Genomic DNA, 132257 nt, shown 5'->3' with positions numbered 1-132257 from the left:
TGCTATTATCAATAGTTCTTTATTCTTGCTAAGTATGTTTCCAAAATTTATTATCTATTTTCCTATTGATATACATTGGGGATTTTTTTTAAGTAAACCAGGTTATATTTATACAGTGGAAAATTATTAAGCAATGAAAATAAGAAGTACATTCACATTCAACAACTTGGATAAATCTTATAAAAATACATATGGAGCTAAAAAAGCCATATGCCAAAGAACACATGTGCATGATTACACTGTATAAAGTAACAAAACATGCAAAACTTATCCTTGTTATTAGAAGTTAAAATAGTGCCTAACTCTGGGGGAGCGGAGGGAATAATTAGGGGAGCAATGAGAAAGGGCTCATGAAAGTGCATTTGGTGTCCAATTTCTTGACCTGGGTTAGGGTTCAGTGGATATGTTACTTTGTGATAATTCATTGTGCTATACGTGATTTTCTTTTGTCTGTTATATTTAATAAAAGAGAAGCTCTATTAACAGTAAAAAAATCAATCTCTACATTCATGTAATAGTAATCAAATGTCTATTATATGGTTAATATGAGTATAAGGGTTCTGAGGCATGTAAGACAGACATGTTCCCACAGTCCAATATTGGGGATTTTTTGACTATTACAAATAAAACCACCATGAATAGTTGTGCACAAGTCTCAGTGTGGATGTATGCTTTTATTTCTCTGAAGTAAATATCTCGACAGATTTGATTTAATTTGTAAAGCAACTGCCAAACAGTTTTCTAACAGTTTGTGCCATTGTTTATACTACATGTTATAGTCTGCAGTTCTAAGAGAGATACCATAGTCTTCATCTTTGTCAACATTTGTTATGATGAGTCTTAAATTTTGTCCATCCTACTGTATGTGTAATAACATTGCAGTTTTGATTTACATTTCAACTTATGTTGGATATCCTTTCATGTGCACATTCACCATATTTGTGTCTACTTTGGTGAAGAAAAAAAGTCTTCTGCCCATCTTTTCAAATTGGGTGATTTTTCTTATTAATAAGTTGTAAGAATCATTTGTATATCCTAGATATCATTCTCTTGAGAGAGATATGTTTTGCCAGTACTTTTTCCTAGTCTGTCAGCTTACCTTTCCATTTCCATAACAATGAATATACAATAGACAAAGTTTGTTGTTGTTGTTGTTTTTGGTACTGGGGATTGAACTCAGGGTCATACCACCACTGAGCCACATCCCCAGTCCTATTTAGTATTTTATTTAGAGACAGGGTCTCACTGAGTTGCTTAGTGCCTCACTTTTCCTGAGGCTGGCTTTGAACTTGCAATCCCCCTGCCTCAGCCTTTTGAGCCACTGGTATTACAGGTATGCACCACCATGCCCAGCATGAGACAAAGTTTTTGAGGAGAGGAAAAAAGAGAGCATGAGGCAGAGAGAGCTAGTTAGTTTTAAAAGCCTCTGCCAAGCAGCTTTTTATATTTTCTTCCAGAAGTTGTATAGATTTAGCTGCTACATTTAGGTCTGTAGTCTATTCCTACCAGTAGTGTGTGAGGGCTCCCATTGATCCACATCCTTGCCAACTTATTATTATCTTTTTGATTATAACCATCTTGATAGATGTGAAGTAGTATCTCACTGAGGTTGTACATTTCCCTAATGGTGCTGGGTATCCTTTCATTTGTTTATTTGCTTTTGCATATTTTCTTTGGAGAAATGTCTATTCTAATTTCTTGCCATTTGTCTTTTCATATTGAACAATAAGAATTGCTTGTATATTCTAGGTAGTTATATATATTCTAACTACATGAATTGTAAATGTTTTCTTCTATGATTGTATTTTCACTTTCTTCGATGGTAGCCTTTAAAAGTTTTAAATTTGATGAAGTTCATTACTTTATTATTTTTTCTTTTGATGCTTGGGCCTTTGGTGTCTTAAATACAAAGTCATTGTCTACCCCAAGATTTACCTATGCTTTCTTACATTTAGTTTTGGTTCTTACATATATATGTGTTGTCCATTTTGAATTCTTACATTTATGTCTGTGGTCCATTTTGAGGTAATTTTTATGTGGGGTAGGGCTTAACTTAATTCTTTTGCATTAAAGACTATATAATTTTGAAATAATATTTTCATTTGGAATGCAATTCTAGGATATCAGTTTTTTTTTTCTTTCAGAACTTGAAAATGTTGATGTACTGTTTTCTGGTTTGCATGGTTCTTGAATGAATTTTGACATTTTACTTTCACTCCTTTGTACATAATGGTATCTGTTTTCTGTAGATGCTTTTCAATTTTTTTCTTAGCACTGGTTTTAAGCATTTAGTGTAAATTTGTGTCATCTTTATCATTTTTCTTATTCATTGAGCTTTTTGAATCTGAGTGTTCATCAGATATAGAACATTTTTATTTATTATTTCTTCAAATGTTTTTTTCCCACCTCTTTTAGGAACTACCATAACATATATATTGGACTGGTTGAAGCTGTGCATACTGATGCTTTGTTCAGTTCAGTCTCATTCTCCGTGTTTGATTTTGGAGTCTTTATCACTGCATATTTAGTTTGCTGATATTGACTTCTTCAATGTTGAATCTGCTGTTAATCTCATTCAGTGTAATTTTCACCTTAGCCATTGTTTTATCTGATTTTATCTAATTTTATCTGTTTTATCTAATTCAGACATTTTTATATCTTCTTTTTCTCCTTTACATGCTTATGCTTTTCCATAGCATCTTGAACATATGGTATACAACTCTATTAATGTCCTTGTATAATAACTCTATCACAGTGTAATTAATGATCATTTTTATTAATTTTCTTTTCAACATGGGTTATATTTTCCTCGCTCTTTGCATGCCTCATACATTTTTATTGGATTCCAAACATTGTAAATTTACCTTGTTCAGTACTGGATATTTTGTATTCTTTTAAATATTCTTGAGCTGTGTACAGCTTTTTGCTGAACTATCTTGGAAACATTTTGTATTCTTTTAAATATTCTTGAGCTGTGTACAGCTTTTTTTCTGAACTATCTTGGAAACATTTTTATCTTTTTAAGATTCTTCTAGACAGGAGTTACCTTCAATCTTGGGCTATTTTGTCCCTTTTACTGACTATGTTACTTGATGCCCTTTTATTATAGATTTTCCATTCTAGCTGGTGATTACAAAAATTGATCTGCATGCCAACAATCACCACCACCTTCCATTCTGTTCCTTTCTGAAGGTTCTTTCTCTGGCCTTACATGTGAGTCCATTGTTACATAGCCGCAGACTTCAGGAGAACCCTCCATAGATGTCTAGAGAGCTAGTGCATGTACACACTCTCCCTCCCTCTGCAGTTCTCTACTCTCTCCTTTATTCTGCTCTGGGACTTCTAGCTGTGTCGGTCTCTTCAGACTTTAAAATCCATCTCTTCAACTCAGGAGATTTTCTATTTGAGTTTTCCTTCTCTGGATGTGGCCTGAAAAATTCTTTCCAGGGAGTAAATTGGGATAATCCTAGCACTCATCTCTCATGTCTAACTTTATCTTAGAGGTCACTCTTATGCTGCTTATTATCTAATATCTGAGAACTGTTGTTTGTATTTTGTCCACTTTTTTTTTCCAATGTTTCATATGCGAGGGTAAATCTGTTGCCCCTCTTGGAGAGATTTAGTCTTCCATAAATGTTTAACACTATTCTCTGGCACATCATTTACAATAGATGAGGTTCTTCCTGGTAACAGCAGCGGTAGGCCTACTGAATGCTCCTAGGCAAGTGCCTTCACAAATTTCCAATGGTATATGTTATTATGCTGCCAATTATTTGTTTCAGATATGTTTTGTCTCATTTAGATTGTACTCTGACATTAGGAACCCTTCATATCTTAGAATTTTATGTCCCCTCCACCCAAACTGGTCACATTTACCTTTAACAATTACTCAACCCTTACCCCGTAAGAATTCCCTTTGAGGTATTAAAGAATAATTCACTTGAGATTATTTATCTCCATGCCAACAATCACCACCACATTCTATCCTGTTCCTTTTCTGAAGGTTTTTAATATAACCTTATATTAAACATGTTAAACATCAATGCCACATATTTAAATGCTATGAGTAAAAGTGAATGCTGATTCATCCACTAATTGTATGTATCCTGGTAGAAAGAACCACCACTACTTTTTTGTGGCGAGTTGAGAAATTTTCTTCTCATTATCCACCAGACTAGTTAATATGTCTTTAAGGCAATAAGTTTAAAAAATAATACTGATAAATCAAAATATTGAAAACTCTACAAACTAAGCAGCTAGTTCTTCAGTAACTGGAAGCACTGACTATGCATATAAAAGTATATCTGATTATGAGTCAAAGTAAATATCAAGAAGGTAATATGCAATTAGATCATTTTGGTCTTCTGATTTTTCCACCAATGAATTATCATTAATTTCTATTCTACAATAAGAAAAAATCTACAACATACCATATTCTATAATAAGAAAAATAAGAAAAAATTAAAACTAGTTTTAAAAGATCTACTTAAATATTCCAGTATCATGTAACCAAACAACTACTCTCCACACAAGTATGTTTTTATTCAACAAACACATTCAGGGGTACATTCCTGGAGTTGAGGATGCATGCTGCTGAGAAGTGGACCTTAAATGCCTTGTTCTCATAGCTTATTTCCTCTCAGCACTATTTATATATGGGGGCTTAATAGTTAATATATGTGTTTAGGTTAATAGTGTAGTATATTTATAATATTATTGGAACCATGAGTTTATCCAACAAATCATTTGTTAACTCTCTCATACATTCTAGGCATTTCCCTAGTCACTGATGTAACAGTAGTGAACAAAACAACTAATTTCCTGCTCCTGTTGGAAATTGTGTTTGAGGTTGGGTCAGAGCATTCAAGTAGATAAACAAATGTAAGGCAAGTGGTAAGAGAAGTCTAAAGTGGTAAGGCAAGTCTGAAGAGAAAGAAAGGCAGGGTAATGGGCTTGATAGTCATGACAAGAGGCTCTATTTTGTGTAGGATGGCCAGGAAAAGTCTTTATCACATGAAATGCCACTGTTACAGAGACATGATAAAGTGATAACTAGTTAGCTAGTTAGATGATTTGGGCAGTTAAGGTTGAGGCAAAGTTGCAAGTATAAATGCTCTGAAGCAGGGGTGGGATTTTTATTATATTTTATTATAGATTTTCTATAATAAAATATAATAAAAATGGAATTTTTATTTAAATGGAACTAACAGACTAGAGAAGAATGTTAGGAAATGGGGAGAAAAGGATGAGGGGAGTCACATTGAATAAGAACAGTCCATAATAAGGCAGAGCAATACATAATAAAGTCATGGCTTTTTTTTCCCTGATACCAGAGATTGAACCCCCAGGGGCACTTAAACACTGAGCCACACCCACAGTCCTTTTTAAAATATTTTATTTAGAGATAGGGTCTCACTGAGTTTCTTAGGGACTCACTACATTTCTGAGGCTGGCTTTGAACTCAGGATCCTCCTGACAGCCTCCTGAGCTGCTGGGATTACAGATGAGTACAACCAGGCCTGGCTAAAGTCATTGCCTTTTATTTGGAAATGGGAAGCTATAGGAAGATTTTGAGCAGAGAGACACAATCAAATTTATATTTAAGAATATCACTCTAGTTGCCATCAGGACAATAGATATTGGGGAAAATGAGGGCAGAAGCAAGGACAGAAGAAGGCTATGAAAATCATTCAGGTGACTTATGATGATGTGGGTTTGGCCTGTATATTGGCTTAGCAGATGCAGAGGAGTGGTCAGATTCTGGGCATGTTTCAAATTCTTATTTGGAAAGAAGGAAGTCAGAAAAATAAATAAATAAAATGCTTTATAATTTATATCAAATTCTAGAAAATGCAAAACAATCTATGATGACAGGAGATGTTTGGAGACAGCCCAGAAAAGGAGAGGGGAGGGATTACAAAGAAGGATGAAATACTTTTTTGATTTTGGTGATAGTCTCATGGGTATATTCATGTCAAAACTTATCAAATCGTACACCTTAAATGTGCAATTTATTGTAGGTCAACTTTATCTCAATAAAATTATAAAAATAAAGACATAATATTGTCTAATGGACTGGAGTTGGAATGTGAGAGAAAAGAGATCAAAGGTGGTTTGTAAGTTTTGGGCTTTGAGCACCTGGATAATGGGAATTAAATTGTCATTCTTATTTCTGAGATAGGGAAGACTGAAAGCAGATTTTGAGAGAAAAATGAGTTCAGTTTTCAACATGTTGTTAGAGATGCCTACTAGATACATTTTATAACATAATAAATACATGGTAGAAAAGAAATGAAGAATGACTCAGACAGTTTCTCTGTATGATCCACTGGTTCTCCAGAAAGCGCAGAAGTACACTGGACCAACGGGGACCTCTCATGGCCCTGTAGACAAATGTTTGTGCACACCTTTTTTTCCCATCGTTTTCTTTATTTAACATTATGAACATGGTGGACTACATTCTTTTCTCTAAGTTTTAAAGATTCAGTTAATTTGGAGAAACAACTGATGGGTTCATTGTTGGAGGTTGATGAATAACTTTAACAGAGACTATAGTAACAAGCCCTTGGTCACAGACAAACGAGAATGGCTCCACCCAGGATGGGAGCATTGCAGACACTCTTCCTTGGGCTGGCTAGCTTGTGCCTTTCCCCCCTTAACTGTACATATCAGTAATTCAGCTATATTATGATTTAAATCAGATTTTGCTCCTCTTGTCAGAAAGTACAATTGCTTGTTAGTTGATAGATTGTGATGAAAAGGAGTCTACTCCTTGGGCTTGATACTTAGCTCCATTGCTCACTGGATGTGTGACTGCCTCAATTTACTCTAAAATAAGGATTGGAATAGGACCTACTACTACTGTAAGGTACTATTATGAAGATTAAATGAATTGATATGTATAAAACCTTCAGAATAACAACTGGACATAAAGAAAGCATTCAAGAAATGTTAGCTACTAGCTTTCTTCTCTGACAATCGGTTTTGTCAGTTGGTTCCCACTAAGTTGTGGACTTTTTTGGACCAGGATCAGATATCTTGTCTTTTGATTTTCATCCATTCCCACACCATGCTAGGGCTTTGTCCAGCGTCTGGCATGAATGGTAGCACAAAATGAGAGTTAAAAATATGCTTTTGAATTAAATAATTTCTTTTCTTACGAATAAAGATAAGAATCTCAAGATCTTAGCCTGAAGACTAATGTCCATCTCTCTGCCCCCACCTGTCCCCGCCTTAAAAAAAAGCAGGCCACTATCTCCAGTTTACACCCTCACTCACAGTTCCATTCACCTTCCCCTTTCCTAATCAGAGGGATCTTGGGGTGGGGCTTCAAGAACCTCTAGGAGTTTGAAGGGGAGGGAGCCTGGAACCATAGACTAGCTGTGATAAGTCAGGGGTGGGATTTGGTAGTTCAGAAAAGGAGGTCAGACCAGGAATGGGGGATGGGAGTGATGGTGGAGTGGGCTAGTTCAGGATGAACCAGAAATGAGACGTTGAAAGCCAGAAAGGACCAGTTGGCAGGGGGGGGGATGGGTGGGTGATGACTAGAATCATGTGGAGGGTCGCTTGTGAGGGCACAGAAGCAAAGGCAGGTGATTGGACGAGAAGGAGAGTCCTAGTTGCCAAGGCAGCGACTAGAGGAGAAGGTCTTCAGTCGAGGAGAAGGTCTGGACTAGAGAAGGACGGAGCTCCAGCTCCGTGCGTTCTCCAGTAGAGTCTGTGGATCCACCCCCAGATATCCCTGCTGAAGTGTCACCCGGGAAAGGCTTAAGCCTTCCCTGGCGCCACCCCTCTGTGCTTGGCTACCCACACGCGCCCTGAGCCCCATCTCCTACGTGCCCACAGACGCCCGCCGCAGCCTACTCCACCGGCTCACCCAGGTGACCACAACATGGCTGTGGCACAGGTGCTGGTCTTCTGGCTGTTCATGGTGCTCTTCTGGCTGTTCGTGCTGCGGCCGAACTGGCGAGTGCCAGGCCAACCGGACCCGAACACCGGCCAGCGCTGGTCGAAACACAAACTCTGTGCAGACGACAAATGCAGCAGTGAGTGCGCAGGCGGGCGGGCAGCCCAGGGTCTCCACTGTGGCTCTTTGGGGCCGCATGGGGCTCCGATCTCCCAGTCCCCAGCCCCGAGGGCTGGGTGAGGGGGTCACAGGATGACGGGTGGGGAGCAGGAGTGACAGAGCCTCGGCACCCTGCGTGTGTCCCCTCTGGCTCTGCTGGCGCCCCAGCCAGCCCGCTCAGGTTGTGGGGGGGCTTCGACTCCCACTTGTTGCCAGCGTTTTATTTTTCTCTACTGACTGAGGCGGGGGTTGGGAAACACGATTCCCCAGGGACAGCTCTCAGTTTATTCCCTTCCAGGATTCGCCTAGGATCTCAGTGGGTGATGGGGTTGTGCCCATGCTGTAGCAGAGCGCTTTTCTGCCCCCTCTACAGGGACCTGGGCCGGTGCAGTATCAGGGCAGATGCTCTCCAGGGCTCGGTGGCCCTAATTCCCGCGGCAGGTTGATGGTGGGGCTCCTTGGGAAAGGCTCACTGGCCCCTTCGTCCTTTTGCTGCACTGGGGATTGGGCTGGTTTTGCTTTTTAACAGGGACTAGAGTTTAGGCTTGGGAAGAGCACCGAATCCAGGCACGCAATGTGTTCCGAGGTCTCGGCCCCGACTCTGCTTCAATCCTGTCATTTCTGTGCATAGAAGCCTCCCTTCATATTTGAGGTAGGGTAGCAGGTGGGACAATAATCTTTTGCTTTTGAAAGAGGCCAAGGATCTGCACCAGCCACCTGGGAACTGCAGCCTCTTCTGTGCGCAGGAAGCGGACAGAATTCCTGGATTGGAGGTGGGCAGTGGGGAGGATGTAGCCATTCAGATTCAGATGAAGAGGTTTGTTGCAATAACAATAAAAAATACTCCAAGATTTTTATAAGCCAATTCAGTTTTAGAATCAGTCACTAGTGTTGTTGGAACCTCTTTCCTCTATATATTTACTGGCCCAGAATACTTCTTATGGACTCCCGCTTGGTTTCTAGTAACCTTGCAACTTGATGACCGTGTTGTCCATAAATTGTAAGCAGTACATATTTTAAAATATTCATGCTAAAAAGGCCAAGAAGTTTACCATTGAGCTCTTTATGTCTAAATTGGTGTTACCAAAACCAAATTTTGTAATTTGAATTGTTTGTTTCACTCCAATAAAGAAAAAAGATGTCTCCAATATATGTTAAGAAGTTCCTAGAGGTAACCCTAAGGCTGGAATAAATAAACACTCAGAGAAGCAAAGCAGCTGCCATGATATTTTCTTTCATTTTTGCTATTCTTTGCTATTGAGCGCTATCCTACGTGGGATACCTGGACAATCTCATCACTGATGCTTTGTCAGTACTAAGACATGGTGTTGGTTAGGTTCAGTGGGGTAACATAACTTGAGAAATGGCCTGTGTCCAAACAGATGTGACCAAAAACAACAGGTGGGTCTGTGTTGTGTTGTAGGAAGTAGTGAGGTGTGTATGTCAGGTGTCCTTGTGTGCCTTCCAAATAAGTGCTCCAAAAAAAAAAAAAAAACCTAAATAGGTGCTCCATAGTATGCATTATGTTGTCACCTAATATATTACTGATTTATAAATCCTCTATGACCTAAGGGGGAACAAGAGAAACATTGCCATTTCCACTTGTGATGAGAATTCCCCACCTTAAAGTGTCTCTCACCTTCAACTTGGCCTCTTAATTATATATGAATTAGGATGCTGACAGTTCTGAAAATAGTCCTATTTTAGCTTCAAAAAAACAAGTTACCCTCTCCAAATCTGTGTTTGTTCCTCAGACATATATTTTTATAAAACACACATTCTTGTGTATTTTACTGCTAATTGGCTTTTAGAAAAAGTGTTATTTCCATTTCTTTGTGCTTTTTACATACATCTATTGTCCATTTCATCTTAAATCAGAAACTGTCTATTTGGTCAACCAAAAGAAAAATGTTGCTTCTACCAGTTTCTAGATCAATTGTGATCCTACTCCTGCATTTTAAGCATGAAGGTATTGCCTGACCTTTTCTCATGGTTAAACTTGTTCCTTGTCAGATAGGATACCCACTTTTGATTTTGTTTATTAAAAAAAATACGAATGAGGATGTTTTGAAACAATCTTAATGTTGGATATAGTCAACAATATTTGCTCAGAGAAAATATATTTCCTGGTTATTTACCCAGATCCTGAACCCAGAGACAGCAACTCTGCTGCAAATGAAATTGACAGTGTTTATGGCTGCATGGTAGCACTTGCAGCCACTTAAAGGTAATGTCTTTTAGCAGTTAGTTCAAGTTAATTAACCCCTTGGGGGTTCCTGGATATTCTAACCTCTTCCCTATTACCTCTGCATGAAGACATACTTAAGCCTGTCCATGTCTACACTTGGACTTACATATTTGCAAAATGAAGCTTTTTATGATTATGAAACAGAAAAAAATTGAGGCCTGCAAGAACCAAGAGTTTCACTGAAACCAGCTATGGTTGGTGGTAGCCACTTTGCTTTTTATTTCTCAGCACAGAGAAAAATAAAGAAACTTCCTTTTCCCTCGTCTAATTGCAGGGAATATTGTATTTTATAGCAATAAAATCTCTAAGGATTTTAGATACTTTGAGCAGGTGAATTAAAAGTGATTCCAGAGAGTACTGGAAAAACTTGATTTTTGTTCATAGTGGGATTCATATTTCCTGATGAGTCAATATGGACTGTGAAAAATAAAATCCTAATGTTTGTTTTTTCTTTTTTCAATGTTTATATACAGTGTTAATGTATCGAGGTGAAGCTGTTGAAGATTTCACAGGACCAGATTGTCGTTTTGTAAATTTTAAAAAAGGTGACCCTGTATATGTCTACTATAAACTTGCAGAGGTATCACCAGAACTTTGGGCCGGAAGTGTAAGTAAAAGTTTGACAGGTGTTATATTCTTACTTTTGATGGTAGCAGTGTAGATTTAAATGACTGATTTCTTGGGGTCTTTGTAGAGTTAACCTGACCTCTTTGCCAGGCCCTGTGCTCCTAACACACCTTAGGCCTGGCACAGCATAGAAAGTCAGGAGACTTTCTGAAACAGAACTGAACTGGTTGTGGTTGCTACCCCTCACATCAAGTTCTAGAAGGCTCTACACATCATAAAGGTCATCATGATGAAAACCTGACAATTCTTAGCTTTGCTGCTTCAAAAGGGAAGGATTCATGGACATTAGAGTTAATCCTGTAAATTAAGTCTGAGATAGTAACTCAGGCATGCATATTTAAAGTTGATTTTTTTGTGTATTTTACCTAATCATTTGTGCTGTTTTTACTCTAAAAAAGCAGAATATTATGTTCATTGTGTGCTCCCCCCCCCTTTTTTTCTTTTTTGCAACTTCTGGGTCATCCATTTCCTGCTTTTCCTATATTCTATGCCTGAAGGTTCCCCCAGGGGTTCTACTTCCAGCCAGTTGTATGGATCTTCTGATGAAAGACATGACATTGTTTATATCATGCTTTGATATATTAAATGGGGAGATTCACTAGGAGCGTCCTCCTAGTGGCTTATGAGTATTGTCCTTTTCATTTAAAAAAATGTGATATGTGGATTGTTTACGTAAAATAGTAGCAAGGGTCTTTGATGACTGTAGGAATGTTCCAGTTTAGAGACATTCCGGGTTGCATCCTTGAAAGTTCTCACCCTAAATAAAACACCACACAGCAGAAAATAAGAGTAATCCCTATGGAAAACTAGTTTCATTTTGTTGCCATTTCTGACTCTTAGGGAATGATCTTGAAACATGGTGCCTCTAGGTACAAACTTTATATTTAGACAGAGTCCCAGTTGCAGTACTCCATATAAAGAACCATCTATTGTTTCTTTCAAGTATACCAAATAGGATTGGTAACCTTTAAACTTGGAACTGTTTTTCCATGTACCTAAGTGGCATTTTTCATGTAGTAGTCATCTTTCTCACCTTCTTTGAGCTTTTGGATAAATGGGCTTGATTTGCATTTTCTCCTCTCACATTGTAGCCTGTTAACTCTGTTCATCCCTAGGACTCTTGCCATTCTGGGTGGCAGCACTCATCCTGTCTTCCTGAGGAGCCCTGCTTTCAGCACCTGACCAGAAAGGATCTTTGCCGACTGAATGAGTGTTTGGGTGGCACTTTGTTTGCATTGTTCCTCTGGCATTCATTTGTCTTCTTTGCCTTCAGTCAGGTTGTGTTTTATCTGAGCTCCCTATAAAGTGAAAAACTCAGTTAGGAAAGGACCCCTGTCTAATCCATCTTCCTTTTGAATATTTCCTTTCAGGGCAGTGGCACTTAAGTACATTTGTTCTGATAGTAGCTTGTGCAGAATTTGTTCTCTTGTGGCAGTTCTTGGCTCCCCATCCACAAATCAAATCAACAGCACCTTGGCAGGGATGATGTATGGAAGCAAAATTAGATATAAAAATTATTTCCAGTCATGAGCCTCCATGATTCTGCATCATTTTTTTTCATATCACAAGAAATGGGATACCACCCAGTGTAATTATGGAGCTTTATATAATCTATGGTCTCATTTGACACAGATTAAAAAGAGATAAATGTGTTCCCTTTCTCCATACATCTCTGGTTTCTTTCCCTTTTCCAAATTTAACCTTAATAGAATTTTCATCAGAAGGGAATAGTGTATTTCCCCTCAGACTCGCCTGTCATGTCATAAGTGTTATACTTAAGAAATTAAAAACTCTTTAGTTTTCAAAATGATTCTCCTTTTGAGTTTTTAGTTTTCATTCTGCAATGTTGTTGGTTTTCTAGAGTCTCAGACTTTATCTGCAGTGATGAAGTTTTTAATTGCTCCGTCTTATCTAATCTTCATGGCAGTATTCTACCACTAATACTGGCTCTCAGATGGTTTCTAGATATAACAAGGACATTCATGAATAGGGATATTTTAGAGGTAGTGATAAGATGCCTTTTCTAATTTTCTTTTTTGTGCATTTGATTTGCCTATCAGTTTCCTTTAATTATTGGCAAGAATCTTCTGTTCCTTTTAGTCAGTAGTTAGTAATAGGAGTGTCTTTCTCAAGGAGAACTTTATATACCTTTTGTACACTTTATGTAACTTCATATAATTTAACTGTTGGTGCTGAAAATAAATGGGGTTCTTTTCTGCAGAGGATTTATTTTGGGTGAAACTGAAGCTTGATATGTGGTTTCATATGCATTATATTGTAATTTTATTTTCTTCCCTGCTGAGGGCCATTGTCAAGTAGGAATGACACTTCAAATTTTCCTTGCCAGCGTACCCCATGTTAAATGGATTTCGCTGTTGACATTGCATGTAAGGTGACCTTGCTCAAGGACCAAGGCAGATCCGGGTTTAGAGCTGATCAGATTTGAGGAAGTATCCCACTCCTTAGGGTGTTCCTGGTTTAAGACAAAAGGAGTTTTAGGGAAGTTGGAGGTTGAAGATGATTGCTGCTGGGAGTAGGGCATGCCTGCAGCCTGAGTTCCCGCTGAGTTCTCCTGGAGAAAAAGTTTTTAGGAGGTGAATTGTTCGGGAGATTGGATTGCCCCTGAACCTTGTGTGGAGGCGGTGTGAGTCGGGAATAAAGAATTGCTGTTTGAATCTACAAGGCTGTGAGTGCCTCCTGATTCTGTGCCCAGCCAAGACTGCAGCATTAATTTTCTCCCCCCTTCTGATTAATTAAACAACAAGCAATGTGGCTAAAGGACTGTGCCTGGTAGGTTGTTCAATTCAACATATGGTTCTTACCCGTCATGGGAGAATTGACCTTTAGACATCAATTTCCTGTCTTGGGTTGAATCCACTGCAACCAGATCAACCCGTCACTGACTACCAGTCCAGCATTCAGCCATGCTTGTGGATAGGCCTAAGCACCAGTGTGGGGGGGTGAGGTTCTTGCCTCACCTCTGTTGGCCCCCAAATTTTAGACTATCACTAGTAGAAGGGAGGAGGATAGAGAAATGCCACGACACCAAGCCAATTGACGGCTCCTTTGGAAATATTGTGTCACTGGTGACACCATCAGCAAAGATGCCAGCATTACCACAATTAACATGGGGTGCGCTGGCAAGGAAATTGCATCACTGGTGACACCATCAGCAAGGATATGCCAGCAGTACCACAATTCACTGCACCAGACGTTAGTTCACAATGCATGCAACTCATATATAGTCCAGGCAAGTTCTGCAAGCAGTTCAAATCGGAGGAGTCTATCAATATGTCCATTTCCTCCAAAAGTAAATCAAGTCCTTGATTGAGCATTACTTGTTGAGTTATATTCATTGATGCATCAGTTTATACAGTTTACCGTGATAGCTATCATAGAAGCTGTAGTTTGGTTTTCTTAGTCTTTACTGGCACTGGGATGGAGATGGGAATTCTGGCAATAATGTTAAAGAGACATTATCCTGAACAGAATTATTAAATATAATGAAAAGGAAAAGTGAAAGTAAACAAACAGATCTGTTAATCACCTTTAAAAACAATAGTAAGCAAACAGTTCTGTTAACCACCTTTGAAAACAGTCATTAACAGCTGTTTACCTAATTTAGATTAAACCACTTAAATCACGTGAATAAAAAAAAAAAGAAAATTCGGATCCATTTTTTCATGAGCGCTCCTCATATAAAAATATGGACATACACACATACTGACATGCAACACAAAACAGTGCATACATAACATACAACACATAAGACAATAATAACAGCCTTGTAGCTTTACCTAGGTAAAATCTCCATTGCAATGTTTAAAAACTCCACAGTCAAAAAATAAAACACAGTCAAAAAACAAAGCTGATCAGAAAAACATTAACCTAGGTTTGTATGAGCTCAAAAAATAAAATAGAACTTTATGATGTGGGAAAAATGCAATAATAAAATAGATATTGAAAAAAGGCACCGTGGTTAATCACTGTCGCAGATGTAAGAATAGCCAAGCTGGAGCTCTGGATATCAGCTGTTATGGATTTGAGTCAAATTATCTTCTTTTTGGTCTGTAGAAATTGTTTTCGTTAGTGTCTCTGGAATCTAAATCGGCTGCTGTTCTCCCTGTGGAAACACAAAAACAGAACCCCGACTCCAGACAAACACTGGGTCAGGAGCTTTCCAATGTCCTGTTAGAATATCTTTCCAAAGTACCTTAGGCTTATGTACATTTTTTTGGATACATATGTCTTTCCGCAGCATTAAGTCCTGATGAATCCAAATTTAAAAAGTTTAGAGTAAAAAAAGGGTTATTTTAAGTTTATCTTTGGGGGATATATACCCCTTTAAGATCCTTTTAAATTTAAGTCTTTCAAAAGCATTTTGCCTTAGTTTTTAGAATTACTTTAGTCCTTTTAATTTTTAGATGTGGTTTGAAACCATAGTTGTCTTAGCCTTTTGTATTTTCTATCTGAAATACCTTTACTTGACATTTTTAACCATTTTCTATCTTATTTCTATCTTCTAGTTTTCTTCTAAGGTTTTTATATTTACCCTTAGTTGCTTTCTTCTCTCCTAGTTTTCTTTTGTTTTCTATTTTGTGGGTATAAAATTCTTGTCTTTCTACATCTTTTTATCTTCCTATATCTTTTTTATCTTTCTACATCTTCTCTCTTTTTTTTACCTTTTTGTACTTCTGTTTTTGAAGTTTTCCACTTCAAATTTTTAATCTTCTTTATCTAAATCTTTTATCTTATTATCTTCCCATTTTCATGGGTTATATTTTTTTTTCCTCCATCATGAAGGCATCTTAACCACCTTCAATTTAACCTTTTAAAGCTTTTTGTAATGTACTTAGGCATTTTATAACTTTTTACTTTAACAAAGATTATCTCATCTCCCTCTTTTTAGTTTAATAAGTACATTTTAATAGTTTGATGAGTAAAGCAATTTTTTTCCTGCCATGAAGGTATCTCAACAACCTTCAATTTAACCTTTTAAAGCATTTTATTTATCATCTATACTGTACTTTTAAATGTACTTTTTCACCACCTACAGCTTCACTCTTTTAAATGAGGCTTAGATTTTGTTTAAATCGCTTAATATTAGTTTACATGGCTGCCCTTCAACCAAAGGCTCTTTTTTACTCCATTAAGAAGCTTTGTCTCAATCTTCCATGTACAAATACCATTTTTTCTTTCTACCTTTCTCAAGCTGTTAAATTAAGTGTAGTTTCCTCAAAATCTTTTTAAATGACATTTTACAACTTTTCACTTTACCACACAGAGATTATCTCAACTAGAAACATTTCTTTTTCCTTTAACTTTTTATATTAAAATATATTTCCACATCTTGAATCTTTTTATATCTCTTTTTTAACCATTAACCCTTTTTATAAATTCACATTCTAAAACAACCCTTATAAAATTACTCCACTTTAATAAGATGAAATACTTTCATGTTTTTTAAGGTACTGTTATACTGTAATTGAAACCCAGCTGAAACTTCTTATACTCTCTGTATATAAATTACACATGATAGAATCTTAACACTTAGTAACCTTGTTTCAGCAAAGACACAGACCAAAGCAATATTAAACATTTTTCCATTTGCCAATTTATGAAAACACACATAATGTTTAAATATATTACCTTATGGAACTTAATAAGTAAAGAGTACTTGATTTCATATTTAGTGGTTGATATTTTAACATTTTAGCTTTGTAAATAAATCAGCTGTCTGTAAAAACCAAGACAAGTATAGTGAACAGAACTAGCCATCTCTTTCTTGTTGAAGAAAAATCCTTCTACAGGATACCATAATGGTCCCATTGATATACTTAATAACTCATCTTTATATAGCCATGGGCTACATTTTTGTATTATATCAACATATGCCATAGTTTTTCTTGGTCTTACTGGGGTACCTCCTTCCTCTAACAATTTTTCTTCCTCGGAGGCGAACAACTTCAAACCTTGAGTCAACCATTTTCCCCAGTTTTCCTGAGAAAGTTTTAGGAACAGGCCACTTGAAATGAAAACAAAATAAATCAAAACAAGAACACATTGTTTTTTGAAATGGTCACCCATTTTTTTGCTCTCCTTCAGGAGCGAGCAAATTCACTTACCCCCAAGCTTCAGACATCCCACGTATGGGCCACCATAATGCCGCAGTCTTGGCTGGGCACAGAATCAGGAGGCACTCACAGCCTTGTAGATTCAAACAGCAATTCTTTATTCCCGACTCACACCGCCTCCACACAGGTTCAGGGGCAATCCAATCTCCCGAACAATTCACCTCCTAAAAACTTTTTCTCCAGGAGAACTCAGCGGGAACTCAGGCTGCAGGCATGCCCTACTCCCAGCAGCAATCATCTTCAACCTCCAACTTCCCTAAAACTCCTTTTGTCTTAAACCAGGAACACCCTAAGGAGTGGGATACTTCCTCAAACCTGATCAGCTCTAAACCCGGATCTGCCTTGGTCCTTGAGCAAGGTCACCTTACATGCAATGTCAACAGCGAAATCCATTTAACATGGGGTACGCTGGCAAGGGAATTTTGAAGCTTCATTCCTACTTGACAGTGGCCCTCAGCACTCCCCAAGTGCTTGTAAAAGTAGATTTGGACAAAGCTAGGAAAGCATATACTATCAATACATCTGCTATAGTGGTAATACATTTTAGAGATTTTTGTATTGTTTTTACTTATTAATTTTTATGACTATTGTGTATTGGTTAAGAAAGACATAAATATTGGTTTATGAGCAATGCTACAAAATGTACAGGTAAATTGTTGCTAGAGGTTATTTGGAATTGCATTTATAACCAGCTTTGATTTACATAGTTTTAACCATATAGTATCCAATAATCTTCTATGCAGATCTTTTATTTACTTCAGAAGTCTTAACTTTATATGCTCTGTGTTGAGAATTAAGCTAAATGTAAAAAAGAAAACTTCAGTGGTTGGAAATGTTGCTTTAATAGTACTGTACTTAATTTTCATTTGGAATAATAATCTCAGTGTAATTGTTATAGCAACTTTCTTTCTTGGTTATACCATATACCTATCTATTATGTGTATATTTCCTGCCACTTCTGAGAAATCTCTTATTTATATTCCTTGTACAGAATTTATTTGATATTTGTCTCTTTTGCGCTATAGGTTGGCCGTATGTTTGGATACTTTCCAAAAGATTTCATCAAGGTAGTTCGTGAATATACTAAAGAAGAGCTACAAATTCCAACAGATGTAAGTTATGGATTTCTTTTTTGTTCTCAATTGTAAACTGGCTTATAAATCCATCAGTTATATTCAGTTAACTGCTTCTGAATGTTTTATAATGTGTTTGGGGGCAATCTAACATTTGTGTGTCAGATTTTCATTTGAAATCAGACTACCTGTAAAAAAAAAAAAAGTTTGAAAGGCATTCAAGGGTGATTATATTATAATCTGAGAGTTGTCTAATATATTGAAACAGATATTCTAAGAGGCAAATAATTTCATTTTACAGGCAAATCTCATTGGATAGTTATTAGACATTTTAAGTATATTTAGGTTAAATTAATAAACTCTAACTTTTATACTAGGTTAGAAATATGTACTTACAAAGGTTTTCTTATTCTTAGTCATATATGGGATCATAGTCATGTTATAGATTTGGAAAAGGGGACCTGAGCATTTCAGGTGATGTTCAGTCTCAGATCTTTTAAGGCCCCAACTGCTTCCTTTATACAACATTCCTGTATGGTGCTCTGACTTAAATTGATTTTGTGACTGAAAGGATTTCGTGTTCTAGAATTCTCACTTCAGCTGATTATTTTCTAGAGTTTTAAATTGTATAGTAATTGATGCCCACCAACACTGAAACATCTTTGGGCAGCTCTTTGTAGTGGCTGTAGAATATGCAAGCTGCTAGGCTAGGACAGTTCTTAGATTAGATGGACTGAATGGATAAAGTCATCCTGTTTGTTGTTGCTGTTCCTAAAATTTCTTTATAATCTCAGGGGCCATAAAATCACTTCTGTTGCTTGTTGGACTTCATTGTTGGTAAAGAGAGTTCTTGGGATTTAAGCTGTGACAGCAGTTCACTGATTACAGAGAACTCATTTGTTTTGAACTCTGCCTCTTATTGTATTTCCCATTACATGCATCCCTCATGGCTTAGAAATGCATGTGATGAGGTGAGGAAATCACTCATCCCTACTACATTGAACTGCCTCCCCCACCCCCGGAACCCCCGCAGAATATTATGAAGATTTAATTAGGAATGGAAATTTTTCAAAAACATGTCCATTCATACTATGGCTCCTTTTATATCAATTTGCTTACTAGTAGCAAGAAGGAAGACTAGATAATATACACATAATCCTGAGAGAGATCTTAGTGACTGTGAAACCCTGATGAAGAGAAAGGTGTATACCTTGTTGAATCTTGTTTTCAGTTTGTTCTTGTGGTAATAGTAATGTGAGGAGCCTCCTTAATATCATTCTTTATTCCATCCAATGTACTTGTATCTCAGTAAGATACTTTAAAACTGATTCATCTTTCTCAAGGCTGCAGGATCTTCCAGCTTCTCCTTAGCAAATGATTAAGAGTTAAATTTCTGAAACATAGGTGTAGATATTAAGAGCTGGAGGATCCTATAAGTGATACCTTGCCTTTCCCTACTTATGTTCAGAGCAAATTGAGAGAGACCCAAGAGTCAGGCAGTTGGAGACCAAATTGTCACCATTTTTACTCATTATGCTTTTTAAAGAATATGACCCATGTTAAAAAAAGAAAGAAAGAAAGAATAGACTTTCTAACACTGTAGTCTAGAAAAAGACAGATTTACTCAGCCATAGATGGAGTTAGGCAGTGGGGGTTGGAGGAGGGTAATCTGGTTGACCTCAAAGATTCTTTAGAACCAATCCTGAATTTGGGAGCGTGGATGAGTTTGCTTTTGTGATACTTTGTTATTGACACATTAATGGTTTTCTTTTCCTTACAGGAGACAGATTTTGTTTGTTTTGATGTTGGAGGAGATGATTTTGATAATTATAACGTAGAAGAACTTCTAGAATTTTGGGAATTGTATGATTCTGCAAATGAAGATTCTGAGAAAGCTATAGAAAAAGTGGGACAATTTCCTGAAGTCTCCCAGGATGTTGAACCTGAACCTAAACCAGTAGTAGCAAACTCACAACAAATTGAAAGTGCATTCTCAGAAAACACTGTGGATCTTGAGGAACAATTTTTGGCTCAGAAGAACCATCCTCATGCAGATAGTCAAACAGATAATGCTCAGGGTGAACAAACTTCATTTGAACTTTTTGTAGAAATACTACCAGATAAATTGAAAGTGCCAGAAAGTGAAAAAAACAAAACCAGCAACATTTCTCAGGTCTCAAACGAACAAGAGAAGACTGATGCTTATAAACTTTTGAAAAAAGAAATCAATCCTTATCTAGAAACCAAAGAAAACAAACAAGAAATGAGTATAATTTGGAAGATTTTAAAGAAAACTGAAACCACAGCCAAAAGGGTAGACATGATGGACAAGGAACGAGGTGATATGGAAATGGGAAAGGAGGAAAGTTTTTGGGGGAAGAAAACAGTTGTACATTTAATCAAAGCAGATATATTTTGGATAAGAATGCAAAGTGCAAGTGAATGTTCAGAGTAGAATATGAACCTGTAAAGAGATAATCTTTGCTCTGGATCCTATTGGTCTATGTCCTGAGCTCAGGAAGGAGATAGGTTCACCATTTGGCTCCTAGGTTACTTTGAACATATTTGAAAGGCACATTAAGCAAGCTAGACTTATGGAATTCCCTTCTCTATACTGGCTCATTGAGACCAGCACACTTGTAGATGAAAGAGTTCCTGTTATTTCTGAGCAGAATAGACATTTTGCACTTTTGTTCTGGACCAGAATTCTCTTCTGCACATTTATTCATGTGAGTGTATGTTGGTTTGCCAAGGGAAGGTAAGTTATTGAAGCCTCTATCATAAATGTATTTGTTTATGAAATACTTTGGATTAAATACTTTGGATTAAAGGCTTCTTTATAAATTTGACTGTATAGTTCAGTCATCCTTTAAATGGGATGAAAACAATTAACCCTCCCGTATCCTTGCCCAGTTGTTCTCATGGGCTCATGCCAGGACATGGAGGGCAGTGTTGAGGTATCTGGAACTGTGTGCTGAGGGGGAGTGCTGATCATTGGGCTTAAGGTGGGGGTAGATAGTGTCATCCATCTGGCTCAATGCATTCTTCTCCCTTGTAGAGATGCAGCCACCCCATGAAGATGATTTTCCTAAAGAGAACACAAATCGTCTTAATAGAAATCTTCATGAAGAGCCAAACCTCCTGCGTCATCATTTTAATATGAACCATCCTGAAGAGCCCAGCCTCTTGAATCAACCTGTGACTGAGGACATGGGTGTTTCAGAAGTGTCTCAGATCCCAAATACTGAGAAAGTAGACCCAGGTAAAGCTTGCCAATTTTTCTCTACAAAGTAGAGGCATTACCATAATGAAGGCTTTCAAGGATATTTGTTGCCAAAGGTACGAAATAGAGCAGAGAGTGATATAGGTACATGTGAGTTCAAAAAAAAATATCTTAAGTGAGAGAAAAGCAAGAATAAAGATGACTAGAAATCAAAAATAGGCCAGAGACTGTAACTCACCTAAAAGCAAATGTTTAGGTATGACTAGCTTGTGTAAACCATTTACAACTAAAATATTTTTCTTCAAAGGCCTTATGCTCTAAAACTGTAGTTTTCAACCAGACCAACAGCACCAGAAACTCTAGGGGTGGGACCCACAATCTGTGTTTAGCAGGCCTTCCAGGAAAGTCTGGCCTAGTACAAGTTAGCTTGAATAATCACTGTTCATAGTCTGATAAATTCTGTGTTTTTCTTCCCTTTTCTTCTAAATGGAATATAATATAGCTCAAGTCCTGTTTTGACTTGCTTCCTGGACATGGTAATTAAACTTTTTCAAATGCAGTCAATGGTCCAGATCTTTATACTATATACTTACAGCAAACAGTACAGAACTGCAATCGATTTTAGATTGACACTTACGAATACTTCATCATAGTGCACAGTATCCAGTGGGAGATGAGAAACAATTTTTCAAAAAAATCCCCAATAATGGCATCAACAGCATTCTACTTTTGTGTTGCTCACTCTCATTTTATCAGTAAATTAGATGATGACTAATTGTTTATTTTAATCCATCCAGTATGGTGCTATGAAGCCATAATTACTGTATTTTGTGTTTTTAAAGGTTCTGGTCTGTAAGCAAAGCTATAAGCATTATCCTGCACCAGTGCAGGGCTTGGCAGCACTGATCTGAACCTCCCCCCCACCATCTGCACACACAGAGTGTAGGAGAACTCATAGCAAGGGGGGATTCAGTTAATTTGAGAAGGAATAACATATGAGTTCTCCCATTTTCCAGAAGACATTGCATCTATATATGAACACTACTGACTTCTGAACTGTCTTTAACTCTATAAGGTTATGAAAATGAATCACGCACCATTACGATTTGTTATTTTCATGCTCCAAAACTTTCAAGAATAGGGAAAACTTGACTTACAAAATTAAGAATGAATTATTTCCCTGGCCTTTTAAGTTCCACCACAAAATGGTGTCAATGACCTTTAATAGGTAAAATCTTCCCAAATGTCATTTAATGTGTCTCAGGTGCTGAGATGCTGAGCCAATGGGGCAGACTTCACCAGCAGTCAAATTCATAGACCAATAGTGAATGGAGGGCCTGGGGTTGTAGCTAAGTGGTAGAGTGCTTGTCTAACATATGAGGCACTGAGTTTGATTCTCAGCACTGCATACAAATAAATAAAGGTCCATCAAAAACTAAAAAAAAAATTAGGCAAAAGCTTAAAAAAATAGTAGTGAATAGAATCTCAGGGTTGAGAAAGACCTTAGAGGCAACTGGTCCAACTTCTTAATAACTGCATGCTGGACTCCTGCTGTTTAATCAAACATACCCCAGGCTCATGTAACTCATACTGAAATTCCACCCCTACAAGCTCTCAGGTCTAACTGGAATTCTACCTCATTCACAGAGCCTCAATGCAGGTCTGTACCCAATTCCCTTTAGTCTCTCTTGGTACTACTGTGTTCTTTTTAAATAGCTGTCATCTGTCCATTCAATAAATAATTGTTGAGTATCTCTGCCAGGTGCCAGATACTATGTTAAGCCTTGGCCCATTCCACCTGCAAATCTGCAAACCAAGACTCCCTCTCTTTCAGCTTTCCTAAAATTTTAAACACAAAGTTTCACCAGCACTAAATCCATGTTTTTTGAATGTGACCCTGTCTATATATCTCTGGTTTTAAAAATTTTCCTTGAGTAAATATTGTTCTGGTAGCAGTTGTATGGCCATGGAAGTAGTGGAGAGTAGACTGGAGAGTGTTCATTTTATAATTGAAGGGTTTGACAGCTCTAATTAGGATTTTGAAGTTTTCTTCTCTGTTGTGTTAATTGTCTTTAGGAGAGCCACATATTCCAGGCACTGTGACTCATATATTTAGTGAAACACTCGATGAATATTGAAACTGAAGAGAGACAATTCTTATTCTATAGCATAAAATAAAATAGCAATTTCCCCTTTCAATTTTAGAGCTACTTATAACAGAAGGTACTCCTGTTGATGCTGCTGATACAGAAAACCAACTAGAGATAAAGGTCGAAGAGCCAGCAGATGCCACCCTTTTGGACAACATACTTTTCTTGTTATATTCATTCTTGCTTTATTTGTCTAAGATGGTAAGTTTGACATAGTTTCTTCAATTAGAATGTTGATTATTTATTAGTTTTTAAGTGGCTTCTGGTCATGAAGTGAAAAACTTAAAATGTCTTTATGAAAATGACTCTTGACCCTTTGAGTAGATAGCTCCTGAAACAAAAGCCATAGGGGTGTGGCTTTAATGGCTACTTGGTTTAGCACATGAGGAAGATTTGCTGTCTATCAAGGCTGGACATTTGCACACCTGTAAAAACTTGGTTCTTCCCCTCAGAACCTTTCATTCTGGCAGGGAGATAACAGCATTCACTTGAAACACAGTAAGATAATGGCAGAAAGAGAGGTATTTATTCGATGGTAGAACATTATTGTCCATAAATGCATTTATTATGGTTGGAAGGGTGATCAGTAAGGTCAGAAAGTGGTTGAGATGTGTTTGAAGCACAGGCAAAGGGCAAACAGGAGTCTGACATGTGGTTTGTTGTTGATTAGACAGGCTGGGGTGGTGGGGGAAGCTGGCAGTCAGAAGAAATGTGTTCAGAGAAATGGAAACATGAAGAAAGGATATTTGGGGAGGGCAAGAGAATGTGAATAGTTGGTGTTGTAAAGTGTGAAGTTGGAGGGGGATGGGCCTGTTGGAGAGGCCAGCAAATCTTAAAGGAAGTCATGAGCCAAAGTAGCATTAGACCATTAATAGTGGGGATCCTTAGAAAGTTTTAAGAATGAAAGGAATTAGGTTAGATCTGTTTCTTAGAAAGAGTCACTTAAGGCTGATCTTTCTAAAGAAAATCATGATCCAAACAAGACATTTAATCTGTCTAGAAGCTTATCTAAGCATTTTAGGACTTACCTCCCCCCTATTGGTATTTGTTGATATTGGACTTTTAGAGTTTAATTATAGGAATGAGAAAGCTTTTAGAGGTTGGAGGATAAGATGGTCCTAGGGCCATTGTGACAGTAATCCTCCTCAACTGATGTTGTTTCCTGTAGGTTGTGTTATTTCAAGGCTTGTGTAAGAAAGATGATGTTGTTGTTTTCCTTGTAAAATGTGTAGATTTTGAAGCCAGGTAGATCTGGTTTCAAATCCCAAGGTTATCATTTAGACGTTTGGGCAAATAACTAAACTTTTGAAAAAAGTTTTCCTCATCTGAAAAATGTAGATAATGCTTACTCCAATCATAAGAATTAAATGATTTGACAAGGTAAAATGTCTGGTGAGGTGTCTGGCATTTTGAAGGGTTTTACCCCTACACACGCCCTAATTCTCATGTAGACAGTCAGAAGGTGGCATAAAGACAATGAATACCTGGGGAGGAAAGACCACCAGGGTGGAAAAGATGTGGTGGGGAGAAACAAATCATTTTTCAGTTGGCTCCATGTTTGTTCATGATGGTGGCAGCCACCTGGGTAAGGGGTATGTACGAGCCAGGCAGTTAGAATAATTGTATTTCCAGTGATGAAAGCAGTCTTCCACAGTCATAATTTGATTATCAGAGTGAATCAGCATCACTTGGAAAGTTAACAGCCTCATGATATGGGAAGGATTTCTTTATTCATATTTTTTAGGTATGCACAGAGCCCTCCTCTAGGTCTAGGTCAGGGGACATGAATGTGGTGCAGGTATGGTCGGTGATTGTACGGTGATAGGTAAGACATAGACGTGAGTGGCAAAGAAGAGGCACAATGTTAGGAGACTGATTTGAAAGGAGATTTCAAAAAGGCATTTTGATGGCCCAGTATGTACAGGACATTGTGCGAGGACTAAAAGAGTCTAACAGGTGTAAGGTATGATTGTGATTTTTGAAAGCCTTAAGAAAAGGACTTAACAAATATATGCAAAAATTATGAACAAGTCAATGTAAAATCTTAAACAAGTAGTATGATATCTGATAGGACTGGAGAGTAATAGGCTCTGATGTGTTTGGGAGATGTGCACCAATCAGATTCATTGATCAATGGAATCTTAGCAGAATCTTAGTGTTAGAAGAAACCTTGGAAGGCTGTTAGTCTAGTTTCTCACTCATTGCTGTTATTTTCTTTACTGTGGCCCTGACGAATAGTTATGAGGCCTGTACACCAGTATTTCCTAGCATGAGTCACTCTCTTACAAGGCTATATGTTCTTCTGTTGTCTAGTTCATCCTTGTATTGACTCCAAATTTTCCTCCACATGATTTCCTCTATAAAATTGAATTCTTTTCTACATAGAAATCCTTTAAATATTTGAAGTTATATCTTAATTTAAAAATTATTTTTAGTATTTTTATCATGGAAACTTTCAAATAAGAGCAGAGAGAATAGTAGGGGACTATAGGTAACCATAACATACTGTATATTTTAGAATACTAGAAAAAAAGATTGTGAAAGTTTTACCATAAAGAAATGATGTTTGAGGAGGTAGATATATTTAACTGATTTAAACGTTACATAGTGTATACATGCATCAAAATGTCATGTTACCTACTTCAATAATTATAATGTTTGTTTCCATGTACTAGTTAAAAAATAAATTTAATTAGAAAAGCTTTAAAGAAAAGCATAGAGAATAGTATAATGAACCCACAGGCCATCACACAACTTAACAGTAATTCCTTGATAGCCAATATCAGTGAGTTTTTTAAATTTGTTCTAATTGGTTATACATGATAGCAGAATGCATTTCAATTCATTGTATATAAATGGAACAAAACTTTTCCTAATTGTACACAACACGTGTAGTCCTACATGTACCTCGGGTAATGTGGTTCATCTCATTCCACCATCTTTCCTATCCCTCTGCCCCCTCACCTGTCCTACCTCCCCTTTGCTCAAAGTTCCTCCATTCTTTCCATGCCCCTTACCACCCACCTCACCCCCATTATGGGTCAGCATCCACTTTCAGAGAGAACATACAGCTTTTGGTTTTGGGGATTGGCTTACTTCCCTTAACCTGATATTCCCATTCACCCGCAGATGCCATAATTTTTTTCTCTTTTAATGCTATAAGTAATATTCCATTTCATATATGTACCACAGTTTCTTTATCCATTCATCTGCTGAAGGGTTGGTTCCACAAAACTATGGAATACTTCACAAATGTGGGTGTCATCCTTGCTCGGGGACTATGCTGATTATTTTCTGTATTGTTCCAATTTTAGTATATGTGGTGCCAAAGCAAGCACACTCTGAGTTTTAACAAATGTAGATACCCATGTAAAAACTACAATAATAAAGATATAGAACAGTTTTTTTTTTCACTAGAAAAGGGGTTTCCTTGGGATCCTTCCCAGTGAGTGCCTTCACCACCCCTTCCAGGCAACCATTGATAACTTTTTTTTTAAACTATAGATTCATTTTTCCTACAGTACTGTTTCATATATATGCCACTATAAGTGGACTCATATCTAGGAGTGCAATTGCCTCCTACGTTTAATGTATGTTTTTGTCTTATGTGATACTGTCAAGCCATGCTAAAAAATGACCACAATCATTTTATACTTCCACCAGCAATTTAGGAGACTTCCACTTGACTTCATCTTCACTAGCACTTGGGCCATTCTAGTGGGTATGTCTTTGTGAGTTTATTTCCTGATAATTAATGATATTGAGTGAACTTTTTTTTTTCTTTTGAGATAGGGTCTCACTAACTTCCTTAGGCCCTTGATAAGTTGCCAGCCTCACACTTGGGATCTTTCTGCCTCAACCTGGGATTGATTGCTGGGATTACAGATATGTGCCATGATGCCAGGATCAAATACTTCTTCATGAGCTTGTTGACCATACTGTTTTTGTACGTCAACTGTCTCTGGCTAGCTGGAATCCAGACTTCTCCCAGCTCAGTGCCAACTGTGGGATTGGTTAGCTTATAGTTGTTCTTGGCCCTCACAGGTACTGCTTAGAATGTAGCCCCAAACTGAAGACCACCTCCATGCAGATTTCTGGAACTCTTTTTCTTTGTGGCTCCCATGTTTCTGGTAGTTTTCTCTACATATTTTTGGCTGCTTAATCTCCTGGAACTCTGGTCTCTCTCTCCTCAGTGAGACTGTTGTGCCCCATTTGTGTTCCCCTTTTCAAACTGAGGTCTAGAGGGTGCCTCCAGGTAGAATGCTCACCTATTTGTTCTCCTGCTCTTAGGGGTGACAGTTGCATGTTCCTTGTGGCTTTCTATCTGAAAAATAGCTCTTTAAAAATCTTTTTTGACTGGGCATGATGGCACATGCCTTAATCCTAGTGGCTCAGGAGGCTGAGACAGGAGGATCACAAGTTCAAAGCCAAAAGTGAGGTGCTAAGTAACTCAGTGAGACCCTGTCTCTAAATAAAATACAAAATGGGGCTGAGACTGGGGATGTGGCTCAGTGATCAAGTGCTCCTGAGTTCAATCCCTGGTACCAATATATATATTCCAACTTTCTGGTTGCTTTCAGTGGGAGAACAAGTCTCATATAAGTTACTCTCTATTGATTTCTCCTTTTGTTGTAACTTTTTGCAATAATTGAAAAAAATATGTTTGTGGGACTTCTAGGATATATTGTAGTTTGGGTGAATAAATGACATCCCCCTGGTACAACAATTTAACCTGTTTTCTCTATTGCCTTTTTTTTTTGGTGGTGCTGGGGATTGAACCTCGGGCTCCATGCATTCTAGGCAAGTGCTGAGCTAACAACCTCAGCCTCTCTCTATTGCTTTATATTTCTTGGAAATTGGTAGTCAGGTTTAGGTTCAATTCTGTTTCTTATGAAAACTTAATAGGAAATATTGCATTGACATCTGCATGTCCTCTCCTTTGATGTTGACTACTAGTCAACAGTGACCTTGGTGAGATTTGCTAATATATTACAGGTTGCAAAATAGCAATGGTCTGAATTGCTGGGATTTTTCTTTCTTCATTTAAAGGCTGGGATGCCTATACAAATAAAAATTTATGATTGATTATTCTTTCTTTTTTTTGGTACTGGGGATTAAACTCAGGGGCACTTGGCTAGTGCCTATTTTGTATTTTATTTATATACAGGGTCTCACTGAGTTGCTTTAGCAATTCACTTTTGCTGAGGCTGACTTTGAACTTGCTATCTTCCCTCCTCAGCCTCCCAAGCTACTGGGATTGCAAGTGTGTGCCACAGCGCCTGGCTATGATTGATTATTCTTTACACAGATATTCGGTTTTTATAGTTAAGGCAGGAGATAAACATTTGATTCCTTTTCTTCATTTAAACACTTTTCAGAATAGTAAGGTATTATTCTAGCATTATCAAATGATACCCAAAGGGGCTTTTGAAATATTTTTAACTTTTATTTAAGAGTCAATATGATGTCATGCATTTAAAAATATTTGGTGTGTTTAATCAAGTTAGGAATAGTAATAGTTCTTATCTGATGCTCAATTTCTCCCCCTTTTGCCTTGTAGAAGCCTCTTTATCTTGGCTCCTGGGACCCTTTGCCACCACCTAGTGGTCATTGTTACCTGTTTCCTTTGCTTTTGAACTATGAGATGTTCCAAGTTCATCTTAAACATTCCCTGTCCAGACCTTGAAGGAACTATTTCTCTAAAAGAACTTTGGTTTCTTTCAATAGGAAATGATATTTAGAGGCTACATTCCAAGTACTAGGATTGCTTATTGCTCAAATTGACTGTAAGCCTTTTTAGTGAACAAAGCTCAGAAATATGTGGGGATTTTTGATCATGTCATTTAGATAATTCCCATGAAAATTCAGGATGTTAGAGAGATTTTACTTCACTTCATCTATCTTAGATTTGTGTTTTCTTTCTCTGATGTTGGAGTTTCAGTTTTCAATGACATAAATATAATTGTTTACAATCTTGTGCCACTTAATGACATTTTGGTCATTAGTGCATAATAATGGAGCTAAAAAATTCTTGACACCTAGTATTTTTAATCTTTTTTGTGTTTTGATATGTTTAGATATATAAACATTTACAATGTTACAATTGTCTACAGAATTCAGTATAATAATATCTTATAGGTTTTTATCCCCAAAGCGATGATATACCATATATGAATACCTACGTGTGGAAATGGCTATATTTTCTAGGTTTGTATAAGTATACTCAATGATGTTTACACACTGAAATTGCCTAAGATGTGTTTCTCAGAATTTATTCCCATTATTAAGCAACACACGACTATATTTATGTTGTTTAAAATACTTTCAGGAATGTATTCCTGAAATGAAATGAAATTCTCTTGTCTTTAAGCTATATCCCACTAAGGTATGTTTGAAATAATTCATTTCTGTGGTTTGTCACCAACATGATATCACAGGTTGTTTCATTTTTGCTTTCAATATTTAGGTGTTAATTTTTAAAGATTTTTTTATTTATTTTACAATTATTTAAATATTTAGAAGAGCCAAAGTTAATTTGTGAAAATAAGTTGTTTCTGTTTTCTGGTACTGGTGATTGAACCCAGGGCTCCTATCCACTGAGCCACATACCTAGGCTCTTTATTCTTTATTTAGAGATAGTTCTCACTAACTTGCGTAGGGACTTGCTAAGTTGCTGAGGCTAGCTTTGAACTTGTGATTCTCCTGCCTGATTTTGAAAGAACTCTAGCTTTTGTCCCAGTTCTGTGTACCCTGATATTACTCTCTTTTATAGTTAACTTTTAAAATTTATTTCATTATGCATTCTGCTATTAAAAAAATAAGCAAATGAGAAAAGGGATATGCAGCTCAGTGGTAGAGCACTTGCCTACCACACATGAGGCCATGTGTTCAATCCCCAGCACCATAAAAAGAAAAAGAAAAGCAAATGATTTTTACATCTAGCTATGATAGCTTTATATAGGTACTGGCTTCACCTTCCCAACTGAAACAACTAAAATAAATATGAAAAAAAACCCACAAACATATAAAATTTTAAGATCCAGTAACATTGAAGATCAAGCAACAAAGAATGATTCTGGAAACATAAAGAACAAATGCTATGAGCTCTTTAGTTGCCCCAGCTTTTACTATGTTAAGAGATTCCCAAGCCATGACAAAGAAGGGGAAGTCAGGCAGAACCAGAGGATACCATGAATTGAGAGATGGTGCTGAGATTCCAGGAAAACCAAAGTGACTAGAATTCACAGGGTGGAGTACCAAAAGAAGGTTGCTACATTGAGAGACAATTCTGGAAATCTGTGAAAGGCTCTCTGAGTGTTCAGCAGGGTATTGATCTGCACATAAGTGTGATGAAACTGCTTAGCAAGTCAGAGAAACCATCTTAAGTGATTAGAAGGAACAGGTCTTAACACAGGGACCAGAATAGCACCTGGAAAAAACTATCTAAGGAAGTTGGGTAGAATAATCAGAAGGATGTTACCTCGGACTGACTATTACAATTTATGTCATACCTAACAAATATTCAGACCCAAGAGAATCAAATTGTTTCCAGTAATTTAATTGTATACGAAATATTAAGAATAGTAATTCGTAATGTATGGCATCGAATCAAAGCTTACCAGGCATGCAAAGAAGCAAGAAAAATACAATCCACAATGATGAGGAGAAGAATCATCCAATCAAAGCCAACTGAGAACTATCGGAGATGTTAGAATGAGGTAATGGCATTTTTAAAAAAGTCATTACTACTAGATTTCGTGTGTTAAAAAGGTAAAAAGAGATATAGAAGATATATTTTAAGAAAATCAGACTTCTAGAGTTGAAAATATATGATAAACACAGTGGATGGGATTAATGCCAGAATAAGCATTGTGATGAAATTGTTAGTGAACTTGAGGACATAGCAGGAGAAGTACCCCAAATGAAACAGGGAAAATTTCTTCTGTTAAAGAAAAGTGAACCAGAGCATCAGTGAGCTGTGGGACAGTTTCAAGTTGAGCTATGAGAGGTATTCAGAAAAATATTTTAAGAAATGATGGCCAAAAATTTGTGAAAACTGTACATCTGCAGATCCAAGATATTAAATGGGACTAGAGTACAAAAAGCATGAATAAAGCTATATCAAGGTATATTATATCATAAATAAATTCCTCAAAACCAGTGATAAAGAGCAATCTTAGCAGTTAGAGAAGACATTTATGTAGAGAAGAACTAAGGATGACATCAGATTTCTTGTCAGAAATTAGGCATAAGAGAATATAGTGGAGTGATACCTTTAATATATTTGAAGAGTAATAATGTTGGCCGATAATATCATGCCCAGTGAAATATCTTTCTAAAATGAAGACTTGTACTGACATACAAGCTGAAAGAATTCACCTACACTTGCACCAAGACAGCAGATGGAAATAATGGAATAAAGGAGTAAAAAACACTGAAAATGGTGACTGTGTGCATAAATATTTAAAATAATTTTTCTTATTTGAACATTTTAAAAAGTCATTGACTGTTTAAAGACAAATATCAGTGTAGTATGGGACTTAGAAAACATGTAAAGTAAAATACATGACAACAGTATAAATCTCAGAAGGGTAGTAACTATTGTAATGTTCTTATTGAATATGTGAAGTAATATAGTATCATCTGAAGGTAGATTGTGACAAATTAAAGATGTATATTCTAAACCCTGAAGCACTAAGATTAGAAAACAGAGTTATAGCTTAATAAGCCAATAGAGGAATCACTAAAAATACCGATAGTGGTATTTCTGCAAAAGAAGACAGAAAGAAAAGAAAAAGAACAAAGAACAGAAGGAACAAATAGAAGATTATATTAAGCTTACACCTATGCACGGCAGTAATCCTATTAAGTGGAAAGTATCTAAATACATCAGTTAAAAACAGAGATTGTCATATTGCCTAAAGAAGCAAGACCCAAATAGATGTCTAAGGGAATAACACTGTAAATAGAAAGACACAAAGAAGTCAAAATTAAAATGATTGAACAAGGTATCTCATGTTAAACACTAGTCAAAGGAAATCTGGAGTAGCTACATTAAACCAAAAGAGGTTGTGGGGCAAAATATATCATCAGGACTAAAGAAAGTTATTTCCTAATGATAAACGAATCAGTCAAGATTATATAATAAACCTAAATGCTTGTACTTTTAATATTAGACCTTCAAAATACATGAAGTATCAAAATTGATAGAATTATGAGGAAAATGATGAATCCTATAGATTACATTTAGAGATTTCAATATCCTCTCCTCAGCAATTGGCAGAAAACGAAAAATAAAAGTAAGGTTGTAGAAAGTGTGAATGACAATCAATCCATCCATTTGAAATTAATTGATATTTATAGAAAACCCCCAAGGAGCTTAGTGCACATGGAACATTTACCAAGATAAACTATATTCTGGATCTTAAAAAAAATATCAGTAAATATAAAAGTATTCAAAGTCAGGCAAAGCTTATTCTCTGAACACAATAAAATGAGAAATCAATAATGGAAAAATCTGGAAAATTCTCAAATATTTGAAAACTTAAGTGCCAGGCTGCTATCTGCTATCTATATCTATATGTATATCTGTATCTATCTATCATATATATATATATATATTTGGTATAAATGAACAACACAGTACATTTATTTTTATGTGGTGTTGGGGATCGAACCCAGTGCCTCACACATGTGAGGAAAGCACTTTACCACTGAGCTACAACCTTAGCCCCCACTGCTAAATAATTTTTGAGTCAAATAAATCAGAAGAAATTCATATTTTGAGTTGAATAAAACTGAAAACAACATATCCATTTGTGCAATGTCACTAAAGTGTTATTGGAAAATTTATAGCACTACCAGGCCCAAGATAGCTTTATTAAAAAACAAGTCTCCAGTCATTGACTTAGTTCCTACTATGAGAAACTAGAAAAGGAAAAATAAGTTAATCTCCAAGTAAGCAAGAAAAAAAGATATAATAAAGACCATAAGTCAGTAAAATTTTAAAAAAAGGAAAATAAGAGAAAATCAATGAAACCCAAAGCTAGTTCTTTAAGATGAATAAAATTGATCAACATCTAGTGAGGGAAATAAAAGAGGAGACACGGGTTACCAATATTCACAATCAGAGAAGGGATATCACTACAGATTTCACAGATACTAGACTGATAATGGGGATATTATGAACAGTTTATGTTAATTAACTTGACAATTTAGATGAAATGAAGAAATTCTATTTAAGCCACAAATTGCAAAAGTTCACTCAAGAAAAACAGACAATTTCATAAACCTTGTTGACTATTAAAGAAATTGAAGGTATAGGTAAAAACCTTTCTACAAAGAAAAAAATATAAGACCAAGATAGCTTTATTGGTGATCCAATTAAACCTGTAAGGAAGAAATGATACTAATTTCTAATAGTAGTAGTAATACTAAACCCTTGTAGAATATTAAAGCAAGGAAATATTTCTCCTATGAATCCAGTGTTATCACTACACCAAACCAAGACAAAGATATAATAAGAAAAGAAAACCACATACCTCTCATGGGATCTCCAATGAATCTGTACAGAAATTCTAAACAAAAATTTAAGTCAAATACAACAATATGTAAAAGGAAAATACATCATAGACAAAAACTAGACGGATGATGGGGATTTATGTCAAGAATCCAAAATTTATTTAACATTTGAAAATCAATGAAATTTACCACATTGATGTACCTAAAAGCACAATCTTTGTGTTTAGCTCGAGAGATACAAAACAAGCATTTAAAAAATATAGCAGAGGGGGGAAATGTTGGGGAGTAATATTGGCCAAATTATATTGTTATTTTGTGTGCATGTACAAGTAGGTGACAATAAATTGCATCGACATGTAAAAAAAATCAGCCCTGATTATTATTTAAAAAAATTTTTTAGATGTTGATTAACTTTTATTTTATTCACTTATTTATATGCGGTGCTGAGATTTGAACCCATTGCCTCACACATGCTAGGCAAGTGCTCTACCACTGAGTATCAACCCCAGCCCCTCAGCATTGATTATTGATGTAGAAAAACAAACAACAAACTAGGAATAGAAGGGAGCTTAAAACATCCTCTGAAAAAATGCAGCTAACCTCATACTTAATGGTTGATAATTGAATACTTTTCCCCAAGATCAGAAACCAGAGATGTCTACTCTCATTACGTCTATTCAGCATTGTACTGGGGTGCAGTAAGGAAATAGCTAGTATACTAAGGCAAGAAAAAGAAATAAAATGCACTCAGATTGGAAAGGAAGAAATAAAATTCTCTTTCTTTTCAGATAACATGAATATATATAGATACAATCTGGTATGATCTAGAAAAAAGCTATTGTAAGGTTGACAGATAAAATTTACATCTAAAAGCAATTATATTTTCTATATATTAACAATGAATAATTAGAAATTGAAATTTTAAAGATTTCCATGTACAATAGAATAAAAATATGACGTATTTAAACATAAACGTGGCAAAAACTAAAATGTATATATTAAAAACTATAAAATATTGCTGATAGAATTTAAAGAGACCTAAATGGAGAGATATACCTAATTTATGAGTCAGAAGACTAAGGTGTCCATTCATCCCAGTTTAATCACCAGAGTCAACATTATTCCAATCAAAATCCCTGCAGAGTTTTGTAGAAAATGACAAGCTGATTGCAACGTGGCTTCAAGACTTAATCTAGGGCTGGGGATGTAGCTCAGTGGTAGAGGACTTGCCTAGCATATGCAAGGTCCTGTGTTCAATCCCTAGTACCATACGAAGAGGAAAAAAAATATTCTAAAGCTACAGTAATCAGGATTGCAGACAAAACATATTGAAACAGAGCCAAGAATTCAGAGATATCTATCTGATAGATATCTCTGATACACAATATATATGGCAACAGTCATTGACAAAGATGGAAAGACAAGTAGAGAATGGAAAGTTTTTTCAGCAAATGGTACTGAAATTACTGCATATTTATATGCAAAATACTGATCCATGCCTTGCATTAGACACCTGAATTAACTCACAGACTTAAATATTAAACTCAAAACTACAAAACCTCTAGGAAAAAAAATAAAGAGAAAAATTTTTGTTGAACTTAGGTTTGGCAAAGATTTCTTAAATTTGACAACAAAAGCATTAAAAAGGATTTGACAATGTGGGATTCATCAAACTAAAACCTCTGTAATTCAAAATACACTTTGAAGTCAATGAAATAGACAAAACACAAGCTGGGAGGAAATTACTGTAAAGCATTTATCAAGACTTGCATCAAGGATATATGAAGAACTCTTAGAACACATTAGAAAAAAATATAGTCCTGTAAAATAACACTTCATCAAAGAAGATAAACAGATAGTAAATACATTAAAAATGCTTGACATAATTATCAGGGAAATGCAATTTTGAAGCATAAGAGTTACCACTACACACTTATTAAATATCTAATATTAAAGACAATTGTGCTGAGTGGTTGGAGAAGAGATGGAGGAACTGGATGGGTACACATCTGGTGGGGATATAAAGTGGTAGAATCACCTTCTTAAAAAGGTAAACATACACCAGTCATATCCAACCATTCTTTTCCAAAGAAAAGATAAGTTATATAGCAATAGGAGGAATTTTATATCAGTGTTCTTGACTATTTTATTTGTAAAAGCCCCAAACTGGAAAAAAATCCAAATGTCTATCAATAGATGATAGACAAATTGTGGTATGTACATGTAATGAAATGCTACTCAGCAATAAAAATAGATGATAGATAAACTGATGTAGATGAATCTCAAATTATGCTGAATAAGAGAAGCCATAGAAAATACAATATATTATCCCATACACATAAAACTTGAGGAATACAAAGCAATCTATTAAGATAAGACATTTTGCTGGAGGAATGGGAAAGTGGGGGGCAAGAAAGAAGGGTGACAAAGGGCAAAATTACCTAGAGAATGAGAATATTTTTGGAAGTAAAGGATGTGTATATTATCTTGATTATAATGGTGATTTCATAATTTCATGTTAAAATTCATCAAATTGCACACTTTAAATACATGTAATTTATTGCATGTCAGTTTTACCTCAAAACTATAAGAAATAATATATTCATCTTTTTTCACTTTCTAAGATACAAATAGTATTCTATAAATATTTTTCTCTACTTCATTTTTAAAAAATGTATTCCGGAAACCAGCTCTTAGCAGTATTTAAAATTATTTTCTTTCTTCTTTGGTTTATTCAACAACTTTCATTGATGACGGTTGTTTCAGCCTTTTGTGACCATCTTGTATTGTTATAATTAATGCTTGAATAACATAGTTTTGTAAATACAAGTTTTAAACATTTGTTGTTGTATTCCCAGTATCTTTAGAAATTAGGGCTGGTGGACTATAGCTCAGCAGTAGAGCACTTGCCCAAGATACCCTTCCCCAGCACTGAAAAAGTTAAAAAAAAAAGTGGGATTGTTGAGTTAATAGGTAAATATATAAGCAGTTTTGGGAGATGTTGCCAAATCTCATTCATAAGGGTTGTATCATTTTGTATACTTATTAGCAGTGTCTGAGAATTTGTATTCCCCCACATTCTCTCACCTACTGAGTATGTTGTCAAACGTTTGGATCTTGCCAATGCAAGTGAGAAATGGTGTCTTGGTGTGGTTTAATTTGTATTTTGTTCATTATGAGCTAAGCAGAGCATGTTTCCATATGTTATAGCTATTTACATTTCTTTTCCTGAGATCTGTTTATTTCTTCAGCCCATTTTTGTATAGGTTTGCTGGCCATTTTATTTATAATGTTCTTTATATTTCAGGAACATGATTCTTTGGACAATAATATGTTGCATATATTTTTTCTCAGTTTGTCATTGTCAAACTGCGTGTGTGTGTGTGTGTGTGTGTGTGTGTGTGTGTGTGTGTGTGTAGCAGGTTTAGATACAGCCAGGAAAGATTTTTTCAATGAGGCAGGTTTTGCCCACTCATAATACATAGAAAATTTCACTTAATATTTTCTAGTACTTGTTTATTTTCTATTTTTACATTCATGTTTCTTATCCATTTGTAGTTTATCTTTTGAATAAGTAGAGAAAAATCCAATTTTATAATTTTCCATGTGGTAACGCTACTTATTAGAAAGTCTATTTTCCCCAAACTAACTTTTATTGTACCCCAAATGTCCAGTTGGTTCTGTTTCTGGATTCTCTATTCTGTCCCACAATCTCTATGTATTCCTGGGCTTGGACGAGGGTACATGAATTAATTATATAGTCTGCCCTCCCTGTACCCTTCATTGCTCTTCTTTTTCAGTGCTTTCCTGCTTATTCTTGTTCTTTTGAATTGACTATATTCAACTTGACGACAGATTTTTAAAGATCCACAGATGTTCATTTCCTCCCCAAGTTAAATGTCCCCAGTTTCTTCAATTTTTAGCACGTGCTTTTCGGGCTATTCATGATTCTGTTCTTTTCCACAAGTCATGCAACCCTAAAATGTGGCATCCAGAAATGAAGCCACCGGCGTGGGGTGATAATGACATGATTCCTTAGGGTTAGGCTTTTTTAAAAAGAGTGTCATCCACAATTGGAGAAAGTAACAGGACTAGAGTGAGCAGGGAAGGAAAGCCCAGTCCGAGCAGTAGTCTTTTAGAAGGGAGCAGGAGAAGCTTCTCCTCTTCTGTCTGCACTTTTGGGGCAGGTAGGTACCTGGTGTCTCAACACGTTGACAAAAGGGTTTTGCTCTGGGAGGGGCTGGGAGGCCTGACTTTCTCCTTTTTCCTAGTCTCTGCCTATAATCCCCTTCTGCTAGTTTCCCTGGCTTCCTCCAGGGCCTTCTAAATCGCCGGTCCTCTCCCAGTTCCGGGGACAGGTGAGCCTCTTTCCTTCTGGAGTCCTTTTATTTGGACTCTTCCGCTTGGCTCTACTGGCGCTGTCCCCCGCCGGGCTCCGCAGTTGGTTCTTCCCGCTCGCCGCCCCTCAGCATCCTCTGTCTGCTCACTGCAGTCCACCCAGGGGCTTCCTCTGATGATGGGTTTTACGTGCCTTGGGCGGAAAGCGCCTGTGGTGGAGGAAGGCAAAGTTCACTCCCAGTACCCGCCCCCTGCGCTGGGTCCTACTGAAGTAGGAAACGGTGAAAGAGAGGATCCTGTGCTTTTCTGCAGGGAAGCGTCGCTTCCACTCAGCCGTCCCTACACCATGGACTCAGTACCTGCCACTGTGCCTTCTGTCACTGTTTCCCTGGGGGACCCAGAGCTCCTGGGACCCCTGTCGGGTGGCTGAGTTCTGGCGGAGTGGGTGCACTGACTGTCGTGGCGACGGAGAAATGGAGTGTGTCAGGCCCAAGGCAGGCAGGACGTGACTGTATGGTTAAGCAAGGCCGGTGAGAGTGTACTTGAGCTTTCCCCACTTGCACTTTTTTTTTGACGGAATAGAGGTGACAACCTCATGGTATGTTCTGAAATGCAGCCAACAATCCAAACAGCTAATGTTACTACGGGTCTTTTCCCTAAGGAGACTGCTGGGGAATTGGGCCCAAGTGACAGTTATCTCCTATTAGGTGTAGAGGGCGGTGAAAACAGGGAAGAGTAGGCAGGTGTTTACTGCACTGCCTTTGAGCAACCATTTAAAATTAGGCTCTGAATTTTATAGAAGGATGTTAAATTCAGAGAAGTTTATCTAAGCCAGTTTTCAAGAGTTGTCTGAAATTACATGTCACGTATCTGTATATAAGAGTGGAATGGAAGTAAGATTTAAAATCTTATACATATATCGTCATTGTTTTTATTTGTTGCCATAAAATTAATTAGTTCTTTCATATATTTAAGTTTTGTCTTAAATGAATATTTTAAATTATAAAAACCAGGTTATCTAAGAGAAAAGAATGATCCAGAGGGATTCTAGCCAGGTGTTAGACAATGTGATGATATAGGGCCTGTTACAAACTGGAAATGTATGCTCAATTTAAAGTATTTAGATTCGGGCTGGGGTTGTGGTTCAGTAGAGCGCTTGCCTAGCATACATGAGGCACTGGGTTCGATCCTCAGCACCATATAAAAACAAAACAATGTGTCCACCCTAAAACTAAAGATACATAAATAAATATTTTTAAAAAGTATTTAGATTCATTATACTTGAAAACACTGGAAGCGAACAAAAAATATGAGACTGCCAGTATCCTCTCTCTTGAAGAAGCTAATTGGAAAATATTGAGGAGGTGGATTTCTGATGAGGAATTTGGTTTAGAATTGCTATGATTCTTTGTGACTGTTTTGTTATAAATTTAAGGTTTCCCATTTCTTCTAATTTGTCTGTTTAAGCTGTTTACTACATTGCCTGATGATGATACTCAGCCTGGGCCTGATTTTTATGGACTACCATGGAAGCCTGTAGTATTCACTGTTTTCTTTGGGATTGTATCCTTTGTCATTTTCTTTTGGAGAACTGCTCTTGTGAGTAAATTAACTTACTTATACCTTAGCACATAAGTACAAGGATTATTTTATATAGTCACTGCCCCCCCTTTTTTTCTTTTTCAATTGCTAAAACACAAAATAGTGGTTTAAGTCAAACTAACATTATAAAATAATTTAGTGTGGGTGCAGTTGGTAGAACTGGTAATTCTTACAGCCATCCTGACCAGTAGTTTCATATGTATCAGAAGTCTTAAAAGTGGGATAAAAGATGGGATAGGTTAGATAAATATCCTTTTATGTAGCATATATGTCTAGTAATCTATCTTAAAGAAATAACTATGCTTTGAAGATTTTGGTAATGTTTTTCAATGGAACAGTGTATTAGATTGAAGACTTAGCACAACATAATTCATTTAGGGGTTATTGTATGTTCGATTAGTGGAATAGTAGGCAGATTTATTTATTTCAAAGCTTTGAGGTACAGAAAATGCTCACAATTAAATGTGAAGTGGGAAAAAAAAGCAGAAACTAAGATTTAAATGTTGATGAACTGTATGTTAATATAAACATACAAACAGGGGGAAATGCTGCAAAGAAATATAGTAAAATGAGAAAAAGGAGATGATATAATTTTTCCAGTCTTTTATATAAATTTTTCCCAGATTTTATGATTTGATCATATGTACAGAAAATACCTTTTTATTTGGAAGTATAGATTATGTGTTGTCCAAAAATCCATTAAATGTTTGGTTCATTAAGGTTTTTTTTTTCTGAGCAGAATTAGTCTATCTCTGTGTATGTGTGTGTGTGTGTGTGTGTGTGTGTGTGTATATATATATATATATATATATACACACACACACATATATATACACGCGCTTATACATACTTATGTTTGTACTGTAGGTCATTCTGTTTCATAGTTGTTTAACATAATTGGAAGAAAATTATTTTAGGTAAATGGACTTTGCATATGAAAAGCCTAACAGTTAAAGAGGCCAAAAACATTGGATACAAATCTTTTCAAATCTGAGTGTTCTTTTTCTGATTTCTTAATTATTTCAGACATATCATTAAGATAAGTTTCCTTGTACAATTGAGTGTAAAATCTCTTAAAAAGTATTCCCTTCTTAAATAGAAGAATTGTTTGCCTGGATTCCTGTGAGGAATTTTCTAATCTCATTGAACTTTTTCTCAGCTAAAAGTAAAAAGGAAATAGAAGGATAAAGAGAAGGGAAAAACATGAAAACATTTTATATTTCTCTCTCTTGTTTCTTTCATTTCAAGAACCCTGGTACCTGTTTCTCTTTTCACTAGGTTATGTGGGATGTGGTTCCTAGCTTGTTGCTCCTCAGTTTCAGCATTTGACTTTAAAACTTTAGTCTCCCTACCTTAGATGACTGCTTTTATGCTACTTCCCATTTTCCTCTGTTGTCATTTTGAGTAAAAGGTTAGCAAGGCTATGACATTAAAGAAATGTTCATTTTTTTCTGTGTTGGAGTTTTCTGAATGCAATTTCCTGTTACGAAGATCCCCTGGATGATCCGTGGACACATCTGAATATCCCATCACCATTTATAACATTTGAAAGGACAAGTAATATGCTAAGTTACAAAGAAATTTAGTGATGTTTTAAAAAAATTTCTGCTTAGGTTTTATTATCAGGTAGTTTATTGCTGTTTTTTGGAAACGATTGTTTTTGTCCTTTCCAGAATATGTTAATTGTCATTTCTCTTATTGTTTGTGCATTTTCTTCAAGCAGTCTTTCCTTTCAGATTTCTTGCTATATATTTAGTGGTTTGCAGAAATAAGATGATGTAGCCTCTTAGTTTCTAAATTCAGCCAATAGCCAAATTTAAATTGGAGTTCTAAGATGTTTTCTGGTGAGTGAAAGTGGCATATCTTAGTACAAAGATTATGCATTTAATATTGTTTCCTCAGATTTCTTTTGAATAGTCATTGTTTCTAGACTTTATCCTGGTTATTTAGAATTGTCAAGTAAATGATTTTGAGTATACACACACACACACACACACACACACACACACACACACATACACATACACACATTTTTGCTGTGAAATAAGGTACATATCTTAGTGTTTTTATGTCAGAGGCTATTTATGAAATATCACTACCAATTAAATTTAAAAGGCTTGTTAACCTTTACTTATTTTTAATCCTATAAATTATTATCCTGAACCAGAATGTTATTAAATTCTCACTTGGTTATGATTCTGACTGTTGTTTTAGGAATGCTGTTTCTATTGAGCAGATGTTTGACATCAAATTTAATCTTTTTTCTCTCTTCTAGGTAAAAGATAGAGTATATCAAGGTAAATTTTTAGGTTTCTTAAACTTGTAATAACCCTTTGTATTGATGTTTGATGTGTGTTTTATGTATGTTAGAAGTAGATACAGTGACTTTTAATGTCTATTATCTTTTTTACCTCCTGAAAATTTTACTATTCCTAGGTTGCTAGCATGGATAATAGAGTAGATGATGATGGTTCCAACTCTGAGATAGGAGATAAAGAGGAGGAACAAATTGTGGATAGGGAGATGATGATAAGTTTTAATTTGGGGCAGATTAACTATGAATATTGATGTAATGCAGATGTATTACATTTGAAGAGTATTTCTATGCTAATTATTTAATCATGCATTAAGTAATTGAGTAGATAATTTGAAGAATGGTAATGTGAATCAGTATGTTTTCATTTCTGTTTTTCTTTGCAAAGAATTAAATGATTCCATTTTCGGAAAAGAAAGTGTTTTGAGAAGGGGGGGAATATCAAGCTACAACACTTTACTGTATTTTCCATCTGTGAAATAAGCTTAAATTGAAATATCATTTTGGATGGGAGGGGTTCCTGGGATTGAACTCTGGGGCACTCTACTGAGCCACATCACCAACCCCCTATATTTAGAGACCAAGTCTCACTTAGTTGCTTAGTGTCTCGCTCTTGCTGAGGCTGGCTTTGAACTTGGAATCCTTCTAGCTCAGCCTCCTGAGCCACTGGGATTACAGGTGTGCACCACTGCACCCAGCAAAATATCATTGTTCTTATATTTTTCTTAAATTCTAATAATTTTTATACTCTTATTGCTAATAAGCATAGATTGCTTTTTAAAAGCATAATAGTTATGCTAAGAAGTATTTCCTCATAGTACCATATAACATGTCTTTGCTTTTAGTAGATTGAGTAATTGAATTTCATTTAGTGATTGTAATAATCTTGTGTATTTCCCCCTTTTAGTCAATGAACAGCAAATTTCCAAAAAGGTGAACAATTTCATGAAAGAAAATGAAGAACTAATGCAGAAATTGTCAAATTATGAACAGAAGGTATAATTATTTATTTGTTTCTTTCTCCCTTGGTTCTAGCTTGAATCATTCCTACCTGTTTTAATTTAAAAATCATATTTTAAAATTTTTGTTTCATTATTTCCTACAAATCACCCAAATTCTAAACAGTCATATGTATTATGTACTGCTTTCTTCTGGAAAGGGTCACTTGTCTGGAAGTAACTTGTATGGTAGCACTATAATTTGTGTATCTTAATTCTGAATGCTTTATTTACATAGATGAAGGAATCAAAGAAACAGGTCCAAGAGACCATGAAACAAAATATGATTCTTTCTGATGAAGCAACTAATTATAAGGTAAAAATCCCTTCTTTGGGGGGAATTACATTCTAAACTCAAAAGTAAATGTAATGAGTGAGTAATCTTGACACCTTTTTTTCCAGGATAAAATGAAGCTTCTTGAAAAAGCTAAAGAACTTCTGGATGAGGGAGCTAAAAGTCTTCATGTTATGTTAGAATCTGAGAGAGAACAGAAAGCTAAGAATCAGGACTTGGTAAGAGTTTTGCTGCTAAGTATTACTGCAATTTGGCTTTTGAAATATTTTGTAAAATTGGTTAAGTTGAACTTAGTCCAGCTGTTAACTAAAGTAAGATTAGGAGTCAAGGAAGTTGAACCCACTTCTGCCCATTTTGTGGAACTTTTAAGTACTGATACAACAACTTAAAAAATTTTTACTTAAATATTTCATTTTCAATTTCTATAAGTTTCTGTAATTACATAAAAGTTGCAAAAGATGGTAGAGAGTGTGTTCTGAAATATCCTACCCCCAAGTAAGCTTGATCACCTAGCTGAGGTAGTATTTATCAGATTTCTCCACTGTAAAAATTCTTTCCAATCCTTTTCATATTGTATTCTTTGGAAGTTACCATGCACAGCCCACAGTTAAAGTATGAAGAGTTACAAGCTCAGGATGCAGCTCATGGTAGAGCACTTGCCTAGCATGCATGAGGCCCAGGATTCAATCCCAGGCATTGCAAACAAAGATTGCAGATTTATGTCCACTTCCTTAAGGAGCAAGTATCTTTATAATTTTTTTGGAATTCTTCTGTATGTGAGATTAGTCTATTCTTCCTTAAATTTTATCATTTTTTACTTCAGATAAGAAAATTTTAAAAATGATCTTGGGAAATTTTTTTCTCTATCACTAGAAAAAAAATTACTAATTTGAACTGGTTTACTTGAAACAGTAATTAATTAGTTAATTTTCTATGCTTTAAAACATTTTATTTACTTATTGCATTATGATTTTCTATACTTTGAACTTTTTTTTGGTTATCTCATAAACAGTAAGGTTGTGGATGCCATGAAATATTTATGACTTCATTTTCCCTCATCTCTTTCAGTTCTTGATTTTTTGCTTAGTCCAAAGCTGGATCCCCTGCATTTACCTGAAATGTAATGGGATGGCTTGACAAAAATTTTGTTGTGTTTATCTTTTTTAGTATATATATGTATGTGTAAGTACACACACACACACACACATATATCAGTATTTCTACTGAAATCCTAATGCATATTTTGTGTTCTGTTTTCACCTGGCAGATAATGGAAAATAAGAAATCTATAGAGAAGCTTAAAGATGTCATTTCAGTAAATACTTCTGAACTTTCAGAGGTAAAGCTGCCAACTATTGCTAACGGATATTAGTACTACATCTTAGTTTTGTTGTGGACCAAAAATTTGAGGTGTGCTAAAATGTGCAAAAAATGAGAACTATATGATGTCTTGTTTGGGAAAGTATAACTTTGTTTCTTCTTTGGAATTAATTCACTAACTGTAGTGTTTTTCATTAGCTTCAAATTCTCCTTACTGAAGCTAAGCTTCGTGAAGAGAAGGTGAAGTTGAAATGCTGTCAGCTTCAGAAAGAAAATACCATGCTTAAGAAGGAGAAAGAGCAGGTAAAGAAAATTTGATGTCATACATAATGTAAACTAGAGAAGTGAATATCATTATCTTGTATCTTTCTTGGATCTGTTTCTGAGGTAAGGAATTTTCATGTAGGACCTTTTCTAGATATGCAAAGTTTAAACAATGCTCCCCAAATTGAGTGCATATATATGGTCTCCATCTGTTTTGGATTTTTGGATTATTGCTTTCCTTATCAAATGTCAATCAGTTATTAACTTGCATAGCCTCAAAGAAACTTTTTAAACCAGAAAATTAAGTATTTTATGATCCTCTTTTGAATAGTTACTGATTCACCAGCCAAGGGAAGATTACATGATAAGGAATCTAAATTTAGGAGACAGTCATATGTGCCCAGCCATTCCTGCTGGAGATAAATTATTTGAATTGGCAGCAATTTTCTGGGGAATGCAATAAACAGGGTCAACTTCCTGATAGCTCTGATGTTCTTACTGCAGCTGTGAGAGTTGGGGCCACTCTGCCCTCTTCCTTAACCAAGGTCTCAACCCCCTCGATTGAGGCAGGCCACTGAGGAGTATGGCTCTCTATTTCTTTGTCTAAGTCTTGTAGTTCTGATGTATCCAGTGCAGAAACCCCTCCCTAACCCATAGGAATTCATGTGTTTTGACTTTTCAGTTGCAGCAGGAAGTAAAAGACTGGAGTACATCACACGCTGAGCTCAGTGAACAAATGAAATCATTTGAGAAGACCCAGAAAGATTTACAAGTAGCTCTTAGTCAAAAAGATGATACTATTAATGTAAGTTTATACTCCAAATACATGTTTCATCTCATGAATTCTCCTGAAATCTTCTGAATTAAAATCGAGAGTCTTCCCAACCTTTTGCTTCTTTTCTAGGCTTTGACTAATCACATCAAACAGTTGAATCGGTTTCAATGTGAATCTGAATCTGAGGATCAAAGTCGAGATGAGTCAGATGAATTAACCAATGGAGAGTTAGCAGGTAAGATCAGTCTCAGGGAGGTTGAATCCTTTTTTGCTTTCCTGTCTTTAATTAAGTATACAGATGCCACTTTTCAGCTGGCTTAATTTCTTAAGCTTCAGGGTTGTAGACACATATCACTGGATCTATAGATATGTCTGTTGCATTGGCAGAGGTGGGTTGTTGGGGTATAATGTAGCAATAGGTATGTGAAGAACACTGACTTTTTCTATCCTATTGAAAACTAGTAAGTACACTGCAGCTACAATAGTCATATCCTATACCTCTAAGTATTGAACATTGTACAGTAAGAGAAATTTATTTCTTAACTTATGCAGATGATACTTGATTTTGATACTCATCATCTCTATGGCTCTGTGGTTTTAAGGTCCACAGTCAGTCCGGAGGCAGTTGGAACCATAAACTAAGGCTGTGAGAACAGAGGCTAGAGACTATCAGAAAGCTAGAGAGGGAGTGTAACAGTGTTTACTGATGAGGAAAATATTTCCAGATGTTTTCTCCCAAGTTGGATATTGCTTACATAGCAAGTATTTCAAACCACACCTGGTAGTAGATTCAGGGAGAAAATAGAGGATTGAATCTTTCTAAACAAGACACTTATTGCCCAGGTGAGGATAGATCTGAGAGAGAAGAAAAGCTTTTATCTTACAAGAATAGCATAGATAACATTTTAGTTGTGCAAACTAGAAATTCACCTTTTTTTTTTAAGACAGACACAGTACTTTTATTTATTTTTATGCTGAGGATCAAACTCAGTGCCTCACACATGCTAGGTGAGCACTCTACCACTGAGCCACAACCCCAGTCTGAAATTCACCTCTCTCTCTTTTTTTTTTTTAAATCTAAGCTTGCAATTCTCTTAAAAGTCATTAGTCTAATCAATATAATTATTTAATTGGTTTTTTTCTTCCAGTGTTTGAACACAATCATTCTTTAGTTTAGGGAAGTTAGGAGAATATAGAGTTAAAAGTAAGGAAAGAAAAAGCTAAAGTCTTTTGTTTTTTAGGTGATCAGAACGAGAAGATCAAAGATCAAATTAAGCAGATGATGGATGTCTCTCAGGTATAGTTCTTTGTAAGAGTCCCATAGTACCTGTGAATTCTTCCTGTGCCTCACTTTTAAGAATACCTCTCTTTTCTGCAATTTTTAGACAAAAACTACAATATCAGTAGTTGAAGAGGATCTAAAACTTTTACAACTTAAGCTAAGAGCCTCGATGTCCACAAAATGTAATCTAGAAGGTGGGTTCTTCTTGAGAAGAAATTGCCATGTTGGAAAGACTTAAAAATTTATTGGAAAGATAAAGAATGGCTTCTTGCTTTCATGCTTCTTACTTTTCTTGGCACTACTCCCTCAAACAAGTTCTTAAGTCCTTGTACACATATAGAGATAAGCTGTTTTATCCTTTACAGACCAAATAAAGAAATTAGAAAGTGACTGCAATTCACTACGGTCTTCTAAAGTTGGACTGGAAGAGGAATGCAAAACTCTTAGGCAGAAAGTGGAGATTTTAAATGAACTCTACCAGCAAAATGAGATGGCACTAAAAAAGTAAGATTTCCATTGTTTGTTATTGTTATCATTGTGTGAACTAACAGATAATTTTATCTAGTAGAGATTTGTTTTTTTTCCTTTGTGTTTTATTTCCTATAAGTTGCATTTTTCTTTCCATCATCAGTCTTAAGAGTCCTGAGGTAGTTGGAACCATAAACTAAGGCTGTGAGGACATCGTAATCAATTGTCAAATTCATATGAAGGCAAGAAGTGGTAAACTGGTATTAACAGTCACTGATGTGGAAATACCTCTCAAAGATCTAGACCCTTTCTATGATCCCACTATTTATTTTAATTTTCTTTCATTGTGATCAGTTATGTAATTCTAATATTTTGAACTTGTATCTCTAACTCTGGACCTTTAAAAATACTGAGTGTTTTGGAATGACATGTTTTAGTAGAATAAAAACTTCAAAAAGGAATAATATTTACTTATTGATGGTACAAGTTTTGGACTTGAGTATCTCAGATGTTCACACTAAAAATTGAACTGTGGCAAGGATTTTAGGAGTTATGATTACAGAAGTACTTGTTTGTAGTATATATTTATATATTAATCTTCTCAGTGTGGAGCTAGTTATTTTTTGGAAGTTCATTTGAAGTTCTTAATCCACAAAAAATACTTGAATTCTCTAAAAATAGGTTTTTTTGTGTCAGATTTTATTTGTTTGCACCTGATTTATTAACAAGATATATATATATATATATATATATATATATATATATATATATATATATATATATATATCTTGTTAAAGCAAAGACAGACCTTCTTATAGACCTAACTATTTTTAGGTATTTTGACTTCTGTTGCCTAATTAATGCATTAAATATTGAAACCTTTCCATTAACTTTTCTAAAATTCTGTGATCTCCAAGCGACCTTTATAGAATCTCAAATTTTTGTTCAGGCCAGTTCTAAGTGCCTGGCCTGTTTCAAAGAAACATTTCTCATTTTATCACTTTTTTTTCAAAAGAACACTTGTTTTCTCTGTCCCTACTAGTAATATGAATGACCTAAATGGCAATTAATTTTCTTTGTAATGCAGTTAAATTGTAGCACTATTTTCCTCAACTTCTCCAAAATTCATTCAGTCATCATCTGTGGTTTGTACTCTTTTTTTCTCATCCCCAGGTACTATGTTAGTTCATGCCTGTGTCATCTTTTCTGTTTCTAACCTAGGTCATCTGTCTTCATTCTCCATTATTTATATTTTTATATAATTTATTTCAAATTCTTAGTAATTTTCTCTATAGCCGCTTGAGTGGACTTTCTAAAATATAAGTCTCTCCATGTCAATATGTGCCTGTGGTTTATGAAGAATTTGCTTTCTATTTGATGACCTGTTCTTTTTTTCTTCCTTGTATCTTTTTAATAGTTTAAATATTTTTAATTATTTTCCTCATCACCTGTATAAGCTTGATGTAATCATAAATTATAATGGAATTATAATTATATAATTATAATTTTATTCATCTTCTCATAATTTAAAGGCCTTGGTATATATTCTGGATTTAATAAAAACCTGACATAGATTAATAAGTTTATTACTTGTTTTTATGGGCTTTAAGTAGCTCCTGAATCAGATAACTGTTGTGGCATCGTATGTTAGTACTTCATATACTGTGAACTCCACAAGACATTCATTCAATTTATACACATATTTAAAGTTTCTGTAGTTCTGCATTCTACACTGTTGGTTTCTTAGTTGAAATTATTTTCATTCTATTTGAACATTGTCCTTTAATGATAGATTTGATTAGTGTATCAAAGTAGTACAAGGATAAACAGAGAATAGTATTTTATCCACTAAATATTGCTACCTTTATAATCTGTATTAGGTTGACATGAACTTCATGATTAGAGTTAAAACCAGTTTCCATTTTTAAAGGATCTTTCTTTTGGCTACTGAATTTTGACTGTTACTTAGTTTTAGCAATTTGAAAATATCCAATTAATTACCATCTGTTTTAATTTTTTTTCTTTAAGGAGTCCATTATCATTGTTGTTTGGTCTTATCTCCCTCCCCTAGTTCCTGTAGTCATTTCTCTTTTTTTAACCGTTGTATTGGGAAGTGCCTAGGTGTAGTTTTCCCCACCCCACCCACTTTTTCCTCTTGCAGTTATGTTGCTTGGGACCATTAAACATTTCTTGAATTTTCGAGTCTTTTTCTAAATGTTGATTTTACCTCATTCTCTCTTCTGATTATAATAATGCATATTAGAATTTGATTTCCCCTGCCTCCTACATTCTGGATTTACTTCTTCTGGATATTTTCTTCTGACCTGTCTTAAAAGCGGTAGGATTTATTTTACTTCCCAAATCTGTTGTTAAAATCATTCATTGAGTTTAGGATTTTAAAAAGTTCAGGGTTTAAAATATTATTTTAGTTGTAGATGGACATAATATTTTATTTTATTTTTTATAGGATTTTTTTAAGAGAGAGAGAAAGATAATTTTAATATTTATTTTTTAGTTTTTGGCGGACACAACATCTTTGTTTGTATGTGGTGCTGAGGATTGAACCCGGGCTGCACACATGCCAGACGAGCGCCTTACTGCTTGAGCCACATCCCCAGCCCGACACAATATTTTATTTATTTTATGTGGTGTTGAGGACTGATCCCAGTGCCCCACACATGTGGGGCACGTACTTCACCACTGAGCCACAACCCCAGTCCTATTTCAGTACTACAGCTCAAACCCAGGACCTTGAGCCATGTGCTCTACTATTGAGCTACCTCCCCAGACTCCTTGCTCTTTCTCATAAGGGACTAGTGTCTTACTACTTTCCAAGCTATCTTTAATCTCATCATTCTGCCTCTGCCTCCAAGTATCTTCGACTGTATGTAGGTCACCACACCCAACTATTTCTTGGTTTTATAGTTTCTAATCCTTTGACAAAATTCATAATCTTTTTTTTCCTCTTTTGTGGTGCTGGGGTTTGAACTCAGAGCCTTGTGCATGCAAGGCAGCACTCTACCAACTAAACTATATTCCCAGACCTGAAATTCATAATCTTGACTTTACTTTTTTGACTATATAAAGCACAGTGATTTTAAAACATGTGCGGTTAACCCCATTAGGTGGTTTCCTTTTCTGTGGGATTTTTTCTCACAGAATTTTGTCTTATGGAGTGCCTGGTCAGTTTTGATTGGCTAACATTGTTGTGATAATTATACATGAAATTTGAGGACTAAGATGAAGTTATCTTCTTATAGAAAAGTGTTGAGGTTACTTGAGTAAGATTGTCACTTCAAACTTAGTCAGCAATTAAGATAATTCAAAAATGACTTGTCTTTTCAATGTTTCAGTATTGTTCCTTTTGGATTTTTTGCCTGTTCATCACTTAAGTGTGCAGTACTTTCTAATCTAAACTCAAAGGCTAGGGCTTTTATTAAGGGTCCCTTTATTTGTAGCCCCAAACACTTCTTTTTTCCTCTAAGCCCAGGAATTTGATGAAGGCTTAGTTCAGACTCATTATATCTTTGTGTTATCTTCAATATGTGGGTAAACCTAGGAGAAAAGTACCTTAAAGTGCCAGCTTTACTTGTAATTCTGAGATTCCTTTTTCTAATGGATCTTGGCCACATACATATATCTTCACTGCCTTTTTAGCTTGTATCCTTTCAAACACAATTTTATATTCTTATAAAGATGTTTTGATTGTTCTTAGTGCTCTCAGACTAACTCTTTGGTAATTGGAAACAAAATTCTCTCTGTCCTTCAAGATTCAGTTTTCTCCATATTCCTTCTTAAGCCAGTGGGGAAAATTATTATATTCCTTTAGGCGTCATTTATACCTGAAACAGTGAGCTCTTTTATTCTTTAGCATCTTACAAGGTAACTAGTATATTATAGCCACTCATAAAATACTTGCTGAAGAATTAAATGAGAAGCTATATAAGAATATATAATCCCCTTTTTCTATTTGGTATCAATAATCCTTTTTTACTATAGTTCTTCTGATTTATGGAAAATTAAGTTTCAAGTTAATCATCTTTTGAATTGGAACTATGGCTAAAGTAATACAAGGATAGCAGAAAATAGTATTTTAAAAATCATTAAATGTGGCTACCTTTGTCTCAGTAGATGAACATCTTGAGTTTCATGATCAGAGTTAAAACTTGTCAGTAGATAATACTCTGATCGTGGGTCAGTTTGGCTTCTTTTTCTGGTTGACAGACATTATCAAAACTCAGATTTGTCTTTTTGCTTAATTGCAATTCTTTTGAAATATATATCTAAAGTGTGAAAAATGTTCTGTGGCTAATTGCATAGCTAAAAGACATATTCTAGAAGATTTTTTTCTTTGATTGACTATATCTTTATTATGGTACCAGTCTTTGATTGAGAAAAGAGTTCCTCCATGACAAAGATATACTTAGTGTCCTACCCATGGCAGAAACGAGAAAAGAATTATCCCTTGCTTTATCCTAATATGTTTAATTATGTTAGGTTTATCAGTCCTGATCTTCCACATTGAAGTAAAGTGAGTTTTTATTATCTTACACACAGGAGACTTGCCCTTGGGGCACATGTTGTTTTCACATTTATTTTATTTACTGGTAAATAGAGAATTAAGAGGAAAAATTAGAAAATGTAAGTGATTTGCCAGAGTTTCATTTACGAAATTGCAGGTTTGAATTCCTATTTTATGTGCCTAAGCATTTTATAGAATTGTGGGAAGTGATATTCACAGAGAGAAACTTTTGATTTGATAACTCGCTTTATTTTAGGAAAGTGAGCCAAGAAGAATATGAGAGACTAGAAAAAGAGCAGCGGCTGTCAGCTGCAGATGAAAAGGTGGTTTCCACTGTACAGGAAGTTAAAAATTACAAGTGAGTTCAGTTTCTAAAGGAGGGTGTCAATGTCTAATAAACTAGTGGTGGCTTTCTTTTTTAATCTTTTTTTACATTATGTAGATAGAAGAAAATAGCATGGAAGTATAAATAACGAGAGGATATGAATACATTCAATTCACACAGGAGAAAAAATAAATTTCAACTTTACAAATGAAAAATGTTAACAAAAATTTACTTATACCCAATGGGCAAGATCATAGGGAACTTGGTCAATGCAAACAGTTCTGGGGGTTTTGTATGTTGTAGTAATTCTTTAAGAAATCAGTTTGCTGTGTGATGTATCAAGACCCACAAAAGTGTGGCATTTGATAGACCTTGGAAATCTTTTATGGATATAATTTGAAAAAAAGAAAAAAGTTTTAAGGATTAAGATATTTCTAGCAGAATTACTTGAGAACACACTGATGAACAGTTAAGGAAATTATAATTTATCATTCAGAATCTCTAGCAATTAAATGATAAAGAAGTTATTAGTATTGGGTCTTTATTTTATTTATTTATTTATTTATTTATTTTTGGTGCTTTACTACTAAGCTACATCCTTAGACCTTTTTTTTTTTTACTTTGAGACCGGGTCTCAGTTGCATAGGTTCCCACTTAATTGCTGAGACTGACCTCGAACTTGTGATCCTCCTGCCTCAGCTTCCCAGTCATTGGGATTACTGGCATGTGGCATTGCACCTGGCCTGTAGTATTAGTTTTGATCACACTGGATTCATATAACTATAGAAATGTTTTTCTTATGTATGATAAAGTCTTTAAAAGTATAGCTGATGGAATAAAGGGAAAATGGTCAGAAATGTTTCAAATGTTATTCAATTGTTGTAATTCTTAGGCGGAGAATTGAAGAGATGGAAGAAGCATTACAGAAAACCAAGCACTCGTTTAAAAACCAGGTAGTAATTAATACTGTCCTGTAGTTGCAGAATTTCTTGATATCTAATACAGACAATTATAGGCTATTATAATGAGTCCCTAAAAACATATTTTTTAATGTATTGTCTTTTTCAGATTGCTATGCATGAGAAGAAAGCTCATGATAATTGGGTAAGATTTTTTTCCCCTTTTCTTTATTTTGTGCATAGCCTACTGCTACTGAATTTGAATATTTTCTCTTTAATAGCTCAAAGCTCATTCTGCAGAAAGAGCTATAGCTGAAGAGAAAAGGGAAGTTGCTAATTTGAGACAGAAGTATGTGATTTTGGTATCTTCCTATATGTTTTATAGTGTTTTAAGGTTATGCTAGATATTATCTATGAAGGAATAGATTGCTGTTTCATAATTCAGTCCATTCTTTCTCAATATTCAAGACAATTGGAAATGACCCAAAAGATCACAGTGCATCAAGATGAACCCGGGATTGTAAAACCTATGCTGGGAAGACCAGATTTACAAAATCCTCCTCAGAGAGGTAGGGGGCACTTTGTAAAAGGAGCTATTTTATTTCTTGGTGCAGAATGTATGTAAATTACTTTTTATTTCTGTGTGTAATGGTTATGAAATAATCTGAATGATTTGCTAAAGCAGGAGGTGAGGGTTGGTGTCAGGGAGAAGGCTGCCTTAAAGTAGTAAGGTCTTTAGGTCCACTGAGCCGTAATGGCTCTTTTGGTCCATCCCCCATGAGTGGTGGAGAATGTTCCCCTCCACTGACAGCAGAGCCAGCTGGGAGACCTCCTTCTGCTACTCTTAATCAAAAAGATATGCCTAGAAACGGATTTGGTGAGCATTCACATGTTGCTTTATAGTAAACTGCTTCAAGGTTTTTTTTTTTCCCCTTTTGAATATTCTAATGAAAACATTGAATTTGGGCCTGTACAATATATAGAAGATAATTTCTTACTTTATCTTAGTGAATGTTTTCTGGAAAATCTGTTCTAGAATAGAAAACATTTTTTTTTTTTCCTGGAGGTCCCTGTATTGTTTTTTTCTTTTAAATTTTACACTGCGAAGTGTAAACCTTTATCTTTAAATTAAATCTCTATGGTGTTTCTTTCCCAAATATTATAAAAGTAGCCTTAAACTTTATGTAGCATACATATTTCCAACATGAAATACTGAATCTTATTTCAAATTCTAAATAGGACTGTAGTCTTGGTAAGATTGGAAGTCAGGTTATACAGACTAAAGAAAAGCCAGCCTACACATACTTTAAGTCTATAGCTTAAAGCTTAGGACCAGTACTTATTAATCTCCTGTTCTATCAACCCAAGGCAGTTCTTTATTTTACTTAAGTCTCTTCATAAATTGTGATTTATGTATTGGGCAACCCATTTAAAAAAATATTTTTAATTGTAGATGGACATGATATCTTTATTTATTTTTTAAATGTGTGCTGAGAATCAAACCCAGTGCCTCACACATGCTAGGCAAACACTCTACAACTGAGCTATGACACCAACCCCTGGGCAACCCATTTTTCATGTTGCTTTCTAGTTATTGTTGAACACTGACCTGTCCACCAGTGGTTTATTTCTTCTGAAAAATACATACAAGGGCTCTGATCTTTCTTTCCCAAGGTCAATGGATGGACCTTTACCTCGTACTGGTCTTCTGAGGCATCTGGGAAACCCGTTGCCTCTGGTAAAGGGACCAAGTAATTTCAAAGAATCTGTAATTGTGCATGGAGGATTTTTATTCTTTTCATGTTAGAATAGTCTGAATCAATTCTTTGATCTCTAACAGACTCAGGATGTGGTCCAGCTCACATGAACAGCAGCTCCAGAAGTTCTTCTCCAGCTAAGGTGACGAATGAGGGCAAGGTAAGTTCTGTAGTTACTGTGAATCATGTGGTCATGCAGGAACATGTAGCTTTCCTACAGTACTTGCTCTTTGCTTTATCCTTCTTTGTGTTCTATTTGTACTATCCCATTTGTTTTTTAAAAAGCAAACTGTTCCCCAAGAACCTGAGACCCCCTCAGTCTCCACCCTTACTTCTTTGACTGAGCATCCAGTTGGAGTAAGTACTTAGAGGTTGAGAACTGAATTGGGTTTTATTATGTGCATTTATGGGAAGGATATTCAGAGCATGACACTGATCTTGTTTGCTTCAAACTGCATGCAATATTGAGCTTACTTTTCTCTTTAACTTGGGAATGTTGCTTAAGTGTGTACAACTATAATGAACTACAGAATGTGAAAAGTTATCACTCTAACTTTATATGGTGTTTTGTGTTGAATGTTCTAAGGCAAAGTAAATTCATTATAAATTATATAATTCATCATTTTTATTTTTGTTTGGAAGAATGTTATTTAAGAATTCCTCCATTTGTGCAAACCCTATTTTGAGTGATTTGAATTAGATTGGTATCAGATTTTCTGTGAAACAATGATCATCTGAAATGACCTCTTGAGCCAGTCCCAAGAAATGGTCTCATTTGTTCACATAAGTGTATTCTCTTGTAACTGTGTTGCTATTATATCTAGTAGGTCTTCTGCAGCTCTATAATAAAATAAATTTTTAATTGTTTAGTTTCAAACCCACTACTCATAGGAAATGATAAATCAATATCTCAAATGGTGTACAGTAAATGAAAGTAAATATTAAAGGCTTGTCTTCCTAATTTGTGTATATAGCACTGTGATGGAAAATACTTCTTAAGTTCCAGTGTATATATATTCCAGGAACATACATCTCTGGAGAAATCTAAGGGCAGCTTAGATAAGACCCCAAACCCCTTTGTAGTAGAAGATTTAAAAGAGAGCAAAGACCCATTGTTAGAGAGGAATAGAGGTGGGAAAAGCATGGCTTGGAGGCAAACCTGGGATTGAGTTCTTTAATATGCAGTGTGGCCTTCAACAAATTATGATATCCCATTTGCTTTTGTTCACTCTTATTTAAAACAAGACAGTCTACTTAAAGATCTCAGAGGTTGAATAATATATGAAAGACTTACTGAAGATATAGTAGAATAGTAGCTATTATTACATGAGTAGAGAATGGATTTTTCATTTTATTCTGTTCATTCTTAATATGGAAGTAATGAGCTATTGTGATGAAAGGGAAGTGATGGGGATGGGGGGACTCCCTTTGAAATAGATTGTAGTGAATACAGCATGACATACTGGTCAGAAATTACCTCTGTTAATAACCCCTGCCAGTCCTCTTGCCTTTCCCTTTCCTGTGCAGATATAATCAGTAAAAAACTGCTCCCTCTTGTGGCATCCTTCCAACTTCTGTAAGCTGTCAGTGGGAATACACAGGAGGGGTGGGTAGAGTTTTGTTGCACTGATGGTGTTCTCTGGACAGGTTTTGGGTTTTAGCTTTTATAGGTATTGGTACTTTGTCTTAATACATAGGAATTTTAAAACTTTTAACTGCTTTCAAATCTTAAATTGCAGGTTCATATGGCTATGAAAGGGCCCCCTCCTTTCTCAGGGGTACCCTTCATGGGACCCCTGATGGGACGGCCTCCACCACCTCCCATTTGGTATGGACCGCCACTTCAGCTCGGTGGGCCTTTTGGGCCTCGGCCAATTCCTCCACCATTTGGTATGATGATCTGAACAGTAGTGATTGACTTATAAATCACATTCATCTTCCACTTCTATTGCTTGCTAAAACAGTTGGTTGCTATCTCAGGTCTTAACAATGAAAGGATAAAGCTGAGTACATTTTAACTTTTCCTCCAGTTTTCTGGGACATATGGGACACTACATAATCTTATACTGAGATAGGCAATAGCTATCTCTCATAGACAAGGATAAGGGGCTATATACAGAAAAGCCAGAAATATTACTTCTGCAGATGTTTGTTGAAAATCTGTTGATATGCACTGCAATAGATGGAAAGGTGGATGAGACGCATGCCATAACTTAAAATTTTGTCACAGATATGAAAATCCTATAACATAAAGTTTGTAATCACCCATAATGGAAGCATAAGCAGTAGGTTATAGAATATAGAAAAGGAAAAGTCAAACCCTCCTTACCTTGAAAAAAGTCAGAGGGAAGTGTTAAAGAGGATTTAACAGTGACCTAATAAATGTTCCTGGTTTAATTAGGTGGCTGTGGAAGGCCTTTTCCAGGAGGGCATGCGTGCACCTTGATTCTGATGGCATGTGTAAAGTCCATGCTGAAATACTTCATGAATTTTTAATGGATACAGTAATAGATAGTGAGATTTCCTTTTATCAAAATTTCTTTGATGTAGTAAAGTTCTTATTTCATAATCTATCATCTTGTCATGGTAATACTTCCAAATATAAATGGAGCTCTTGTGAGATAGAAATAATTCTGCAATTATATAGTAGGGAAAGAAAAAAGACAAGCCTGGAGCTAGGTAGAGCCATGTTAAATCCTTAATATGTTGCTTCATGGCTGGTTGGTCAAAGGCTATAACCTAAACTTGTTCCATCTCAGTTTGCCTCATCTGGCAAGTCAGGATGTTCACCAGCTGATGTTCTAGGCTTGGGAGAAATTAAAGACTATATTAACATACTTGAAATCACCCTAGTTCAGAAATTTCTGGTATTTACATAACTTCCTTTTTATTTTCCAGGTCCTGGTATGCGTCCACCAATAGGCTTCAGAGAATATGCACCAGGTGTTACACCTGGAAAATGGGATTTGCCTTTTGACCCTCGTGATTTTTTTCCAGGACCTGCACCAGCACCATTTAGACCTTTAGGCTCATTTGGCCCAAGAGAGTACTTCATTCCTGGTGCCCCATTACCACCTCCAACTCATGGTCCCCAAGACTATGGGCCACCACCTGCTGCAAAAGACTTAATGCCTTCAGGCTTTAAAGATGAAACTCCACCTAATTCTCAAGAGTGGTGAGGGCTGTTCACAGGCCTTAAAAAGAGGGCCCATAAAATTAACCTCTGACACTTAGTCAGAGTTAAAGGATTATTGGCTTCAAAATATAAAAGTTTATTTTAAATGGTTTATGTTTTCAGAATGAAGCTGCCTTGGTGCAGTATACATTTTGAGCCAAAATATTTTCCCCTAAATATCCCCCACTTAAGCTAGAGTATCCTTCCAATTTAAAAATGTGCAATAAGGAATACCTTTGTTTTAGTTAATGTAGCATATACAATTGCTAAATGATTTAGAATGTCATAATTATGGACATTTCCTGTGGAAATGCTTTAAGAACATGTATTTCCATTATCCTATTATTAGTGTATTCCAGTTGATAACAGAGAAATGGTGTTTTATAAGCTTGATTTTTTTTCTCTTTCAATATCTGGTCGCAGAGACTGTTGGGCTAAAAATGTTTACTCAAAGATCATAAACATCATTTTCCTTCTTGCTGAAGTTCTTTGTTGTAATAGTTCATAAAAATTGTTTATTAATATTTCCCAAGTGTCTGTTGATTCATTGGATCGTCATGAGATTTTGTGCCATTGGGGAAGCATGTAAACACACTCTCAGAACTGAAGATAGTGACTTGGCAGCATATTCCCTGTTGCTCACTGTTAAGGAGGCTGGACCTTGGTCAACTGTGGACTTCTACAGAGGATTTCTTTTACTTGTGAGAAGTCTTGTGGCTCTATTTTTGTAGCACATTCATGTACTTTTTTCTAACCACTGTCCATGTGAGAATGCTTTTCTGAGAATGAGTTTACATTAGTAGCAAGAGCTACTGCTTTTGCCATTATTGCATTGTAACAGTAAAATATAAGGTGGTATGTTGTGTCTATAAAAAATAAGGAAATTTCTTTTTAAAAATGTACACAACACACTCTTCTCTTTCCCATACCTTCCCACTGATTTTCAAGGAATATGATAAAAAAATTAGAAAAGTATAATCCTCTAAGAATGAATGAAACTCTAAGGCTTATAATGTCTTTACTCAGCAACTACGGGCTGAATTAAATTATTTTTTTTTGATAGATACTCAAACATATTTTATTTAAAAAACAATTAAAGCAAGTCCTGGATCTGTAACTACTGTCTTTAAAACAATGTTTCTAAGAACTAGCTCTCCAGAACTGTAATTTTAATTACCGCAATTTTAACAGTACATTTTAAGAGGTTTAAGATTTAAATAAAATTATAAGAGCCTGATACTTTTGTTTACTGCTAGACCATATTCTTCCATTCTTTTAAATTCTAGAAAGTAATAGGATTGTTGAAACCTAGAACATAACATATCATTGTTTTTTTATGTCCCCTAAGTATTCTCAAAATAGGGGCAAAAGCTTCAGTGTGAAACAAAATCTCTGTGAAACAAAATCTCTAAACTACTGAAGATAACTCAGAATAAAAATGAATTCTTCCTAAAGGACTCAAATTCTATCTACATAACCTCCATTTAATATTAGAAGCAGCAGCTGTGTGTAAGAGGAAAACCATATAATAGCTTATGCCATTTTTAACCATGTAAAATAAAATTTTAGTCACAAACACATTTTGAATGTATCTTTCAACCTCTACAGGACACAAGGCAATGCTGAAGTTACTTAACTTCTAATTTTAAAATAGCATTTAAATAAAGGTGATGTCAGCTAGGAAGATAGATTTTCAAGAAAAGGCAGATTTATTATTTTATTCAAAGCAACAGTAGTTTTCCCTCTAAAGCCTTTTTTGTATTTATTCTATTAGTAAGTTATAATGCATTCTACATAGTTTATCTGAGCAGTTCTGAACCCACCCATAGTTGCCTCTCCTTACATCCATCTGATTGATTGTACCACTTCTGTAGCAAAGCCCAAGGTAGCTGCCCATATACAGGTTGTGTAGAGAATACTGTCCCTTGATTCAAGTATACTTTTGTATCTCAAAAGTTTTAGAAGTCCTCTCCAGCAAGTTGTGTTTGAATTTAGTTACTAAAATCATTTCATTTGTGAAGCAGTAGTGTTTCAACCTGAAAGTATTATTGCTATAGTTGTAATTATTGTCCAGTAACTCATCTCCTCCCACACTAGAAAGTAAATTTAAACAACTAATTTGTGAGATACAGATTGCTTTGTGTTAACTGCTTCAAGATAAAATCACCTTTTTTTTGGGGGGGGAGGTTTGGTCATTCAGGTCTGAATTAAAGCTAAGCTGATGACAATGTTCAATTTAAGTTTGTTTAATGCTGATGAAAGACATTCATACAAAGCATCCTCTTTTTTTTTTTCATATAACCCCATTTTTTGGTGGAAGCTGGGGTTGTGGCTCAGTGGTAGAGTACTTGCCTAGCACAGGCAAGGCCCTGGGTTTAATCCTCAGCACCACATAAATAAATAGAGGTTAAAAAAAGCATTCTTATGTGAAGGATGCTAAATGTTTCTTCATATAAATTATCACTTTGAGGGGCTGGGGTTGCATGTGAGGCACTGGGTTTGATCCTCAGCACCACATATAAATATAAAGGTACTGTGTCCATCTACAACCAAAAAAAAAAGGTTTGTTTTTTTTTAAATCATCACTTTGATATACATGTTTTATAGTATGAGAGAACAGAAAGAACAATGTATCCGTTTTGCTACATTTTAATAGCAGATTTTAAGGGAGCAACATCAAACATCAGTAACATCAAACAAAAAGGTACTGAGTACTCCACAGGGTACAGACTGCTGCCAAGTACCTTGGAAAGTTTACATGACATGGAGAAGATGAGGCCCTTCTCTTGAGAAGTTTACAGTCTGGAAATTTTGACTACTCAGAGTTTCAGTTGAGTGAACATTTTATTAAGGCAAATTCTTCATTTCCTAGAACTACTGTAGACTGAACTATTTTTGCACTTGTGAAATTAACCCAATCCAGATGAAAGAAAAGACTAAATTTGGTTGATAATTCTTTCAGGCTCATATAGTTTTATGAGTCTAGTAAACAAAACTGACCTAACAGACAACTGAAAAATTAAAGACTAGATCTCTTGAAGTGCAAGGGCTAAAACAACTGTTATTTGTTTTAAAAAGCAAACGGATGGTATGATTAGGGTTTACACTAGTTTAAAAATAGGCCAAGTATTGCATTCCCTTCATGCATTGTTCATTTAAAATAGTGAATATTAAAATACGTGGGTTCTACATGTAACCCACAAAAAAGCTCCTCACAAATCTTTATGTTCTGTGTATCAAATATGCACCTTGTGTACTATGAAAGTTTTATTTATGTCTCATCAAGTTAAAAGTAATGTAAATAGTGAAATTATAATAGGCTAATGACCTGCATATTTTTATATGAATGTCAATATATCTAAATAGGAAATAAATGGCAGTCATATCTACCTATATTAAAAAAAATAAAATATCTTTCCAGATCTTTCATACTTGCCGAAGTCTGGCTTGGCACAAATCAGGAGCCACTTGTCAAAAAGAAACTAATTTTATTTTTAGAACTACAAACGCCAAACAAAACAGCTCCTCAGGGAAAAAACCCTCAGAGCCCAACTGCCACCACCGACTTCCACAAGCCTCTCACCCCCACACCAGCCTCTCAGCCTCCCACAATCCTCCTGCTCTTGAGGCCGATTGGCTGGGTTGCGTGGGCAGAGCCAAAGAAGTCACCCAATGAGCAGCTCCGTGGAGGAGCCAATCAGCTAGATGTTGCTGGGGCCGCTGTGAGCCAATCATCAGCTGGCAGTCTGAAGGGCAGGGAAACAGCCCAATGAACATCACCGCAGAGGAGCCAATCAGCTAGATGTTGCTGGGGCCACTGTGAGCCAATCATCAGCTGGCAGTCTGAAGCTTGCTGGCAGCTGGAAGTTTGCTGGGGCCCCTTTGGCTGTGGCTCTCAACACATACTCATCACTATAAAGACAAGGTATGCAGGTTTTAAGGTTTCACAATCAGTTGTCAGAAAAACAGCAGTTGTTCCTAAAGTATCTCATTAGCATCTGACTCAATTTTTTAGATGACATGATTTAGAAGATGTAAACCCACCCCAAAATTTGTAATTATTCTGAGAGAGATGGTTTTAATGTTAACCCTAGAATCATTAATGTTAACCCTAGAAACAATAGCAATGTGATGTAGAACAACTAATCAACATGACTAAAAATGTGCTCACTTTCAGAAAAACAATCTGGTCATCTGGAAAAAAAATCACAGCTACAATCTGGGGAACACTCCCATATAGGATATTGATCTGATCAAGGCACACTATTTCTAAGTAGAACTATCAGATGAGGGTGAATTTAGGCCAGCTCTAAGGAACAGCCTATAAGACAGAACATAACTGATCCAATTTCCTTTCAAAGCAATCTGGTACTATCCTACCCACTTCAATTCAAAAGTTTGAAGTTAATTCAAATCAAAAGACCATATTGGAGCAAAAGTGAGCAAATGTGTAAATCCTAGCACATTCTTATTGCTGTATTAAGTTTGAAGATGAGCATACCTACCACAGCAGTATTGTTCCAGGAAGCAGGGTAGGAACAGTGGTAAGTTAGGAAACAGACTATTAATTGCACAATTAATAGGAAAGTAAAAACAAGTTTCAAAATCTACAATAAACCTGTATCCAAAGGAGTCATAACAATGAGGTGCTGGACTTTAGTTCTGTGGTACAGCTTTGCAATGGACTCACTGGCCTATAGGTACGGCTCACTTCCTGCCTCCTGAAGGATGAATATGCTACACAGAGCTATGATGGTTTCTACTGAGTGGTAAAATTCACAGAAATTAGACATTACTCATGTCAGAATCATTCCTTGTGCAAAGTTTGATGTAGATGAAGATAAAGTGGTTTCTTGGTCAATAACTGCAATTTCTTTTAAAGTCAGTGGGTTTCTTGTATCTGTAACCACAATAGATTTAAAATACTTTGATGATTGATCTACTCCAATGTTACATTCTCGATAAGAGGGACTAAGAAGAAACATGAACTAGTAACCATTAGAACAGTATGAATCCTATATGTATATCACTTACAGTTCTATTACAGTTGGCCCAGGTTTAATCTCATCCATCTCCATGAAAGCAAAACATTTGGTGCTGGTAAACCTTTTTGTAAGCTTGTAGTGTTTGAATTCAAAGAAGATAGCTGCACCTAAGGAATTAAAACAAACAACATAAGCCAGAGACCACACATTTCTTATGTGTCACCAGAAGCCTATGATTTTACAAAGTAACGTGTCAAACAGTCTGATGACACAACTGTTGATAACTCACTGTGGCTGTCACTCCAAGCTCTGGTACTAGCATGTCTGAGTGACATTTCTCCATATCATTTAATTCTACAAAGTACAACAAAATTGTATAGCAAGAATGTAAGTTATGTACACAGGTAGAATCATAAACTACCAAAGAATATAAAATATTAAATACCACAAGAAAAACAGAAGTTACTTAAGTATCAGCAGTACCTATAAAAATGGTTTCAATAAGCACCTATATTAGATAGAATAGAAATTTAAGAGTTCCTTTAAAAAAATTCTACCTTATATCATTTCTCTCCCTCCTGAAACAACCACGCCCAGATTGTCCTTTCCATATTCTTACAAACTAACTGCCAGTTATAGTATCTTTTTACCCAATGCATCTTATTGAAAGAAAAAAAAATAATTTAACTGTTAGAAAGTAATCATTAGGTTCCTAAAAGGACTTAAGGTAATTATTAGGGAACCTGCTTCCTTAACTCTGTATTATGAGAAAAACTTCCCTATCAAATAATATTTAACCACATTATTACACAACTAGATAATGCAACTGCTAATTCTCATATTTTAAAAAAAATTGACTTTAAGTCAATATTCATAACTATGTGACATAAGATCTTGTGTTAAGTACACTATGAACACAAACCCAGATAAGTACTGTGTCCTTAAGAAGTCAGTAACTGATAATTACAAACCTTTGGTTAATTTTTCAATATGCTTCTGGAGCTCAATGTCCACATTAAAATGAACATATGTATCTTCTTTTCTTGAAGCCACAGGAGTATCTTGCACAGGAGTTAAATCTATGCCATTCAGATCTGGAGAAAAGTTTCTGCTTATGAGCATTCACATATACAGACGGAAAATATAGAAACTGCAAAGGTTACAGTTCCTAAAGAGGCATGGAAAGAGCTGAGAGGAGATTCTCAGGTTAAGAGATTCCTATTTGGTGTGAGCAAGTATGTGACAGTTGTTGAAGTTCATGGGGTATGTGGAGAGAAATGAATATAGACTGGATAGGAGACCTCATGAAGGGGACAAGGAAGCCTTTACATGGCCAAGTGGACAAAACTTGATCTTCATAGTGAAGTGGTAAAAAGAACAAACATGTTTTTCTTAGAGAATAGCCCACTATATTTTTCTATGCAAAAAAAAAATCTGGAGTATTTAATTTGCCACAATGGAGCTCTGCCACCAATTTCTAACTTTGATCAAGTACGACTTATTTAGAAAAGCCTTTAAACCTAACCTTATCATAATTTCCCTGTTAAGAACCAAAAATGGATGAGAACAGCCAACAAAAACCCTTTTGTTAATGAATAATTTTTCATATATATTATCTAAATTCTGGTTATACTGTTTACAACATACCCTGAATTTACAACAACCAGATGGTACGTTATATATAGTTTTAATTTTCTGGGTTTTAAAATCTCAGTTTAGTCAAATGCAACATGGACTCATTTAATAACTCCTCAGTGTTTATGTGTTATTCATTTATGTGTCTCAAAAAGCTCAAAAACAATTTAGTACATTTAATAATTAAAAAATATTTACATAAAAATATTTCAGTTTAACATATGCAAAGGTAATTTAACATTTACAACATCATTAAATATTTTTGTGTTTTAAGTATACTTTCTGAATGAGTATGCAGTTTTACAAATGGCCTATCAAACAATGTAAATATTTTCCAGTATACTATATATTTGATAACTGGTAACATCGGAATTTAAAAGTGTACCAGTATTAGTGCTGTGGATTCTGTTCTTTAAATAAATGTTTTTCTTTGTGGTCAATTGATAAAAGTTCCTCCATTTAATTTCAGCACCAATCTGTTCCTTTGGTGCAAAACTATAGATTAAAATAAGCCGTTTGTACTAACTATAGTTATTTCTGTAAAATGGTATAATTTATTCCTTAATCACATCATCATCCCACGGGATTGCTTTCAGGGCATGGATGTTATGGACGCACCCTACTTCCCTGTCCCCTGATTTTCATCTGCCTCTGTAGGACTCACCTAAGTAGATACCTCAGTAGCACAGGAAGAAGAAGGGGTTGAAGCAGGAGAGATGGGAAAACAGGACATGGGGCTTTGTGGAGAGAAATGAATATAGACTGGGTAGGAGAAGGTGAGGGGTGCTATTGTTAATCTACATCCTGAAGGCTGTAGCTGCTTTTAAGGTCAATGTGTATGTTTAGTCTGCACGTTAGATGAAATCTGAAGAGCAAAAATCTATACAAACTCAGAAGCAAAAGTGAGTGTATAAGTAGGAAATATTTTTTGTAAGTCTTTCGAACTATGTTCTGTAATGATATCTTCTAGGATTTTGCCTCATTATAGAATGCATTAAAGTAAGTTGTCACATATACAAGATCATCCCCTGTCAAAAACTTTGTCCCATATGAGAAAAAACATAATGCAATTTGCCAGTTATTTACCCTTTACACTAACTGTAATATAGGGATCGATGCACTGTCCAGCGTCTTTCAGACCAATTTTCTCAATCCTGATAGTGAGTAATGTCATTCCCGGTTCTGATGGCAACCTTGGTAATAAAGTACCTAGCAACAGAGAAACCTCAATAAAAGTTAGCTCCACCAATAATGCAGAGTAAATACTTTGACAAACAGAAGATATAGCCTACCTCTTAGGAATTAGCTAGGCATTATGTATTTTTATTTCCAAAATTCATGAACATCTGATGTTATACTTTTTTAGAAAAATATTTAAATTTACACATAATATATCTGCATTTCCCAACCATACAATCACCTTTAAGCAGAAATAATAATTTCTATAATAATAGTATATAGTATGTATAATAAAAGTATGTTAAAAGCATCACTTGAGGAAGCCCAATGATACATAATAGTATAATATGCTCACATAATATTTATATTCAATATGTACTTCTATATTATATTCAGCATCTTAATATGAAGTGGTAGAACAAAGACAAGAAAAGCTTTTAAAATACTTGTTATACTGTTCTAAAGTCTGAGACATTTAATATCACAGTTGATCAATATATTCTTCTCTTTAGTTACTCCTAATAAAGAAAATAATTTACAATTTGATATTTATGTTTTAATTTAACTATATAGTCTAACTTCTATTCTTCATTCTATTTTGTATGATTTATTCCCTCAGAAATTAGTACTATACAGACTGACATATAAAATGGCCATTTGTATAACTGAACATTTTTTCCAAAACCAACTAAAATTTTTAAAACTAAAAACCCACCCAGAACAACATGACAACATTCACCCACCAAGAACATATGAAGGAAGAAATCAACTGTTCAGTATGTTCCCTTTTTTGAAACTACCAATAGAGAACAGATGCAAATAAGCTGATTTTAATCAAGTATGTATACAGAACCTCAAAATACACTTAACAAAAGATTTTGGTTGATGTTTTTCAAGTTTCTATTCAACAATGTGTTATGCTACTTTTAATGATGAGTTATTTGAAATACATGAAGCAATAAACACACTACATTTGAAAATACACATTTGATTGATGGCAAATGTGGCTTGAGGAAATTTTGGGAGGTGATGGGAATGTTCTGAACTTGTATAGTGATGGCAGATGAAAAACTCTATAGAGGTGTCAAAAATCGATGAATTTTATACTTACAGAAGGGAAATGTTATGAAATGCAAATTGTACCTCAACAGTGCTGTTAAAAATGTATTACTTTCTAATTTAAACAAATATGAAGACAATACAGACAAATGCAATAATAGGAAGGCCTGGAGGCTGCATTCCACTGTTGCATTAACAAACCTAAATGGGCTCAGGCTGATATCATTAAATATATACATAATACCTTTTATGCATTTTCTTTGATTGACAAATGAGGGTACTTTTAGAAGAGGGGCTTGTACCTGGACATCCGGGATGAACTTCAGAAAGTTAAGAAACACTTCTGAAATTTTATGAAAAATGTGAATATGTATACATTTATATTTATATATATACATACATATTCATATGTATGTATATCATATATGAATTTTTCTGCAGAAAAGTTCATTCTATTATGTAGTACATGGCTGTATAAATATGCTACAGTTTATGTACACATTCTTGTGTTGATAGACATTTGAATTACTTCAAGTGTTTGGATATAGTTAACAGGCTATTATAAATACTCTTCTAACATCTTCTAGTGCCCATAAGCACCCATTTCTGAAACAGGGGAATCACTAAGTCACCTGGCATGTTACCTCCATACCTACTATGTAATGACAATCCATTTCCCAAGGTGGTTGTGCCAACTTTTATTCCTAGCCCAAGTGCAGTAGTGTTCCCATTGCTCCACATCCTCACTAGGTACTGTTTTCTCAGATTCTTCATGTTAGCCAATTTTGGTATAAAGAGATCAATCATTTTAATTTGCATTCCTCTGAAGATTAATAAGGTTGAGCACCTTTTAGAATAAATCAAATGTATGATTTCCTCTTTTCTGAAGTGTGTTCAATTATTTTGCTCGATTTTCTATTGAGATGTCTATCTTATTGAGCTGTAGGAGGTCTCTATTATTTTGCTGGACAAATGTTTTACAAATAGCTTCTTAGTAGTTTTCCTTTATAAAGACTTTTTGTTGAAGTAGAGCATATACATTTTAAAATGCACAAATTGTTAGTACAGTTTGCTGAACTTCCACAAAGTGAATACACCTGTATAACTAGTATCAGATCTAGGAAAGATATGATCAGCCTCCTGGGAGTGTTCTTCCCCCCATCCTATCCAATTCACTCTTCCAAAAGATAGCAACCATTGCTAACTTCTAACACCAAGTGTTAGTTTTGAATGTTAAGAATGACTTTTCTCTGCCATGGTGTCTTCTGATTATGATAAATACTTACTGCTAGTAATATTCAAATTTCTTAATATCTTCCTTTACAATCAGTGCTTTTTATGTCATATTTAAGAAAACTTACCCCACTCCAAAATCATAAAGTTATTATCTTGAAAGCATTTTATAGTTTTGCCATTCACACCTAATTCTATATGTCACATAGAATTATTGACTACGGTGTATAGTAGGAGCTTTAATTTCATTCAATTTCACATAAATACTCAATTGTCTCAGCACTACTCATTAAAAAAGACTGACATTTTCCACCACTGATCTGCAGTCCCACCTCAATCATAAATCATGTGGCAATCACTTTCTGAGTTTTCTATTCTGTCTTACCGGACTGTTTATCCTCTTACGACTAATATAGTATCTTAATTCTATAGCTGTATAAAAGGTCCAGGAACTGCAATAAAAATTCAGATGAGTTTCAGAAAGAGTCTATCTTTATAAACTGCTTCTTCTAATTTATGAACTAGTATATATCTTTACATTTTAAAAATCATAACAATTATTTAATAGAATTTTATTTGACCTAAAAGCCTTCAGAAATAAAGACCTACAGATCCAGGGAAAACTCCTGTTTTTTTGTTTATGTTCCATGAAGAATGTATGGCCATGTAGAAATGACTGGAAAAGGGGGTGTGAGCTAATGGTAAAAGGCTGCCAGGGTCCCAGCAAGCCCTGTCTGGTCAGATTCTTCTTGGCCTCTCTGTATAGCTTTCTTTCCTTCTGGACCTAAGGCAGGTCCTGTCTAGAATGAGGGTTTGTAAGGGAGGGGTAAGGGAGGGTAGGGGGACAGTAAGGGAATAGCAGGGAGGGAAGGAAAGGCAAAGAGAAAGAGAGAGAGAGAGAGCGCTTTCTAGGTTTTATGACTGGCTTTGGGAGAGAAGGGTGAATGGACAGGAGGGCAGGAGGAGAGCAGAGGCTTTGCTGCTGAGGTTGCTTTTGGGATTCCAATCTCCTTCAGTTAGAAGTTCTCAGCAGGCCAAAACCTCACCCTTTGGGCTATCGTATTCTGATCTGACCCTGCCCACCTTCCCCCTCTCTCTCTCCCTCCTCCTCCCTTTCTCCTTTTAAGAAGGGAATGTGTAGATCTTTCCATCTTCTAAGATCTTCTTTGATTTCTCTCTTTAGGGTTCTGTAGTTTTCATTGTATAGATCTTTGACTTCTTTCATTGATTCTCAAGTATCATTTTTTTTTGAAGTTATTGTGAATGGAGTAGTTTTCCTCATTTCCTTCTCAGAGGCTTTGTCACTGATATACAGAAATGCCTTTGATTTATGGGTATTGATTTATATCCTGCTCCTTTGCTGAATTCATTTACTATTTCTGGAAAGATCGACCTTGCTCTTGGATAGGCAGAATTAATATTATCAAAATGACCATACTACCAAAAGTGCTATATAGATTTAATGCAATTCCAATCAAAATCTCAATGGCATTCCTCATAGAAATAGAAAAAGCAATCATGAAATTCATCTGGAAAAATAAGAGACCAAGAATAGCTAAAGAAATCCTTAGCAGGAAGAGTGAAGCAGGGAGTATTGCTATATGAGACCTTAAACTATACTACACAGAAATAGTAACAAAAACAGCATGGTTTCAGCACTAAAACAGACTGGTAGGCCAATGGTACAGAATAGAGGACACAGAGACTAACCCACAAAATTACAATCATCTTATTTTAGACAAAGGTGCCAAAAACATTCACTGGAGAAAAGATAGCATTTTCAACAAATGGTGCTGGGAAAACTGGAAATCCATATGCAACAAAATGCAATTAAACTCATAACTCTCACCATGCACAAAACTTAACTCAAAATGGATCAAGGACCTAGGAATTAAGCCAGAGACTCTTCGTCTAATAGAAGAAAAAAGTAGGCCCTAAACTTCATCATGTGGGTTAGACCACAACTTCCTTAATAAGACCCCTATGGCACAAGAATTAAAACCAGGAATCAATAAATGGGATGGATTCAAACTAAAAAGATTTTTTGTCAGCAAAAGAAAACAATCCGTGAGGTGAACAGAGAGCCTACATCCTGGGAGAAAATGTTTACCCCTCACATATCAGATAGAGCACTAATCTCTAGGGTATATAAAGAACTCAAAAGCTAAGCACTGAAAAAACAAGTAACCCAATCAAAAAATAGGCCAAGGACTTGAACAAACACTTCTCAGAAGAGGATATACAATCAATCAACAAATATATGAAAATATTTTCAACATCTCTAGCAATCAGAGAAATGCAAATCAAAACTAAGATACAACTCCAGTCAGAATGGCAGCTATTATGAAGACAAACAACAATATGTATTGGAGAGGATGTGGGGAAAAAGGCACACTCATACATTGCTGGTGGGACTGCAAATTGGTGCAGCCAATCTGGAAAGCAGTATGGAGATTCTTTGAAAATCTGGGAATGGAACCACCATTTGACCGAGCTATTCCTCTCCTTGGACTATACCCAAAGGACTTAAAAACAACATACTACAGGGACACAGCCACATCAATGTTTATAGCAGCACAATTCACAATAGCTAAACTGTGGAGCCAACCTACATGCCCTTAAGTGGATGAATGGATTTTAAAAAATGTGGCATATATACACTATGAACGTTTTTAAAAGAGAATAAAATCATGGCATTTGCAGGTAAATGGATGGCATTGGAGAAGATAATGCTAAGTGAAGTTAGTCAATCCCCCAAAAACAAATGCCAAATGGTTTCTCTGATATACGGAGGCTGACTCATAATAGGGTAGGGAGGAGGAGCATGGGATGAATAGATGGATTCTAGATAGGAAAGAGGGGAGTGAGGGAAAGGAAGGAGGCAGGGGATTAGCCTCCTAATGAATGTGATGGACATCATTATCCAAAGAACATGTCTGAAGACACAAATTGGGTGTCAACCTACTTTATATAGAGAGATACGACAAATTGTGGTATATATGTGTAATAAGAATTGTAATGCAAAAAAAACCAAGTACATGAATAACGTGAATTGGCGTGAACATACTTTATACAAAGATAAAAAAATTGTGCTCTATATGTGTAATAAGAATAGTCCATTGTCGTGTATTAAAAAAAATAAAATCAATAAAAGAAAAAGAAGGGAATGGGGAGTGGGTAGGGAAAAACTGTGGAATGAACCCAAACTAACTTTCCAATGCACATATGTGAATATACTATAATGAAACTCATCATTTTGAATATCTATAAGATACTAATTTTAAAAAATGTAAATAAATAGATCAGTAAAGTGGATGAAAGGGAACAGTGGGAGGGAGGATGAGGAGGGTGAAGGGACTGAATTGGAGAAAATTATATTCCATGCATTTATAATTAGTCCAAATGAATCTAATGTCAAGAATAACTATTATGAACAAATGAAAAAAAGAATAATGACTTCACTGTTTTTATAAAATGCATTCTCATAAACAATTCAATTGAGAGAAATGAAAAAAGTAAAAGAGAATGTATAATTCAACATCTCACAAACCATAACAATTATTAAGTCACTCTTCCATCTTTTTCTCTAATTTCAAGATGGCTCCAGTTTCATTTTCTTTTTTTTTTTTTATTGATTGTTCAAAACATTACAGAGCTCAAGACATATCATCTTTCATACATTCGACTCAATTGGGTTTTGAACTCCCCAAATACATAATACAGACTCACTTCTGTTACATACTCACATTTTTACATAATGGCATATTAGTGACTGTTGTATTCTGCTACCTTTCCTATCCCCTACTATCCCCTCTCCCCTCCCCTCCCCTCCCATCTTCCCTCTCTACCTCCTCTGCTGTTGTTCAATTCAACAAAGGTTTATTTTCTACATAAAATTCTTATATTTCTTTTGTTGAATTTATAATAAGGTCCTTGATATTATTTAATACTACTATAAATATTATAATAGTTTATTTTCTAAGCAACTATTACTTGTTTGAGATAGAATTGATTTGTCTGTACAGATTTTATATCCAGGAACCGCATTATCTTATTAATGAGTTATGAATAGGTTTTTGCATATATTCTCTATATATTCATAAATATGCAAATAAAGAACATCCCCCCTTTATATTTCATTTTCTTTTCCTAGTGCAGTAGCTAGGGCTTCCAAAACAATGCTGATGAAAAGAAGTAATAGATAATCTTGTTTTGTTCAAATTCATCATTAAACTATTTTGGGCTGTAAATGTCATGTAGCCATGTTTTATCAAGTTAAGGATGTTTTTCTGTTCTTTGCCAAGAATTGTTTAAAATCAAGGCTGTATTTCAAATTTAACTGAAAACTTTTTCTGCATTGTTGACAACTTTATGAAATCTTTCCCCTTAATCTGCTAATGTGAACTACCTTGATAAATTCTGCTAACAATAATTTGAAAAATCACTCATTAGTTCAGGGAGATTTTCTGAATTATTTTCCACAGCATCCTATGTTTATTCAGTCAATCTTCATTTGGCAGTTACATTATTTCTAACTTTTTATCATTATAAAAAACACCTAAACAGAGAAACTTGTGTATATGCATATGTTTTCCCCTCTTTTTCCTGTATTTTGGGGGTGCATCTTCAGAGTAAATTCTCAGGAATGGGATTGCTAAGGAAAAAATATGTACTTATATGTTGTTAGAGAATGCTCAATTCCCCTCCAAAGGAACTGTACCATTTTTCTATTCCCACCAGTGATTAATAAGTATCTATTTCCCCTAAGACTCTCCAACAGTAGCTTTAATTTATGTTTTTATTAAAAATAAAGTTGAGTATCTTTTTATATGTTTAACGGGTATTTTTAAAATGTGTGTGTGTGTGTGTGTGTGTGTGTGTGTGTGCACGCTCACGCGCTTGCTCATATTGTCTGTTCCTCTCATGTATTCTGCTTTGGTTATTACAATTAAAATTTTTCTTTATACATTAAGAATGTTGGGTTGGGATGTAGCTCAGTGGCAAAGTGTCTGCCTTGCATTTGCAAAATCCTGGAATCGAACCCCAGTTCTAAAAAAGACAAAAAAGAACCCACCCCACCCCCAAAAACCCCCAAGAATGTTACCTCTTTTATGTATTACCTCTTTACTACCTGTTTTGACATTCAAAAGATGATTGCTTTACAACTTTCAAAAAGTCTTTTTGATGTTAAGATTATTTTTTGCCAAGTTGATATTAAACTTGTTGTTACTTTGGGGTGAGTCAATTTTATAAGCTGTCATTATCTAGATCTTTCAGTTGAAATGGTAGGGCTGATGCTACATTCCTTACCAACAATCTTTTTGCCTGAGACTACACAGTAAGGTTTAATGTAATCATTATGCTTCAGATAATTTAATATGGAGGCAGTGATTTCAAGTCTGAATTTCTTGTTTAATTCAAGGTAGAATGTCAAACATTGTGTTCCATAATGAAGGAAGCTGACTGTAATTAAGATCATAGATTACATAGAAAGGTGCCTATTTAAGGTGTTTCAGAATGCTCTATGATGTGCTCTCTCTACATGGTCAACTCCTACATACTCAGTGAGTCCTAAATCTGGCCAGATTTATTGAACTCCCTCAGCCCTTCTTTTTTGCCAACCTACGACATTGGTGCACATCTCTAATCATAATCATGTGCTTTTGGCTCTGTCTTGCTGACTACACAATAAGCATCCTGAAAGGTGTGGGAACTGTTCCTTTTGTAGTATGCACAAGGAATAAACAGATCTTTGTTGAAGAAATATTTTATTGAATGAATGACTGAATTTCCAGTTCTAGAGGTTATCATGCTCTAGTAAACAAATGGCTAGAGAATCTATATCAATGAGTGAAGAAATAATAAACATAAAAGAAGATCAAATACTAGAATAATACCATACCATCTATAGCTCCCAGGTAGATGAAAAAGGGTGCATGTTTTTGCATGAAAGATAAAACCATGATAGTTGTAAATTGAGCCAATGCATTAAAAGGAAGATTTCTAAGTGAAGAATTAACATATCCAATTACATAGTGTAATATGAGAACAAGTCAACTACATTCATAAAATTCCAAGACTAACAAGGATAAGAAAGAAATCACTACACACAATCCAGTGTAAACTGTGCTATTCCAGCTAGATCATCTGCTCTCAGATCTAGAGCAAAGTTCAGAAGAAATGTTCTTCCACATGGAACTGCTATGTAAATAAGAAATAGCTAACACTTGTGAGTATTTGTGTTGTGCCACATACTATCCTACTCCTCTCATCTAATCCTCACAACAATAGTTTAGTTCTATTTTTCAGAGGTTAAAAGTGAGGCATAGAAAAGCAAATTATCCATAATCACACAGCAGTTTGGCTACAGAGTCCATGCTTTTAACCATCATGCCTCATTTTAACATTTTTATTTTAATTGTCCCTAAAGCCTTAAAAGGAACTGCAGGAGAACCTCCCCATCTCAAGCTTCTGCAAAGTTCCTTTTGCCATGTAAACATAACAGTCACAGGTTCCCAGGATTAGAATATAGACATTTTTGTGAGGCCACTATTTGTACCTCAAACTTTTAAATATGGAAAACTCTAAATGGCTACAGCTGTCCAAACCAAGTTTTCAATAACATCCCAGGGATGTTATTGAGCTGTCACTAAGAACTCCCAAGTAAGGGATTGATTAAAAAATAGTAACATTTGAACTTTGTACACTGAGCAGTGCACATTCACAGGAATGGAAAGAGACTGAGTAGCCCAGATAGCAATATGATAGGTCTTTAACACTCATATAGCAGTGAGAAGCAGGACTGTGTTCATTTGGTTAATTCCACTTTCAGTTTTTCCTGCAAGACAAAGGAAGCCATTGGTAGCTGGTGAGCCCCAAGTTGTACTGAACACAGAAAGCACGTCTTTTTCTGACTTATCTGCCCCCAACCACCTCTTATGCACCAACCAGAGCAAGCATGCTCTCACTGGTGTCAAAAAGAGTTGGAAGGAATTAATGAATTCAGTGTGATTTTCTGTGAGAGGAAGATTCTAAGCCTAAACCTAAAGACAACTCTGATAAAATAATGACAATGAATTGGAAGGTTTGGAACTATTTTACCACACTACTGTAATAGGGGATACCAAAAAGTCTATCTTGTTGATGGAAACTGTTTATTAACAGGTGGTACTTGGGTAAAAACTTAAGTTGCTCTATTTCATTGTGCTTCATCTGTGGAAAACAATTTATGAAGGTAGCTATGGATCCCCCAAATGGCTGTTTGTTAAACATAGACAAGTTTGCTTAAGAATGTTTTAAAAACTGTGTAAAAGCATCTGACCTAGCCAAGAATGTTACAGCCACTGCCACTGTGGAGAGGAAAGGGAATTGTGCAAGTAAGGCCTCTGCCTCTGCTGGGCACCCAACAGCACTGACACAGACCGAGCAATGAAACACCACTGTACCTGCAACAGGTACAGAAAAACAATGGGAGAACATCTGAAGCCCCTCACCCCCCCCCGCCCATAACTTCTTTGTTCCAAGAGGGTGCTGAGAAAAATGAAGGTCTAAGTATCAAGTAGGATGGCCTCACATTCAATAGTCTCTGTGTAGCCATAGAGATCATGGAGAATCAGACAATAAAAGGACCACCAACCCGAGGATGAGTCTGGAGTGACATGGATATGAAGGTCAGTGGGATCCTTAAGGCCCTGTCCTCACATGCAGAAGAGGAAGTCATTCTTTTCTTTCAACTTTTTATTTTTGCTTTTTAAAAATTTCTATTGTTTATATCTCATATAATACCATAAGGACAATTTCTAGTCCAAAATTGGAAATGGCATGACAGTCTTTGTTCCAAAATAGTACATTATTGTCTAGGTAAGAACATTAAAAGAGGAAAATTACCAAAGATTATATTTTTTTAAAACACTGATTTGAATTTGCTTTTTACATGATATTGTACAAATGTTTGTCACAGGCATTTACTTCAATAAGAGGTGAGTCAGTCTTCATTTTGCCTTGGTGCTTGGTGAATTAAATGTCATGAATAAGGAGCACAAAATTTGTTGTCCATACTTTTAGGACAGAGATGGACCTGATATCTAAAATGTAAACTAAGCATTATCATATGTGTGTGATTATATATTTATGTCTTCTTTGTTTTAGATTTATCATACTTGCAATTAAATTCAGATGTTTGATACTACCAATTCAAAGTCTGTCACACACATTTTTAAAGTGCACATTTCTTTGTAATTTTAAAATCCAATAAAAAAGATATATATAAAATAATATTTTCTATTATTTTGGGATAATTTTAACATAATTTAAAATAATGGTATTGTCAAATCATTATTTGGTCATAACATTTTGTAAATGGCACAAAACATGAAATGGGTCTTAAAAATCTAGCAAGAGAAAAATTTTGCAATTTGTACTGCACATCTGCAATTTGTACACACATACAAATTGTGTGAAAATATGAAAACACATGCACAATTTCTTTTGGTTGGTAACTGATTAGTAGTTGAGGAACTGCTCCAACCTTTCAAGATAAAGAGTAAAATCATAAGAAGTTTATTCACTTTGAAATTATATTAAAAGTTTGATAAAAATCTTAGGGGTCATTAGCATTCAAACAATAATACTTCTAGGTCTGTCAAAAATTATACTTTATTAAAGTTGTTTGTATATAGGTTATATGAGTATATTCTTGTTTTTATTTTCTTTATTGACTGGTACTAGAAATATGTATTTTTCTGTGTTCAGAAATATGTGATTTGGATAATGGCTGAATTCTTAAGTGTCACCATCATATCTGGAAAAAAATAATAAATACTCTCACAAAACCTAAGATGAATCAGTGGGTATGTGCTTCATACACAGATGCCATTTAGCATGCAAGGAAGAGTTACTACAGGTGTTGGGTTAAAAATTTGAGTGGCCAGAGGACTTTCAAGAAAAAGCAGGCCTGGGGCTGGGGATGTGGCTCAAGCGGTAGCGCGCTCGCCTGGCATGCCTGCGGCCCGGGTTCGATCCTCAGCACCACATACAAACAAAGATGTTGTGTCCGCCAATAACTGAAAAATAAATATTAAAATTCTCTCTCTCTCTCCTCTCTCACTCTCTCTTTAAAAAAAAAGAAAGAAAAAGCAGACCAGATGTTGCTTAGAGCCTTGATGAAGAGCCTACTCAATAGACATTTCCTATGAACCAATTTCTGCAAAGCTCTGGAGAAAACCTTTTGACTTCAAGTGACAAGATTCATGGATTAAAAAACAAAACAAACAAAACAAAACAAACTGAGCCAGACATAGTGCTGCATGCCTGTAATCCCAACAACTTGGCAAGTTAAGGCAAGAGAGGCCAGCGTGGGCAACTTAGCAAAACCCTGTTTCAAAATAAAAAAATAAATCAAAGAGCTGGGAATGTAGCTAGGTGGTAGAGCATCCCTGACTTCAATCCCCAGTACTACAAACAAACATGTAGAAACAAATTATAAAAAATAAATCTTTCAAAACTGCTTGAGAGTAATAGAATATTAACAAGCCTTAAAACTATTGAAAAACAGCTAGGAGAACTACCAGATAACATTGAATGGTATTTTCCTTTCCTTTCAATATAAGTACATGACTGGATGAGGGACTCTGGCTCTGACTGTTTGGCTCAGTCTGAGAATTTGAGACTTTGAGAGAAAGGATGTGCTCGGAGAGCCAGAGTCTATCTGCACACTTTGGTGGTATTTACTGTTTAACCCTAAATATATTCTGAAATTCTGTGAAATAAGGATGCCCTAATATTCATGGAACAGCAATGAATATTTTGTTGCAGTTTTCAACTTCCTATATGCATGGGTAAGAAAAAAACTGCACTTTAGCTGAAAATGAAATACATATTTGCTTAACTCTCAAGTTCAACTCAGAATTGAATATTTATGCAGGAAAGAAACAAGTACAGGTTTGATATTAAAGAAGTAAGATTCACTCTTCATTTTGAGTTTCAAAAAAACATTTTTTGTACATATCTAAGACTATATAAAAGATGAATAACCAATACAAATCTAGAATAATGTTGAGATTGCTAGGCTTATGTTTAGGTCACTCAGAAACGTTTTTTAAAATTTTGTCTAAAATTGTGACATGGCTATTTGTGCATGTGGTACTAGGAATGAATGTAGGGCTTCACACAGGTGAGGCAAGCACCCTACCACTGAGCTACATCCCTAGTTCTTTCTATTTTGAGACAAAGTCTCTCTAAGTTGCCCCCACTGGCCTCAAACTTGCAATCCTCCTGCCTCAATTTCTCAAGTAGCTAGGATTATAAGCATATAATCCTGGCCAGCTATTTTTTTTAAATTTGTATTACTTTGGTTTATCATTTAGAAGCTTTAATATTCAACATGATAAATAAATTTTCAGGTAATAAATAATAGGTTATAAATTTTTATCCTCTATTTAAATGAAATCTACTGAGATTACCTTAAGAAAATTAAACTACTATTTGGACTTAAGCCAGTTAGTGTTTAAAGCAGTACAAAAAAGTTACTGTCTTATGAGAATTGAAGGCTTTGAAAATGATAATAATGTCAAAGAAAGGTTCAACAATTTTTTATTCTTTTCAAGAAAGGTTGGATAAAAATCCATTTTTGATTTTAAATGGGAATGAACTACTCTTGATCATACCATATTCATATATTATACTTTATCTCATTAGCTTAACAGTAGTAGTGTTTACCATGTGTGTTTGTCAAAACTTATAAAGCTGTACATTAAAAAAGATGCCTTTTATATATGTAAGGGACACCTTAATAAATCTTTTTTTAAAAAGCTCACAATAAGCTAGATGCTATAGCACAAGCCTGGAATCCAGGTGACTTGGGAGGCTGAGGCAGGAGGATCCCAAGTTTAAGACTAATCTCAGCAACTAAGTGAGGCCCTAAGCAACTAAGTGAAATCTTGTCTCAAAATAAAAAATAAAAAGGGCTGAGGATGTGGCTCACTGGTAAAGTACCCCTGTGTTAAATCCTTAGTACCAAAAAAAAAAGTACAACAAACTTACAATTATATAAATTACATAAAATAAAGGTAATAAAAATGTTATAATTCTTAGAAGCACCCTGCCATGATAATGTAGACACAACAGCCTTATCATGAATGAAATCTTGGATGTCCACAGTATAACAATTTTTTTCCCATTCTACAATTAAGTTAAAGGTCAAATTGTCCTTCAATGACATTTTCAATTTTATAATGACACAGGCCCTGGAAAATATGATCAAAAATCAAATATAGCCAATTGAACTATATGTACTCTTTCTTACTTTGAGGAAAATAATTCATGGAATAGAAAGGTTTAGTGAGCTTTCTGTATCTCTGAAATAAAATACCAAAATGCTATATCAGAATAAAAAAATCTAATTACTTTGGGCTTAATCTTTCATAGCAAATAGACTTAATTTACAGAGTTTCTTTTCAACTCAGCAACCTGAACCCCATAAAGACTTGTCCATTTCATGACTTACATCATCTGCTTTAAGGATCTTGTTTGCTACAGAAGTATAACTAGTGAACAAATAACCAAACCCAGAAATTTATAGAACTGGAATCTATTTCAATTACAGCATGTGGTTTAAAAAGGAAATAAAAAATGCAGAAAAATTTTAGCAAATTTATTTACCTCATCATCTCAGCAATCTTGAATTTCCTACAAATATAACAAGTAAAATATAGCTCTTTATTCATAAAGACAAGCAGATTGGAAATAATTACCTTGTACCAAAGAAACACTAACAATAACATTTTATAGTGATTGTAATTTTTCTAATAATCCTATGGTGTAGGACTGTTAGCATCATTTATAGGTGATAATGAAAATACAGTAGCCACCACTACCCCAGCAAATGAGAAGTATAATGCCAAATGATTTGTATGTGGTGCCTAATTTTCATTGTAACCCTATGAATTAGACATTGTCAACATCTCCTTTTATAAAGAATTAAGTACAGTCACTTAACTACTGATTGGCAGATGTTAGACTCAAAAGCGCAGGTATCTTATTGGTCTAAGCCTATACTGTTTATATTTCAAACGTCTTCTACCAAAGAGTATTTAAATTACTGGAATATGACTTTAATTATGAAGTTTTCTGGATGATATGTATATTATATTTAATTATACCATAAAGCATAGAGTCTTTTAAAAAAATGCATCACAATAGTACAGTGCTATTTCTACACTTCCAAAAATGAACTAATTCATCAGAAGTAAAAACTGTGCACTGTATAAGAACAGAAGAAAGTATAGAAGTAGAAGAGGCAAATAATTTACTCAGGGTGCTTGACTAGGGTATTTTACAACCTTGTCAAGATCTTCCAAAAATAAAAAGGACTTTCTATGTATTCTTTATTTCCCTGTTAAGGGCAACTGTTTAGTATCTATTCCTCCAGGTCCAGGTTTCACAATCATATATGATTATTTAAAGAACAGCTAGATATATAAAGAAAAGAATTAACATAGCAAACAGTTACTCTAGAAAGCCTACTTACAATGTTGGTCTATGGCTAGCATCTGGGAACCTGGATTTCAGCAGGATTCCCATCATGCCCTGTTAAGAAGATCACTGTGCCTAAACCGTCCATGCAAACAATATGGTTTGTGCTGAACACTTGCTTTCTTCCTGGAGTCTGTAGTTTTGGTTCACGCTAACCCCAATAAGTGTCTTGTGCACTGAATCTCTACAGTGCTTCCCCAATAGACAATATTTTTTCATTTTACAGGTGTGAAAGAATGTTGAGAGAATCAAGTACATATTTGACTCTGCTGGGAGAGGACTCTTAGAAGTTTGGTTTCCTCTGGAATTTGCCTGTGTGCCTTTACCCTTTGCTGATTTTGTTCTTGTGTTTTCTTGTTGTAATGACTCAGAATACAACTGTGAGTACAGCTATATGCTGAGTCCTGTGGGTATTCCTAGCCAATCACTAAACATGGGATGTTTTGAGGATCCCTGACACAAATAGTAAGATACTTTCACAATAAACCGATAGCTACTGCTAACAGAATGACCATGATAATTTGCTTAAGATTGGCAAACCTGGAGATGTTTTACCCGCCACTAACAAATACAAAAGTAAGTTCCAAACACCTGACCTTGAATTATATAATGTACATTTTTTGTACCCACCAGGCACTCTAGCAGGAAAAGAATTAGGAGACCCTGCTCCAGCACCACCTTCTTCTTCATCTTCTTCAAATTTCAAATGCTCTTCCTCACCAGGGGCTAAAATTCTCCTATATAAAAAAGGACAGAAAAATTAGTGAGCTACTCCACTTAATACACCAGCTAACCCTCATAGCCACTAACTTCCCAGATAAGATGCTGATTATTAGGTTGATGTTGATATAAATGTCAATGTCAATCATCTCATTGCTACCAGTCATATCACCAATACCAAATTTGATAGAGAAAAAAATACAGAAATATTTGAAAAACAGGCATAAAATAGATAATAAAATCAGAAGACAAAATATGGATGCTTATTTATTTACCTTAATGGGCTAGGCTGAACATCAAATGGAAATTCTTTATTATATGTGAGAATATTTTTTAGGACTAGAATAAAGACATAGACAAACAATAGTCTTATATCTTAGTCTTACATGTTATGTAAGACTTATATATTAGTTAGTCTTATATGTTATATCTTAAATTGATACTTTTAATCATATTTTATAGTGTATTAAGCACACATTAATATATGTATTTTAAATTACGAGCTTCACTATCATTTTAAGACTCTGCAATTGACTACTGAGTGTCTTAGCAAAATAAAAATATCCATAGTGGACTGCAGGTACCAGTATTTTCAGAGTACTGTAAGATCTCCAAGGAAAGTCTCAGAGCCCTCATAGAAAATGAACCATAAAATAGTTCTCCAATGTACAAGGTCCTAGGTGATATGGGGTTCCAGTGAAAGAGAATACCTCTTCTCCTGAAGTATTTTAATTAAAAGATTGATACTGAAGATGACTAATTAAAGAGAAATAGATAATCAAATCTTATTCTTTATCCTAAATAGATTTCCCTCAATAATTATCACACTGGTAAGGTTTGTAGCAGCAAGGTTATAATTCCAATATTCCTTTTATGATGAAATTTATTGTATATGTGTGCACACATATATACATGCATATATATATATGTGTTTGTTTATATATATATGTGTGTGTTTGTGTATATATATATATACATATATATATATATATATATATATATATATATTTACACGTGTGTACACACACATACACATACACACACACACACACAGCAGACTTTCTCCTCAGGGAAGTCATCAAACAACATAATGCTATCACCTCTTGTGTCCTGGTTGATTACTTTCTGGCATGTAAGCCTACAGACAGATGTTCTACAATTCTATCTGTATCTGGAAAAGTATTTTATGAAATTTATTGTTTCATTTCCCAATTTATGGGTTCCTAGTGACTACCTGCAATTATTTCAAGGTGAATATTTAGCATTATTAATTGGGCAACCCATGGTTTTTACTCTAATTACTCAGACTTTAAATTTGGAATCTTGCAGATTTCAGTTAAAAGGAGTATGGCATATTGGGTTCCTAAATAAGGAAATTCAAAAAGAACAGGTTGTAATTACATAACTTATTCCAATAGGAGTCAATCATACAGTGAGAAAGAAGTTGGAAATTTGTACCCAGATTCTCATTACTCACTCTTATTCTCTCTCCCTTTAGCTCTTTTTCATCCTTTATCTCTTTCTTCTTCTCAACAAATGCATACCGAGTACTCACAATGTTCCAATCACTGTTTTAGGTGCTAAAGATACACAGTAATCAAGAACTCATATTTGGACCTTAGACCTTACTAAGGAAAAGTAGACAATAAATATGCCAACAAATAAACAAGATAATGTAAGATTGATTAGTGGTATGAAGGATACAAACAGGATGCTGTGTAAAAGCAGAGAGAACCTGGTAGAGTAGCTAAGGTAGACAGGGTGCCTTTCAAAACTAAACTGTAAGAAGACATTTGAGCCAAGACCTGAGATGAGAGGAATCATCCATAAGTGGCTCTAGCATAAGGCTTCCCAGGTATTAAAGAACAGGCTGGAGCAACAACAAAGGTTCCAAGTAGGAAACAGTTTGCCTTATTCAAGGCACAGAAAGGACTGTGGGAACTTAAGTCTGACAAGCAAAGGGGAAGCAGCAGGAGATCAAAGTAGAAGGTTTAAACCAAAACCTAGCCCTACAATTACAACAATAACTTGAACATTTACATAAATACTCTAATCTCCCCAGTTCTAAAATAATATGCTACTTCCTTTACAGGCTATTGAGAGAATTACAGCCTAAATAAATGTATACAAAATGGCAAGGGAAAATCTAAAATGGACATTCACTCTCTCCATGACCTTTTTGATCTAGTTGACTAGAATCCTAATATTTCTTATCTCACTAAGAAGTACTGTTTATTTTTTAATACAAGAACATCTTTTCTATACTTCTGCATGATCATTGTTACTAAACTATTAAATCAACTCAATATTAATAAGTAATATTAATAAATATTGATCACTTACACAACAATGGAATAGATACCAAGAATGGGGAGCAGGTAACAAAAAGATCACGTCTCACTCATACCAGAAACAAACACACAGAAATGATCATATTGTAATAAGAGTTTAATGAAATGAGCAAAAAAATCAACCATTAAAAATGTATATAACAATAATTTTTAAAAGCTGATCCTGTTATGGTGGCATGTGTCTGTAATCCCAGGTACCAAAAGCCTGAGTCAGGAGGACTAGAAGTTCATCTGCCTAAGCAATGTAGGGAGACCCTGTCTCAAAATAAAAATAAAACAATAAAAGGGCTGGGGTTGTAGTTCAGTGGTAGAGTGCTTGCCTTGCACATGTGGCAATGGGTTCAATCCTTAGCACTACATGAAATGAATAAATAAAATAAAGGTATTGTGTCCATCTACAACTAAAAATGTTTTAAAAAATAAAAATAAAAAGGACTGGAAATATAGCTCAGTGGTAGAGCACCCCTGGGTTCAATCCCCAGTACGTCAAAAACAAACAAAAAAGTTGAAAAATATCTTGGTTATTAAGAATATCTTGGCTGAGTGTGGTAGTGCACACCTGTAATCCCAGAGGCTTAGGAGGATTAAGAATTCAAAGCCAGCCTCAGCAAAAGTGAGGCATAAGCAACTCAGTGAGACCCTGTCTCTAAATAAAATACAAAATAGGGCTGGGGATGTGGCTCAGTGGTTATCTTGCATTTGTATTGTAACAGAATAATTAAATAGTATTTTCATTTCTTTGGTATCAAAGCTCTGAAGAGGAAGTATTTGCTTTAGAATAATAGCTTTGTTATATTATTTTTACAAGTTAAAGTACTATGAAACATTTAATTTATGTGAATAGCTTTAGAACAAATTTAAATAGCTTTAAAACAAATTCTGTTTTGCTTTCTATAACTGTATTATAGGTTTACATTTTCAACAACTATGGAATAACAGATTCTATTGTTCTTTTAAAATAGCTTAAACTTTACATAGAGTTTTCTTTCTACCAATACTAGCAATGATGTCTTAGGAGGAATTGAAGAGGAACTTGAATTTTACAAAAGACATTATCATAAGTATGAAGCATGTCATATGTTGGAGATTCATTGGCTGATTTGGTAGGACTTACACACTTTGGATCACTACATGGCAGACATCTGATGCTACTCCACCATGGAAAATTCAGCACTCCCAGCTTTTCTCTTGGAGCACAGACCTACCAACCTCCTGAAGCTAACCCTCAAAAGATGACACACAGGCAAATATCAAAATGCATTTTGCTTTTGGTGACTGACATGTTTCATTTTTGTGGTAGGAAAATGGGCAGCTGCCTCAATTTTGAAAGGTTATTTTTTAAATTATAGGAAAAGATTCTTTCAAAACATTCAAATCTATTTAACTCAACACAATCTTGCCAAGTTCATACTACACTTAAAGCATTCAATAGGCTCTGGGGTGGGGGAAGAGTTCATTCAAATCTCTTTGAGGACTAAAACAAATACAAGTAAAAATAACACATGTGAGAATCTGACAATGGATAGTTAAAATGATTCTATACAGGAGAGGAGGCAGAGTTTAATTATGCCTCTATAGAGAAAGCAGAGAAAGCTTTCAGGGAGAGGTGGGATTTCCTGTGAAGCCTTGAAGGGTGGCTTAACAGAAGGGAATTTTGCAGGGTGGTGGTGGGGAGATATGCTTGAGTAAGCAGCAGTACATTACTGCAATTAACATAAGAAAAAAATGGCTCAGACTTTCACAATCATAGTTTTAGTATTTTCAGCAGAATTTAAAAGATTTCAAAATGTTCAAGTAAAGAATACATCAGCCTAATAAACCAGCCAAGAGCTAGTGATGTAGATCAGTGGTAGAGGATTTGCCTTATATGGGAAATGCCCTGGGTTCGATCCCCAGCACCACACACACACATTAAATTTAAAAAAAAAAAAAACTTTTTTTAAAAGAAAGGAAACCAGTTAAGTTCAACATATTAAAAGTTAGAATTCACTATTTTCCTTAGAAGAGGCTTAACGTTTTAAAAAGAAAGCTTGAATAAGTATACTTAATCTGAAATATTACTAAATACCAATTTGTAGGAAATATTTAATTCCAACTCAATAATTAACTCACAACAAGTGCCCTGCTTGGATAAATTCCAAATTACAGAGTCTACCCTACTGAAATACAGAATACTCACTTATGTTTCTTTGAGAAGCAACAGCAAATTAAAATCATCTAAAAAGATAACTATCAAGAAGGGAAAAGTACAAATGAAAAACATTATATAAAGTATAATAAAGTGAATCTCCAAAATGCTCTTTCCATTTCTATTCCAAATCTTTTTTAAAAAGGCAAAAAAGTAATAGATTTTAACCTGATCTTCGACTAATACATGGGTCAATAATTTCTTAGGAATTTGAACTGGAGAGCTGTACTTAGGAATGATGTAGTACAGCACCACTACAGGTATTACTAACAGCATAGTGAAAGAACCAATCCAGGTGACCCTAAAACTCATTGCTGGGATTTACAAGCTAGTGTCGGTGTTGTCCTTAGCAGAATGTTACTGAGAGGATTCGAGTGCTTAGCATATAGATGCTATTCTAAAAAAAAAAAAGGCAATTAATGAAAGATCTTGTGAGGCAATAGAAGTACTTGAGTATGCTCAGAGGAAGAGAAGAGATAATAAATATATGAAATAAACATCCACAGTCTTTACGGCCACTCTGTGTATCTATAAGATTCTTAAATTTTGTTTGGAAACAAACAACTAATAGGAAATAGTGACTGAATAAGAAGCCAAAATCCTAATAATTTTTATCATAAAAAACTGAGGGCTGGTGACATAGTTTATGGTAAAGCACTTGTCTAACATGCCCAAAGCCCTTAGTTCAATCCCCTGCATCATCTCTCTCTCTCTCTCTCTCTCTCTCTCTCTCTCTCTCTCTCTCTCTCTCTCTCTCACACATACACACACACACACACACACACACACTCACACACAAACATAATTTTCAGTAGAACCACCGTACAAACAACTGTTGCAATCTTTTATTTAAAGCCATCAATGTGTTTTTCTCAAAATAATCTTATATGTAGTCAGTCATAAAAGATCATATATCATATGAGTCCATTTAAATAAAATGTCTACAATAGGACAATTTATAGACAGAAATCAAGGCTATGAGCAAATATAAAAGTTCATAACCTCAAAGAGAAAATCAGCGTGCCCATGTATGCTACAAATTTCAAGACTGAGAGCTGCAGGGGATGCCAACATTTTGAGAACTCATCACATTAGGCACTAGTTAAATGATGCTATAGTTCTTAGACAAAAATAAGTGCTTTGTATCATGAAGTTCTTAAAAACTGTGCTTTTGCTTTGGGTAAGAAAAAAGTAATGATAAAACAAGATTTGTGTGCTTGTTCTTCCCTCTACCACCCACCACTTTCTTCTCCCAGATAAGCGTGTCAGTCACTGGCCCACCTATAAAAACCAGCTTCTCATGGAGGCCACAGGGGGAGCACTCTTCCCCCACAGCCCTCAGCAACACCCTGCAGACCAAAAGTACACTCACTTATTTATCTAGCAGGAAGCAGTAGCTCCTCACTGGAATGTGAATCCCAGGAGAGCAAGGACATGTCTGACCTCCTCTTACCCTCCGCATGTCTAGAAGAATTCTTGGAACATAGTATAATACCCACAAGATTAATCCACATCTTAGCACATATCAGAACTCTGATCCTTTTTATGGCTGAACCATATTCAATTGTAGGTTGATGCCACATTTTGTTTGCCTGCCCACATTTTGTTGTGGATTTGTCAATCTTTTGTCTGTCGTGAATAAGGATGTCATAAGCATAACTATACAAACAGCTCCTTAAGCTCCTGCTTCCACTTATTTTGGATATGTATCCTCTGATACTTGTTCTTAATGCAGACATTACAAGTTCACAGTCAAGGTTTTGAAGGGTCCCATTGGCAGGTAAAGATCAGGCATTGAACCTGGGGTGAGTGCTTCCCATTCACATATTTGTGACAGTTCACTCTTTGTGTATCCTTGTTAGCTGTATCAGTAGATGAAACCCACGCCCAGGGTCCAAGCAGACCTGGAGGGTGCTTTCCCACCTGTAACCACCATCTACCTTGTAGATGTCATTTACGAGGCTGACATTTCAACAAAATTGACAAGCTCACAGCACAGGAGGAAGAAAGGGCTGGCCCTTGGCCATCTTAGCCCACAGGTAGCATAGTCTAGTCCATGGGGCAGAACTAGTCACACAGCTCAACCCAACTATGAAATAGTAGGAAAGTGCAAAGAGTCACTGTAATATTTAGTGAGCATTTGCTGTCTGGGCTTAACCCATTATCACTACATCAGAGAGACCCGTTCTAAAGGAATAAACAGGAGGAGCATTTTTAAAGGATGTGTATGTAGCAGAGAGCTTCCAGGTGTCCCAGTCTAAACCCAGAACATTGTATGCTTGCCCAGATCTCCTCTCCTCTTCCGCATCTAACGCTGGCTCTAATCAGACAAAAATGATGTGTCATCCAAAGTAGCATTTTGTAAACAGTATAAGATAAAAATGGCAAACAACCAACCTCATTGTTTAGTAGAGAATAGAAATTAAATTTTCAGAATGAAGGTTATATTTAGATAAACTTAGGTCTGAAGCATCTGAAATGAGTGTGACAAAAGATTTTCCTTAAAGGTAACAAATCCAATAAGAATGGAGACAGAAAATCCTCATGAGCTCTAGCCATCCCTGTGACACTCTTTTGAAGTTTGAATCTTCCTAGTTGGGAAATAAATAAAAAGATTAATAATATATTGCAAAATAAATCCCTCCCCTGGCTGCAAAACTTGCACAATAAAGTTTGTGAATTGCCTCAGACACCAGTGACTCTGTGTGAAGTAGAAAGATCCAGACACAAATGAAACATTGGAAGAAAATAATCCAGGCCCTGTTGAAAAATATATTTCCAAAGCCTCAGTCCCCCGCCCCTTTTTTTACTATACCAACCTATAAATAATTATGAATTAAATAAGTGATGTTTCATTATTAATTGTAACGTTTTCTAAAACTGTTAAACTCCAGGTCTGGAGACCACACTTGACCTACTTTTGGTGGTCTGCGGCCACCAAAAGTTTTGTTTTATTCGAGGATTTCTTTTAATTGGGATGAGGACAACAGGGGGTTAAAGCAGTGAATCAGAACCTTCATCATTGGTGAAGTTCCACAGCTTCTAGAAAAGTCCACCATCTGTCTCTAATGATAGTCATTCAACAAACTTTAAACTGAGCAATTGCATATGCCAGGCACTCTCCTAGACTCATAGGATACATCAGCAATTGAAACAGGTCAATGTCCCTGTCCTCCTGGAGCTTCTTTTCTGGAGGAAATTAGAAAAGAGGATTTTAGAAGCTCTTTGTTTATTTAACTTATTTCTGTTAAGCAGAAAATTTTTGTGACAGCACAATGTTAGGAAAGAGTTTTAAACTTTTTTTCTGGCACTCACTTAGAAATAGTCACTAAAAAATTCCATCTTTGCTTCTACTTGTGGTATTAAAAGCATTTTATTCTTTTCAGAATCTGTAGAGATTTCTTATGATAAGGAATTATTCTAAGAAGCAAAAAGGGATAAGCAGAAGCATAAGACATATCTGTAAACTGACCCTGTGGTGAGTGCCCTCCACACTCTGGTTTCAAAGTAAAATACTATGATCTGTGCCTCAATGGTGGGACAATGCCATATTAAGGCATCTCGACAAATAGAGAATAGTCTGAGGCTCTTATTTTCACTGAATAAAAGCCCCTTGGGATTTATACATGTGCACTAATTTTTAAATCACAGTGGGAACCAAGAGCAAACATCAATTGCTATGGCAAAAAGGGTTATTTAATCCTGGTCCTGAGAATCAGTGTCCTTAAAGGATAAGAACTGGGCTGGGGATGTGGCTCAAGTGGCAGCATGCTTGCCTGGCATGCATGTGGCCCCGGGTTCGATCTTCAGCACCACATACAAAAAATAAAAATGTTGTGTCCACTGAAAACTAAAAAATAAATATTAAAAAAATTCTCTCTCTCTCTCTCTCTCTCTCTCTATCCCTCTCTTTAAAAAAAGGATAAGAACCCACCCAAAGTCACCAGGAATCCAGAGGTAAGAATCAGTGTACACTGCCTGTTATGGCTTAGATCTGAAGTGTCTCCCCTCAAACTTAATGTATTAAAAATATGGTCCCCAATACAGCAAGGTTCAGATGAGGGGCTTTTAGGCAATAAGTGGATCATGAGGGCTCTGACCTCATCAGTGGATTAATCCACTTATAGCTAAATGGACAACTGGGAGGTGGGACCTAGTAGGAGGAAGTAGGTCACTGGGGGAAAGTCCTGGGAAGGAAGTGTTTCTCTTGTCTCTGGCCCCTTCCCCTCTCTCCCTCTCCCTCTCCTTCTCTCTCACTCTTTATTTTCTTTCAAGATGCCTGTAATATGGCTCATACTTCAAATACTTCATACATAATCTTAGCCAGAAACCTCAGGGACAACAAGAATGGAGACTTCCCCCAAGAGGTGCCATGTTCAGAAAATATGAACAACCATATTAAAACTATGTTGTATTCGCAAACACATGGGTGCAGTCTTTTCTAGTGTTTCATTCAATCCCAGCTTCCTGTTTGTCTGTGAAATGAATGGGGGTGTGTGGCTACAGGATCAGCTCCATCACTTGAGAAACTCAACATAAAATGAAGGGATGGGTCCCTTGTTCAATGTGGATTCAGAATTTCAAGATGGTGACAGTAGAACATGAAAGGAAGCCCGGGGAGTAGAGCTCTGTAACCCAGTCCAGGGTGGCCCTGAGGTATTTTATCCCATAGTGTTCCTTATCGAAAATACAAGCAAGGCAGTGGCTGAATAATAAATATGAACTCACATTAAAATGCAGTATGATGAGACTGTGGTTAATGCGTTTGAAATTCCCAATTGCTGCTAACTCAAATCAAGGGATAGGATCAGACAACAGCAAAAATTCAGAAGGTATCACAGCAACCAGAAAAGGCTGATGTTCACTGAACCAGCTAAGTTCTAATTAACAAAGAGATAGGCAGTTCAGAGAGAGCTGGGAGATTCTTCAGGCCATTTTCTGTTTCCTAATGGACTCTAAGGAAAGTTATTTATGCAAAAAAAGGAATTTTCTTTCAACCTGATGGCAGTGTCACAATAACACCAAGGAGGATTCAAAAGGAATGCCGGATGGCTCTGAGGTGTTTGACATGTGGACAAGTCTTTGCTTTGCTATTTTTAATTTCACCACATGCCTTAATCACTGCTGCCTAATGAAGACCTCGACTTGTTCCCTCACAGTTTTCAGAGATGAATCAATATGCAAAGCATCAACCCCTGCACACTAAGGTCACCTTACAACAATTCCATCTGAGATTCATCTTTGAGAAGGATTCATCTAAATGCAGGCACTGCACCTAAGTCTTAGGTTTTAAATAGTCTGAGTCTGGTCCACTTTTCTGTATTTAATTTTAAAAGAATTATCTCCTTTACAATTAGTAAACATTTGAGGAATAATATAAAATTATGAAGAGTTCAAGGATGGGGCATGTGCTCAGGGATACAGAGCATTTGCCAAAGACACATGCGTCCCTGGGGTTCAATCCCCAGCACAACCACAAAATCACTTGATTATTTTAGTCTTTTTTGGGGGGAGCCTGCTATGTTTTTTTCTAATTTTTCTTTATGATATAATTTATTTTATGTTCTTTAAACACAGTTCTTTCACTTAATTTTTGGACTAAGACCTCTGAAATTATGAGCCCTCAAATAAACTTTCCCTCTACTACAGTTGTGCTGGTCCCATCCTTTAGTCACAGTGGCAAAAGCTGACTAAAACAAAATCTGAATGTCTAAACAAAGCTGAGCTGCAGACTGCTTTGTTCTAGATTCTACTCTTTGAGCTCCAGACCTCTGATACAACCTTTGGTCTTGCTCATTTGCATGCCCAACAGGCAGTTGGAGGGCAGACCCTAGGGTCTGGGCTTATCTAGGGCACTTGTTCCACTATAGTCTCCTATCATCCTCAGGCTATGAAATTTCTGGACTCTCTAGATTTTACTAGAAACACAATATCAGCCCTAGCCTTCTACAAAATACCAGCTTTCCCTTGACTATTTCTAAGACACTTTCAAATACTAGAAATGGAAACCAATTTGAAGCAACTTAATAAAAAAAATAAGCAGAGAGTATTTATGAGACTCCAAGGGCGTCTCATGGGACAAGAATACAGTCTTTTTTCAGCCAGTCAAAAAAGCATGTGCTCAATAATAAATACATTCCAAATACATTGATAGGGGCTGGAGATTTATCAGTAAAATAGACACTCATATTTCCTGCTCAGACCCTGGTGGAAAGATAGATCATACAAACATGAATATCATTATGAGTTGTACTGAATGCTCTGAGGAAAAGGTATTCTACAAGTGTCAAAGGGGACCCAACCTAGGCGTAGATCAGAGTATCAGGTAAGACTTTTTTGAGAGGTAGATGGCTTCACTGATGAATTCCACCATGAACCTAAGGAAGAAATTATACAAGTTCACTATATACTTCCAGAAAACAAAAAATATAATATAGCTTAACTGTTTTAATGAGGCCAGCATTGCACTGAAATTAAAACTATATCAAACTTTACAAGAAAAGATAATGAGAGACTCTCATGAACATTTATGATAGATTGAATAATGCCCCCCCCCCACACACACACACACAAGAGTGTCCATACTCTAACCTTTGGAATCTGTAGACTATTGCCCTATAAGGAGAATAGGACTTTGCAAATGGGATTTAATTAAAGATTTGGAGACTGGGAAATCATCCTATATTATTCAGTCAAGACTAATGGGATCACAGTAGTCCTTAGGAGAGAGAGGAACCAAGAAAATTAGAAGGGACAGCAATGTAGTGACGAAAGCAGAGACAGGATGAATGTGCTCTGAACATGGAGGAGGGAGCCACAGAAGCAGGGAAATCCATGGACACTGATTCTCCCTTCAGTGTTCAGAGGAGCCAGTCCTGCCAGCACCTTGATTTTATTCCACTAAAATAGCCAACAACGACCTCCAGAACCATGTAAAAACTAAGAAGGGGAAAAAAACCCTTATAGCTTTAAGGACAACCAAAAGCCTTGTTAAAAAAATGTCACCCGCAATAGTCCTTAAGGAAGTGCAAATTAAAACCACAGCAAGATACCACAACACAGGAGCTGGGGTTGTGGCTCAGTGGTAGTGCACTCACCTAGCGCATGCAAGGTGCTGGGTTCAGTCCTCAGCACCACATAAAACTAAGTGAATAAAGCAAAGGTATTGTGTTCAACTAAAAATATATTTAAGAGAGAGTGTGAGAGAGAGAGAAAGAGAGAGAGAGAGAGAGAGAGAGAGAGAGAGAAAGAGATACCATAACACAGCCACTAGAACAGAAAAAAAATTAAAAGACTGACAATATTTTCATTGGTGAGGATAAAGAAAAACTGAAATACTCATTCCTAACTACAAATAATACAATTGCTTTGGAAATCAGATTGACAATTTTGAACACAATTAAATTAAATATACTCTTTTTATACAACCTAAAAATGTCCTTCTAAGTAATCACCTAAAATACCAATGATCTATTTTCACACTAAGTTTTATATATAATGTTCTTAGTAGTTTTACTCACAATAATCACCCCTCCAAACTGTACACAACCTGTCCATCCCTGAATGAATAACTGAAGAGTTCTGTGTTCACACAATGAGATCTCACTCAGCAATGAAAACTAATGAACTACTGATGCACATGGCCACGTGGGGACATCCAAGAATGTTATGTCAAGTGAGAAAATGGCAGACCAAGACTATAATATGATACCATTATTTGGATTTTTAGAGAAGGAAACAATATAGAGTCAGAAATCTAATAAGTGTTTGCTAGAGGTTAAGAGTAGAAGGAAATCATTGAACACAAAGGCCCATGAGGAACTTCTTGGAAATACCCTCTCTCTTAATAGTAGTGGTAATTGATGTAGGACAGAAGAGATTAAACACCTGAGGAATTTTCAGAAAGTAGGTTTATTGTCTAAAGCTGTCTAGAGAGTGTGGCTTATGCCTGAAATATTCTCTGGACCATGAGTCTAGAAATTCTTTGAACTTTATATCCAGTGGGAGGTGGGAGCCTTGGAGGCTTACATTTTTACATGAGTCTACATAAAAGTTCTTTTTTTTTCTTTGAGTTCTCAGTGCTTTTTTTTTGTCCTAATTATTAGTAAAGTCAGAGGTTTTACATGTCTTGCCACAAAAGCATGAGTAGCATCAAGTCCATGGTTAAACTTAGCTTTTGCAATACAGAGCAAAAGAAAGTTGCTAGGAAATTCTAAGCACAATGAACTCTTTTGCATAAATATTTGCTGATAGAACCATTTTGGTGAGGGTCTCTGGACAAGCTTAATTAAAATGCATTAATGGATGTGGGGCCACCACTACAGTAATTACATGATTATGTACATTTGTCAAAACTCATTGAGCTATACACTTAGAATGCATGAATTTTATTATATGTAAACTATAGCTCAATAAAGCTGTGTGTGTCTGGCTCTGTGTAAGGAACACATACAAACAAACCCCCAAAAAACACTTTATGCACTTCAGAAAGATCAGCTATGGGAAATAGGCAAGGTAGTAAGAGATGAAAGTCAGAGGGAAAGAAGAAAGGAAGAGAGAGAAAGGGAGGAAGAGTAAATAATAAAAAGCTTGCAGGAAATGATAATAATTGCCATCACCTGAGTTATGTATGAGGATAAATCTCATCCTCTGTACCAAGGTATGAAGGAACAAGAAGTCTTTAAACCAAATGGAAAAGAAAAGAAAGAAGTCATGCTGAAGATCAGCAGAGAGAATGGACTATTAAAAAAATGGTGGTGGAACCCCTGTTATCCAGTTGGGGAATAACATGTGTCCCTTACTTCACAAGATGCCCCCAAAATAATTTCAGATGGAATAGAGAATTAAGTGGAGAAACTGAAAAGTCTAGATTTGTTTGTTTTAAGAGAGAGAGAGAGAGTTTTATATATATATATTAAAAGTAATATATATATTAAAAGTTATATATATATATATATATATATATATATATATATATATATTACTTTTTGGTGGACACAGCATCTTTATTTTATTTTTATGTGGTGCTGAGGATTGAACTCAGTACCCCGCGCATGCCAGGCGAGTGCATTACTGCTTGAACCACATCCCCAGCCCAAGTTTAAATTTTTATATGAAAATATCTTCAAAGCTTAGGGTATGTATTCTGACTCGTGTGTGTATAAAGAACAAACCACAAAATAACACTGAGTATGTTGACACTCATCTAAGACATCTTCTTCATTAAACATCAATCTAATGACATAAAAAAGCCTAATAGAACTGACCAAAAGTTGGCATCCAGCAAATTAACAAAGATACAATAAATAGAAAAGTAGAGGAAACATTTTCCCAGAAATAAAAGCATATGGCCAATTGAATGAAAAGATACTTAACCTTAATAGAAATACAAGAAATGCAGATAAAAACTACAACTGGACAGAGGGAAATTTTTTAAAAGTTAAAGAATAACTAATGTCAATACAATTATGGAGCAATGGAGTTCTCAGGTACTGCTATGAGAGTAGAACCATTTTAGAAAGTAATTTGACATTAGTTAGTAAAGTTGAAGATGCACATGCCATATGTGTCTACAATTCCACTCCTAGAAATTATACCCTAGAAAAAAATGGAGCACCACAGCACCAGAGAGATGCTCCAGAATGTTTCTAATGCAAAACAAACAAATCACAACTGGAATCAATGCTTTTCAATTTGAAAGTGGGTAGATTTTGGTCCATTAATTCTACAGACTATTACTGTACAGTTAAAATTAATTAATTACAATTAAATTACACTAATAGATTTTCCTAAAAATACACTTATGAAACATGAAATAAAAACAGTTGTGGACAAGAGCAGATTCATAAAATTCAATATGGTTCAAAAATATACCAAAGCTCAGTCTCTAAATATTAATTCTTTTGCAATAAAGCTATCATAAAAAGCAAGGAAGAGACAAACACAAAAATTAGATTGTTATTTATTCCTGGGAATAAAGGAGAGTAATGTGATCACAAATACTAGCAATGATCTTAAACAGGATGATGAGTATAGGGTGTGAGTCAGACTTCATGCTTTAAATATAAGCATATAACATAAATCTTTTTGTATATGGACTATTATAATTTTGAAATTAAGAAACAAAAATATAAAGAAAAGGAGGAAATAAACAGCCATGGAATTTGGATGCATGCATCAGAGAACTGTTTCTTCTGTACAAAACACGCCAACAGAACATGGTATTATAAAGTGATGTGCGTCCGGGGGCTTTGCGCACACTGCTTTGAATTTATCATGGTCTCAACCTTTGCTTTAGGGCTGGCGGCTGCAGTCAAGAGGAAAGCCCAATATTTCCCCTTGTTGGCATTTTCTTTTAATCAAGGCATATATTTTCCATCTTCTTACAAGAGCAGACACTGTTGGGCTCCCCTTTGGCTTGGAAAGCCAGTTTATTCCTCTGTGGTAGACCTATTTGTCAGGTGCTCTGCAGCCCAAAATGTCAAAGTGCCCATGTAGAAAGGAAGAGGGGAAGGGGGACACTGCAATATTCATTCCATGATCCCATTTCATTATTGATGAGTTAGAGACTGAAATATATAAGGCTTTTAAAAAAATAATGAGACCATTCTATAGGAAAAATATGTCCTTGTAGCATATTGGATCATTAAACAGAAACTACCCATTTAGAAGTGCTTTCTGCTTTTGCTTCTTCCAAAAGTTTAACAATATTTTGTCCATTGTTACTGTGATAGTGGGAAAGGGGACATGTATATTTAATAACTTATTGTATATGAAATGATTATTAAATGTAGAGATAGCTGTGTAAGATTTTATCAATTATTATGATTATTCCTAGTTCCAGATAAATTGTGTGTGGCACTCATGTGAAGCACGTTGGTACAGGTTAGACTTTGATTCAGATTTAGAAAATCACACTCAGTCTCCTTCAAAATTTGAGGTTGATTCAGTAAGATAATAGTTTTTTATTATTTTTATTTTTTTATTTTTTAACCATAAAACTCTTTGCACAACAAGTCTTACAAATTGTTAACCAATAAATACTTAGCAGTTGAGTACATTTGGTCCAAGCATGGATCCTCTGGGACAGTCATCTCAGCCTTTTCCTGGCTAGGGGGAATGGATGGCCACATCCAAGATTCCAGCAGCCCCAACATCCCTCCAGGTGCTGGAGGTTGCTGAATGTGAGGGGGGACTTGGATCATGGGCTGTTCCCAGCAGCCAGTCAGGACCTCACATAATACAGCATCTTGCTGGTCCCAAACATGTAGTTACTTTCTCAAAGGCCAGTTGGGAATGCTTGGGTGGTTGAGTCAGTGGAGAGTCCAGGATCCCCAGCACTCAGGAAAGTGATTGGCACCTAGTAGGCACTGAGAGATTATCTGTCCCAAGTAAGTAAATGAAAGTCTACCAGGAGAGCAGTGTCACCTGATTCCACTCTCAGCATACACTTTAACCTCAGCCTCTCTCAAGGCCAATCTGTCCTGTGAGTGAGAAAGTGAACATCAGAATGTGAAGCCCTTGGGGTCCCTTTCACACTGTGATGCTGAATGAGGGGTCCTCCCATCAGCCCTTCTTGTGCCAGGAGAATCTAACAGGGTCATGCAGGTTGGAGGCCACCATAGCCGCAGGCGCCTGTCACAGCTTCTGATAGTGCATGACTGTTTCTGCAGGACCCACAATGTCCCTGTGATGTCTGGTGGAGGTGGGTCACCCATGCCCCTCTCTGGGTGCAGCCCTTTCCTTTGAGGCCTCAGGTCCAGGGCCTGTCGTGCTATGGTCCTCACATGCCTTTCCAGATGAAAAGTCAACTGAAGGACCCAAGGCCAGCTCAGCATTTTGGCATACAGTTCATCCTGGCTACTCCCACCACTTATGTGGTGCCAAGTCTGTGAGCTCTGAATTAATAAATAAATTATTGCTTCTAGGAGAAATCTAACCTAAACCTTTAAAACCAACTCATCCTCATTGTGATATTATTAAATATATATTTGGTCTTTGCCCCTGATTCCTGGTGTAAAAACCCTAAAAATCCTTGGAATCACTACATAATAAGTGTCTCTCTGGCTGCCAATGAGTTGACTAATGACTGGGAGCCCCTGGATACCTTCAGGCTGAGGACTGGTCACTAAAAACGTGTGGAGAGCTGGGGCTTCTAGTCCCAGTCCCAAACTCAGGGAGGGGCTATGTTAGTCAACTTTTCATTGCTGTGACAAAATATCTAATAAAAACAACATAAAGGAGGAAAGGTTTGTTTTGACTCATGGTTTCTGAGGTTCCAGTCCACTGTTGATGGGCTCCATCACTTTGGGCCTATGGCAAGGCAAAACATCATGGCAGAAAGGGATGGTAAAGGAAAGCTGCTCACCGCCCTACAACCAGAAAGCAGAGGAAGAGAGAAGGGGCCAGGGACCAGATACGGTCCCTAAGGCACACCACCAAGGACCCACTCCTCCAGCTAGGTCCTGCCTCCTCCAGTTTTCTCCCAGTCATCCATTTAGTGACAAATTTCTTAATGAATCAATTTATTTATGAGGCCAGAGCTCTCAGAATCTATTCACTTCCCCAAATGCTCACTTTGAACATTGCTGCACTGGGTCACATGAACCTTTGTGGAACATTCCAGATCTAGACAATATCAAAGGAAGAGAGTTCAAAGATGAAGCTTAATGCCAATGGCCACTGATTTAATCAACTGCGCCTATGCAATGAGCCTCCATAAGAACCTAAAAGGATGGGGTTTGGAAAACTTCCAAGTAGCTAAACACATGGAGGTCTCTGGAGGCTGGCTTTCCTAGAGAGGACACGGAGGCTCTGCATCCCTTCCGACGAGCTTTGCCCCGTGCACCTCTTCACCTGGAGTTCAACGGTATTCTTGTAATATCTTCTCTAACAAACCAGTAACATAGGCAAGTGTTCCCCTGAGTTCTATCAGCTGCTCTAGAAAACTAATTGAACCTGAGCAGGGTATTGTGGGAACCCTGTTTTATAGCCCATTGGTCAGAAGCACAGGTAAAACACATGGGGCACAAGCCTAGCACCTGAAGGCATGGTGGTCATGGGAACAGATCCCTCCACCTGGTGTCAGATGCTATCTCCAGGCAGGTAGCATTAGAGCAGAGTTGAATTAGAGGAAACCCAGCTGGTGTCCACTGCTGCAGTATTGCTGGCCTAATGGGAAGGAAGACAATCAAACACACCTGGTATCAGAAACGTGTGGTGACTGTACTGTGCTAGAAAATGAGTTGAGGTTTTTTTTGTTCTTTTCCCTCCTAAATCCACTTATTTGTAAAACTGAAACAATATTCTATTGTTTTGATTTTACAAATAAGAAAATGAAGATCAGAAGTGTTTGTGACTTGCCTGAGGCCACCCCATGAACAAGTGCCAAGGCTGAGATTCAAACCCATCCAGCTGGCCCCAGAACAGAGCTTCCTGTACCATCCACCACCTGCAGCTGCTTTCATCCCCTGTCCATCATTGTATGGAGCCCAACAGAAAGACAGCATGGCTTGACCTTAGCTTGGAACATGCACAACCATCAACTCTAATGCTTCCCAGAAAGTATTGATTTGGGAGTTACAAATTAATTTTAGCACCAGGGAAAATTCACAAATACAGACTCCACAAATATTGAAGATCAACTGTATTTGCATGTAGGGTTTCCACATGAGATGGCAGCTGAAGAAAGATTCCTGCTCTAAAGGCTGTTGGAAAGCTAGTGATAAAGTATATCTCTCATTTTACATGGGGAGAGGCAGTGGGGGATTCAGTGGGGGAGCAAGTCAGTGAATTAATAATGGTCCCTGGAGGATTCTGCAGCCAGGCAGGGCTCAACGAAAAAAAAAAAAAAAACCTGGGGTGACAGAGACTTGGAATAGGCATGGGTGTGCCCCATGTTGACCACTGCCTTAGAGCCACTGTCCAGAGGAGTTGTCTGAAGCCTCATAGTAAGTTAGTGGCTGCACTGGGACGAGACTCAGACTATATCAAGCATTGATATAGTTTGGATATGAGGTGTCCTCCCGCAGCTCCTTTTCTAATGCGGGAGGTGAAATGAGTAGATCAGAAGAGTGTATCCTAATCAGTCCATTTTAATGGACTTGGTGGGTGCCAACTATAGACAGGTGGGTCATGGCTGGAGAAGTAGGTCATAGAAGCAGGGCATGGCTTGGGGATTATAGATCTTGTCCCTGGCTCCTCAATCCCCTTCCCTTCACCTCTCTGCATCCTGGCTGTCATGAACTGAGAAGCTTCCTCCCCTGTGACTTTTTGCAAAGATACTGCACCTTGAGGCTTGGGTGGTGGCTCAGCAGTAGAGCAATTGCCTAGCACGTATGAGGTGCTGGGTTTGATTCTTCAGCACCACATAAAAATGAATAAAAAACATAAAAATATTTGTCCAAATACAACTAAAAATACATTTAAAAAACCAACCAACTAACAAACAACAACAACAAAGTGATGCTGCTCCTCACCTTTAGCCGAGAGCTACAGAGTCAGCCACATTTTCAGGTATTTTGGTCAGTGCTAAAAATTGGATGAACCCAGCACATGTCAGCCAGCCAAAGGAAAATCCACTTCAAATCAAGGCATTGGGTCCCCTGACCAGGCTCAGCCATGGGAGTCACCACTGTGTGACCATAGACAAGACACTTACTTCCCCAATCCTGCACATATAAAGACCTCCTCCACCTCACAGTGGTGAAGATGGGCCCAGGAATGCTACCTGTGTGCTGTGTGTCCTCCTGCCACTGTCCCTGTCTGCCAAGGAGCTCCAAAGCAAACCCTGAACAGAAGACAATCCTGTCCAGAGCTTCCAAATTCACTCCACTTGTAATGTAGTGCCCGTGTGGAGCAAATCCCTTATTTCACTGGTTCTAATAGAGACACTCTTGGGAGAGGAGGGAAAGAAGGGCCACTGCAGGAAGAAGCAAGAGGGACTCGGTCATGAGGCTGGCCAACGCATCCTTCCATCTGTAGGAAGAATAAAGGTGCCAGTGCTGAGAGGCTGGCCTAGGAGAGACTCCAGAAGGGCACCACAGCACAACAGCAGTGCAGAGGACAAAGTACCCACCCGGGAGGAGCCGGAGCCACGCGCTTGCACTTGGGTGGGTAGTTTCATTTCTTCTTTTTTTAAACTACATTTTTTGAAGCATAACAAGAAATTATTTGAGGTGTACAACCTGAAGTGTGGCTATATGTCTGTGTTGTGAAATGATCACCACCATAATCCAGCTGATTAACGTATCCATCCCCTCACATGGTTATCATTGACTTTCCTTTGTGTGCAAATGCACATTGAGAAGATTCAAGATCTACCCTCTTGGCATATTTCAAGCATACCACACAATATTGTTAACTATGGTCACCAGACTGTATGACATTTCTCCAAAACCCATTCATCCTATGTAACTGAAACTTTGTGCCCTTGACCAGGAGGTACCTGGTCTCCCCCTGGTCTCTGGTAACCACCATTCTACTCATTTATTCTGAGTTTGACTATATGACACAAATAAGTGACATCATGCAGTATTTGTCTATGACTGGATTATTTTACTTAGCATGATATCTTCTAGATTCATCCATGTCACAAGTGGCAGGATTTCCTTCTTTTATTAGACAAAATATTATTCCATTATACATATATTTTTCTTTATTTATTCATCTGTCAATATGCATTAAGTTTGTTTCCACAGCTTGGTTATTGTAAATAATGCTGCAGTGGACATGGGTGTATCCATATCTTTACGGTGTGGTGATTACATTTCCTTGGGCACATGTCCTGGAAGAAGGACTTCTAGTGAAATCAGAGCTGGAGGTGAAAGGTTGGGTCTGTGTACACAAAAGGCCTCAGCAGCTGAGAAAGCCCATTCTAGTGTTAGCAGTTAATCACACAGAGGATGACTGCAAGCATAAGCTCCAAATTCTTCTCCACTACTAGCAAGTGGCCAGTGGTGTGCTGCACCCCTTAATGAAAGGCTATGCCCTCCAGTGCTGTAGTAGATAAGCAGTTCACTGCCAATTTCTTCTTTCTGGGTTCTCATCTCAAAAATTTGAAGAATGAAGGATGAAGAATGAAATCCAGGGATGAGGAAGAGTGAGTGTAAAAGGGGAGGATTTATTCAAGTGGGAAGAAAAGAGACAGAGCTCTTGCAAGTCGAGAGAGGAAACTGGGCAGCAGGCTGCTTCTGGAGTGCACTAGTCTAGGGGGTTATACAGCTCTTGGATCAACATGATTGGTCAGATTTATGCTAATAAGGTCTTGGAAAGTAACTCTATCGGAAAAATATTATATGTATCGGTTATTGGAAAAGTACTAATTCTATCGAGCCTGAACTTTCCTCCATTGGGGTCTGCCACCCCTTCTGTTTTCTCAGGGCTTATGGGTGGGGCAGGCTGCACAGGGTGACAGGTCACATGCCCTGGTTTGCTGCACCTCAGATCCCCAAAGCGTGACAGACTCCTGCCTGCTGGCCACCTGAGGTTCCAACCTGCCCCAGGCCTCTGATCTGCAGCTCCACTGCCACTCAGGAGGGACTTTCATACTGTTTACCATGATGGCTGTACCAAGTTACACTCCCACCAACAGTTTACCAGTGTTCCTTTTTCTCTACACCAACATTTGGCATCTTTTGTTTTGTTAATAATAACTGTTCTAACAAGTGTGAGGTGAAATCTCACCGTGGCTTTGATTTGCATTTCTCTAATGGCAGTGATGTTGGATGCCTTTTCTCTTTTGAATCCTAAAATTTTATAGAACCCACAAAGAAACCCCCCCAAAGCCAAAGCAACCTTAAGCAAGAACAACAAAGCTAAGCTAGAGATATCACACTACCCGATTTAAAAAAAAATTGCAAACAGTTATCAAAGTTGTATGGTACTGGGGCTGGGATTGTGGCTCTGTGGTAGAGTGCTCACCTAGCATGGGAGGGACCCAGGTTCAATTCTCAGCACCATATTAAAAAAAAATAAAGGAATTGTGTTATGTCCATCTACAAAAAAATTTCTCTCCCTTTCTCTCTCTCTCTCTCTCTCTCTCTCTCTTTCTCTCTCTCCTCTTAAAAAAAACCATATGGTACTGGTATAAAAACAAACACATTGACCAATGGAACATGATAGTCTTAAAATAAACCCATGCATTTACATACAACTGATTTTTTAAAAAGATGCCAAGAACACGTAATTGGGAAAGGACAGTCTCTTCATTAAATGATATTAGAAAGACTGGATATTCACATGAAGAAAGATGGAATTAGACCATTCTCTCATATCATATGCAAAAATTGACTCACAATGGATTAATAACTTAAACATAAGACCTAAAACCATAAAACTATTAGAAGAAAATGGATGAGAATCTTTGTGATTTTCATCTTGGCAATGATTTTGTGTCCTTTAACAGCAAGATAAAGTCTGTCAAGCTCAAAAAGTTTCTGTATAACAAAAGACACAATCAAGAGAGTAAAAAGAGAACTTATAGATTAGGAGAAAATATTTGAAACCACGTATATCTGATAATGGGTGAATATACACAATACATAGACACTCAAACAACCCAGCAGCAAAGATAAAAATAGAAAATCATATTAAAAAAAAGAGTGAAGGCCCTGAATAGACAGTTCTCAAAATATGACAACAAATGACCAAGAGAAAGTAGCTTCATTTCTGCAAGGCCATTTTCCCTCTAAAAGATAAGAGATTAATTCTTCCATTTCATAAACACAGCTAAAAGAAAAATAAAAAGATGTAGGAGCCCAAAAATTAGAAGCTGGAACTAAATAGAAGTCTAAGAAATTAGTGAGTGGCTGACATGTGCTACCTCAGAGCTGTGCAGCTGCAACACACCCCCATTACACAAAAGGGGAGAAATCTGCAGCCATCTACAGGCCTGGACTGCAGACACCCCAGGTAAGTCACCCCACCTTTACTCCTGTTGACTGAAATTGCCAGCTGGGCTGCTACTGGAGGGACTGATGAAGGAAGGAAGGAACTCACCCAAGAAGAAGTTCTCCCTCCTTCCTTCAGGTTGGGAGCTTAGGCTGCAATCCAACATGCCTCCATATGAGAGACATTCTCTGTCCTGGCTTCCTCCCCAAGGAGGACCTTTTCACCATCTGGAAAACAAGATTCCTTCTATAAGTCAGAGTCTCATAAATCTGCTAAAAAAATACATCATTGGGTTTTAAATCCATAGGAGTTTAGCAAAACATTCCTTTAAGTAAGTTTTGCACCTTTAGCCACTACGCATGTCATATCATGATCATGTGACATGGTTGTTGAATAAATATAATTTTTAAAAGGAGAGGCATTTAATGTCATCAGTTCTCCTGAGACACAGTAGCTTTGGGGAATTCGTGATCCTTTGCTACAAAACTGTATCCCCAAAGGCGTAGGCAAATATCAACTGATAAAGTCACTGTTGATTTGAAAAATGCTATTCCAGGCCCAAATTCGACACCCTCTTAGAGTCCTATAAATGTCCCATGCCAATACACAGCACCTGGAGACAGAAAGAAGCCTGGCAGCTGGAAACCACCTGTGCCTGAAGGTAAGGTGCCTGTTGGATTCCTGCTGTAAAAATTACATTTTGTTCTCCATTGCCTTGTTAATTTGGAAGCAGTAATTTCTCTGTTCAGAAGAGAGAATACGTTCTTCAAAACCCTATGGTGGAAAAGCATTCATGACATGCCATTTCATCTCTAACAAAAGATAATTTGTGCATACTCTTTCTGTGGAAACATGTCATTTAAACTAGAATAGGCTTTCTTAAAAAAATAGAGGACAATGAAAGGAAGAAAATTAATGAGACATTCAGAAAAAAAATCTTCCAGAAAATGGCCCTGTCTATATCAAAATGATCATATCCATGGGAATCATGCACAGAATATCATTTTTATATTTCTTTGCCCTCTACTCTTTAAAATTTAGAAGACTTAATAAAAATAACTCATCAGGTGCTTGTAGTAATCACTATGGGTTGAGTTTACATGCACCATTTGTGAGTCTTGGATGGGAAACAATCCTGTAAGGTGACAGAAGCACATTGGTTTCTTTATGGCACATGGCTTTTTAATGGAATGGATTATTTCCTTGATGTGGTTATGATCAGCTGCCTTTGGCTCCACATTTATTTGGTCTGCATAGCCTCACTATGAAAGAATTGCCTAGAGAATGTTTTTCCTTCCTATTCCAATATCCAAAACATGAAAATAAAATTACTGACTTTGTGAGTGTAAATAGTTAGCCCTAAGTGAGAAATGGATATGGGATATCGAAATTCAGCTTTTTTGCCATTTTTAAAATATTACATTTACTGTTTAGAGGGTTTGATACAGAACAGCTTTCTTTTCATTCTGAATTTGGAAGTTCTATACAACTAAGTACAAAGAGGAACAAAAAGTACCAAAACAAAACTTGTGATTCTCTGTTCATGAGGCATAAACCAGTTTTGTAGCAGCAGTTTTTTAAGTTCCCTTTAGAAAAGTATGAAATCTACATATTTATTATTGTTTCCTGTTTAATGCATGGGATGCAATCACTAGGATCAACTTCCTTCTTGAAGAAAGAGAGGAGAAGAAAGAGACGAACGTATGATGAATCTGTCTGAAACTGGCATCTGGTTGCCATGTAGCTTCCCCAGAGCTGTGTGGAAGACAGCCCTGGGGTCTTTGTTTCTTTTGTTCAGGCAGCCAGGTGTTTCATATAGTGATTGAATCTCAGCATTGTGACCATTAATCACAGAGAAAGAAAAAAAATCTTGCACCTCAAAAAACTTTTCAGAAGATATATATATATATATATATATATATATATATATATATATATATATATATATATATATGAAAAAGCCCTGAGAGAAGGAAAAAGAGAATCAAACAAAATGTATAGAAACAAATTAGCTGGACATGCAAACTAAGCTATGATTCACCCAGCGTTTAAACAAATCACAAATTTCACAGTTTAATATAGGGGAAATGGGGTAGAACAACATACAAATAATACACTTGTCAAACTCACTAATAAAATGTGGCAAGACCTTATCGACTAAGAGGGTATGGATCAAGGCTAAATAAAGCTTTAGATCAATAGTGATTATTGGGAGCTGAAGCCCTGGCAACCTGTGTGGCGGGGGGCTGACCCCTGCTACATCTCACCGCAGCGTAGAGTTTAGTCTTCTCCTCACAATATTGAGAGTTTAGTGTGGAGAGTTGCAAAGAAAAACAAAACACAAGAAACCCCAAATAATAATAATGACAAAAATAACAATAACAATTGTAATAATAATAACAAAAAAAGAAAAACTAAGGGATGCATGAACTGGTTTCAACTTAGAAGGCCAAGGGATCATTGGTTCTGATCTGCATTCATCTCTACAGTAAATAAAACCGCATTTTTAAACTGGTTCATATATCCCAATACAGTTAAAAATCATATATACCTCAATGATTTTCCTTTCACATGCAAGGATATCACTTTTTATTATTTCAAGAATTTCCACCTTCCTTTGATGTCAGGGTGGTTGGGTTTTAGCTACTGGAAACTGAAATGGAAACAAAAGGGCATGTGTCTCTGTGCAAGGTTTAAGCCAAGGAAGAGCCCATGGAATCACAAGGGGCCAGCGGGGAGAGGCCCTGTGGAGTGCACCTCCCCAGGGAAAGGCCAGAGGCTCCACAGGGTGCAGCCAGCAGGGGCCCTGGCAGCAGTATGGCTCAGGTGACCTTAGGGGTTCTGCTCAAGGGCAAGATACTGGACACAAGGTCAGCGCTATAGGACCTATTTTTTTCGCTGCAGTGAGGGAAGTCTGTTGTCTGCACAGAATGCTCACGAATAAAAGAAATCCCACCTTCTGGCACCCAGCAGTTTGGGCCTCTTAAGGAACTAGTGACACCATATTGGTCTTTAAGCACCAACCCCACATCACAGAAAGGTAAATAGAAATCTCTCCTCTTAACCCTTGCATGTAGTTTTATTACCAGTAGTAGTATTTCCTCACTTTTCAATGACAGTAGAACAGCCGGGGGCAAGGCTTGGACTGGGCTTAGCAGGAAGACTGGGATACCTTGCTCACAAGTGACAGTACTGTCACCACCTGGCTTCCTCAAAAACCACCCCTGTGGCACCCCCTGGCATGGCTCGGCATCTTGGACGCCTGTTCCCTGCCACATGTGCAGCCTTGCTTTCCCAGATCCGAGATGTCCTCAGCTGTGTTCTGGGGGCCCGGCCCCTGCTGAAGTCTGCACCACAGAAGAAAGGCCTGTCTGAGTACAGTAGAGAGCTGCCACTGGAGGGTGCCCAGGAACCCACAGGGACAGGTTCTGTGGGGACCTGGGGGTGGCCACGCAGGTCTCCCAGTACAAATATTGCCCATTTGTTTCTGCTGACTGCAGAGCCCATCAAACTGATGAACTAATAACAATAATAATATTAATATTATTAATAATAATAACATATACCTAATGGGAAGTGGGAAAATCAAATAGACAACATCCAGGTACATTTCCCATAGGTTAAGTTGTTGGGGAGGTAACTCTTCTCTATAGATTAAGAATGGATGTCTTGGAACTTGAATAGTAACTATTTCTAAGGTGGAAAAGAGTAGAAACAAATATGAGGTTGAAGCTAGAGATCTTTCCTGATTTTGGCTTGAGCCGCCTTGGAAACCTTCATCGATCACATTTCCTAATAACAAGGATCAGATCGGCTCCACTGCGGAGCAAACAGGGAAAAAGAAAGAAAAAGGAAGGTCTTTGAGAAATCACATCGCATCCATCTTCCCTCTGGTCATTACATGAAATTATGAAATTCACATCATTTTCTTCCAGTTATTGGCTATGGGTATCCAAGGGCGTTTTTTTTCCTCCTGTTCCAGCTCACAGAACAAACAGGACTGTCACAGATTCACAGAAACAAGCTCACACACATCGATACAAAGGGTACATTAATACTTAAATGAAGAGGTCCTCCCCAGACAATTCTTTAAAATATCTGTCTTGTTAAAGTCGTTTTGGGCAAACACAACCCCCATGTGACACGGAGGCTCCGTAAATAGTTACGAAAGCACTGGAATCCGCACATGCTAAGGCCTGCAGGGCGCCAGCAAGGCTATGACACAGGGCCGGTGGCCCGCTGGGCTCCTCCTGCCTCCTGCCGGCTCCTCCCCACAGCCCAAGGACAATGATGAAATCTCCTGAAATGCAGCTCTGAGACGCTGGGCTCCGCTGGCTTGTGTGTGCAAGGGCGAGGTGGGATGTCACTCCATCCCCAGCAGCTGGGATGTGGCCTCGGCGGTGGGCCAGCGCAGGGTAGGCAGGCCTCTTACCGCACAGCTCCAGCAGGTCTTGCACCAGGGCTTCTGGGCCTTCGGGGTCGGGGTCGCCCGGCGCCTGCTCCTTGGGGGCACCGCGGCCAGGCTCTGCCACCCGCCCCTTCTCCTCCCGGTGGCTGCAGTCCTTCCAGGCGCTGGCCAACCTCTCTTTGCGTCTCTGGGTGACAGTGACGTGGTTGCTGGTGCTGGGAGCCGACTCGGCCTCATTCTCTGAGACTGGGATGTTGCCGCTGTGGGTGGACTCGTCCTCGCTGTCTTCCTCAGGCCGCTCATCCTTGTCACTGTCCTTGTCGTGGTGCTTGCTGTGCCGGGCTTTCTGGTGGATTCGCTGGTGCCGGACCAGGCTGTGCTTGAGGGTGAAGGTCCGCTCGCAGGTCTGACACTTGTAGGGCCTTTCCCCTGTGTGGGACCTCATGTGCCTGGTGAGGTCCTGCAGGGACCAAAAGCGCTTGCTGCAAATGCTGCAGACCTTCTTCCTCTTGTCCGCCTTGCTGGCTGAGCTCCTGGGGGAGTCTGTCTTTGGTTTCTTGTCGTGGTCACTTTTCTCTGAGGACCTCTTCTCGGCTGTGCCCTCTCCTTCAGAGGGGCCCTCTGTCTCCTCGTTCTGCTTCTCCTTGGAGGCCTCCCTGGTGCCTGGGGCCGGCTCCACTTCAGGGAGTTCAGTGGGCTTCTCTTTAGGCTCAGAGGCAGTGACAGACGGTGGCCTCTCAGCTGCTCCGCCAGCACCTTCTCCCTCCGAAGGCTGCGTCTCCTACTCATCCTTGGGCTCCAGGTGGCCTTGAGCCTTCTGGTGGTGGCTCAGGGTGCCCAGGAACTTGGAGCTCTTCCCGCAGGTGTCACAGGCGTGCTTCTGATCCTGCTGGGCTGAGCCCTGGCTGGGCACAGGGCCCGCCTCACCCTGTAGCTTGAAGTCCATCAGCCATGTCCTTGTCTATTTTCCTGAAGTTCTAGGCCCCTGGGACAGCATAGAAGGGACAGAGGCCGTCCTGCACAGACACGGCCATGTGACACTAACAGAGGTGCCAGAGACATGCTCTGGGATAAGGCAGCCTCTGTACCCAAGGACATGGATGTGCTCAGGAAGGAGAAGGAACCTGGACCCCTTCCCTCACGCTGCTCAGTCATTTCAAGTGGACCAAAGTTGTGGCAATTGCACCAGAAATTCTGTGAAAGGTAGAAGAAACAGGGTCCAGACCCCAAAGCACAAATGCAGAAACAGCCTTCCTGAATACGACCATGAAGAATAAGGTCCAGAAGAAGGGTCAACTAATGCGAGGTCCTTGGAGTGGAAAGGGTCTGCAGAGCCCAGGAGGGAGGGAGGGAGGAGGGAGCCAGCAGGGTGGGGAAGGTCTGTGGCAGCTGGTCTTCTGCAGGACAGGTGACACCCAGAACACAGAGACCAGAAAACTCACACAAAGAAACTCACCCCATCAGTCAGTCAGCAAATGGCCAGGAAATAATGAGAAACACGCTCAGCATCCTCAGCCACCCAGGACATGCATATGGACACACACTGAGCACCCTCTCCAGGCAGAGGGGGGTCCTCAGAAACACGGAGAGCAATGACTGCTGGGGGTTGTGGGTGAAGTCCACTCACACACAGTGGGCCTTCAGAGTAGCACACTCCTGGGAAGCAGTGGGGCCTAGGAGAGACAGGGAGTGGGACCACCACATGGCCCAGCTGCCCCACGTGGTAACTCCTGAGAAGACAGGAAATCACCTAGCCCATGTCCCATGCCCTCCAGTGTCTACAGCAGCACAATTCACAGAGCCCAGCTCTGCACGCAGCCCAGGTGCCTGAGCACAGGTGAGTGGGGGGCAAGATGGGGCGCAGGTGCACAGCAGTTAGGCTCAGCCACAAAGGGAAGGAAATAATGGGGTTTTCTGGTGAATGGACATAAATGGAGACCATCCTGCTGAGTGAAGCCAGCCAGACCCAGAGAGCAGAGAGTGGGGTTTCCTTTAATGTGCAGAGAGAATAAGAGAGGAACAGCAATTGGACAGGGTCTCATGAAAGTCTGAGGGCAGTGGGGAAGAGGAAGGGTCTGGAGGGACACACAGGAGGACTGAGGACAGGGAGGAGCTACAGAGCATCCTGTGAGCTAGAGGAATCATCACAGGATCCCACTCCCATGTGTCACTGCAGTGCACCAGAGTATCCTTTGAGCCCAGAGGAATCATCACAGGATCCCACTCCCATGTGTCACTGCAGTGCACCAATAGACAGGGGATAAATAAAGACAGGAAATCCATGTAGTGGAGGAGGGGAGCCAGGGAGGAAGGAGGAGGACAGAGGAGGTCCTGGGGTGAAAGGGAGCAACTCTGTCATATTAATCTGTGACGCTTGACTCATGATTGTCTATAGCTCTGATGCACTAGGAAAGTGAATGGCAGATGGACAGACAAGGACATAACAGAGAAGCATGAGGAGAAGGGCCCTGAGGGTCAGAGAGGGTCTGCTGCGCCCTCCTCACCTGCACTCAGAGCAGTGCCACACACCATGTCCTCACAGAGGGTGGAGTCAGAGTAGCTCAAGCAGGTGAGAGGGATTCACAGACACAGGGACAGTGGCTACACAGTGACAGATAAGTTGTGGATGAAACATATCTGGGTGACTGGGAGCAGTGCTCAGAGCCCCAGAATCCAGGCAGAACAGGATGGAGGAGAAGAAACAGGCAGACTATAGGTCGCAGAGGCAGAGGGCACAGGATACAGACAGGGAGACCTTGCAGCAGCCCGTCAGCCAGAGGTCAGTGCCTCAGGTGAGGCTCTGCTGTCTGGAGGATCCACAGGTGGGGGACTGACAGCTCCCTATCTGTGGACCTTGGTAGATCTCCTACAATGACTTTGCTTCTTAAGAATCAGGGCTGACCATTTTCCCAGGTCCTGAAACCCCAGACTCCAAGGGTGGACACAGGCCAGGCCAGGCCTGGCCCAGCCTCATCTTCAAGGACCTCAGAATGGGCAGAGTGGGCTCCAGCTCCCACATGTGTGTGGCTTGCCATGTCCTGCACCTGTGTCTGCTGTGGGCACCCTGCTCCTTCCTAGATGCACACTCAGGTCACTCACCCCACACTCCAGGAACACAGGGGTGAGGAGTGTACCCAGTGCCCTCTGAGCACACTGAGACCAGGTGAGCTGATTGTGTCCAGGTCAGGAAGTCACAACCAAGTCACTTTGTGGGGTGAACTGAGATGAGATTGAGGTGGGCACAGGTTCCTGAGCCTGGCAGAGCTGGCATTTGGGCTCTTGGATTGTGAGGCAGGAGGCATCAGGGAGCTCTCTACCACCCAGGGCCAGGAGAGGCCCACTGCCCTGCAGACACCCAGACTGACTACAGACACTTCCATGGTCCCTGGGGTGGAGCCCAGCAGCAGCAGGACCCATGGACATCACATCCACGTGCAGGATGCCACCTGCCCAGGGAAAGTCAACCCATGAACCAAGGTGGGAGAGGTCACCAGGGAGAGATGAGGAGGAGATGTGGCCAAGGGTGGAGGGCAGTTGTGCAGTCACCAGGAGAACCACTGTGTCAAAGGACGTTTCTATGATGAAAGCTAGGGACACTGTGTGGTAGGATGAGTAGTGTGAGTGTCTCTGTATGTGTGTGCGTGTGTGTGAGTGTGTGTGTGTGTGTGTGTGTGTGTGTGTGTGTGTGTGTGTATGCACACATGGGCTGAGGACTCTGTGTTCCCGTGCTCTGGTCTGGAAGAGGAGGCTGCAGCCTTGGTGTGAACTGACAGCTGCCTGCCCTGGGGAGGGTGACCCAGGTCAGTGTGTACAGAGCCCCTGGCAGGGTCAGGTTCATGGCTGTGATGGGTGGAGGTGTCTGAGAGCCTGCTGAGCCTTCCCCAGGTGAGTCCTCTGCAGCTGCCCAGGGTCTGGCTGCTGGAGCAGGGGCAGGCCTGGAGCTCAGGGACAGCAATGTGACAAGGTAGCAGAGTCTGCCTTCCAGGGGTCTCACCCATACAGAGTCACACAGAGACAAACACACAACCCTCCTGCACACATACGCACATAACATACAGATATATACACACAGGGACATAAAGACTCACACGTATACTCTGCAGACTTACCTGAGACAGGTGGAGAAAGACACTCCTGACTCCATAAGAGAACAACATGGGATGACCTGAGGCAGAAGAGACCTCCAGATTCTCCATGATGGAATCCAAGGAGATACTGATCACCTGGAGAGAAACCATCCACTCTCCTCTGCTGCTCTAAAGGGGGCACCTGAGCTCCTGTGTGCTGGGTGCCCCCTGCTGGTCCTGGGCGCCCTGCAGGAGGTTTGTGTCTGGGCTCACACTGAGGTCCCCTCACTGTGGCTCTGGCACAGTAATAGGTAGCTGTGTCCTGGGTGGTCAGGGAGCTCAGCTGCAGGGAGAACGGGTTCTTGGACGTGTCTCTGGAGATGGACACTGGGCTCATGAGGGATGGATTGTAGTAAGTGTTACCATTATACCATATGTACTCTATCCACTCCAGCCCCTTCCCTGGGGGCTGACAGATCCAGTGCCAGTAGTTGTAACTGGTTGTGATGGAGAATCCAGAGACAGCACAGGTGAGGGACAGGGTCTGTAAGGGCTTCACCTGGCCAGGTCCTGACTCTGCAGCTACACCTGGCATAGGACACCTGGGGACAAGGACAGTAACACCCTGTCATTCACAAGCAGTCACAACCTCCCCATGGACCCAGTTCTGACACTGGGGATACTCACCTTGGGGAGCTGTGACCAGACACAGGACAAGACCCAGCAGCCTCATCTTCTAGACCACACCTGCCTTCCCAGAGACCTCAGCCCTGTCTGAGCAGAGAGCTGGGAGCTCCCACAGCCCAGAGGGCATTTGAACCCAGAGGAGGAGGAGGGATTTGCATGTGGGTGAGGCTCTTCTAATATCTGGAGAGGCTGAGGTCAGGCTGCCCAGGTCCTCTGTGCTCCTGAGATGTGTCCCTGTCTTGAACCCAGGTGGAGCTTTACCTGTGAGAGGAGAGCAGGTGGTTTCAGGGGTGCTGGAAGGCTGTCAGAGGGGGAGCCCACCCTCCTGAGCCCAGCCCTGCCTCCTCCAAGCCCTTCCTCCCTGCACCTGGGAGGGTCTCAAAGTGTCAGGAACGTGCCCAGCATGCAAGAGGCCCAGGTTCACCTCCCAGCTCTGAAGGAGAAGCTGTCAGTGATGACTGAACAGAGCCCAGGGCTGAGGATGGGGTTCCCCACATCCAGGAGAAAAGCCTCCCTTTGTTCTCAGGACTAGTTCTTCTCTTACATCTCTGTGAGATTTGGGGGCTGCAGACTGAGCAGGATGGGGGAGCAGGGTCTCAGGAGGGCAGGGGCTTCCTGCTGTGTGCCCACTGCCCTCCCCAACCTTCTGTCCTGCTTATCCTCCTGACTGTCCAGCCAATGCCTGTGGACAGCAGTGGGTGGGAATCTGCCCTGAGCTCTTCCTCTCACCTGTCCTGCCCTCTGGTCTCCACCAGGAGAGGACAGGATGGAGGTGCTAGGCCAGGTGAGAGTCCTGGGAGCAGAGGCAGCTCTCAGCTGCAGCCTGAGGCTGAGAGCCCCTGAGTCCCCCAGAGCAGCAGAGTTAGGCTGACAGCAGACAGGATGGCATGCAGGGCAGGCTGGGTGAGGGAGGAGGCCCAGTCCCCCTCCCTGTGCAGCATTCCTGCAGTGAGACCTGCCTTGCCCACAGCCCAGCATTTGGAGAGAACAGTGGACAGTGTCTTTAGTGAGGTGGGGTCACTGAGAGGGCAGGTGTAGTTGCTGACCTCCTGATGAGGTTCAGAAATTGACCTCCTGCCTAACTGAGTGAGCACAGCCCACTAATAAGACATGTGGGCTCCTCTCTTTATTCCCTGTGGTGTTGACCATGATCTCCCTGCAAACACTGAGCTTGCAGCACCCACCTCCTGTCCCTGGGGTGGCTCAGGTGAGACCTGCTGGTCTCCATGTTTTCACCAGCTGCAAAGCCAGGTGTGCCACTGGGTGAGGTTTTCAAATCCTACCAAATCATCTCATATTGAGTGCTGTTTTTCCATCACATCTGTGAAACTGGACCCCTGTCATGACACTGTTTTCTGTACCCCTCATCCAGGTGTGAGTCAGTGGGCTCCAGCCCTCACTGCTTTTCATGTTCCTACCTGATATTGAGGAAGTGAGTTAGGTATCATAAGGGTTATTTGTTAGGAAATCTAGATTGGCCATCTTTCTTGAGCTCCTTCACTGTCATGCCCAGAACTTCCTTGGAATTCTACAGAGTTCCCACCTGAGAAATGCCCTCCCCAGATGCAAGTCCTTGACCTTGGACTTCCTAGCCTCTAGAACTATAAGAAATTAATTTCTTTCATTTACAAATTAACCAATTTCAGGCATTTTATTATAGCAACAGAAAACGGAAAGACAGGAGTGTGTATTTGTAAGTCTTCCACAAAGTCAAAGCATTTTAGAGGCATGGGCAGTTTTTCCTTATTAGGAATTATTCATATAGCAAGTGTTCACTGCTGCTCAGATGGGTTGGCACAGTTTGCTAGGATGACATCTGAATGAACATTTGTCTGGGGGTGACCTGCAGGTTTTGCCCACCGTTCAAACAGTGGCTGGCCTGTTGGAATGGAGAGCAAAAGGAACAGTAGCAGATAGTAGTGGATCCACTCGTTCAGCTGATGGCCCAGGAAGGTTTCAGTTCACTTCCCAGAAAGCTTTGGGAAAACTGCTAGAACTTTAGATTATGAATTTGCTAGAGATTTTCTCAGGTGAGGAAAGGACAGACCACACAGGGGTAAAGCAGAGCACCTGATGCTGGAGATCAAGCATGGGAGCCATGAGAGGGTGTCTCAGTGCAGCTGCAGGTCTTGCTGCTTCTCGCTTCACTCTGGATTCACGGCTGCACTAAACTTCCTTTTCCTTCCTTTGAACTCTTTATTTCTTGCTCAGTCATCTTCTGCAACCAAGACATGAACACAGTTCCAGACAAGGTGGCAATGAAGTTTATATCCCTTTTGCACACCACCCAGCCATCTGGCACACCCTATTCGCCGCAGGTGTTTTATTCACCTGGATCAGGCCAGTTTTCTTCTGAAGTTATAGTGACCCCCACTCTTGTAACTTAAAGGGGGAAAAACACTCTCTGTCTGTTGGTCAAAACCTAAACAAGGAATAAATAGTAAAATGCAATTTTTGTCCAGTTTCCTTTTGGAAATTCAGATGCTCATTTGTTTTATTGAACAGCCAAACAGAGCTGTGAAATTTAAGATAATGGTTCCAGTGAACGTACAAATCTAGAAATGGCTATTATATCATCAATATAGTTGTTTAGGGTATGATGCCATTGAAGGTGGTGCCTCCTGATCCTGCTTTTGGATGCCCCTCCAGTGGTTTTCCAAGTGTTAGCTGATTTATCCCTCAACACAGACAAGGCTGTCACTGTCACTGTCACACTCCTGTCTCACAGGTGGACCAGCGGAGGCCCAGTTTGATTGGCAGCTAGTAAGAGGCAGAGCAGGGTGTGACAGGAGTCCCTACTCTGCAGTTCTGCCCTGAGTCATTATGCTGCCCAGGAACCTGGAGCAGGGTTGGGCGCACACTGAGGGGCTCTGAGGGAGATGGGAATCTGCAGAGCCCATGAAAGCAGGGCCCTTGGAGGTTTGCACTGTTATAGTTTGTGCAGAATGACCCCCTAAGATTCATCTGTTGAAGGCCCAGTCCCCAAGGCAGCAATGTTCAGAGGTGGGACTTTGAGGAGTTAATTGAATTATGAGGGCTTTAGCCTCATCCGTGGATTGATACACTGATAGATTAGGATTTTAATGGCATTGTTGAGAGGAGGTGGGAACTGTAGGAGGCGGAACCTCACTGGGTGAAGTAGGCCTCAGGGTGTGCTCCTGGTGGTTACAGCTTGTCCCCACCCACTTCCCTGCATTCCCTGCATTCTCTCTCTCTCTCTCTCTCTCTCTCTCTCTCTCTCTCTCTCTCTCTCCTTCCTGGCTGCCATGAGGAGACAGCTTTCCTCTGCTGCACACTTCTGCCTTGATGTCCTACTTCATCTCAGGCCTAGGTGACCAGGGACCCAAACCTCTGAAAACACTAACCTAAATAAATTTCCTCCTCTAAGTTGTTTTTCTGAGATATTTTGTCACAATGTTGGCAACGGACTAACCCAGATGTCCCCAGGACAGCAATGTCTACCTTAAGGCTGCCTTGTTTTTACGATAGCATTGCCTGTCCAAATTCTGTTTTCTTGTTTTTAGCCTGGTGTGTCTTTTCCATCCCTCTTCTTTCTAACCTTCTGCTCTGTCCTGTGTCACATTGTTTTATGTTACATGATTCTTTCTACATGTTTAGACCTTTTTTTCAGATAATGATATGATCTTGACAAACTTTTTCACAGATTTTGATAATATTTTTCATATTTCTTACTTTTTCATCTTTTAAACACCGTTCAGGATTTTGAGTGGGGAAGAAAAAAGCTAAAGATTTCCTGGTGGAGAGAGAGCAGATATTATCCACAAAGTGCTATGGAGTCTGAATATACTCTGCCTATGTGTTTAAGATCCCAATCCAAGAGATCAGTGTAGACAGATGCCTGGCCCGTGATCCTTAGGGATGATTGGCAGAAGCTAGTGCTAAGCCACTCTGCAGGGGTATTTGCATGACCCCAGACATTCCATTGAGAATGAGGTCACAAATCAAATGTAAAACACAGGGAAAATTATTCACTATGATTCATGTGCTTAACTCTGTCTTGCTTGAGACTTGGAGAGCCTTTTGAAACTGAACAATCATGCATTTTAGAGAGCTTCAAAATTCTTTTAAAATAGTCTCTCTGCCAGTTTCTCCATTTCTTTTTGGAAAACATCTTTGTAGACTTATATTGGACCTTCTCATTTTATTCTATGTGCCTCTTAACAACACTTTCATGTGTGTGTATATAGATATCCCTTGATTTATGATGGGGTTATGTCCAACAAACCCCTCATAAATTGAAAATATCAGAAGTTGCAAATGCATTGAGTCTAACCCATAAAGCATCCTGCCTTAGCCACACAATAGATTGTATACTGTAGAGTCATTGTTTTCCCTCATAATCTGGGTGCTGACTAGCAGCAATGCCTTTCTGCCCCAGCCTATAATCATGACAGAAGATTATACTGCATATCACTAGCCCTGGGAAAGAACAAAAATCAAAATCTATATAGTTAGGAATTTATTTCTATTAAAATAATACATATGCAATGTTTAAAGCTAAATAAGTTCTATTAAGACTTATGATATAATAAAGAAATCCTCTGCCTCACCCAAATTCCAACTCCCAAACCTACTGTTTTCAACTTATTTCTTCTGATATTTGCCTCTTCATTACTACATTATGATAATGCTACTGTTTTCAGGTTTGGATTTCATCTACTGACTTTTTACTACAGAAATGAGGAATTTCCTCTCTTATACCTGTATGACAATGTCCCCTTCCCTTTGTTATCTTTCAAATTTTTCCCAAAAGTTTTTCTTCCTACTATCATTTTTAAAATTTTCTAAAAGACTATTATTTTGTTTCTGCAGTGGTTTCCTTTTTAATTACCTCCTGTTCTTGATTCATGTATATACTATGTTTTTCTCCTCCTCCTCCTCCTCCTTCTCCTCCTCCTCCTCCTCCTCCTCCTCCTCCTCCTCCTCCTCCTCCTCCTCCTCCTCCTCCTCCTCCTTCTCCCTGAGGACATTATCAATTGTTGCTTGTCTTTTCTGATTCCTGAGGACATTATTAATTGTTGCTTGTCTTTTCTGATTTTTCTGCTTCTGCATGTTGCTTCCATTTCTTCAAAGTTATTTTCTTTTCCTTTTTGATATAGAACATTCAATTGCTTTCTAATCCTCACTTTTAAATAGGAGCCTGGGCAAACATTATCAGACAATTGAGGGAAGTGTTCATATAAAAAAAGACTAGATGTTTTCTTTTGCTCAGTTTTCTAAAAGGGAAAACCTGCACATCTGTGCTCGGGAAGTAGACTTTGGATGCCCATGCTCTCCAAAACAAGTGCAGGAGGGAGCGTGAGACTCATAATACAGTACTTGGATCACCTACTTCTACTTCCACATTCTCCTTGTGGGCTCCGCATTAGCCTTTTCAAGCTACATGCTATTACTGATGTCTTATTGTGCATCGCCTCCCTGTTCCCTTTGCTCCTGAAGTGCCTGCCTTCCTTTTACCATTGTTACTTCAGTGGAATTCATAGGAACGAGGAGTGATAAAAGATTGTGTTAAAAGGAACATTTATGTTTAAACAGAAACCTTTTTTTCTTTCTTAACTTCTTTAACTGTGTTACATTCTGAATAATAATTCCACATTTTTCTAATCCCTGAGGATTTGACTACTACTTCTCCTGGTTTCTTCTCTTACTTCTGTTTCTTGTTTTGTGTTTCCTGAGTCACCTTCTCCTTTACATAAAACATTTACTCTCCTAGGTGTTTTTTCTTTCTTTCTTTTCTTTTCTTTTCCCTCCCTCCCTCCCTCCCTCCCTCCCTCCCTCCCTCCCTCCCTCCCTTCCTTCCTTCCTTTCTTTCGTGTGTGTGTGTGTGTGTGTGTGTGTGTGTGTGTGTGTGCATGCACACGTATGGTGGGGACCAAACCCAGGGCACTGCCCATGGTAGGCAAGTGCTCTGCCACTGAGCCACACTCCAGTCCACTCTTCTAGGCTTTAATTTTGAGTCCGAGCTCATCTCTGGTGGACAGGGGAGGCCTACTGTCCACTCAACAGGAGGGTTGGGGAGGGTGTGTTTTCATGTTTCCTCTGTAAACCACAAGATTTCACTGGCTTGAGATTTTTTGTTGTTCTTATTTTTCAAGATTTCTGCACTTTTTGGATGGTGTAATTTAAACTCTGCACCTAAGCTATGTCTAAAAGTAGTGTTTTGACTTTTCCTTGGAGACTTGAAAATTATTTCTTGCCCAGATCCCAAGGTGAGAGAAACCTCCTGCCACTCCTTGGGTCCGGAGGACGACCTCTCTTCCTGCCTTCTGTGCTCAGGTGGAGTGGTGGGCTCTTGGCTCCTGCATGTTCTGCTTGATGATGCCAGGGTTGGGATTCTGCAAACCACATTTCCTCTCTGTCACTAAAAGGGAGAGTCTCCTCTCTCCTTTAGCTTTTGCTCATCAAGTTCTCTGAGTGAGGATGGAAGGGGAGTGAGAGAGGACACTCCCACTTCCTGTCTGCTCCATTCCTGAAGCATCAGTCCAGCCAGGATCTTATTGTGGCTAGCCATGGTTCTATTCCTGGCTTATTTTCCCACCACCAATAACACCCTTATTGTACCCAGAGACACCAGTACCAGCTAGCAGCACCCCTTCCTGAGACTGGGTCTTGGCTCTTTGGGGACCCTCCTCCAAGTTCTACTGAGCTCACTCTTGGACAGGAACACATGGATCTAGATAAATAGCTGGTTGTGGTGGGCAGCTTCAAAGATGGTCCCTGTTAGCACAAAACAACTGAGCCACGTGCAAACTTCACAGATCAGCACAGTCTTTATTCAGTGGTGGAGTCATGCATCTGACAGACTCAATTTCCTGATGGAAAATGAGCCACTGGCCAAAGGGGGATTCTGTGCTTATATATCCTACACAGAGAGGTGACTTAATTATTGACAGAATGGGTCAGTTTGGGCACTCAGGAAACAGGTTTGTGAGAATTTTAAATTTGTTTTTCTTGGGCAATGTTTTTACTTGGGGAAGAATGGAGGGTCTGGGGTCAGTGTTCAGTGCTTCTCTTTCCCTTCAGGGTCCCACTGTACTGTCACTGCTGAAGGATTTATTTGGGAAAGGATCAATGCTTTGGCTCCCTCCCAGAGACTACCATTCTGGGCTGGATGAATATGTCCTCCCCAAGGATTGTGGTGTCACTAGATGATGTTTTCTTCATTCCCAGGGATTGTCCTGCACTGGAAAAGGAGGGACTGGAAAAGGATTGATGTTATCAATGTGTTCTTTCTCAGCCCCTCTTTTCAAGCCACACTATTTGGGGCTTGCCATTTCCCATATCTGACCACCCCAGCCTTCTCTCTCTGTTATTTGCACTCCGGTGTAGCCCCATCCCTTGAGTGCGAGCTGACAGACAAATTGATAGTGGCACAAATGGTGGGGAGCTGCCTCTGAGACCAGGGCACAGAAGCCCTGGTCTCCATCTTTCCCTCTCCTGCCTCTTGCTTGTTCTCTCTAGAAATCTGGCCACCATGTGGCTAGCTGTTCCCTGGAGAGGCCCAGAGGCTGGGAGAGTAGAGGGAGCCTCTGGCCGACACGTGAACGGAGGCTCTGTGTCAACAGCTTGTGAGGACCTGGATTCTGCCAACGGGAGTGGGCTTGGAGGCAGAGCCATGCCCTGCTGAAACCTTGAGTGGAAACTTATAGGGATGCTGAGGAAAAGGCCCAGCTAAGCCCAGCAGAATGAGTGACCCACAGAAACCATGAGCCAATTAATGTGTGCTTGTGTTTTTAGGTTGTGAAGGTTTGGGATCATTTCTTACATTGCCAGAGATGATCACTAATGCAATTCACTTCTGACAACAGAACATCTTTTTCATGGTGGCAGATCTTCAGAGATTCTGGCTGCAGTGGTTACAGTGGTAGTCTTCCTTTCTCAAGGGGCTCAGAACCCATCATGTCTCCCAACATGCTATTTAAACCCTGGCTCTCTGCTGTTAGGGCCCGTGTCCAAAGTCTGCTGCTCAGGGTGTCATCTTGCAAGCTCATCCTTAGTTTCTGGCAGCACCTTAAAATTTCTTTTACTTTTTAACTTAACTACATCCTTAAAACACATTGAAATGTTTGTCCAGGATTTCACTGTGTTTTAGGAAGAAGTGGTTTGTCCCTTCAGCTCAGTTTTCCCCATGGCCAGCTGTTCAAAGTCAAACACAAGGCCTGAACATTGCTATAAAGGATAATTAAAAAATAGGAAGTATCTGTATTTTAATTCTCAATATTGAAACAAATTGATATTTACCAGTTGTTAAAAGGCAAACTCTAGTTGGTAGTAAAAATGATCTCCCAGGATGAATACCATTAGGGCAATGTGGCAGCTTAATTGCTTCCTCCCAGATGACTTATGACTTGAAACAGATAGGAAAGGAGGGTATCAAAACAAGTGCTTGAAGTGCAAAGATAAAAAAAGTTAATAATTATTAACAGCTAGAAGCAAAGTTAATTCTCAGTGGGCCTATAATGCCAGCTATTTAATGCAAATTAACAAATGACAATTTAATGTGAAGGACTTGAAAGCTAATATTCTAATTTTCCAAGTAAGATCAATAACTCAACAAACAATAATGTGTTCCAGAAAGGAATTGAGAACTAGAGCAATAACTTTATTTTAGAGATAATTGAAATGCTACATAAAGTTTATATTTGTGGATCCAAAATCAGACTAAATTAGAGTTGGGTGCCACGTGCATCGGAAGGACAGCCTCATAAAAATGACAAGTGTGAGCAATAGCTGATCACACCATGATAAAACCTGTCCGATAACACCAGATAATGAGCCATTGCTTACCTCTCTGGAGGATTACAAAGGGGACTTCTGAGTTTAAATGGTGTTGTTTTGAAGTCTTGGATCTTGTGTTTTCAATAAGAGCTTTGTAAATGAGTAATTGAAGAGCCTGCTGCTTTCTGGTGCTGGGTCTGCTCAGGATGAATCATTTTGACCTGAAAGATAAAAACATACTCTTGCATTTAGACTGTAAGCTCACTGTGACCAGGAGCAACATTATTTTTTGGTCTGGTTTATAGAAAGCACTAAATAAGCTGGTAACTTCATTTGTGTGGTCCCTCACAATTGATAAACATATTCACACTTCATCTTGCTTTATCCTTAAAACCAAACTGGGGGGCAGGTGTTCTTAGCTCGTTTGGTAGAAGAGGGGGCTGAGAACTACAGAGATGTGAGGAGCCATGACTCTGGCAAACCCAAGGTCCAGGCTTCCTCCCTGGGCTCAACTGTGCTCTGTCACATTCAAGATGGTTTGAATGGCCCCTTCTCTGTCCCCCAAGGGATGCCTGCCTCTGCCATCCCTGGAATGGCTGGTGAAGCTGAATGGGTGGTCTCCTGTATCATCCTTCAGCATTTCCCATGTGCTGGGTCTTCTATCAGTCCTGATATTTCCTCACAGTCTTTCATTTTGAATTTGGTGTTTATCAGACAGAATCCCAACCCAATCTTCAACAATGGACTGTAGACACCTGCTTTCTTCTCAAGTTCTCCCTCTCCCTTACCCTGCACCTTTACCTGGGTATTATTATTATTATTTTAACTTCAATTAAAATAATAACACATGTGTATTGAAGTGCATGTGCACACAGGAAAACTCCATGCATTCCTTTTTCAACAACAAAACAGGCTCCTGTGATTTTTGCTCTGAGAAAGAAACTAAGTTGCCAGCTCCAGAAAACCTTCAGGTCCCTTCCCTGTCACCACCCCCTCAAAAGCTCACCATTTGTGTGCCTTCTAACTGCATGCATGTGTGTTGCTTGCTTTTGTAGACTTAGAAATGAAATCTTCGGGTCTGGCTCCTTGGGTGTGAGGTCCAGCTCAGGTGTTTTCACGCTCCACAGAGCACTGTCCCATGGTGATGCTATAGTTCCAGTACAATCTATCATTTTACGTAACATGAAATAATGTATGAAATAGAACAGAAACCATTAAAGGACAAAAGCACAATGTTGTTTAAAGATCTCCCGTGGCTTTATTTTCTGTTCAGGAACTGGGCATCATGAACATTTCCAGAGCCAGGCAGAGGAGGCTCCTTACACAGACAGGAAAGGACTTCAATAAAAGGCAGATTGGTCACTGCAAAGTTATTTTCCCTGTAAGGTGGGGACGGACAAGAGAAAAATAACTGATTGGTTAAATCAGGTTACCTCAGGCCACTATTTTGTGTGTGTGTGTGTGTGTGTGTGTGTGTGTGTGTGTATAAGAATTAAAGCTGAAGGAATTTCATTATTATGCCAGTTGAAACTGTCCTGATTGGAAAATTTGGCTATTACCTTTCTACCTCTGATTTTTTGGGAGTTCAGATAAACAGCTTAGTTTCAGCCAGATGAAACATTAGTGCAAGTGACTCCATTTTGATTTTTTAATCTGGTCTGTTGGTACCTAGTGCAGGAACTTATTTAAAAAACAAGAAAGAAGGGCTCTAATTTCCATTTAGCAACACTAATTCTGTAATACCTATAATTATCCATTTTATAGGTAATAGGCATTTGGATGGTTTCCAGTTATGGGTTATTATTGATAATGCTAATTAGAACATTTAACACAAGGTTTTTGATGGATATAGTCATAAATTTTTTTTGTTGTTGTTGTTGTTTGTTTGTTTGTTTGGTAAAAGTGATTTAGTTTTTGGATCCTTTCTTCCCCTGGCAGAAACAAAAATTAATAAAGAGTATAATTTTCCATTTATATGTTTGTGTTAATAATCTAAGTCACATTTTTTTCTGAAAAATAAGTATCTCTGATAGCACATCTCATTTGTTTAAATTTCATTAGTTTAAAATTTGTAATGGTTCAGATAAGGGCTCAATGAAGTCTTTTTTAGTTTGCAAACATTTTCTTGAGAGGTAATGTTAGTTATCATTTCAATGTGAGAGAGGGGTATATTTCTCATTCAAGACCTACTCATCAAACACTGGAGAAACAACATTTACATATATAGTACAAGGTAATTATTAATGGATCTTATACAGAAATAAAAACAGACTATCTAAAGAAATATCCTTTAAAATAAAAAGCTTTGTTACTACGTCTGAGTTGGCTATACTTAAATATCATGGGCAATTCCTTTTGTAAGCTAGGCTACATTCTGTCATTCCAAATCTCCTCCATTCAGATGTGGCCCTGGAACTGGGCAACACCCTAGTAGTGTTGCTCTGGCTTGCACATAAGCACAGAAGACTTATCAATGTGTAGAACTTTTCTCCCAATTAGTAAGGAAGGACATGGGGAATAAGACAATCCCAATTATGTTCAAATATCCACTGAGCAATCTGCATGGAAGTACTGGTACAGCATGCTCTGGCTGGGGATAGTTATTCATGACATCTGGGTGCTGGAGCCACCCCCCCACCTCCTTCTTGTCTAAAGGTTTCTCTGCAGAGCTGCACACACATGGAGTTGGGTCATTCCTACCCCCCTTTTCACTGAACACACCCTTCCCCCTTGTTTACTGACCAGCACCTTAGCAAAACCCTTAACAGTTACTTTTCACTAATTCATCCTCTTGTTTCAAAGAATTCTCCTGCCACCTCCTGAAATAACACTTTTATCCATTTGTTGGACAATAAATTGGGAAGTGTGTCCAGTGCCTTGGAGGAGAAATGAGGGGGATACCAGGAGAATCTTTCTGGAGGAAGTGACCTTGAGGCTGAGAGCTGGAGCTTGCATGGGTGGTGATAGGGCATGGGCTAGCAGGTGTGTTAGGGACAGAAGAGCTGTGGTTAGGAGAGAGCAGGACATTTCAGTGAACCTGTGGTTTTCTCCTTTGACCATGCAATGCCCTGATAGAGCAGTTATCTCTCAGGACAGTAATGCTGTGTAACAAACAACACACAATCATAGTGGTATGTGACACTGCATCTGAAGTGCTTAGAGAAGTGGTTCCATGACACATAGATTCAGTGAAACAAATCGTGATCTTATAATCCCATGTGCAGCACCAGGGAGTGCAAGCCTCGGAGGTTGTGTGGCAGGGGAGAAGGTGATCTACAGATCTTAAGCTCTGAGGGGAGTCCTGGTTCCAAGCATCCCAGGAGCTTGGCCCTGGACAGGGTGGTTATATACTTCTTCACATATAAAATAGGAACACTAACAATCCACACCTCACAGAATGGTTTTGAAGGTGATATTAAGAGAATATGTGAAAATCTCGGCACCATGCCTGGTGCATAGCTAGCACTTAGAAAGAGTGAGATTAATGAATTAAGAGCAAAACTTCTAATTGTTCTTCTTAATTATTTTTGCACCTTTTCAAGAAGACTGCTATCTCAGTCTGCTCAGGCTGCTGTGTCAGAATACCATACCTTGGGTGCCTGAAATGACAGACATTTATCTCCCACTGTTATGGAGGCTTGGGAGTTGAGGATTGAGGTGCCAGCTGGCCTGGGTTTGGAGAGGATCTCTGATTATGTGATCACATGGACTATTTTGGTACACAGAGAAGAAGAGGAGGAGGAGGAGGAGGAGGAAGAAGAGGAGGGAGGAGGGAGGAGGAAGAGGAAAAGAAGGGGGAGGAATAAGAAGAAGAAGGAGGAGAGGAGGGGAAGGGGAGGAGAGGAGAGGGAGAGAGATCCTGTGTCTCTTTATAAGGACATTATTCCATTGCAAAAGCCAACTCTCAGGCCCTAATGTAACCTAAGCACCTCCAAAGGCCCCATGTCCAAATGCCAAATGCCATTGGGGATTAAGTTTTCAGTGGCAACTCCTTCCACTCACACAGTGCATTAAAACTCATAAAATGCTTTCAAATACTTCTTTGATCCACATCATCATCTGGATGGAAAAGGAGGACAAGGATATCAGGTTCAAAGTGCCAAAAATTTCCAGTGAGCTGTGTGGCCAGGGCAGCTCACGGGTGGGAACTCCTTCTGGCTTCGTGTTCATACTGGAGAGGGGAGGCGGTCCCAGAAGTGCAGCTCTGCCTTCCCTTCCACACTTCCCACACAGCAGCAGCCATGGCTCATGTCCTGCTGGGCCTACTGTGAGAAGCTCAGGGGGAGTGTGGGAAACTCCTGTCTGCACTGGGCCCCCATGTGCTGTCCAGTGCAGCCCTACTGTGTTGGGATCCAGCGGTGACTTTCAACTCCTTAACATTTAAAGAGGAGTTTTGAAGTTTCCTATGTAAAGAAGGACAGATGCTATTAATAACGCAAGTCAGCAAACATTGGGAGGAGCAGCTCTCTGGGGGAAAGTGTCCTTTATATCAGAGTGGTTTCACTTCAGGCCACTTTACGTTGGGGTCAGAGTTCGAACAATTAAAGATTCACATTTTAATATAAGATTTCCTTTCTTTTCCAAATTACTAATGAATGATGAGTAGGTGTGTGTGTGAGTGGGAACATGTAGGCTGGGTGGTGGGGACCAGGGAGGGTAGAAAGAGGCCTGAGCATTTTACAGACACTTGCCTTGGGCCTGCACAGCTCTCTGGGATTCTGATGCATTTCCTCTTCACTGAAGTACCTGGTGGGAAGGGGCACCTCAGCTTTTAGAGTGTGAGCTCTTTACTGGCTGGGCTTTGATTCATCTTGTGAAAAGTCTAAGCGCCCTCCCACCCCCACCGTCTTCTGCATCTCTGAATTCTAACCTGTCTGCAAGTGGAAGCTCCAATCCCACCTGCTTCCAGTCACCTTCCCACCCCCAGAGCCTGCATGGATCTTTTCTTCCTACCATCCTTGCAGGTTCCTATCAGAACCACACAGGGCACTTACAGTCAACACCAGGCAAGATGCGTGTGGTTTAGATGATAAGTCACAACAGCCAGCCTGAGGAGGGGACAAACCTGAGCATCGAACTCAACCAGCTCATTCAGCCTCACCACCCTCCACTGAGAAGACCATGATTTCTAAATAGAAAGGAAAATGTCATCTTCCCCAAGTAGATGTTAAAGGGCTTTGTCTTTTGGGGTTGGGGCGCAGTAGTGTGGACCTGGGATGTGGTGGGCACAGAGTAAGAAATAACAAGTTGGCCAGTGAAAGAAAACTGTCCACATCTTCACCATCCCCTTTTCCCTCCCAACTTATTTATATAAAAATCTTCTAATAATAAGAAAAGCGAGAAGAATGTATTGAACAAAAAGTCCAAGTCCAACAATTGCTCATGTTATATGTGTGGGATTTAATAATATCATTGCATATCATGAACATGTTTCTCACTAAATCATTTGCAAGTGTGTGGCCAATATCCTGATGCTTTCCCCAAGTCCATGGCACACAATTCCTTAAAACAGAGCACTTAAAACAGGTACCCAACCACAGTATCTTCCATACCTAAGGTCACTGACAATAAAACGGAGTGTCACTTGTCTTTTCTCCTATCACTATGTGACCAATAAGAAGACGATAGGGAAAAATGTTTTGAGTTTTGTCTCTAGTGATCTGGCATTGTGTCTTTGCTTCTCTGAAAATGTCATTGTCAGTCTTTCTGCTTCCTTTGATGGCATCTGCCACTTGGATGAGGAGGGAGACTATTTTTTTTCAACACTTTTAATATTGGAATTCATTCACTTACTATAGTAAATATGGACATGCTCTTGGTATGTTGGGGAGATTAAGACTGACAGTAACAAGTCAGTAGTTTCAGTTTCTGTGGATTTGAATTTTAGATTTCCCCTCTGAAAGTCCAGTTAAATTTAGAGCTAATCAGCAATGCACAGAAGCAACCTCTAACAAAGGAACTTAACAGTTTAATGGACAAGAAACCATAGACAGGTTCAGAATTCAACAGGGAGCAGATAGGGCTTGAGCCTCTATTTCCAGAGTGTGCAGCTGCTGAGGAAGCAATTGCATTGGTGAGCTGGTGATAGATGGTGGTTTTCTTTTTCCATTTATGAGATAGATCACTATTTTTGCTGACCAAAGAGAAATGCAACTTTAAAAATCTTGAAAAAATAATGTGTAAGCTTTGCTTCATATTTTGTCTCTTCCACACCAGCTTCAGTCTCCAGATTCCCTGTTGGATTTGGTTTTCCAGTACACTCTATATCCAGCTCCTCAGATACACTCGAGTTGCCTGACAGATTTACTAGGAATGAAGACATCTGATTATTTTGACAACACTGGCTATTACTACCTTGTCTCTGACAGGAAAGTTATGCCTTTTAACCTCTAGGTTTGGAACTGTGTTTGATCTTTTCTAGTACTTACAGGTAGAAGGAAAAGTTACATAATATTTTAGGAAATATCCAAATAAACAGGAAGTAGTCAATGATCATATTGTTCTAACAGCAGAGGAATCATTAGTTTTTGCTGTTCAGGAAAGATCAAGATGTATTATAGTAAAAAATATTGGTCTTAGCTAAAAAGCTGCGGTAGCCTGTCAATTTTAGGGAGTACTGACTGAATTTTTAGTATACTTACTCTTCTGATGTAGAGCTCTCTACTATGAAATGAAGCTAGAGGTTGAATCATGTGCCCCAGAATGGTTGGAATTCTAACCTCCAGAACCTCAGAATGTGACCTTGTTTAGAGAAAGGGCCTTCACAGAGATAATCAGGTGAAAGTAGAGGATTAGGGTGGACCATAATTCAACATGACTGACTCTTTATAGAAAAAGAAAACAGCGTGTGTGTGTGTGTGTGTGTGTGTGTGTGTGTGTGTGTGTGTAGATAAAGGAAGACCTCAGGATAATATTGGTGATTGCCAACTAAGCAGAAGCTGGGCGTTATGCCGCCCCTGCCCCCCAAATCTCATGTGTTAGTCAGTGCAAAAAGGTTCAGAGGAGAAATGATCAGGTTGTAGGAGTCTTAAGCCAATCAGTGATTTAATTCCCTGATAAGGATTAACTGAGTGGTAATGAAGTGGTGGGGTGTAGCTGGAGGAGGTGGAAATTGGGGAGTGGCTTTGGGGTATATATTTGTATCTGGTGAGTGGAGTCTCTCTGTGCTTCTTGATCATCATGATGTGAGCTGCTTCCCTTCCCCACACTCTTCTGCCATGGTACTCAGCTTCATCTCGAGCCTTGAGAAATGGAGACAGCCTTCTATGGACTAAGACCTCTGAAACTTTGAGCCCTCATATAAACTTGTCCTCCTCTGTAGTTGTTCTGCTCAGATTCTTTAGTCACAGTAGTGAAGAAGCAGACTGAAACACTGGTGGAGTGGCATGGGGCAGGTTCTCCCTCATAGCCTCCCAGGAGCAAATTCTGCTGACATCTTGATCTTTGACTTCCAGCCTTGAGAACTGCGACATGATGACCGACTGTTGTTTAAGTCACAGTTCCTGGTACATTGTCATGGTAGCCCTAGCAGGCGAAAGCCAAGGCCAGCTTCTTAAGCTGATGTGTATGGATGTGAGGTGTGATGTTTCCCCGGAGGCTGGGTCACAACTAATGTTATTCCCAAATCTCCTCTAGGGGACAAATAGCTCCATGTATTTACTTAAAGAGCTTTTCCCCTTGGGTTTGCAGGAATAAAATTGACTGACATGTTATTTCTAAGGGAATCACTTGGATGTTCATGTATACTGGGGATACGCACATGCACAAGCAAATGGTTACTGACTATTGAAATGTCAGTAGTGTTTACACTTCTATCTCTTGGGTGGTTATGTGGAATGTGCTAATCTGCTTCACTTTCCTTATCTGGGAAACTTCCCTGCATCATGGCCTTGTGCACACACTGTCTTGTGGTATGGTTGGGACTCACTATGGTTGCTACTCACTACTCTGGCTTGTCCCAAGGGTGGCCAGTGGAAATTATTTATTTCTTTTTAATGGTTCAGGGATAACCTATCAGATTACTCTGCAGGAATTTTGCTGGGTTGGTCAGGAAATTGTTCTTTTATTAGGAATTAGGAGGTTAAGATTGGTTCAGATGCAAGTTCTGGATGGAATCCTCTATGTAAATGGTGGAGCCATGCCAGAGCAGTCAGAATTTCTGGATCAAATGCTACCTGAAAGCAGAATCCTTCTTTGAACTTCCTATTTATGTGAGCCAAAAAGTTCTCTCTTGTGTTTTAAGCCCTTTTGAGTTGGGTATTTTTTATCTAAAAGGAAAAGTGTCATAATATATCTGTGAAGTATCATCGTTACTCAATTTCTGTCCCCTCATGGCCTCTGGAAGCCTTGGATTGTGCCAGTGCTAGACCTTTCAGGAACGTGGAGCTCTTAATGAGAGCTGGTAGAATGTTTTATCCTACATTGATAGAAGAAGACGGATTCTCAAACTAAGCAAAATGGCACTAGGATGACTTTCTTGTGACAAGGGACAACTGTAGTCCCTATTTACCATTTCCCCTGAGGCAGGTGTGTTTTCTAGTGATGGCCATCTGTAGATAAAAATGTCACATCAGTTTCTTACTGCAATGCAATTGGCCATCAGCCCAGGGTGTCTATATTTCCTCCCCACAAACATGGGTTAGGCTTGTGAATGGTTCAGCCAGGAACAAATGGTGGAAGGGATACTGTGGAACTTATGAGGCTAGATCACCAGAAGTCCCCAGCTTCTACCTGTAGTTTTTCAAGGGGATGCATGTATACAAGGAGCTGGGGCCCAGGAACATGGAAAACAGCATGGAGGCTAGGATTGGAGCACTACAGGACGCAGCTCGCTACTCCTTGGTGTCTGCCCTAAAGAACTAAAGCCATTATACAGTAGACACATGCACACCCATGTTTATAGCAGCACAGCTCATGATAGCAAACTATGGTAGCAGGCAGGTGTCCATCAGTGGATGAAAGTATAAAGAAAATGCGTTAGATACACACCATGGAGTCTTATTCATTCACAAAGAAAAACAAAATTAGGTCATTTTCAGGAAAATGAATAGAATTTGAAGACATTATGTTAAACAAAATAAGCCAACTCAGAAAGCCAACTGGCATGTTTTCTTTCATATTTAAAATCTGGAGAGAAAAAATGGGGTGCCGCATGAAAATAGAGGCAAGATCAGTAGAGGAGGGGTTCCAGGACAGAGGTGGAGAAGGAAAGGGAAGATACTAGAAAATGAAATTAACCAAACTATATTTTTGCATATATGAATATATAGCAATGAATGTTATATAGCATGTATAATTATAATGCACTAATAAAATAATTTTAAAAAGAGAGAGAAGCTGAGGTCCCAGCCTCCACAAGTCCCAACCTTCAAGGTACCAGACATCGTGAAGCAGAGATAACCATGGCTACAGTAACTTGTCCCAATTCCTGGCTCACTGAATATCTGAGCATAAGAAAGAAGTTTAAAGCACTAAGTTTTAAGGCAATTTAAAAACTTATTTAAAAAATATGTACCTACGTATGATTTATTTTTAATTCACACATAATGATTGACATAATTGGGGGGTACAGCATGGTATTTCCATATAGGTGTATGATGTGTAATAATAAAATCAGGGTATTTAGCATATTTATCACCTCAAATGTTTATTCTTCTTACTAAGATGTGCGGGTGAAGTCACTGGCAATGACGTGTTGACGGGGCTCAACTCCGTTTCACAGATCCCCCTCTCCTGTGTGTTCTGGTGTGGAGGACCCGAGGAGAGCCTGGTTGAGAGTCAGAGGGCAGAAGGGAAGTGGTAGCCAGTTTGTCCTGTGGTTTCCAGCTTGGCCATGCTCCTCATGGTTCATGAGCATCTTCTCTTCCCACTGCCTGCCGTGGGCTCCAGTCCCAGACTTCAGGACAACAGCTTTTATACATGTGAGGTAAAAACACTGTGTATATGAAATCCATAGTTAGGCTTGGGTGTGACGTGTTCCCAAAAGCTCAAGTGTGAGACAATGCAAGAAGGTTCAGAGGAGAAGTGATTGGGTTGTGAGAGCCTTCACCCAATCAGTGAATCAATCGCCTGATGGGATTGACTGAGTGGTAACTGAAGGCAGGTGGGGGTGTGGCTGGAGGAGGTGGGACCTTGAGGCATGGCTTTGGGTATATATTTGCATTTGGGAGTGGAGACCTCTCTATGCTTCTAATAATCATGTGAGCTGCTTC

The 132257-nt window shown here is 38.1% G+C and overlaps 2 protein-coding genes and 1 non-coding gene across 8 annotated transcripts; 1 reads left to right on the top strand and 2 right to left on the bottom strand.

Moving 5' to 3' along the window:
* Positions 1-10789: 10789 nt before the first annotated feature.
* LOC144373603 (transport and Golgi organization protein 1 homolog) lies at positions 10790-58902 on the top strand. Of its 6 annotated transcripts, XM_078036629.1 has the most exons (25): positions 10790-10920; positions 18100-18186; positions 19928-20486; positions 21206-21409; positions 23576-23721; positions 39847-39978; positions 42257-42278; positions 43203-43291; positions 43532-43609; positions 43696-43806; positions 44856-44927; positions 45107-45211; positions 45855-45977; positions 46077-46182; positions 47189-47244; positions 47333-47423; positions 47595-47733; positions 52476-52577; positions 53437-53497; positions 53613-53648; positions 53725-53792; positions 53912-54012; positions 55284-55360; positions 56940-57090; positions 58099-58902. In XM_078036629.1, the coding sequence occupies exons 1-25, from the start codon at positions 10792-10794 to the stop codon at positions 58377-58379; spliced, it is 3126 nt and encodes a 1041-aa protein (XP_077892755.1). In that variant the 5' UTR covers positions 10790-10791; the 3' UTR covers positions 58380-58902. The 6 variants fall into 6 exon arrangements, with proteins under 6 accessions (XP_077892755.1, XP_077892757.1, XP_077892756.1 ...); XM_078036631.1 differs by lacking the exon at positions 39847-39978; XM_078036630.1 differs by lacking the exon at positions 52476-52577.
* On the bottom strand, positions 26751-26858 carry LOC144373605 (U6 spliceosomal RNA). The gene has a single exon (XR_013433218.1). It is a non-coding gene; the product is annotated as a U6 spliceosomal RNA (small nuclear RNA).
* A 4488-nt stretch (positions 58903-63390) lies between the features above and the next one.
* LOC144373602 (axin interactor, dorsalization-associated protein-like) lies at positions 63391-81730 on the bottom strand. The gene is made up of 4 exons (XM_078036628.1): positions 81628-81730; positions 66082-66204; positions 64332-64454; positions 63391-63527 (listed from the first exon to the last, which is right to left on the bottom strand). The coding sequence occupies exons 2-4, from the start codon at positions 66167-66169 to the stop codon at positions 63406-63408; spliced, it is 333 nt and encodes a 110-aa protein (XP_077892754.1). The 5' UTR covers positions 66170-66204; positions 81628-81730; the 3' UTR covers positions 63391-63405.
* Positions 81731-132257: the final 50527 nt, after the last annotated feature.

This window comes from Ictidomys tridecemlineatus, unplaced genomic scaffold, assembly GCF_052094955.1.
Source record: "Ictidomys tridecemlineatus isolate mIctTri1 unplaced genomic scaffold, mIctTri1.hap1 Scaffold_443, whole genome shotgun sequence".
Classification (NCBI taxonomy): Eukaryota; Metazoa; Chordata; class Mammalia; order Rodentia; family Sciuridae; genus Ictidomys; species Ictidomys tridecemlineatus.
This window is presented reverse-complemented; position numbering and strand designations above follow the sequence as displayed.

Bases quoted from the DNA above. Each gene is read 5' to 3' on its own strand.
- LOC144373603 (XM_078036629.1), top strand. From the start codon at position 10,792: ATGTATCGAGGTGAAGCTGTTGAAGATTTCACAGGACCAGATTGTCGT. The intron at 20,487-21,205 runs GTGATATGGAAA...TCTCCCTTGTAG, and splicing joins CATGATGGACAAGGAACGAG to AGATGCAGCCACCCCATGAA. The intron at 23,722-39,846 runs GTAAGTTTGACA...TGTCTGTTTAAG, and splicing joins TGCTTTATTTGTCTAAGATG to CTGTTTACTACATTGCCTGA.
- LOC144373602 (XM_078036628.1), bottom strand. From the start codon at position 66,169: ATGACATTACTCACTATCAGGATTGAGAAAATTGGTCTGAAAGACGCT. The intron at 64,455-66,081 runs GTAAATAACTGG...ACTTTTCTCCAG, and splicing joins TATTACAGTTAGTGTAAAGG to ATCTGAATGGCATAGATTTA. The intron at 63,528-64,331 runs GTTTGTAATTAT...TTAATTCCTTAG, and splicing joins TATTGAAAAATTAACCAAAG to GTGCAGCTATCTTCTTTGAA.